Source organism: Lonchura striata, chromosome 1 (genome assembly GCF_046129695.1).
Source record: "Lonchura striata isolate bLonStr1 chromosome 1, bLonStr1.mat, whole genome shotgun sequence".
NCBI classification, from domain to species: domain Eukaryota; kingdom Metazoa; phylum Chordata; class Aves; order Passeriformes; family Estrildidae; genus Lonchura; species Lonchura striata.
Window position 1 is genome coordinate 155103586 of NC_134603.1, and position 142847 is coordinate 155246432.

The window sequence follows — 142847 nt, forward strand, 5'->3', positions numbered from 1 at the left end:
GCTCAGCTTGGCTGTGTTTACCTCACTCTAAATTTCCTTGAGGAGAAACCTGTCCCATTCTCCCTGATTTTAAAACCCTCAGCACATTTTCCCCATGGAGACAGGGACTTATTCCTGCTGCCGATCCTCTCCTCCAGCCTGGTGGCCCGACCTCTCCTCATCACCCTGTGTGACATCGCTGCTTAACAACAACAAAATCATCTTCCCGACAGGAGAATCCATGGGGCTGTGGAGCTGCTGCAGCTCTCCAGGTGGGAAGGGCACCTGCACTTCAAAGCTTTACTCATCCCTGCCCTGGAAGGCTGCAGGTACTTCCCAAGTGTCCTCCGGGGAGGAACAAACACTCCAAGTGTTTGCAGACCATTCTCCTCTTGCCTCTTTCCTCCTGGGATGATGACAAAAAGCCAAGAGAGTTGTTCCTGGAGTGGACCTGAAGTGTGTTGACCTTGCTGAGTTCACATGGGTCTCGGGGCTGCGGAGGGAAGTCCTGTCTGGTCTGACAGAGTGCTTCAGATGTCTCTTTTTTTCCACTCCTGGCTGTTGTTTCCTGGTGTTGGGGTGCTGGGCTGTGTGTTTTAGGAGACAGGAAAATGGTGATATCCTGCTCAGGGTGATGGGAATGGATCAAGGGAGTTATTAAGTGTTGGAACCCTGAAAAATGTGAATTTCAGACTTTCTGTGCTGCCAGGCACTGACCCCCAGGAGAACAGTGCATTGACCTGAGGCCGTGGAGAAGCTTCCAAAATGGAATGACAGAACTGGGATTGTGGAGTTTGAACAGAAGTGTGTGATATCACAGAGTGGAAAATGTAGAAATTAAGGTTTTAGAGTATAGTAATACATATAATATATATATTATATAATATATATATATTATATATATATATAAAGCTAAGATAAAGGTTTTAGAGCAATAGCAACTAGTCCTTCTTCACCACTTTCTCCTTCAAGGCTTTCAGCAGTATTTTGTAATTAGACAAAAAAAAAACAAACCTCATTACGAGACACGAGGGATTAATTATCAAGTCAAAAATAAAAAGGACATAAATAATAAATAAATAATAATAAATAAATAAAGGACATGTTCCCAGTGTGTTGGGGGTGGTGTTTCCTCCTAACAATTCCCTGTGGGAAGGGACAGATGCTCTGCAAGGGACCGGCTCAAGGGAATGGAGTTGGGTGCTTAATTTTGATTATGTGTGGAACCAAACTCTGTCAAATGAGGGTGTGTCACAGACTCTACAGATACACAGAGGGTGTATCAGGAACTTCCTGAGCTGGAAGAGACCCACAGGGATCATCTAGTCCCAGCCCTGCACAGACCCCCAACAATCCCACCCTGGGCATCCCTGGCAGTGGTGTCCAAACCCTCCTGGAGCTCTGGCAGCTTCAGGGCCGTGCCCATTCCCTGGGGAGCCTGGGCAGTGCCCAGCACCCTCTGGGGGGAAGAACTTTTCCCTCATATCCAACCTGACCCTCCCTGGCACAGCTTCATGCCATTCCCTGGGTCCTGTCACTGTCACAGAGAGAAAAACTCATTGTCCGCCCCTCCACTTGGGGTGAAAATGCACATTTGTCACTGTCACACAGAGATGTTTAGGTCAGGATGCAATAGTGAAGTTTGATATTTGCTGAATACGCTAAAGGAGAGAATTAGATCCTTCCTGGACACTGACAAACTCTGATTTCTTGTGTGGAAGAGTCCAGGGGATCAGGTAGATGTCCCCAGGGCCACAGCAGATGTGGTGCTTGGGGACATGGTTCAGGGGGATTTGGCAGTGCTGGATGAATGGTTGGACTTGATTCCCAGAATTCCCAGAACGACCAGACTGGAAGAGACCTTCAAGCTCATCGAGTCCTACACAGCCCCAACACCTCAACTCAGCCCTGGCACCCAGTGCCACATCCAGGCTTTGTTAAACACACCCAGGGATGGGGACTCCACCTCCTCCCCGGGCACCCATTCCAGAACTTTATCAGCTTTCTGTGAAAAACTTTTTCATTATATCCAACCTCTATTTCCCCTGGTGCAGCTTGAGACTGTGTCCTCACTTATCTGTTGGAAAATCATCTGGGGTGGAAATAATAATTTCATGTCCAGACAGGAGATCCTCCATGTGCCCTTGTGCCAGAGGAATCTGTGTTCCTGGAGGAGCTTATGGGACAGAGCCCACAGCACAGGTGCTGCAGATGGTGATAATAATCTGGTATCATCATAATCAATCATAATCACACCAATAATGAGAATAATATATAATAAAATAACTGTAATTGTCATGCTAATAACTACAACTATAGATAGTAATAAAACATAAGATTATCATCATAGCCATCATATCATCACAGTTATCATATCATAATCATCAATCATCAAATCACCAAATACCCAACCTTGCAAGTGAAAGGTAGAAATAACAATTTCATAATTTCATTTCGTGGGTGTGTGTTTCTGCTCTACACACATTTTTGCTTGTGCACGCAATGTGCATATCTACAGCCACATATGGATTTATACGTGTTTTTCCTCATTTTGTAACCGCCAGAGCCTCCCAGCCTGGCATTTTCCCTCTCCCTCCTGGTCCAGTGTGAAACCCTTGCCCTGCTCTGCCTGGGAAGCCAGCCTGTCACATGAACAGGGGCATTATCTGCCAGCCTTTCCTCACTGAACAATGTGAGTAGATGATTAACCATTAAAGCAACACACTTTGCTGAGCCATTAACCAGAGAGGAAAGGCTGTGCTTGGCTGAACAATGGGCTCCATACAGAAACCAGCCTGGCCTGTCCATCCTGGAAGTGCCTCTCTGACAGAGCCGGGCGGATTTTGCCTTGGATTGGCTCGGTTTGGGCTCTCACACATCCAGCCCCGTGCTCCCCACCTCCCCATCTGCCCTGTGCTGACCCACGAAGCTGATCTTGCCCAAATCCAGGCTTTGGATCACTCTTGGGAGGCTTAGGAGCCTCTCTTTTGCACGCTGCAGGAATGATGTGTGGGAATTGAGGAGCTCCTAAAGATGTCTTGAAAAGGCTGACCTAGAACAGAGATTAGACAGAGCTAAAGAATAAAGCAGGGATTTATTCAAAGGATCTCCTCCATGGATCCACCTTGGGCAGCACCAGAGCCCAGCCAGGGCTGCACCCAAATGACCCAAAATGGTCCCAAAATGCACGAGCGCTCCCGGGGCTCTCCCTGGGATCAGTTCTGCTCCATTGGCACCTTGGAGTTCATTGTCCCATTCCAGCTCCAGCCCATCAGTCCCATCCTGCTTGTTTTTCTCTCTCCAGCCCACGCTGTTTGTGCTCCTGGGCTGAGGTTTGGATCATTTGTCCTTGGTGCCCAGCTGGAGCAGGAATTGTTTTGTCTCCCTGCTCTGTGCAGAGAGCTCACCATCTCCTGATATGAAGCTCAGACCCACACACTAAAGCAGCACAGAACCTGAAAATATAAAAGTTAAATTTTAAGGCATCACTAAGTCAGCCAGATTTACTCATCTGGAGGCATTGGCCAAACATGCGAGGCAGAATTAATAATTTCTCTCTAGCTAATAATGACTAATTAAATCTTTTTTTGGGAATTATGGTGCTCCATCCCATCCTGGCTGTGTCTGTCAGATTCATCCTCAATCAAACCATCACAGAATCACTGAAGGGCTTAGGTTGGAAGGGACCTTAAACACCACCCAGTTCCATCAGTCCTGTGTTTTAAAATCCACCCAGTTCCATCTGGATGTGTGTTTTAGAGTCCCTCTTTTTGTGTTTTAAAGACCATCTAATGTGTTTTATTGACCATCTAATTCCATCATTCCTGTGTTTTAAAGACCATCCAGTTCCATGATTTATTTTGGGTCTATTCCTGCTCAGCTGTTCCATACTGATCCCCTGACATTCTCCTTGGTGGGTGCCACTGGAAAATCAGGGAAAATAATTTCCCAACTCTCTGATTTCAGAAGAGAAGGAAATCTGGTGATGTGATAAAACAAAGGAGGGAACTCTTCTATCTGGATGTCATCAAAATCAGGATTTGACACAAAAACTGGACACTGTGGTGGGAAGATTCCCACGTTTTTTGCCCCTGCCCATGTTAGTACATGGATACAGACTGGGGGGCTGTTCTGCAATGTGTACATTTGGTACATGGAATATTCCTGGTGCACCTCAGGCTTCCCAGGAACACTGAAAAAGGAAGTCTCCCAAAGGCAGAGATCCTTGGAGTTGCATTTGACTCAGATTTCCAAAGTTCTTTAGTACAGTGAATATGAAAACAGAACACAAAAGATTTCTTTTGGGGATGGGAAGAAATGTGAAAAACGGGTGAAAACCCTGCCTTTGTGGCACTTGGAGATCCAGTTTTGGGGTGATTATGGTGATTATGTTGGAATGGATATCTTGAAGGTCTCTTCCAGCCTTGATGACTCTTTGATTTCCCAAATTGAAACTTTGAAAAAAACATCTATTTGAAACAAATAAGGATGAACTTTCTTACATATCGAGCTTCATCTCTGCTTCCCCACACAAATTCCTTGGCAGATCAACCAAATATCTGTTAGAAGTCAGATTTTGGGCCAAATCTGGAGTGACCCAGTGCCTCTAGGATGAGTCTCCTGCCCTGGAGTCTACACATCCATCCCAGCTTTGCACTGGGAATGGGCCCTGCTTCCCAATATCCACACCCCTCACATGGTGATGGCACATCCCAAACACCCACCAGACAACACAGCCTTGGACCCTGAGCTCGTCCAGCCCTGTGGGTACAGAAATTGGGATCCTCCAACATTCCAAAGCTTCGGGCTGTCTCCCAAACTGGATTTGGTCAAAGATTTGGACAGAAGAAAACGGATGACAGCAAAACCAGAAGGCCCCAGCGATATTCAGATTTTCCCCAGCTGGGAGTTACCTGTTCAGAGCTGGAATTTTTGTTCTGCTGCTTAGCTGGAAACAATTCTGGGAAAGGATTTCAGGGATGCAGCAGGCTGGGATGAGGTTTGAGAGAACTTGATCAGCAACAGGATCTTGAAATAAAATGATTAAAATAAATTATTATTATTGACCTTAAAAATTATTACAATAAAATTATTATTTCTGTATTTTGGCTGTGCAGGGAGGTAAAAACACTGGCAGCAGACAGGTAGAGCAGAAAGAAAAATACTCTATGCTTAGAAATTCCAGAATTACAGAAAAGTTTGGGTTGAAAAGGACCTTAAAGATCATCCAATTCTACCCAGGGACACCTTCCACTATCCCAGGCTGCTCCAAGCCCCAATGTCCAACCTGGCCTTGGACACTTCCAGGGATCCAGGGGCAGCCACAGCTTCTCTGGGAAGCTGAGCCAGGGAGGAATTTCTTCCCAAAATCCCATCTAAACCTTCTCTCGGTCAGTTTGGATCCATTCCCCCTTGTCTTGTCACCCCAGGCCCTTGTTAAAAGGACTTTTGAATTCGAGTTTTCTTTCAAAAGGCTCGTTTTGCTCACAGGAGCAGGGATCACTCATAGGAACCTTTTTCTAGCTCGGCCAAAACCTGGCAGCGCTCACAAAGCAAGCCAGGTGACAACACCCAGCTCCCAGACACGCTGGCTGGGGACCAGAGAGATGACAACCTTCAGGACAATGACATTTCAGTTCCAGCAGGAAATCATAAGCCCAGTTTCAAAGAAAGCAAAACACTGTGAAATAAAACACTTTTATTAGCGTGGGATGTCCAAAAAAAGTGAAATAACACCACCGGCATCACCCGTCCTCCGAAAATAAAAGGAAAGAGATGGAGTTTTCAGCAGGGCTGGAAAATCCTCGACACAATTTCAATGGGTGGGCTTGATGTTGGTGCTACAAAAATATTTCTGCTCAGTTTGTTTCTGGCTGTTCTGCAGCTGAAGGGCTGCCAGATCTCTTGGCTGGATCGCTTTTCCTTCAGCTTTCTGTACAATGGGGTTGCTCATCCCAAAAAGACTTGGAGAGATGGTGGACTTGGGGAATAAATTCCCTGGTAAATGTCCTAGAAATATCCCAACGTTTTGAGCCACAGCAACTGTCAACAACTTCAGAGAAATTCCATAAAAAACGCCAAGAAATGCAATTTTTCCCCAGAATTTCAGGCTGGGAATAGCAGGACTGAGGAGAAGCAGTTTTCCCATTTTTGTTGAAATAAGTGTGGCTGGTCAGAGGATGGAGAAGCACGGGAGGACACGTCCCTGGGGACACTCCTGCCACCCAAGAGCTGCTGGGGAGTGGCTTTGGACAACGTGGCTCTCCCAGAACCCAAAACCAGGCTGGGTTCAGGAGGAAGTTCAGGTGGTTTGGAAACACCAAAGGGCTTGGTCTTTTTTTTTTATTTATTTTTTTTTTTTTCCAAGGCTTTCCAGCAAAAAGTGAAACTGGAGAACAGCAAATGTCCTTTTAGCTCAGCCCAGGACATCCATGGAGCTCAGTTTTGTTCCCTTCTGAGGGCATTTCACTCCACCCTTTTCCAGCCTTTCCTTTGCACATTGGGATTTTTTAAAAAATATATTTTTAAAGTAATTTGCAGGCAAAAAGGTCATATTTTGAAATATCCAAGGAAATCTGTTGATGTTTTGGATCTGCCTTGGGAATACATTCATTTTTTCCCCCACAGAAATTTTATCCCACCTTTTGTGCCACCCACACAATTTCAAGGTGGATTTTTTTTGTTGTTATTTTCTCTTCCCTGTCAATCTCTATTCTCAGAAAATTCGCCATTAAAAAAAAACCAAAAAACAAAAACCCAACAAACAAACCAACCAAACCAAACTAATAACAAAAAAAAAAAAAAAAAAAAAAGGAAAAGGGAGAAAGAAAGCACTGCCCAGACCTGCTCCTCGTCCACTATTTTTGTGATTTTTTTGTTCTTTGCTGTGTTAAAAACTGATTAAACATCCCATGTTTTTTTTTTTCCCAGTGGATCCAATGGAGAGAGGATTTTTAAATTGGAATTATTTTATCAGAGCAGTGATCAATAAGAGGGATTACCAAAAAAAATCCATGGTGGAATGCAGCACCCATAGACAACAGAGATGGTTGGAAACTGCTACAAAACTTCAACCAGAAATTAATTTGTCGAGATTTAAAGAGGTTTATGTTACCTCTCTCCAAAGTGACAGCAGTGACCACAGCCAGGGACAGCTGAACTCCAGAAAAGCAGCTTCTACTCCCCACTTTCTACTCCTTTTTCCCTTTTTCTTTTTTCCTTTTCTTCCTTTTTTCTCCCATTTTTCCACCTTTCCCCCCCCCATTTTTCCTCCTTTTTCCCTTTTTTCTTTCCCTTTTCCCCCACATTATCTCACCTCTGCTCTCCCCTCCCAGGGACCGTGTGTTAAATGGTTTAATGTGTGTTCAAGGTCAAAAAGCCTTGACTGGGGCATCTCCCTGGCCACTGCCAGCAGCCCCTGAGGGACAGAGGTGGGTGACCTTAAGGACAGAGGGACAGGTCACCAGGGCAGCTGCCACCCTGGGGCTGAGGTAAACACGAGGTCCTGGAGGAGCAGAGCAGATGAGATCCCCTGCAGATCTTCACGGGGATATTTACCCTCCCTGTAACCCCCGAGTCTCCCTCTTCTCTCCTGTGGGAATGCAGGGCTTCCCTCTGGCTGCCCTGGGACCCTGGCAGGGGTCAGGAACCCCCTGGACAGAGCCCCCAGAGACACTGGCTGTGATCTCTGGCCATGGAAAAGAGTTTTCAATCTTACAGGATCAATTACCAGCTCTGAGTGTTTGATATAAGTAATAATTAAGTGTGGCACGGGTGCAAAAGTAAAATTTTAGGATTCTAGATGAGGGGTCCAAAGGGGACAAGATGGAGGAAATTGGGTGTGCCTTGTCCTTTTTCTCCTTCTTCATGCCCTCCATGTCTCACTGTGGTGTTGGCATTTTTCTGTTGGTTCAGGCTGGGGACACACTGTCCAACGGAGGTGACAGATATTGGCACGTTCTTGTAAATGCAGCCCAGGGAGTTTCTGGTATTGAATGTTTGTCACATCCCACTGAGGGCAGAGCCCCACACGCTGCCCTGCAGGACAGAGCTGGGCAGGGCAGCAGAACATGTGAGAGATCAACAGAATAAACAACCTGGAAACCAGCACAGACCAATTATGGCTTCTGCTTTGGCAGGGGGCTGACAGACAGAGACTTTCTACAATCCCAGAATCATCAATACCTCAGATTCCAACACTCCCCCAATTCCTGCCCCCACAACCTCAATTCCTTCATTTCCCCCTTCCAGCCGCTCCCCCAGAATGTCCCCAGTGAGCCCAGAGGTGTCACAGCTGGGGAATGTCTCAGGGTTTCCATATTAATTCTATTCTAGAGTAGAATTCATCCGCTCAGAGGAGGTGCTGAGCTCACACAGGGGCTTCTCCCTCACTGTGCACAAATCCAGGTCTGTCTGTTACACCTGATTTTCATAAGGAAATGACAATTTTCCAATTGTCAGCACAATTCTTCAAATAATGGCTGGTTAATCCATCTGTTTTACAGCACAGAAGGTGGGAAGAGTCCCTGCTTCCTTGGCACTGCTCCTTCAGAACTGAAAAATCCCTCCTGCAGCTCTGCCACACAAAATTCCTTCATTCCTGACCTGTCTGGTTGCCATAAAGACAAAACGGACCTGATTTTGCACAGGGATTAATTGTATTAAAAACCATTCTGGTCCAGACTATAAAGTCCATCATTCTCCATGGAATTACCAGCAAAAAGGTGATTTCCATGTGAAAAATTCCTGCCTGGGTTTGCTCAGAGGGGCTGTTCTGATGGTGTGGATGTAATGAAGAAAAAGCTTTGCAAGAGTAGAGCACAGCACGGGAAGGGTGTGTGTGGAGGTAGGAGGCAAAAAAAAAAAAATCAGTCTTTAGGTACTTTAAAAAAATAATTTGCCAGCTCTTGGGAGCATCAGTGAAAAGAAATGTGCTTTGTTACCCCAGCAAAAGGACTGGACGTTAACAGAAGGAAAAAGAGAGAAAAAGAGGGTCATGAAAACACTCCAGGGGCTGGAGCCCCTCTGCTCTGGAGCTGGGAATGTTCCCCTGGAGAGGAGAAGCTCCAGGGAGAGCTCAGAGCCCCTGGCAGGGCCTGGAGGGGCTCCAGGAGAGCTGGAGAGGGACTGGGGACAAGGATGGAGGGACAGGACACAGGGAATGGCTCCCACTGCCAGAGGGCAGGGATGGGTGGGAGATTGGGAATTGGGAATTCCTGGCTGGGATGGAATTCCCAGAGAAGCTGTGGCTGCCCCTGGATCCCTGGCAGTGCCCAAGGTGAGGTGGACAGGGCTTGGAGCAGCCTGGGACACTGAAAGGTGTCCCTGCTCCTGGCAGGGGTGGGGCTGGATGAGCTTTAAGCTTCTTTCCAACCTTTTTACGCTTCCATGACTCTCTGAAGGTCTGTGCAGGCACCTCAAGGTCACTCCATGACAAAAAAGATGAAGAATTGGTGCTTCCTTCTGTTTAGGTTGGAAGCAACAGCTTCCTAAATTAGAGGGAAAGGGGGAAAAATAAAAAAAATCACCTCTTGCATGAGATACTTTCAAAGTGTTTTATTGTGTGTCCTGAAATCAATTGAGGGAGGGGATCCCTGAGGGGAGGGAGGTTTAGGGAAACCTCCACTTTGTTAAGATTTCAGGGGCTCTGCTGCATTTTGACCACCCTGGTGTCCTGGCTGATCCTTTTCCCATAAATTGGTGTGTTTGGGGAAGATTTCCAGAGGGGAAATGGATCATGTGCAGCCCAATCAGCACGGCTTCGAGGCCATGGATGCCAGAGGGATCCCAGCTGGATCTCAGAGGGCAAAGCTCCACAACTTCTGCAGCAGGGGACACACTCAGCCTTACAGCACCCCCACATATTCCTCCATCCAGCTCTGCTCTGTGTGGCAAGAGTGGGAAAGCTGCTGTAATTTATTGTAAATGCAGGCAAACCCAATGAGAAGAAATGCTGATGTCTTACTCAATTATTTCTTTATTATAACTATGCTAAAATACATCAATATGCTATATAAAAGGAGGATACTAAAACTACACACTACTTTCTCTGACTCTAACCCTCTCTGACAGTCCAGCCCCAGGTGGGTTGGATTGGCCACCAGGCTCAAACAATCCTCACCAGAATCCAACCAAGCAATCACCCCAGGTAAACAATTCTCCAAACACATTCCACATGGGAAAAACAAGGAGCAGAAATAGAAATTGTTTTCTCTTTCATTTCTCTCTGTGCACCTCTATGAAAAATCCTGAGAGGGAGAGAAATGTGCCTGCCACAGTAATTTGCTTTTTGTTTTCCATAACACTGCAACGGGCCCATTGCCTTTTCTTCACTTACAAAGGTGGGAAGGGGCAGGAGTGGGGACCAGGGCCATGCCACTCCTTATTCCAGGGATGCTCTCAGCCTGGCTCTCAGCATTCCAGCTGAAAGGAGCCGAGGTGTTTTGATCGCATTTTTACCTCATAGAATTATTGACCCTGATGCCGTGTGCAGGCTGACCTAGAGCAGAGGCTGGACAGAGCTAAGGAATAAAGCAGGGATTTATTCAAGGATCTCCTCCATGGATCCACCTTGGGCAGCACCAGAGCCCAGCCAGGGCTGCACCCAAATGACCCAAAATGGTCCCAAAATGCACGAGCGCTCCCGGGGCTCTCCCTGGGATCAGTTCTGCTCCATTGGCACCTTGGAGTTCATTGTCCCATTCCAGCTCCAGCCCAGGCAGTCCCATCCTGCTTGTTTTTCTCTCTCCAGCCCACGGTGTTTGTGCTCCTGGGCTGAGGTTTGGATCATTTGTCCTTGGTGCCCAGCTGGAGCAGGAATTGTTTTGTCTCCCTGCTCTGTGCACAGAGCTCAGCATCCCCTGGTATGGAGCTCAGACCCACACACTAAAGCAGCACAGAACTTGAAAATATAAAAGCTCAAACCTGAGGCATCAACCCAAGGAAGGGATGGAGGTGTAACAGCACCAGTAGCTCCAGCTCAGAGCTGTCCCTAGGGTGATTCTTGATGGAAAAAAAGGAGGAATGTGGCTTCCAGTCCATGTGTGGTCACTTGAAGGGAGGAAACACCCTGGAAGTCCACATGATGGTGAAAAAAGTGACTGGAAATGCAGGAGTGTTGGAATTAGCCCTTTTCTGACCCAAAGCTGGGGCAACTGAGAGGCTTTTTAGAAACTTTTATTCCATTTTCAGTCCCATGTGAAGGGTGAGACAATTCAGATGTTATAATTCAGGTATTCACAATCAGAAGCCAATTATTTCCTAATTACAATACATTATAAATGTTTCATGGCCTATCAGTTTTGGCCACACCATGCTGTAAATGCCTTAAAGCCAATCATCTAAAATTACCCCTCGTGGGTCCTACTACAATGCATCTTTCCTAGTTCTATTTCTCCAGAGTTTCTGGTCTTATTTGCAAGGCCATCCTTTGAAGCTTGTGTCTGGCTCCATTTCTCTCTCAGCAATGTCTGTCCTAGGTGGGATTTCTAAGCCAGCATTTCTTATCTCAAGGTTTGCACAGGGATGCACACACTGGATGAGCCTTCTGTCAGGCCTGGAGAATTCTCTACAAACCCATTTCTCCCTCTCTCTTGAACGGAAAAAAACCTTCTTTGATGGCTTTGTTCATTGTTGGCTGTGCACAGCGAGGTACACAAGGAGCTATCAGGAAGATGGTCGCTCTAATAATTAATGTCTCTAAATTAAAGGAGGTGGTGCAGGGCCACCAAAGGGTGGTGCAGGATTGATCCTGGTGGAATCCTGGATTCAGCCTCCCTCCACAGGGCAGAGAAATGCCAGGCCCACTTCTAATTCAGGGAACTGAGAAGGGAAATGCGAGTGGCTGCTCTCAGGGACTATCTGCTGGGAGGAAACGCTGCCAAAAACTTCTCAGCTCTCCCAGAACAGCCTGGGACACCCAGCCCAAGCCCAGAGAGGTCCCCACCTCTCCTGCCGTGCTTGGGTTACTCCAACCTGGGAGTCGCTGCCAAATTTCTGCTGGGGAATCCATGCAGGACTGGCAGCAGGGATGAGCTCAGGGGTATTTTCCTTCCCTCTCAGCCTCCTGTGAGTCAGGCCAGCTGAGCTGCAGTCCTTGCCCTGGAGAGGTTGGGTTTGTGAGGAGACCTCCATGGGCAAAATCCCGAGCTCTCCAAAGGGAAGTTGGATGGTGTTGCACTGTGGCAGGCACACTCTTGTCTCTCTCGGGATTTCTTCACAGAGCATAGAGAGAAATGAAAGAGAAAACAATTTCTATTTCTACTCCTTGTTTTTTTCTATGTGGAATGTGTTTGGAGAATTGTTTCCCTAGGGTAATTACTTTATTAGATTCTGGTGAGGATTGTTTGACCCTAATGGCCTATCCAACCCACCTGTGGCTGGACTCTCAGAGAGGGTCACAAGTTGTGAGTTAGATATGGTAGTTAGAAAAAATAGGTTTGTAGTTTTAGTATCTCCTTTAAATAGTGTATTAATGTATTATAATATAGTTTTAATAAATAAATCATTCAGCCTTCTGAACTGGATTCAGATATCAGCATTTCTTCCCACCAGGTTCACCTGCATTTACAACATTGCACTGCAGAGCAAAACACCTGGAGCGAGGCTTTAGGGAGGGAAGGGAAGCCCTGGAGAAATGGTGAGCTGGGATTGCTGCAGAAAACACAGGGATGGAGAGAGGGCTCCTCTGGGATGGGGAAGCCTCAGGCAGGCTCCTGCTCCAGAGCTGACTCATGGAGCAGGAACACTCGAGGTCACCCCCCAGGTCCCCCTGGGAAGAGCCTGCTGGGGTGGGCACGGCAGTGCTGGCTGAGCTGCCGTGGGATGGTGTCACCCACAGGACAGGGACACAGGGAACGGGATGTCGGGATCCTCTGCAGGACGCCAGGCTTGGATCCTCACAGGTCATTTATTGTGAATGCAGGTGAGCCTGGTGGGAAGAAACGCTGATGTCTAACTCCAGTTCAGAACTGAATGGTTTATTTATTATAACTATATTATAATACATTAATATACTATTTAAAGGAGATATTAAAACTACTTTTTCTAACTACCATATCTAACTCACAATTTGTGACCCCCCTCGCCAGAGCCCAGCCCCAGGTGGGTTGGGTTGGCCACCAGGCTCAAACAATCCTCACCAGAATCCAACCAAGCACTCACCCCAGGTAAACAATTTTCTAAACAAACAGCAGAAATAGAAATTGTTTTCTCTTTCTTTCCTCTGTGCTCCCCTATGAAAAATCCTAAAAGAGAGAAGAATGTGCCTGCCACATTCACTCCCACAACTGCAGGAGCACATTCCAGAAGCAGGTGCCAGACTAGAGGTGACAACAACCCTGGGGCTCCTTGTCCAGCGCTACCCTTTCATCTTTCGATCCCAAAGAAAACAACTACGACCCTTTGGAATTGCCACTTACACCACCAAACTCCTCGGGGTGCTTGGCTCTGCTGCGTCCCTTCCATCCCGGACAGCAAAATTCCCATTTCCAGAGCCCGTGGCACTGCGCCGATGTGGCACTGCCCTCTGCTGTCGGTGGCTGCGGGGACACCGCCCAAAGGCCCCTGCTCCGAGTGGAAACACCGGGATTTATGTCACCCCAGCGATCCCTGAAGGAGCCCAGGAAGATGCTGCACGCAGGGTCCCCCAGCACGACGAGCAGCGAAGCCCTGCAGGAGTCAGCGCCTGCTGGGGCTTCCCTTTTTCCCTGGCTGGAAGCAGAAGTGGGGACTATTTTTGGTGCTGCCTGCCTTTGGAAAGAGTCACACACACGCCCAGGGCATCGGCCCAGATGTGGCACCTCGCTGTGGGCAGAGAAAATGAGTAAGAGCGAGGGTCTCACTGCCTTCCCATGACCCGCAGCTCTGCCTCGGGGCTGCCTGGGGGAACTGGAGTTTCCTTCCACGTGCTGGGATCACCAGCTTCTTGGGGATGTGCATGGAAAATGACTCTTAAGCTGCTTTTTTCCACCAGAGAAACGCTCAGGAAAAGCCTCCCAGTGATAACATTGCTTGTCCTGGCCTCCACCTACGAGCCTGCCTTGCCTTTTCCCAAGCTGGGAGAGCTCGGGTGGCAGGATAAGGACACTCAGCAGGACCCTGGCACTGGTCCTATCTCCCGGATTCTCCTCCAGGAAAGGCCTTGAGATGGGGCTTCAAGGAAATATTGCTCTGGCCTCTGCCAGGCTGTGGTGGCCCGTGGGGCTTCTGAACCCCAGCACCCACAGGGGGCTGACTCGGTGCCACTTCATGGGAGAAGGAAACTGAGATATTCCCAGATAATGGTGAATCACATGGATTTGAGGAAGCTGGGATGGATGTGACACCCACTCCAAGCAAGTTTCAGCCCCCACCCCAAGGGGTGCAGATGCAGAGCCACAGTGGGAGCCCCACCTCCCATGTGCAGGTGGATGTGGGAAGTTTTGAACGGTGTTTTTCCACAAGGTTGCTTTTGTTTTGGCAAAAATGTGGTCAGGAACTGGGCTGAGATGTTTTAAACATTAAAAAATAAATAAAAAAAAAAATCTTTCTCCTTCTCACCCCCAAAATAAGCAGAATCCACACAGTTTGCACAGTGCTGGGAAGGCTGGAAATGCTCAAGGGTACAGTCAGAGGTGAGAATAAATTCACTGAGCTCCCAGTGTCATGGCAGGAGCTATCCCAGGTCAAAAGGTTCATCCCCATTATCCCTTTTAAGCATTAAAAAATAATAATAATAATAATAAATCTTTCTCCTTCTCCCCCCAAAAATAATCTAAATAAATTCACTGAGCTCCCAGCGTCACTCCAGGAGCTATCCCAGGACAAAAGGTTCATCCCCATTATCCCTTTTAAACATTAAAAAAAAAAAATCTTTCTCCTTCTCACCCCAAAAGTAAGCTCAAGTGTACAGTCAGAAGTGCGAATAAATTCACCGAGCTCACAGTGTCATTGCAGAAGCTATTCCAGAGAAAAGGTTCATCCCCATTGTCCCTTTTAAACATTAAAATAATAATAATAATAAAAAAAAATATTTCTCCTTCTCACCCCAAATATAAGCAGAATCCACAGAGTTTGCACAGTGCTGGGAAGACTGGAAATGCTCAAGGGTACAGTCAGAGGTGAGAATAAATTCACCGAGCTCCCAGCGTCACTGCAGGAGCTATCCCAGGACAAAAGGTTCATCCCCATGACCTCTCCCCCTGTGTGGATCCTGAACTGGTCTGTCCACAGATGCTGGGGGTCAGAAACACCGATGACCCCATTCTGAGCAGCCAAGGGTCTTGCTGCTCCTCATGCCCCCAGATGTCACCTGCTGGGCACAGCTCTTAAACCCCAGTGGCTTTTGGGATGAGAGCCCAGTGCCGAGTGTCCTTCTGCCCCACGGGGACACGGGTGGCTCAGCAGTGTGACACACACATGCTCAGGAGGGGAACCTTCCTGCTCTCGGCTGCTGGAATTACCTCCGGGATGACGGTGCCAGTGACATCGACAGACCTGGAAAAAACGCTGCCGGCCACAAGGGTGACATTTAGGGCATTAACTGTTTCCACCCCGGGCTGCTCGGTGTCCCTGCGTTGCTCACAGCGGTGTGGGTGTGCACACGAGTGTGCGATGCCTGTGCCTTCCCACACCCAACCTCTGCACGACTGCCCAGATGTGGCAAAACCTCCCCCTTGCCCAGCTGCCCACCCCTGGCACATCCAGCCCTGCCAGCACTGCTCGATTCTTGCACAGCTGCCCAGATGTGCCACGCCTAGCCCTTGCATGACTGCTTCGATCCTTGCACGACCACTGTGAGAGTCCAGGGCTTCCCTCTGGCTGCCCTGGCAGGTCTGGGACCCTGGCAGGGGTCAGGAACCCCCTGGACAGAGCCCCCAGAGACACTGGCTGTGATCTCTGTCCATGGAAAAGAGTTTTCAATCTTACAGGATCAATTACCAGCTCTGAGTGTTTGATATCAGTAATAATCAAGTGTGGCACGGATGCAAAAGTAAAATTTTAGGACTCTAGATGAGGGGTCCAAAGGGGACAAGATGGAGGAAATTGGGTGTGCCTTGTCCTTTTTCTCCTTCTTCATGCCCTCCATGTCTCACTGTGGTGTTGGCATTTTTCTGTTGGTTCAGGCTGGGGACACACTGTCCAACGTAGGTGACAGATATTGGCACGTTATTGTAAATGCAGCCCAGGGAGTTTCTGGTATTTAATGTTTGTCACATCCCACTGAGGGCAGAGCCCCACACGCTGCCCTGCAGGACAGAGCTGGGCAGGGCAGCAGAACATGTGAGAGATCAACAGAATAAACAACCTGGAAACCAGCACAGACCAATTATGGCTTCTGCTTTGGCAGGGGGCTGAAAGATAGAGACTTTCTACAATCTCAGAATCATCAATACCACAGATTCTGACAGACCACCTAGCCCTTGCCCAGCCCATCCTTGCCCATCTGCCCACCCCTTGCACACCCACACCTTGCACACCTGGCCCTCGTACTGCTGCCCATCCCCTGCCCATGTGCCAATCCCTGGCACACTCACCCCTCTCCCACCTGCCCATCTCCCTCACCCCCTCCCACCCAGCCGTGTCCCACCACTCTGCAATCACACAATAAAAAACCGATTCAGAAATGGGCACGGGTGCCATTGTTCTGTTTGTTCCTCGAGGTGGATGTGGATGGAGAAATGGAAACCCCTGAGGAGCAAAAGGAGGCATTCCAGCTGGTTTGTTGAGAAGGTATGGAAATGACGTTGAGCTAGGAGCTAGACTTGGAGGATTCTTCCAAAACTCATCCAGTAAACGCTGAATAATTTTTCCAAGACCTGAATGCATTGTAAAATGACATATTAATGGACCAGTCACATATACTCCCTGCTTGTCCACTAAAAGACGCCTCGCTGGTGGGAAAATATTGTAAATGTAGGTGAACTTAATGGGAAGAAATGATGATGTCTGACCCAATTCAGAAGGTTGAATTATTTCTTTATTATAACTATGCTAAAATACATTCATATACTATATAAAAGGAGGATACTAAAACTACATAATACTTTCTCTGACTCTAACACAACTCGTGACCCTCTCTGAGAGCCCAGCCCCAGGTGGGTTGGATTGGATTGGATTGGATTGGATTGGATTGGATTGGATTGGATTGGATTGGATTGGATTGGATTGGATTGGATTGGGTTGGGTTGGATTGGGCTGGATTGGGTTGGATTGGATTGGGCTGGATTGGGTTGGGTTGGATTGGGCTGGATTGGGTTGGGTTGGGTTGGGTTGGATTGGATTGGGTTGGGTTGGATTGGATTGGGTTGGATTAGATTGGATTGGGTTGGATTGGATTGGATTGGATTGGATTGGGTTGGATTGTGTTGGGTTGGATTTGGTTGGGTTGGATGGGATTGGATAGGATTGGATTGGATTGGATTGGGTTGGATTGGATTGGGTTGGATTGAATTTGATTGGATTGGATTGGCCATCAGGCTCAAACAATCCTCACCAGAATCCAACCAAGCAATCACCCCAGGTAAACAATTCTCCAAACACATTCCACATGGTAAAAATGAGGAGCAGAAATATAAATTGTTTTCTCTTTCATTTCTCTCTGTGCATCTCTATGAAAAATCCTGAGAGGGAGAGAAATGTGCTTGCCACAGGAAAACACCGATGACTGGTGATGACTGGCTTTCCTGAGGAAACTGAGATGGAAGCAAAATGTTCATATTAATTGTCAAATCGCTTACAGCGAATCCCACCGCGCATCCCCCAGCGAACCCCACCGCGACTCCCACCGCGCATCCCCCAGTGAACCCCACCGCGCATCCCCCAGTGAACCCCACCGCGACTCCCACCGCGCATCCCCCAGTGAACCCCACCGCGCATCCCCCAGTGAACCCCACCGCGACTCCCACCGCGCATCCCCCAGTGAACCCCACCGCGCATCCCCCAGTGAACCCCACCGCGACTCCCACCGCGCATCCCCCAGTGAATCCCACCGCACATCCCCCAGTGAATCCCACCGCGACTCCCACCGCGCATCCCCCAGTGAACCCCACCGCGCATCCCCCAGTGAATCCCACCGCGCACCCCCCAGTGAACCCCACCGCGAACCCCACCGCGCACCCCGTCTCCCCGCTCCGCCGCGCTCTCCCCGCCTCTCCGCCGTGTCCCTCCTCCCGAGGCGTGTCCCCGTGTGCCACCCCGCCTCTCCGCCGTGTCCCTCCCCCCCGGCGGCCCCTCCCCGGCCCGCCCCGCCGCCGCTCGGGCTCTCGCCGCCGGCCGCGCTATAAGAAGCGGGGCGGGCGGCGGGGCCGCAGCGGGCGCGGCGGGGGAACGAGATGAGCAGCGCCGGCGCCGCTGCAAGATGCTGGATGGACACGTCCTGCTGGGATGGCTCTCCTCCTGCGCGCTCCTAGGGCTGCTCGCCTGCGCCCCGCGGCCCTCCGCTGCCTACTTCGGGTAGGTGTCCCCCGCTCCTGCGCCTGAACTTTTGCCTGAGTTTTGTTTTTTTTGGTGCTGAAGGGATTTTGAGCCCGAGGCGGGGATGCTGCTTTGAGACTGAGGGCACCCTCCGTCCCTCTCGGGGTGCGGGCATCCCGTCCCGCGGGCGCTGACAGCCGGACAGGGGCAGCGACAGCGCCGTGCCCGCGGCTGTCCCTGTCCCAGCTCTCGGAGCCGGCTGCCCGGAATCCCCTCGGATTTGCCAGTCGGGACCGGGATCTCCGTAAGCCTCGGGTCGCAGCCCCCCGGGAGCTGCCGGGCTGTGTCTCGGGAGCGAGCGAGCGCTTCGTTCCGCCGTTCCCCGCGGGGCGACGCGCACGGAGCGGACCTGTAGCGCACCGACCGCGGGCTGTACCCCCTCCCAGAATGCGACAACGCGGAGAAAACTCCTTTTTCCCCGCAATTAAGGCGCGGGTTGCACCAGCCGGGTGTTTTTTTGGGGGATCCAAAAGCGCATCCCCGGCGCTCACCTGTGCGCGGCGCGGGGCGCGGCCGGCAGGGGGCGCTCCCGGCGCGGCAGGTGGATCCCGATCCCCGCCCGACCCCGTCCCCACCCCGGGGGTCTGTCCCCCCTTGTCCCCCCTTGTCCCCCCTTGTCCCCCCTTGTCCCCCCTTGTCCCCCCTTGTCCCCCCTTGTCCCCCCTTGTCCCCCCTTGTCCCGGCTCTGGATGCGCGCTGAGCTGAACCAGGCAATTCAACCTCCGCTCTTCTTCCACCCTCGGCTCTTCTTCTTCTTCGCGGAGCCTCAGCTCTCTGCGCGGTTTGCCCTCTGTGCTTTTTTTTGGGGTGTCTCTGCCTCTTAACCTTAATTTTAAACCATCTGTCCCAAAAATGTTGTCAGTTTGAGAGAGAAGTTTGACGCGAGCACCTGTGTAAAGAGGTTTTGGTGTAAGTTTACGCAGCAGTGATGATTCTTGCTTCTTTTTTTTTTTTTTTCTTCTTCTTTTCCTTTTTTTGGGATGTTGTGTTGTGACCACTGGTAGGAGCCACCGGACCAGCCCTGGAGAATGTTTTAGCAGACTTGAGGTTTTCCCCCCTTCTTTCCAGTAAAACAAATCCTGGTGTTGAGGCTTGTCCATTGCTTGTGGTCTGGCAAAGTTTTCCAAACAGTGCTACTTACATCTTCTGTTTCCAGCTCCAGAACCGTTTCACTTCCTGCTGCTGGGGCTGGTTTTCTAAGGAAACAGCCTGTCCTGTGTGTGCAGGTTTTTAGGAAAAGCCCTTTTCTCCCTCGGCAGTGTGCAGAGGGCTGTTCCCAGCCCGCTGGCTCATGTGTCTGCCGAGGACCACCGGCACTGTGCAGCTGAATTGTGCCTTGGGGACTGACAGGCTTTGGAAGGAGCTTGGCTGTAACTCTCCTATTAATCCCTGCCGTGCTGGTATCTGCTCCAGAGCAGCAGGTAACTCACTCCAGTTCCTTCTGGGATCTCTCTCTTGGCTTGTAGAGGTTTTAACTTCAGAAGGGAGTCAAGGGCATGTCTGCTGTCTGTCCTGACTGCTTTGGCTTTTTCTCTGTCTTGGTACAGCTGCTGTTTCTGATTTGAGACTCCCTCCCTGGCAGAGAGGAGATGCTGCCAGATGTGCACCCAGCCAGATGTGCACTCCAGGGCTGCTGTGGCGTGCAGTGCAGTTGCTTATGCAAAACCTCCTTGTCTCTGGTTAAAGCCCCAGCAAAGGAGCAGCTGATCCCCTCTTTGTTCTTCCGAGAGCAGAGGCTGCACTTGCAGAGCTGCTGGGGACACTGGGAATAGTCAGTGCCGAGATCCCAGCTCCTGATAATCCACAGTGAGATCCCACAAGTGTGTGTGGAAGAGCTCAGCTCTCCTCGCTGTGGCCTTCTGTCTGTTGATAAGGAAAGAAATCCCACCTGGTAAAAGCTGGATGTTCCTGCAGCACTTCCCAGTTCTCCCTGCAAGTGCCCTGGCTAGGCTGGTATTGATCTTTTTTTCTTCTGCCCCGTGCATGAAGGAGCTGCTCCAGGTGAGGCAGCACATCTGTCCATTCTGATACATCCTTGCTAACAACTTGGCTGCATCCCCTGAGCTAAAACACGCCCTCCAGGCAGGGAGAGGGATGCTCTTTTTGAGTCCAAAGCCACCTTTTGGTGGCCTGCTGGCCCCTCTGGGTGCTGGCATCCCTGTGGAGGAGGTGGTGGGGCACAGGGCGAAGCAGATGTCACGCTGTGGCTGCAGCTTGGCTGCTCCCTTCCTCAGCCTGGAGGGGGATAAGGACAGCTGTGGATGATCCCTTCCCCCCCAGCCCCAATGTCTTATTTCAGGGAAAGAATTCCACATCTCCAAATGCATGGCCTGGTGGGGAATTAGTGCCCAGGGACAGAAATGGGGCATGGTTACACGATAACGAGATTGTGTCAGCACGGAGTTATGTCTGTGCCTGCCCCGGGGGCGGCAGGAAGGGATGCTGGGCTCGGAGAGCACGGCTGGAGGCTGCTGCTGCCCTGGAGGTCTGCCTCCGGTGTTCTTGGAGGGATGCACCAGCGGCTGAGCAGGATAAATGCCCTCTGGAAGCAGAGTTTGCAGTGTGTGTGGGAGTTGAAGCCGGAGTACAGGTGGGGCTCTTGCTGCTGTTTTGCTCCATGCACAAGCTGTCTGACTGGGAGACGTGCTGAAGGTGGAGGGAGAGGTGTGTGTCTGTCTGTCTGTGGAGGGAGAGACAGATTTTCCCTTTTCGGAGGGGAATTCTGGCAGCCTGGGCATTGCTGCCCGCCTCCCTGGAGCAGGTGCCAGGGTTAGTGCCCAGGAGCAGCACCTGCAGTGATGCTGAGCAGAGCTGAGACCCTGCAGGCACCTGCTCAGGAGGGGTTTTGAGGGTTTGGCTCAGCCCTAACTCCTGCAAAACAGCTGCAGGGATCAGGGATGTGGTGATGCCACAGCTCCAAAACCTTGGCTGATAAGGAACTTTTTGACAGCGAGGAAAGAAGCACACCTGCAAAACTGGGAATAGCCCTGCTGGCTTTTTGTGCGTTTAGAGCTGCCCCTCAGGAGGAGGATGATGAGGGTGGTGGCTGAATTTTGGGCTGGATGACTGTGAGAGAGGCTGAGCCTGCACCAGAGGGGGAGGCATTGCCTCGGGATCGGTGTCAGCCTGCAGGGATGCACTGCCTGCCCCAGAAGTGAGGCTGCTTTCATGTCCAGCCACGGCCTCTGCAGCTGGGCTGTCTGAGCACTAATTTGCACCATATTCCAACTGGCTGCTGGGGGGAGTTTGGAGCAGCCCCAGGCTGCCGGCATCCCTGAGAAAGCATTGCATTTCACTTCTCCTCCCCGCTCTGCTTTCCCGGTGCCTGACACGCTCTGGCCCTGGGTACCTCCCCTCCCTCCCTCCCTTTCCCCTCTCAAATGTGGCCGGGGGTGGTGGAAATGCCACAGCAGCATCTGGGAATTGTGTTGGGACTTGCACTTCTGGGCTTTGGAAGTGGCAGGTGACGGGATTAGCCATGCTGGGGTGACAGGGTGGCTGAGGAACTCCACTCCTGCTGTTCCCTGTGCTGGTGGGAAGGGAAACCAGCCCCTAGGAGCTTCTGCTTTCCTGAGCTGCCTGATCCATGGATCCGAGGTGACCCAGGCCATAAACCAACCTCCCTCTATCTCTGCGGGGTTTAATTCAATTTTGATGCACCACCTTTAAAAAAAAAAAAAAAATAATACTTTTCGCTGGAAGAAGTGTTTTTCCTGCTGGTTGGGATTTGCTCTGCTCTCCCTCTGGGAGCAGCAGAAGGATCCCAGCAGCTCTGCCCCCTCTGCAAACACTTGTCAAGACAGTAGTAATGTTACAAGTGGCTCATGCTTACATAGTGTTTATATTGACAGATTGCAATGTTCTGCATAAATGTAACTGATCTGTCCCCTGCACGCAGGCAACAGGAACCCGCAAATGCTCACGGGGGGGAGAGGGAGGGAGGGGAAGCATAGCTTGCCCTAATTTACCAACACACCGCTCCCAGAGCCGCGCTGGCCGTGTGCAGTGTGGGAAGCGCCGTGTATTTTTATTCCCTTTGGCAGGTGCAGGAAAGGTGCCCTGCTCTGCTGGAGGATAGAAACCTCATCGTTCAGGGCGTGATTTTTAAGAGAGGATTAGAAAAGAGCGGGATGTCGGGTTTGGAGGGGCTGTGTGGGCGCGCTGGGGCGGGTTCCTGAGCGGGGCGCGACGTGGCCGCGGGTTCCAGCGCCAGCTGGAATGTCATCTCCAGTGATGTTTCTACTCTCTCTCAGCCCCCAAATTATCAGGCTAGCCCAGAGATACGAGGTCTTGAGGGGAGGAACATCAGGAGATGGGCAAAGATTTCCAGAAGAGGCTCTCACCCTGATGTCATTGTCCAGCATGGTCCGAGGGAAGAGCGGGGGAAAGAGAGAAAATAGGAAGGGACATCACCTTTTCTAGGCTGTGGACAGGGTGGGCTTCTCTGGCTCTCCACCAACTCCGTGGGTCATGAAGGAGGAGACCAGGCTGATCTGGTCAGAGTCACAGGGGTCCCGGGGAATGGGGGAAAGCATGGCCTGAGCAGAATGTAACACTCCAATAAAAGCAACCCCACCTCTCTGCCCCTGTTCTGGCAGCCTGTGTGCCACGCTGGGCGATGGCAGCTCTGCGTGTGCCTGGCTGTCCCTGGAGGGTGGCGTGGGCCACGGTGGCTTCGTGGGCGCCGCCGGGCTCTGGCGTGTGTGAGACGGAGCAGCTGCTTCCCAGCACGACCCAAAAAAACAAAACCTGGCCCTGGCTGGCCAGGCAGGAATGCAGCAGGCAGGCAAACACAGCTGGAGCGCCCGGGAAGGACGGCTCGGCCATCCCGCCCTGCGCCGCGCGTTCTGCCTCTCCCACGCGGCTCCGCGGGGTTTCGGCTGCTGCTTTGGGGTTTTCCTTGGAAAACTGGGAGGGTTTGCCTGGTTTGGAGTTTTGGGTTGGTTTTTTTTTTTTTTTTTTCCTCTTCCTCCCTTGTGTTTTTGGAGCTGTCACTGCTGTGAGCCCTGCCTGGCTTGGCTCCCAAAGTTGGCCTCTCTGGGTCAACTCAAAGCAGTGTTTAACCTCCATTCCTTCGGAAAGGGAACCCCGTGCCCAGCAGCAGCGTTTGCTTTGGAGGTGCTTGGAAGTGGCACTGGATTTGGTGAGCGTGGCGACAAAGCCAGGAATATTTGGAAAAAGAACTGTGCCAGACCTGCATCTTCATCGCTTCATCCCAGATCATGCTGGGGAGTGCTGGAAGCTCCTCCTGCCTGCAGAGGATGGAGCAGCATTAACTCAGACAAGAATTAGTATTTTTTTGCCTTAAGTAATGAACTGACGATGTTGCTTGATGTTCTGGAACCACTGTCTTGTGCCTCAGTTTCCCCCACCTGAGGCTGTTCCTCTCTGAACTCAGGTTAATGATGAGCACTGCTGCAGCCTCTGTGGGCAAATATTTCTTTTTTTTTTTTTTTTTTTTCCCAGTGCTGTAAATGACACCTGAGAGGGGAAGATGGGTTGTTAGGAGGATGTTGAGTGGATACCTGGCAAAGCAGGAGGCTGGTGACTTCCTTTAGCCTGACTGGTGATGCAGAACCAGAGACCAGGAATCCACAGGACTCTGGTCTCCTGCTGAAAGGCCTGGTCAATGATTAACTTGATTTCTGGAAGCTGCTGACAACAATAAAAGGGAGTCCAGCCCCACAACCCCAACACAAAAAGGCCCAGAGTGTTTAATAATTAAAGGCCTTGTGCTTTATCGGGGTAATGAGAATGGCCTTAAGGCTTATTTGGTGGCAGGTAATTGAATTAGGCTGTGGGATTGGGAAGGGGGAGCAAGTCAAGTGGAAAGTGTGGAAGACAGCGCGGAGAAGCCTCTGTGATGCAGCTCAGTCTGAATCTTTCTGAGCAGAGCAAGTTTTGTCAGTTTTTGCTGCTTTCTTCATTTTTCTCTCAGATTAATTAATTGTGCTGGCAGACTTGGTGTAGTTGCCTCTTGGAGAATCATGGAATGATTTGGGTTAGAAAAGATTTTTTTTTCCCCATTCCAGGGTGCTCCAAGCCCTGTCCAACCTGGCCTTGGACACTTCCAGGGATCCAGGGGCAGCCACAGCTGCGCTGGGAAACCTGTGCCAGGGCCTCCCCACCCTCACAGGGAAGGATTTCCTCCTAATACCTCACCCAAACCTGTTTTCTTTCACTTTAAAACATTCCCGCTCATCCTACCACTATCTACCTGTGTAAAAAGTTCTCCCCACCTCTCTTGTGGATATTCCTGGCCCAGGGATGCTCCATTCCATTCACTTCATGTAAGGACATGCTGACAGTGCTGTTATTTCTAATTAATGTTGATATTTAAACATTCTTTAAGTTTTTTTTTTTTTTAAAGTGGAAAATCTGAGTCAGAAGAAACTGCTGAGCTCGAGCTGTGGTGGGAGTGGCTGGGCAGCCCGAGGAGGTGCTGGACCAGTGAACATCACTGTTATTTCCACAGTATGAGGCATTCGTGTTCCAGAGCTGCATGAGGGGTGCTGGGACATGGAAATCTTGCCTCAGGAGAGCTGAAGATTGGATTTGCCTTCCCTATCTCCTGTTTCATCCCTGTGCCTTGATGCCTTCTAAGAGAGAGTTGGGTTGGAAGGGGATTTTGGAGATGTTAAATCAGGATATCCCCACTGGGGGGACCACCAGAGGTGGAGAACTTCTGATGCCAGAAGCTCCGTGTAGATCCTCTCTGCTGCAGTTCCATGGAATAACGTGGCCCCTTAGGGCTTGCATTCTGTGGACTCCTGAGTTCTGTGGAAGACAAAGGGGTCAGTGCTTCCCCGATGACTGAGGAGAGGACTTGATGCGTTCCAAGTGTCTCCATCTGCTCCCCCTCAATTTCTGACCCTGTGGTTCCAGCTGCCTCCTGAGAGACCCCTCTGGGGTGGGGTGGTGCTGGGTTCACCCTGAAACCTTCTGTTGGACACAAACCTCCCAAGTTCCCAACTCCCCGGGGAGTGTTGGAGCAATCCAAGAACTCTCCTGGACCTGGTTTTCCAACCTAAAACCTGCTGAGGCTCTGGCTTCCCTCCCCACTGGAGCAGCCCCTTCTCTCTGCAGCCAGCACAGCTCTCTGGTGGCTTGCAGTGTGTTCACACCCTTGGTTCCTTGACCTGAGGAGCCCTGGAGCACAGGACTTGGCGTTTGCACTTTTAAATGGTCTGGGGGGGCCACTGCTCCTCCTGCAGAACGTGGCTGCAGGTTCTGCACCAACATCAGCCAGGCAGGATTTGCTCTCCTGACTTTTCCCAGAGCTCAGGAACCAGCTCAGGTCAAGCTGAGAGGACCCAGGAATTATTAGGATTATTATTATGGAAAGGGTTAACCCTTTAGAAGCTTTTTTTTTTTTTTGACGTCAGGATGCAAATTCTTTTCCTCTTCTGTTTCACGTTGCTTTTTAAGGTTCCTTCAGTGGTGGCTGTACGTGTAATGAGCCTTATCTCTCCAGATACTGTCATAAAACACACTTATGAAGTTTATCAGCTCAGCAAGCTTTACATTTTATTGTAACGTGTGTTTGCACTTCCCCAAGTGGAACAGGGAGTATTTTGATTCTGTGGATAAACACAGCAGTTACAGGATTTGCTGGAGCTGATAGAAAAATCTATCCTGATTTTTTTTTTTTTTTTTCCTCCACCCCCCCTCAGCCCTTACCAGGAACTCTTGTTCCAAATGAATCAAGCAGCTCCTGATTGTGCTCTGTAATTCCAGTCTGTAATTATAAACCATTCTCTAAGGTGTGGGGAGCTTTTTATTCCTGAAGGATTTTGGGGGAAGGGGAAAGAACAGGTTAAAAAAACTAAACTCTTTTTTTGGGGGGGGAAGAACACAGAGGAAAACCTCTTTTCATCCACCACAAAAAATGCAAACTCAACAGTGTCTGACAGTAATGCTGAGTTTGGGCTACAGCGTGGAACACCCAATTCCTGTTGATTCCCAACAGGCTGGATGGGAGTTGGCAGGAATTTTACGAGCAGATTCATTTGGCCTAGCTGATTAAAATATAGCATGAATTGGTCATGGAGGTTGGGGCAAACTTGCTCTGATTTCTGCATTTGCCATGCACTGGAGAAAATGGAGCAAATTTCCCAATTGGAGCAAAACTTTTCTTTCTTGGAGGAGCTCCTTGGGGTCTTCCAGAGAGTGAAGCAGCAAAAGCGGCCATGGAGCAGAGCAGGAGGTGGCTTTGATGATTTCCTCTAGACACGACTGAAGCACTGGAAGAGGCCCTCGGGGACATCTGAGCTGCAAACCCTCCCTGCAGTCCTGGCAGGAATGGGCAGAAGTTGAACCACAACCTTGGTCTGCTCTGGAATCTCCCTGAATTTCTGTGGAGCAGCCTCCCAGCACGAGGAGGGTCGAGCCACTGTTTGTTTTCAAGGCCGAATCCTCTTGGAAGAGGTCAACTGATGAGCAAAAGAAATAGTATCAGAAATGAACAGCTTATTTTGAAGTAGCTGGGGAGGGTGACCCCTGGGAGGGGATGCAGGTGGAAAAATGAATTGTTCTGGCTCACAGGACACTGGGATTTCTGCTTCTGCGTCTTCAGCACCTCAACTCTGGCCATGGAGACACCTCAGAGCTTCTCCAGCAGAGCTGGAGGGGGATTTTTGACAAGGGATGGAGGAACAGGACAAGGGGAAATGGCTCCCACTGCTAGACAGCAGGATAAAATGGGATATTGGGAAGGAATTCCTCCCTGTGAGGATGGGCAGCCCTGGCACAGGTGCCCAGAGCAGCTGGGGCTGCCCCTGGATCCCTGGCAGTGCCCAAGGCCAGGCTGGATGGGGTTGGAGCAACCTGGGATGGTGGAAAGTGCCCAACGGCAGGTTCTTATGGCTTGCTGAGATTTTTGTAGCCTTCCCTCACCTGATCCTAAAAGGAACAGCACAGAGGCATTGCTGTGCCCTGCTCCTCCTGGCTTTCCTACAGCTAATTCCCAGTGTAGACCTCAGTGGGAACCCCTGCTCTCACCCCCTCCTGAGCTGGGGGCATTGTTTTTTCACTACTTTAATATTATTAATAATAATATAATTAAATAGAAACTATTTTTCACTATTTTAATATAATTAACAATATAATATAAACCTTTTTCACTATTTTAATATAATTAATAATAATATAATCAGATATAAACTTAAATATAAACTTAAATATAAATATGAACATAATTATAAAAGTAATTATAAACTTAATAATTATAAATTTAATACTTATAACTTTAATAATAAGTATTAAAATATAATTTAATAGAATTTCTCATTATCATCTCTTCGGATTAATTAAAAAAAAAAAAAAAAATCTTACGACCTGAGGTTTGGTGTTGCAGCAAAACAAAGCCAGGCAGCCCTGGAGGTGTAACTGTACTTTTTTTAGAGATGGTAACGGAGGATTTTAGGTGAAGGTGGTTCTCTCCAGAGGACCCTGTGAGGTTTTCCAGCTGTGTTTTAGGATCACTGTCAGCAAACACCTCGCTCTCCGAAGTGTCCAAGGGGTGAAGTTGAATTTTCTGGATGTTGGAGAATCCTTGCCTGTGGCTGCAGCTGGGATTGGGGTGGCTGCAGTTTGCCCTGGTGCCCGTGCAGTGCCACATTTGGGATCCGGGGGGAGGTTTTTGGGGTGGATTTACCCTGCTGAGCTCCTCTCTGCCTGCAGGAAGGGTCGCTGTCTTGTTGCCAGATTCCTGCAGGGGGAAAGAATTTTGCTTCCCCCAAATTTTGCTTTGGGCTTGGTGTCTGCTGATGTCTCTGGAAAACCAGTCCATTGTGTCTCCCATGGTGCAGAGCCTCTCCTGAGGTGGGGGGGAATGGGGGGTGAGGGCTCATCACACAAGGCTTTGAAAATTGCCCAGAAAATCAAAGAAAACGTGTTTCCACTTGAACTGAACATGGGATAGCTGCTGGATTTTGGTGTTTCTCAGCTTTTTTTACATGCTGGATTGGGATCCTGGGAGCCAGCTCAGTGATTGCACTTGGGATGAGCGTCCACCTTGGACTGGATCCACTGGTGTTGGCTGCAGAGCCTCTCCCAGGGCAATCCATGACTTCAGGGGACCTTTCCCAGCTCAGGAACATGGAGTTCAGCTGCTCTCCAGTGCTGCCCATCTCCTCTGACAAGAAACCCAATCCTGCAGCCCAAACCCCTCTGGGGACAGTTCACCAGAGCTGATACTTGATTTAAAAGAACTGACTTGTTTGGCTTAATCTTGACAAAATTCTTTTCTAGCCCTAATCCTCTCCCCGTGTAAGGTGAGATCTTGAAATACCTGGCAAACCCAGAGCTCAGCTCTCTGTCTGCATCTCTGGGCCTCTTTGCAGTCAAAGGTGAGGGGGGCAGAGGCATTTTCAGCCCCTGCCAAAGATAAATCTCCTGCTGGGAGCAAGCAGGGAGTTCTTTCCCAGTCTGTGGTTAACGAGTTGATCTGACAGGCCAGAGGTGAAGCAGCCACTTGAGCTGAATTACAGGGTCTGACCAAAGATCCAACACTTCCTCTGGCTCATTAGCACAGCTGTGCTGCATCCCTGGGGACTATTTCTATCTTCTGGCTTGTCCCATGTTGACTCTGGAAATCCGGAGGCTTAGGAGAGAGGACTGGAGCTGAAGAGCTGCCCTTGGGGAGGGTGTGAGCTGGGCTGAGGAAGGCTTTCAGCAGTCCCTGTGGTCAGTGTTACGAGCTGTAATGTCCAGACTGGTTTGTGGAGCTGAGGAAAATGTGTTTTCAGGCAGATCTGCCTCTCTGCAAGGTGCAGGGCGGGCGCTGGGCTAAAGGGATGGTGTTGGCAGGGCAGTGGGAGCAGGCATTGTTGGAATCTGTGGTATTGATGATTCTGGGATTGTAGAAAGTCTCTGTCTGTCAGCCCCCTGCCAAAGCAGAAGCCATAATTGGTCTGTGCTGGTTTCCAGGTTGTTTATTCTGTTTATCTCTCACATGTTCTGCTGCCCTGCCCAGCTCTGTCCTGCAGGGCAGCGTGTGGGGCTCTGCCCTCAGTGGGATGTGACAAACATTCAATACCAGAAACTCCCTGGGCTGGATTGACAATAACGTGCCAATATCTGTCACCTACGTTGGACAGTGTGTCCCCAGCCTGAACCAACAGAAAAATGCCAACACCACAGTGAGACATGGAGGGCATGAAGAAGGAGAAAAAGGACAAGGCACACCCAATTTCCTCCATCTTGTCCCCTTTGAACCCCTCATCTAGAAACCTAAAATTTTACTTTTGCACCCGTGCCACACTTAATTATTACTGATATCAAACCCTCAGAGCTGGTAATTGATCCTGTGAGATTGAAAACTCTTTTCCATGGCCAGAGATCACAGCCAGTGTCTCTGGGGGCTCTGTCCAGGGGGTTCCTGACCCCTGCCAGGGTCCCAGACCTGCCAGGGCAGCCAGAGGGATGCCCTGGATTCCCACAAGGCATAATCCTGCACTTGCAAGATCAGCTGGACTCCCGAGCTTGCAAAGGGGTCACCAACCATGAAAACCAAATCTGATGTTGTGGAGATGCCTTAAGAGTAGCTGCAGTGCCTGTGGGGATTTTGTGTTCCCCGAGACTGGGACCATCAGGGCTGTCCCAGCCAGGGCAGGGTGGGATGTACCAGGGGAGGAGAAGGACATCCTCCCTCAGCCCTGCATCCCTGGGGGTGCTCCAGGCTGATGGAAAATCTGAGAGCTGGTGCTGGGAGGGGGAGCTGAGCTGAGAGCCTGGCCTGGGCTGACTCACGGTGACAAAAACGCCTCAGTTTGGGGCTGCACCATGGCTCGGGGGGTATTTCTGCCAGGGGCTGGATGTTCCCCCTCACACACTCATGGTGAGCAGCTGGGGGGTGACTCCTCTGCTCCCAGAGCCTGCAGAGAGCCAGGACTGAGGCGAGCTGCTGCCGCTGGCACATCTGGGACAGGTCAGTGGCCTTGTCCAAACAGCTCCTCTCTGCATGGGGGTGTTTGCTCTGCTCCCAGAGCTCTCTGGAGGCTCCTTTTGATGAAGTGGCTCTGAAGCTGGTGTCTGACCTGTCTGGGTGTTCAGTTTTACCCCATTGTGGGTGAAGGGAGCAGAGGTCTGTGTGGCTTTGGGTGCTTCGGCTGTGGCACAGGACTGTTCCCCCAGTGAGCAGCTCTGAGCTGAGCCAGGGCTTTGGTGCACATCCTTTAAAGCCCCAAAAGGCTGTTGGGCTGTGGATTGCATTTGAAAATGCCTTCAGTGTGTGCCTGACAAAGCAGAGCCTGCTGGGTTGGAGTTTCTCCTTCTGTTGCAGCAGTAAAGGCGATCCAAAGACAAATTTATAGGGGATCCAAAGACAAATTTATAGGAATCTTCCTGCTGACCTGGTGAGGTCTGAAGTGTTTAAAAGCAGGAAGCACCAAGCTTCAGCCCACAAGGTCTGGCTGCAAGATGAGTGGTGCAGGCTTTGTTTTGGGGGTGCAGCGTTGCACCTGCCGGCCTTTCCCAGAGCCTGGCTGGGAGGTTCGTGGCTGCATTTCCAGGGCAGCTGCTGCCCTTGCTTCAAGCACCAGCCACACGTTGCTCTTGCTCCTGTCAGCTGCCCGAGCTGCTCTGTTTGTGTGTCTAAAACTCGAAGGCTGGGAGAAGGAAGAAACCTGACCAGTGCAATGGAAACCTTCAATTCCCCGCGGTCCCAGGAGGAGCGGAGCAGCTCCGGGCTGCAGCTCGGAATGAACTCGGTTTGTACGCTTGCCTCGCCTCTCCAGGAGGAGCAGCAGCCAGGAAAAATATCAACAGTTCCATTAAAAAGTCTGCTGGTTTGCTAAAGCAGTGGAATAAACATACCTGTAGGTAAAACAGCCCGAACCGCACAGGAAACATTAACGGGAGCGAACACACGCGGCCTCGCTGCCTCTCCCTGTGGATGTCCCCAAGAAAAAACACTGCCTCCATGGCGATGGGGACATCAAACAGCAGCTGGGGGGATTATTCTTAGCTGGGGGAGAAGTGGCTTGCATGAAACAGGGGCTCCGTGGTTTCCTAGAAAGGCAGAACCTGGGCTGAGCCTGCCCTGTGCTGCTGCTGGCTCTGGGGAGGGGGGTCCTGGAGTGAAAATCGAGGCAGGATGTGGTTTGGGGTGGTTGGTAGCCCTTTGTTTTATTTTTATTGCCCTTCTTGGCTTTCTGATCCCTGTTTCTGTGGGAATTGTGTGGGGCTGACCTGCTTTTGCTCTAAGCAGTGGAAAAGCTGGGATGAAAACCAGTGGGAAGTGGGAAACACCCTGGGAGCTCACGGAAGAGCGCGGTGGGTGTGGTAGCAGTATAAATGGGGGATCCAATCACCCCCAGCCATCAGTGTGGGGTGGAGTTGGCTCCTTCCTACCTACACAGACCCCAAATCCATCCTCTGACCCCTTTGGGGACATGGGGGGAATGGAGGGAGAGCTGTATTTTATATTTCAGCGTGGCTCCAGTGGGAGATGCTGCCAGCACTTCTTGGACCAGGGAGCTGCCCATAAAAACCCAACTTCCCCTCGTCCATGCCCAGCGAATAGGGTCTGCCCAGCAAATCCACGTGGAAAAACGCCTTTGGTTGCAAGCAGATGGCACCTGTCAGGCACGGGGAGACGTTTCTATTAGTGCTCTCGTTGGAGTGTTTTGGATCCCTCCCAGGCCCGAGCTGTCCTCCCTGGGGCAGATTGATGGGATTATTGCATGCTAGAGACAGTCCCTGTGCTCCCCGGCCTCATCTGCACAGCCACTCGGCACAGCTAATCGGAGCTGACTTTTAAAGTGGATTAGTTCAATTACTCTTAACCAGCCCCGGTGGAAACGCTCTCCTTGGGGATTAAAGCTCCTTAATTCACTTTAAGAGACTCCATTTCAATGCAAAGCAGGCTAAACTGAATTAAGGGCACTTTAGAGCCGTGTTTGGAGGAGGCGCTCCAAAAGTGATGTGGTTTAACCACCCCACTTTGCATTCCTGGGCTCGATTGGTTCCAGTTGAGCATTGCTGGAGTGTCCCCTTACCGGTGACTAATACAGGCAGATGGAGAGCTGCAAACTTTTCCTCAGCTAATGTGTGAACCAGCTCCTCTGCATCTGCTGATCCACTGCTTAAAATTGGTGTTTTAGAGGTGTTTACTCCCTTTAATTTTCTTTAACTTTTGTTTTCTTTTCCATTTTTTTTTCCCTTTAACTCTTCAACCCAAGCTCTTTGCTTTTTCACTTAAAAATGCAGGGCAGTGAGTCACACATCAGCTTTTCCCTGCTGTCCCGAAGTCGCTGGATGAACTGGGAATATTTGACCAACAGCACACTCCTCCTTTAGCTGGGGAGTTTCTCTCCAGTTGAGGGTGAGCTGTGGTTGTGAAAGACTTTTTGGCCTCAGTTTTCCTGAAGTTTTTGTGAAAAACAGCCCTTCCATGTGGTGCCCTGGATAATTCTTGCTTTGGAGGGAGCTGGGTGGGACATTCCTCTGCACTTGAAGTGTTGGATGATGTGGGTGTGGAGGAGAAGAGGGAAATCCTGCCAGTACCAGGGAAGATCCCTGAGGGGAAAAATATCATGACTTTTTATTTTCCTTCATGCTGTTCCCAATTTTGACTCTGAAGGGACGAAGAGTCTGCCACTGACCCTTCTGCTGGTGGGGCTCTCCACCCTTTGTCCTCATCCCTACACCCCATTCTCTGATCTAATCCCATCCTGACCCTTGCCCTTCCTGCGAGATCCTTGCTTCGGATCCAAATTTAATCCCTGAGGAGAAACTTCCAGCAGGTTGTGGAGGGAATGGCTGCTTGGCACAGCTTTGCCAGCTTTCCTTTCCAAGGGAAGGAAGGGTTAAACCCAGTGACTGAAATGAGTGCCAGCACTGCTCTGGGTAAGGCTCCCCCAGCGTGCCAGAGCAAGGTTTATTTTACTAATAGCCCTGTGTAACTTCACCCTCCCCTCCCGCTCAGGATATTTCAGCTCCTCTCCCGAGTTCAGCATCACTTCAGAACTGGGGGAGCAGTTTGGGTGGCCACAGCAGCAGCTGGCAGCCGTGTAAGGATTTTTTTTTGGCGGGGGGAAAGGTGAACAAACCCTGAGTTTCTTTAGGCTGGGTTTTTCATGGCTCTCCTGAAGAGTCCCTGCAGGCTGCAGAGAAGGGAACAGACGCTGCACACAGGCAGGACATGGATGCTGCTGCTGCCCTGATGTGCTGGGGCTGTGAGACCTCTCTGTGCTGCAGCTCAGAAATCCCTCAAAGGCACCTCTGTGCTGCCCTGCAAAGGCTGGGTCTCGCTTACAGCTCTGCCTGAACCCTAAACTGACTTAATCTCATTTTCTTGCCACCAAGGAACTCCCCCTTCTCTCTCCACAGCAGCTGAAGGACATCACCGAGCTGCTCCTCAGGCTTGGCTGGGAGCTGGGCACAGGCAGTGACAAGGTGGCTGCTGTGGTTCTGCTCCAAGTCTGGTTTCTCTGGTGAAGTTTTCTGGAGCGGTGATGGAAATCAGTGGGCAGATTTCAGGAGGTTTTTTCTTCTTATCATGGAATGGATTGAGTTGGGTTGGCAGGAACCTTAAAGACCATCCAGTTCCACCCTCTGCCATAGGCAGGGACACCTTCCACTGTCCCAGGGTGCTCCAAGCCCTGTCCAGCCTGGCCCTGGGCACTGCCAGGGATCCTGGGGCAGCCACAGCTGCTCTGGGCACCCTGTGCCAGGGCCTGCCCACCCTCACAGGGGAGAATTTCTTTCTAACATCTAATCTAAATCTCTATTCTTGCTCAAAAAGTACCCTCAAAAAAACCCCCAAAAAACACAAAACCAAAACCCACCCAACCTTTTTTAATTTAAATTTTTAGTTATATGACATTGTTTTTAACTACCTGAGCCAAGAGCTCTTTCTCCCTAGGTTTTGGTGGCAGTGCCTGGTGAGTTTAGCACTATGAGGTGCTGTTTTTTTCTTCTTTAAGACACTAGGCCATTAATTTAATCTTTAGCCTCTCTTAAAACTTTTGGGGACAGTTGCTCTGGGAAATACTGAAAGACTACTGGGAACACATCAATTCTGTGTAAGTGTCCAACTGAGAAACTCCTGAGAAGAGACAGAAGGTGTGCTGAGAACTCTTTCCCCTCAGGACATATTTTTATTTGGGAATGATGCTGGTTTTCAACCTCAGGATCTGTAAATGGGTGCATTAATACATCCTCCAAAACCTTCTCCTGTCTTAGGGATAACTGGGGAGACTCCCATCCCTGGAAGTGCCCAAGGCCAGGTTGGACAGGGCTTGGAGCAACCTGGGACAGTGGAAGCTGTCCCTGCCCATGGCAGGGGTGGCACTGGATTATCTTTAAGGTCTTTTCCAACCCAAACAATTCCATGATTCTCTCTCTGTTCTAGGATAGCTTTTTGAAGGCCTCTTTAAGGTCAGGCTCATGAAGTTTGTGAGTTTGTGACCATCATCTGAAGAGGGAATCCAACAAGCTGCCTTGGAGGTGGGAATTCCAAAATCCAAGAGCAGCCCAGGGTGGTTTTCCATCCATTGTAGTCCTGGGGGGACTGTAGAGCTCCAGAGCTGCTCTTGTAAGTAGTCAGGAGTGCTGGAAACCTAAATGCAAGGCCTGCTTGGACCTGGGAGCTGCACTTTAGACCCAAATTAAATTATTTCACTTCCATGCCACTTCTTCCATCGTGCATTGCTGTGACCATTGGGTGGCAGGGGGATAAAGGATCTGCTGGAGTGGCCCTAAAAATGGGCTTTCAGTAGGTAGAAGATACCTGGCAACACCTAAACTGAATTTTTCCTCCTGTAAACTTTCAATCTGAGGGATGTTGACCTGTGTCATTCATGGGGTTGGTGAGGTTTTCTGTATTTTCTGTGTAAGTTGCCCCCTTCTTTCTACTCCTTCAGCTTTTCACAGGGATGGAAACTCTCCTGTTTGAGGAGATCCTCAATTTCCATCTACAAAAATGAACTAATCAGAGTCAAAATTGGGAGTAGTGGATTGAGTGAGATGTTTGGTGTATGGATTTTATGGCTTTTTGTGGTTTCATGTTGGGAAGAACAGACCTAGGAAGGTTTGAAGGACCTGAGAACTTCATGAGTTCTCGCTGTGGTCAAGTGATGGTTGGGTGGAGGAGCTGAACAGAATTACATCTGGACTAGAATCACAGCTGCTGCCAAGTCCTGTCCCTGGGACTTGGAGGATCCAAAGGGGAAATTTCTTTGCTGACCAAGTTAGATGAAGCCAACATCTTCCCCAGCAGCTCCGAAGAGACAGATGATGTTCTCAAAATCACTGAAAACTCTTAAAATCACTCAAAAATCTCTTCTGTGGGATTTATATACATCCTGCTTAATGGGTTCACACTGGAACACTTCTTGATCTCTTGCTGCCCTGTTTTCAGCAGTCTCTGGAGAACCTGAGGGCTGTTGCATTTAGGTGCCAGGATAATTTGGTAAGGATTTGTCCTTTTTAATGGTTTCTTTCCCACCTCACCCATTAAAGCTGCTCTAATTCCATGTTGCCCTAATTGTGATATGCAAACTTTAAAAGGAAAATTGCAGCCAATGTATTTTAAGATCCTTTTGGGCAAGCAGCCCCCTACTTAACGTGATAAATTTGGACAGCTTTTCTCACTAAGGAAAATAAAAAGCTTTCCAAATCAAGAAAATTATGTAAGCAAATCCGATGAGTGTGCTCTAAAATTAAACCTGCCTCGCAAGCTTTGGGACCTTTAGTGTGGAACTGGTGTTGGGGTTTTTCGGGGCTTTTTTTGGTTGGGTTTTTTTTTTTGGAAGCTGTAAAACCTTGCTGGGGAATGTCTAGTAGTTTCTCTTTGATCCACCCATCCACTTATTATGACCAAATGTGGAAGAACATAGAATTATCAGGGACCATCCTTGCTCACTTCCCATCATCCTAAATGAGCCACAGTAGGTATTGGGGCAGAAATTTTCTGGAAGCAGTGGTTGCCTTGTCCTGTTCCTTCATGGATCTCCTGCCATGCAGCATCCAAAGGCATGACTCTGTAGAATTCCAGAATGGTTTGGGTTGGAAGGGACCTCAAAGCCCATCTCATTCCAACCCCCTGCCATGGACAGGGAACCTTCCACTATCCCAGCCTGACCTTGGACACTGCCAGTGCAGTTGTAGCTTGGTGTGGATTTTCTGTGCTGGAACCGAGTTGTGCTGTCCCCTCATCTGTGACCCAAATTGTCTTGTGACAGGTTCCTAAACCTGGAGTTTACAAACTGCTATGGACACTCTACAAATGATAACTATTCCAGGATGATGGTGGGATAAAAAGGTTTTTCTGGTCACTTTTCCATAAATCCCTGTCTCCTCATTCCATGTGCATTGGGAAAGTCTTTTTTTCTTGCTGCTGTCTTCATCCTCCCACCCACTGTAGCGCCTGAACTCTCCTCCAGTTTGTCCAAGGTGTGTTTTTCTGTGGCATATGGCTGAAGTTTATTTGGAGACCTTCATTCCTCCACTGCAAATTCAGAAGAGCTCAGTGTTATCCTCCAGGGATAGGAGTCAACAGCTTCCTCCTGAGGGAATTGGAGGTGCAGGCCCTGATCTTCTCCCTGTAGTTGATGCCTTGTGAAGGCTGACCCAGAACAGAGACTGGACAGAGCTAAGGATTAAAGCAGGGATTTATTAAAGGATCTCCTGCATGCATCCACCTTGGGCAGCACCAGAGCCCAGCCAGGGCTGCACCCAAGATAAACCAAAATGGTCCCAAAATGAACCCAATGTGAACCAAAATGGTCCCAAAATGCACGAGCGCTCCCGGGGGCTCTCCCTGGGATCAGTTCTGCTCCATTGGCACCTTGGAGTTCATTGTCCCATTCCAGCTCCAGCCCAGGCAGTCCCATCCTGCTTGTTTTTCTCTCTCCAGCCCACGGTGTTTGTGCTCCTGGGCTGAGGTTTGGATCATTTGTCCTTGGTGCCCAGCTGGAGCAGGAATTGTTTTGTCTCCCTGCTCTGTGCACAGAGCTCACCATCCCCTGGTATGGAGCTCAGACCCACACACTAAAGCAGCTCAGAACCTGAAAATATAAAAGCTCAAACCTAAGATATCCTAGTGACCAGTGACAGGATCCAGAAGAACAGCAGGAAGCTGTTGAGGGGTTTAGGTTGGATATCTTCTTCCCCCAGAGGGTGATGAGGCTGCCAGAGCTCTGGGAACGTTTGGACAGTGCTGTCAGGGACAGGCTGGGATTGTTGGGGTATCTTTGCAGGGCTGGAGTTGGACTGGATGATCCCTGTGGGTCCCTTCCCACTCAGGATAATCTGTGATTTGAGTGTCTCCATGAGGTTTCTCTGTTGAGACTCTGGTGCCAAATGCCCTTCCAGTTTGGAATTGGAGGGAGACCCTCAGCTCTGCATGCAATTGGTTTCTCCAGCCAGAGCAGGAGTTAACTGACCTTAACATTTGTTCTGAGTCATCTTTGGGCTGTTGATAGCCTCGGGTCATCTTTAGGGATTCATGGCACCTTTCCTGGCCAAAGCCAGATATAAACATCTGTACAACTTAAGCATTTCACCCTACAGAGTCTCACACTGTGCTCTTCAGTTGTTGCCCCCAACAGCTGTGTCAGCTCAGCCTCCCAAGGTGTTTCCATGCGGGGAAAATCTCCCTGATCCCATTTTATTCCTTTATCTGCAGCCTGGGACAGGTTTCCAGCAAACACTCGGTGCAGTTGTTAGCGTTGCTATCCTTCCCCTCTCTCATTCTTGGCCCTTGGTCCTCCTGAGCTCGTGCAGCCAGGAGACACTGCAATCCCAACCGTGCAGGACACAGGATGGATAAACATCTTAATCTCACGGATCCTTCCATCTAAATGTTTTCTGGGGCCCTCCTTCAGGCAGGATTAGCTGGGAGCGGCGTCCCAAAGGTCGTAGCCTTGCTCTGCCTCACGCCGCTGCTCAGGATGCTGAACGTGTGTGAAAGCCTCAGCAAAAAGCCTGAGATGCCATCACTGTTCTCCAAGGAGCATCTGTGTGTCCTCTTGGGCTTTGGACTTAGGTCTTGGAGCTCTGCCTGCCCCTGTTAGCCATTGTGATAGCGTTGCCTGGAGCGCCCAAATGTGACATGTAGCAACTGGCATTTTGGCTACACTTAAGTGCAAGATTTTTCCAGTGTAGGTTTATATCTGGCTTGTTTTTTTTTTTTTTCTCCCTCTTCTCTCAAGTGTGTGCATATTACTGTTATGATTTATTTTGAGGCTCTAACTTGGGTTTTATCACTTGAAATGCTTTGGAAACTTGGAGGGCTTTTTTTTTCCTAATTAGTGGCATGGCCCTCTTTACCTCGGAGGAAAATTCCAGGGTGAAGAATGCTTTTGATTCACAAAGAAATTATGTTAGAAAGGTTTCTCTCTTATCTTTGTGTTCTTTGGGCATTACTTTCCTCCTTGAAGCTGCCATTTGCTTTGCTAAACTTCACTTTGCTTTTTGACAGCTCTAGAATGGATTAGGGTTTATTTACTGGAATGTCAAAGCCCTCAATGTGGATATCCTTCAGCAGAAAGTTGGGTGGGAAGTCATGATCCTGGGAAAATAGCCTTGACTTCTTGCTTAAAGTGACACAGGGTGGAAGAAATTAATACAATGAGTATTTTGATGATAAATAGCAATATTTTTGTGCTAGGATGGGTTATTCTTGCTCCCTTCATCCCGTGATCTGTACCAAGGAAGTGAACATCTCCCGGTCGTTCCCTCCCTACACAACGTGTCTCCATCATTTTGGTTTCGGTGTTTTTCATCGCTCCAGCTGCCTGTGAGCAATCCATTGTTGGGACACTTTCAACCACTGCTATTTTGGGGCTGGGCAGGGGTAAACTGGAGGGGATTCCTTTCTCCACCACCAGGAAAACAAATGGGGAGCGCAAAGCTCCCGCCACTCTCGTTCCCGTGGTTCAGGCTCGCGGGGTTTTGAGGACGCGAGGTGTGGGACACACAGGTTGGGATGTGAGGCTCAGGGGATGGGAGCTGGAAGCCTCCCCAGCCTTGGGGGAGGTTTGGCAGGAGGTTCTGGCAGGGGAGAGCCACCAAGGCTGGGAGTGGGACAGGGCCCTTGACACGGGGCCAGCGGGAAAGTCTCGGGCTCAGACGGAGAGCGGGGCTGGGGAATGTGATCCCGGCTCCCAGCGAAGGACGGGGCCAAGTTTTGTCACAGAGCTCTTGGGTTTCAGCTGCTGCTTCAGCAACGTGGTTGTGGAGGATTTGCTGAAAGAGCTGGGAATTCTGATTTGTTTCTCCAAGAAGCCAACGGCAGATCTCGCCTTGGGTTCTGCGTCTGCGTAAACTCCAAGTTTCCTTAAATGTCCTGAATTTCCCTTCAATTTACATTCATACCCTTCCTTTTAAATACGTGGTTCTGTGTCTGCTTCAACTCCAAGTTTCCTTAAATCTCCTGAATTTCCCTTCAATTTACGTTCATACCCTTCCTTTTAAATACCTTTTGCCACAGGATTCAGGGAAAAAAAAAGACTCAGGCTAAACTGGAGTGCAGTTTTTAATTTAACAGATTTTAACTTCTTTTGCCCTGAATTGTCTTCATTTATTGAGTGGGCAGCTCTGATTCTGCTTATCCTCCCTGCTGAGGAGATTTATTATTTTTAATTGGGAATATAAGTCTACTCTTGCTCCAGTAATGCTATTAGGTTTTTTTTTAGATTTTACCCTATAGCTGATCACCTTTGTGACACTTGGAAATTAATTTAGATCCTTCTGGTTTTATTTTTTTTAAATATTTTTAGCTTATTAACTCTAATTCTGATAGGCTCCATGTAGCTGTGCCCTGTATCCTCCTGGGAATAATGACTCAGTCTCCAGATCCACAGAAATAGGTGGGATGTGGGATTTGTACAGCTAAGCCCACGTGCATTTTGGAGACAGATGGAAACTCCATTTCAGGCTGGGGCTGCTCTGGTTGTGATTAGCTCTAATGAGCATCTGTTGATGGAGTAGTTCAAGAGGGGTTCTCAGTGTTCTTTATCCCTGCTCGTGTTGGAATATCAAGAGCTGAGCTGAGAAGGAGGATTCAGGTTGTTTGTGAAGACTTCCAGCAAAGCTGGTTTGCTTGTGGAATATACCCAATGTGGGGGTTTTAATCCTTATTTCATTTTTATTTCCCTTGTTGTTATGCTTCCATATTGGACAAATTCCACCTGTGTTGTCAAAAAATTCACTTTTTATTTATTCGCAGCCCAGGACTTCCCTGGTGTGTCTGTACCCTCAGGTACAGGCTGGACTCCCTGGAATTTGCTTGTCCCTTGTAGTGCTGGACACAATTCCTGGTAAATCCATGAAAAACGGAGCATAACCACCAAAGTGCATCTGCAAGTGAATCCAGATGTACTCTGTGACTCAATGCCAGCGCCTCGGGTATCTGGAGACACCTTTTACTGCACAATTACTGCTAATTAAGGCCTGGCAGTTTAATTTGGGAAGCTCCGGAGGAGAAGTGTGGGAGTTACCTCAGTCATCCCGTCTGTGCCTGCACCCTGCCATGGAATTTTGTCCCGTGATTCCATGCAGGGTTTGTTCTGCAATTCCTCTCCTCTTTTAGTGAATGGGCAATTACTGAATATTTTTTTACTGTTCTCATTAACTGCCTGGCCCCAGGGCTGATTTAGAACACATTATCCATGTTCTGTATTCCATGGAAAACACATTTGGGTCCTCGTGGGTGTTTTTAAGGTGCTGTCTGAGAGACAGAGCTCAGAGAAAGCTGTCAAGAGTCCACTAACTCCAGCATCCCTCCTGATGCTGAAAATCAGATTTCTTTTCATTACTTTGGAGTACTTGGAATTATTACAGGTCATCCTATATTTGTTTTTCACACCAGGGAAACCTAAAGCCTGGAAAATGAGGAATACTGATGGCTTGGGAACAACCGTGAATGTTCTTTCCCTGAATTTGCCTTTTATTGTGACACTATGAGAATGAATTTTAATTCTCAAAAATGAGTTTGCTCCTCCCATTGCCCACTGCCTCCTGTTCCTTTAGTTGTCTTTTGGGAATTAAGAAAAGATGGGAATGTGGAAAAGGATTCTGCTGCCTTGCAGAGTATGGCCATTTTTATATTATTTTTAATAGAATTGATTTCCTACTGCATACATAGAATTATGCTGATGTTTCCTGGCCCTTGAGTGGTTCAAATACAAGTAATTTGTCTGTAATGATTCTGTTCCTTTTGCTTCTTCCACTCCTGGTTCCCAAAGGAATTCACAAGGAATAATTTAGACCCCAAACTTTCAAATCTCTTCATCTCTTTCACAGATGGATTCTGTAGCATTCTGGGTTTCAGAGGAATTTAGGGATGCAGATAATTATTTCAAATGTGATGTCAGCTAAATACCTCTGAATATTTAGGAAACTGATGGACCATGCCTGGATTGGGAATGGATCCTGTATTTTCAACACAAGCAATTGATGTTGTGAGGCAGAACTTCCTCTTGGGTCAGTGCTCTGTGCTGAGTGCAGAAATTGCACCAGTTGGTTTTTCCCAAATGTGTCGGTATTGGGATCTCTCTCAGCTGGGACTCCTGGCCTCGCTGTAGTTTCTCACAGATGGAACCTGAGGCCCTCGTGCAGCTGAAACTCAGCAGCCTTTCTAAAGGAAATTATCCAAACCCTGTACTGGAGATTGGTTGGGGAATTGACCCCCTCAAATCCCCCATTTCTGAGGTCTAAAGAATAAAACTGTTACGACAAAGGGGAATCACAGAATCACTCAAAAGGATTGGAAGGGTAAAGGAGAAATTATCTCACACCACTACCCTGCCATGGGCAGGGACACATTCCACTATCCCAGGTTGTTCCAAGCCCCATCCAAACTGGCCCTGGACACTTCCAGAAATCCAGGAGCAGCCACAACTTCTCTGGGAATTCCATCCCAGCCCCTCCCCACCCTCCCAGCCAGGAATTCCTTCCTGATATCCCATCCATCCCTGCCTTCTGGCAGTGAAAGTCATTCCCTGTGTCCTCTTCCTCCAGCCCTCCTCCCAAGTCCCTCTCCAGCTCTCATGAAGGGTACAAGAGCAATTCCCTTTTTCCTCAAGTTCTCTGGGACTTGGAAATGCCCAGTGTGGGGTATTGAAAGGACCCAGAGTCAGACCACAGCAGCTTTACTGATCTGTGAAGATACAACCTCATTTTTCTGGGTGAACCACGATTTAGGAGCTGCCTTTCTGCTCTCCCACTTTTCTGAGCTTTTGGCGGCTGTTTTAGGAGATGGGAACTTGCGCAGGTTGATTGAAGGTGTTCTGGGTGATGTTTACCTGCTGGGATAACTCTGAACCTGTGGACACTCTTCCCATGAGGGTTTTTCCTCAAGATACTTCCCATCCTGTTTTCCCTGTTTTCTTGCACTTTTTAATTAGAATTGAAAATGTTTTTCCCTTTAACTGCAGGCACCGGGGATGCAGAGGATTGGCAGAGGAATAACATTTTCTTGCGCTTTTTAATTAGAATTAAAAACGTTTTTCCCTTTAACTGCAGAGGATTGGCAGAGGGAAAACACAGCGTAGCTCTGCTTTTGTTGGGACTTCCTTCTCAAACACCCCCAGCTTGCAAATCAAATGGTTTCTTTACCTGCCCTGCTGCTCCTGAGGTCACCTTTTTTAGGCAGCGGTTGTAACTCGAGGCTTGCTCCGAGCTGGTTCTTGGAATTGAAGTGGAACAGCCCCAGTTTGATGAAGGATGAGTCTCACAGAGCTGGGGAGCAGCTCCCAGCTCCATGAATATGGATGCAGCTGTGGCATCCCACAGCTTCACATCCAGCCCTAAAGCCAGGCTCTGTCCCCCCAAAAGTGACCCAAAATCTTCCAAAACACTGTGAGGAACAGCTGCCACATTCAGTGAGGATTGGGCTGGAGTGGCACACGGTGACATAATGTGTCTTTGCCCTCTGTAATCTTTTACCCCTTCCACCATCCAGGCACACAAGAGCCGATTCAATTCTTAATCTTGGTGTAATGAAACCACCTCGTGGTTTGTGTGTTTGAGTTGATCTAAATTGGGATGGCAGGAGCTCTTGAATCCGACAGCTTTAGGCTATTTTAGGTGGTGAAAATCTGCCATTGGCACTATGGCAGGCATTTATAAGTAACAAGCTAATTATGTAAAATGCACACTGTCCACTTGTTAAGATCTTCTTAAAGTTTCATAATCTAATCAGAATTTGCTATGTATAACACTTGGCTTGTTGTCCTCCCCCCTGCCTTTTTAATGCCACTTGGTGGGGTGGGTGGGTGATCAATACAGGAAGGAAACGCTTTCCTTAACACTGGTTGGTGGAGTGTGCCCCACGTGCTGCTGTAATGCAAGGCTCTAAAGATTTTCCTTTCAATTACTGAGCACCAATGCACTGCTTTGAAGTGGATCAGAGAATCAGAGGCTGGGTTGGAAGGGACTTTAAAATTCCACCCCCTGCCATGGGCAGGGACACCTCCTGCTGTCCCAGGTTCCTCCGAGCCTCATCCGACCTGGCCTTGGACACTTCCAGGGGTGTGGTGCCTTACAGGGAAAAAATTTCTCCATTATATCTAATCAAAGTATCTCCTCTTTTACTTTAAAACTCTTTCTGCTTATCCAATCACTTAAAAAAAAGGGCTCTCTCTCTCTTTTTCCCATTTCTTATGGATGCTGTGCAGTCCACAGAATAAAGCTGTGGCTTTCCCTGGCCTGGGGTATTTTGGTTAATGTGGCTCTTTGTTCAGACAGACTTTATGTAGCACAAAAAAAAAACAGGTATGTGCTGAACTCAGCAAGTATCCTGAGGGTGTTCACCTGAAGTGTTGGCCAGGGTAGGTCTGGCTGAGGTCCTTGCCAATGTTCTGGAGTCAAGTCACGTTTGAAAGGTAGCTGAGGTCTGTTAAAAACATCAATATTGATCTGTTTGTCCCCTCTGATTAACCCCACTCCCTACATCTGCTTCCCTTCCACACAACTGGGCCCGGATGCAGCGCTTGGAGGAAGGAGGTGGTGAAGGAACATCAGGAGGTTGAGGGCAGATGTTCACACTGCGTGTTCTTTCCCTTTTCCTCCTGCTGGGGCCAGTTGAGGTGTGGAGGAGCAGGGCTTGGGGGGCTGGGGGAGCCCCAGGGCAAGGGCAACACTCGGGGGGTGGCGGGGAAGGAAGGACCACGCAGCGCCCCTGGATCTGGAGCAGAACATGGTTTGTGGTCTTGGTGACCTCCTGGGAACTTGTTCCGGGATGCAGCAGCAAGAACAGATTCCCCTGCACTGGTGGCTCATCCTTGCTGGAGTTTGAAACCTTGGCCAGGGCTGCTTTGTTTAGCTGGAGGTTTGACCAATAAAGTCCCATTTGGGGCTTGTGAAGCCTCAGCACTGCAAGGCTCCTTCAGGAAATCATTCACGAGACACCTTCGGTCATGGGATGAGTTTCCTGCAAGAGCTTTCATTGAGTTTTGTAAGGAATCAACCTCTGTGCTCAACCTGGGAGTTGTTGGGGCTCAGGATGAGGATAAACTTCCACCACCCCATCACCCCAATGCCTCTTGTGCATCCTGCTCTGTCCAGTGCCTTGAATGTTTGTTTTTTCACCTGTTTAGTTTTGAAACCTGCCACGAGGATAATGTGACATTAGAGTGGAAAAGCTATCGGGGCTGTGCAGGGGAGGAATTGCAGACCCGTAAACTGCTCCCAAAATAGCTGAGATGATGTGTCAAACCGCCCAACCATCCCAATCCTCCATGAGCTGACCTCCCAGGGATATCTAATAGGGGCTGGTAACGTGGGGAGTGCAGGGGGAGCTGACACTCCTCCTCCCTGAATCCACATGCTTGTTTCTAGAAGTTGTCATTTATCCAGAAGTTGACCAAGAGCCAGTCCCTGCTTCCAGCTGGGACCTCCAGGTCCTGGATGTAAAATTAGGGCTGAGGAAGGAGGAAGAAGCTCATTCTCCAGTTGTTTTTCTGTCCAAATGAACTTGACGAGCTCTTTGCACTCACCATGCTTCCCTCAAAGGTTTAATTTCATTTGTGTTGTCTGGAGAGTAAAGTTGATTTTCTCTTTAGCTGCTGTGCTGCTGGAGCGTGTGTGTGTGTGTGTGTGTGTGTGTGCACAGGGATCTCTCCAGGCAGCCAGGGAAGCTGCTGCCTTGGCTCCAAGGAGTTTCTTCACAGCTGCCAGGCTCTGTGGTCTGGGCAAGGGCAGCTCTGTGGCCGCAGCATCGGCCGGGAACAGACCGGGCAGTGTTCGGGATGGACGGCACAATTTATCTCACAGATGGGATAAGGCAGGGAAAGGCCCAGGCTGCTGCAGAGCTGGGCAGCCTTCACCCCCCCGAAAGTGGACAAAAGGGCTGGCTGAGGTGTGAGGGAGACCAAGGGGAATTCAGTGGGAAGTCAGATGCATTCCCTGGCAGGGGGAGACTGACACCGACACATGGCCGCGGGAGCCGTGCCCGCGGCCCGGCGTGCCCGGGGTGCCGTGGGTGGGAGCTGTGCTGGGACCTGGGAGCTCGTGCTGGGATTGCTCCCAGCCCCATCCAACCTGGCCTCCAACGCTTCCAGGGATGGGGCAGCCACAGCTTCTCTGCACAACCTGGTTTTCACCAGCCAAGGGCTTTTTCGTAGCACCTCATCTAAATCTCTCCTCTGTATTTAAAACCATCCCCCCTTGTCCTGTTCCTGTTGGAACCCTGGCTGCTGAGAATTTTGGGCTTTCTGTGCTGCCAGGCACTGACCCCCAGGAGAACACTGCATTGACCTGAGGCTGTGGAGAAGACTTCCAAAATGGAATGAGAGAACTGAAATTATAAGTGTATAGTTTGAATAGAAGTGTGTAATATCACATGGTGGAAAACTCAGAGTTTGAGGGTTTAGAATACAGGAATAGATATAAAACAAGATGGAGCTTTTAGGGTGGAGCCTCCTTCTCCTCCTTCTCCTCCTTCTCCTCCTTCTCCTCCTTCTCCTCCTTCTCCTCCTTCTCCTCCTTCTCCTCCTTCTCCTCCTTCTCCTCCTTCTCCTCCTTCTCCTCCTTCTCCTCCTTCTCCTCCTTCTCCTCCTTCTCCTCCTTCTCCTCCTTCTCCTCCTTCTCCTCCTTCTCCTCCTTCTCCTCCTTCTCCTCCTTCTCCTCCTTCTCCTCCTTCTCCTCCTTCTCCATGGCTTTGGGTGGTTTTGTGTAATTGGATAAAAAAGTCCCCATTGCAGGCACGGGTGGTTGGTTATTGTGTTAAAAGTAAAAATAATTCAGGTGTCATTTCCTAGTTGGACAGTTGATCCTCAAAAGGCCTTGCAGAGAGAGATGGGCTCCATGTTTAGTTTGTCAGAGTGAGGGGCTGCAGAACTCAGGGTTTGTGGGACTGTGACAGAGATGAGAACTGATAAACATCTGAGTCCCAACATGAAATTCCATCTCGTGCATTTAATCCTGACCTTGTCAAAAAAGAAGATAAAAACTCAACATATTCCTTTCTTATTATCTTAAAAAAAATCTATCTCTCTCTCTCTTTTATAAGACTCCTTTAAGCCCTGAAAGGCCCCAGTTAAAAATATCTATGATGTGTGCTTGACACCCCTGGGGCCATTCCTGCCATCATCCAAAGGGTCCCAAAGTGCAGATGGGTTCGATGTTTAATGTCTAAATGCTGTGCTTGGAGTAAGAAGCATCCTGCAGGTGGTTGGGAACACAATATCTGCCATTTGGGGTCAAATCAGAGGTTTCTCCAGACAGACACGGATCTCTGGGGGGTCCAAGGAGAGCTGGGAGCAGTGATGTGGCTCCTGATGTGTCCCGCTCGCTGCCTGCAGCTTTAAAGGCTTCCTGAGCCCTCGTGTTTCATCACCCAAGTGGCTGAACCTCCCTCTCCCGAGTTTGTTTAATCCATTTTGGAGTCTGTTCACCATTCTGGGCTTCACAACATCCGGTGGCAGCGAGCCTTGACGTTTAATGATGTGCGCTTTGGAAAAATGGTTCCATTCTCAATGGCTGCCATTTATTATTATTATTATTTCTTTTTTTTATTTTTTTAATGCTGTGCCTGATCTGAGTCAAAAAGTCTGATCCCTGCCCTGCCCTGAGCAGAGCTGTCCCTGTGGAGCTTCCAGCCCTGGCTGGATCTGCAGGATTTGGTCAGGCCTTGTGTCAGGAGCTTGAGCTGTAGAGAGCCAGAAGGACGGGCAGGAGGTGTTTTGGGAACTGGAATTTCCCTTTTGAAGGAATGTCCTTACCTTCTGTGTGGTGTTTTCTGATTTCTTTCTTGGTAAACCTGCTGGAATAAATAAAAAGCAGCATCAGTGCAAGAAGCACAGGGAACAAACATTTATGGGGCTTTTGGGGCTCTTTGTTTAGATTTCAAATGCCAAATATCATTTATTCTGTGCAACTCTTCCCAGATAAGGGAAGCTGGCGACAAAAATCATGAGCTTGGATTTTCTTTGCTTGGAACAGAAAATCAAAGCTATTTCTGCAGGTTTATAGATGACATTTTGGCTTCTGGGAACTTGGGATTTGTGGTAGTAGCAGATGGAACAGAGTTTCCATGGGGCTCAAGTTTGGCACGAGAAACTCAGACCACTGAGCACCTGAGCCACTTCCTTTGGTCTCCTGTCTTTAAAATCTTGTATAAATTATTTTGCTGTGTTCTGTCATGTGGTCCATGACATTTGTGGTCCTTTCCTGGTCCTGAATCCCACCAAAAACTACTCAAAAGCAAGGTAGGGTGATGATGCATATTTTCTGTAAGTGGCATCTAGAAATGTCCTTTGTCTTCTATATCATTTTTGGCCCAATTTTAGATTAAAAATCAGGGAATATCTTGAGTTGGAAGGGACCTGCAAGGACTGAGTCTAACTCCTGGCCCTGCACAGGACACCTCAACAATCTCACCCCGTGCCTGAGAAAATTAATTTCTCTAACCCTTTGTCAGGGATGGAACTGAGGTTCTGGGATGAAAGGAAATTCAGTAGTGTAAAAAAATAAAAACCCAAAACCCACAAACTATTCCTCCCTCCCCCAAAAAACCCCAAACAAAAGCCCCAATATTCTGAAAATCTCTCTCTTTTTGGGGTTTTGATTTTTTTTTTTCATCTGCTCTAGACCACATGGAGTTAATGGGTTAAAACAAACCTTTTATTTTCTTTTCTGGGTTAATTCTTCATCTTCTATCACACTGCTTCCCATTTTACTGTTTCCCTGCATCAAAACTCCCAACTCCTCATTGCCTGTGCTACAACAGGCTCCAGGCCAAAAGAAATGAAAAATAAATTAAATAAATAAAAAATAAATTAAATAAAAATAAGCAGTGGCTGGCCAAGGAGCAGGGGTTTGGATCGGGGGTCCAGGAGCTGTCCAGCCAAGGAGGGGATGGCGTGGGGGATAATTCCTGGCACAGGCTGCCAGGGGCAGAGCTAATGCCTCTTAAATCGGCAGTGAAAGCCCCTGTTGCTGCCTGGCCCGTGCATTCCACTGGCACCGTTGGGTTGAAAATCCTCTGTAAATCTCCCTGATTGCTGTTTCATTCTTGAGAGGATGAAGGGGAGAGGAAACAACCTTTCTCTCCCTGCCCTCTTTCTCCGCTCCTGCTTGTTTGTGGACAGAGCGGGTTGTTCCAGGGGAATTAGATCTTGGGGCTGAGGTATTTACCTAAAATCAAAATGTCTTTTGCTCTGATGGGCTGGAAAATTCCTGGATAAGGTTTGGTGTAAGGAGAGGAGGGGGAAAGAGGAGAAGTTCTTCAGCCTTGTGGTTCAGGTGCACCACCAAAGACCCCAAATTTATTCTTTCCTCTGCTGTGGGATCTCTCTGGGTTTGTTCCCCCTCACTGGGGAAGGGAAGGCAAATCAAGGAGTTGTTATTGATCACCTGTGCAGGCCTCCTGCTTTGCAGGAGAGGGGAATGCTGCAGCAGCGTGGAGGAGTTCCTGGTGGTGCTGCTGATGGCCACGGTGCCAGAAGAGCTGCTCCTCAGGGCACCTCCATCCCATAAAGTCCTCTGCAGGAGCAGGAGCACCTCCAGCCCTCCTGAACTGAGTCACATCTTCCCTGCTCATCCACTGAGAGATGTTTTCCTTTTTTATGTTACATGCCAAACTTTTTGGCAATTTGTCCAGGGGAAGGTGAAGGCCTGTTTTGGCAGGAAATCGGATGGAAGTTTATTTATACATGCAGCAACCGTCCTGTATCTGGGAGAAAACCATCCATGTTTTTTCCCATTCCCAGAGAAATCCCTTCTGAACTGATTTAAAACTTTCTGATTGTTGGAGTCCAGTGTTCTCTCTGTGTTCAGCAGCCTGGAGAAATCTCCCAGCTTCCATGTGAACTTCATCCATGTCTGAAATGGGAAACTGTGGTAGGATCCAAAAAGAACTTTGGGATCAGAGTGGTTGCTGAGTGCTGGAAGCATTCAGGAAAGCTGTGTTGGAAAGGGACAAGCTGGAGTTTTGCACCATTGGTCTCTTTTGTCCAGAAGCAGCTGTTGTTTGTTTTCCCTTCTTGCTGGATGCTGGAATAACTCTGGGTAGGACCAAGGATTGTGGATCCTTCCGTGTCCATCCTGAGACGCTCAGAGAGGAGGCTCAGGAAGCCACTCTATGGGTCTATCCAAGCATGGTTGAAGAAAGCTTTTTTTTTCCTAAAAAAAACCCCCAAAAATTCTGTTTGAGCAGATTGCACAAGGAGACTCCTGCTTCCCTCCTTGGTAAGTGGGATCTGCTGGATTAGAAGTTCCTCTGTGCTGTTGCTTTTATCCTCTCTCCTCCTCCTTCCCATTGCTCAGAAGCTGATCCAAGGACGTTAAAGGATTTCCCTCTATCCTAAATCCCAGAACCTTCCACTAGGAAAACCTGTCAAGCACACGCTCTTCTTTGGAGCAGGGTTGTGTCATTTGGCTTCCCACCTGGATGCTGTGAGCTTGCAAGGCCCTCTCACTACTCCTTTGTGTTTTTGGGAGCGTGTAACGTTGTAGTAAGCCCTGTGAGGAACCCCTGAGGGAGCTGGGGGTGCTCAGCCTGGAGAAAAGGAGACTCAGGGCTGACCTCAGCACTCCCCACAGCTCCTGAAAGGTGGCTGTGCTCAGCTGGGGCTGGGCTCTTTCTCCAGGAACTGACAGAACCAGAGCACACAGCCTTGAGCTGCACCAAGGGAAACTCAGGTTGGATATCAGGAAAAAGTTTTTCACAGCAAGGTGATAAAGTTCTGGAATGGCTGCCCAGGGAGGAGGTGGAGTCCCCATCCCTGGGTGTGTTTAACAGAGCCTGGATGTGGCACTGGGTGCCAGGGTTGAGTTGAGGTGTTGGGGCTGGGTTGGACTCGATGATCTTGAAGGTCTCTTCCAGTCTGGTCGTTCTGGGAATTCTGTGATTCTGTGTTTGTAGTAGCCTCTGTGTTAGGGTCTGTGCCTCCTGTAGAAGCTGCAACTGAGATTTGGGCACTGCTGACTAAGGAGGAAGTGACATTTGAGAAGTTGTCACCTAAAGAAAGCTCTGGCCAGGTTATTGAGAGGAAGATAAGGATCAAAACAGCCATTGGGGTGTAATTGTGGTGGGAATTGCTGAGCTCTTTGCTGGAGTTTCCAATTGCTTTGTTTTGTGGTCTCCCACAGCAAGGCCCCATTGTTCAGGGACAATGACAGGGAGAGGTGAGCCCAGGGCAGAGCTGGTTGGGAATGGTCCTGAGGGAAGAGAACTGGCACGGCCACGAGGGATGGTGGAACTTGCAAAGATGAGGATTCCAAAAACACTTTTCCTCCTGTCTATTGTAAATGCAGGCGAACCCAATGGGAAGAAGTGATGATGTCTGACTCAATTCAGAAGGCTGAATGATTTCTTTATTATAACTATGCTAAAATACATGAATATACTATATAAAAGGAAGATACTAAAACTACATACTACTTTCTCTGACTCTAACACAACTCGTGACCCTCTCTGAGAGTCCAGCCCCAGGTGGGTTGGATTGGCCACCAGGCTCAAACAATCCTCACCAGAATCCAACCAAGCAATCACCCCAGGGAAACAATTCTCCAAACACATTCCACATGGGAAAAACAAGGAGCAAAAATAGAAATTGTTTTCTCTTTCATTTCTCTCTGTGCACCGCTATGAAAAATCCTGAGAGGGAGAGAAATGTGCTTGCCACACCTGTCACCTTCCTTGACCCTCAGAATGTCACAACATCCTGTCAGGGCATCACTGGGAAAATTAAACCAGGAAAGGGATGAGGTAGAAGTGGAGAATTCTGACAGAACAATCTTTGTGAGCACTTGCTGAGATTTCATTTTGGAAGCCTGAGGTTTGGTGAATCCACAGCCTTATTTTCCTGTAATATAAGGAGATCTGGGATATTTTAGAGTTCATGTGGGCATTTTAAACTGTCAGCATTTAAAAACCCAAACAAGACAGTGCAGAATGAGGTGGTTGAGCCTTCCATGTCCAGCTCTTCTTCCAAATATAAAATTTTCATCACTCACCCTGAAATTCAGATTTTTTTCCTTTGACTTTTGGGTTTTGATACTTCAAGTATTCAATAGTCTTAGTGGGAAGAGGAGTGTGATAAATCAATTTAGGAAAGATTCACAGTGGGAATGTGATGATGAGAGAGAGAGCAACTGGTTGCAAAATTAAATAATATAAGCCTGGTGTCCAGCATAATTCAGGCTCCTTGAGCTATGCAATCATTAATTTAGGTGTTTTATTGAAGGACTCGTGGTCAAGTTGTCAATTTTCCAGAAGCTTTTTTAATTATTAAAGGAAAAGTGGCGGAAGGAGAAGGAAAAGGGCTGTAAATGTGGCAATTCACAGGAGAAAATTCACGTGGAAAGTGGAACCAGAATCAATTCAGTCATTGTACAGATGGACCAAAGAGGAATTTCCTAATCCAGGAGGAAGGGAATAGGAATGCAGTATTTTAGTATCTCTGTCATTCCAGATAGGAATAGCAGAGGGAACAGCTCACCTTGGATCCCATCTCCAGTGGCACTTGCAAAGGAAACTCTGGAGCACCTCAAAAATGAGGGTGCACTCACAGCTCTGTGTGGGTGCCTTAAATCTGCCTCATCCTGCTCAAATCCTCATCAGGAAAGTCCCCACTTAAACGAGGGAACATCCAGGGGCACTGATGGAAGTGTGAGCTGACGAGGCCATAAAAGCTCTTGACCCCTGAGCTGAGTGGGAAGCAGGATCTGTCTCGAATTGCCTCTTGGAAGGGCAATAATTCCATGATGTCACAGATAAAACTTGGCCTGTCTAGTGGCCAGGGCGCTGCTTGGGATCTCTCCCAAATCCTTGGGTGATTGAACTCCAGGAAAAAAAATGTAATTAGCAATGTTGGAGATGAAGTTCACAACCAAGGAAGTGACACCAGCAGAGCGAGTGCAAACCACATGGATCTTGCTTTTTGCATCAATTAATGATAAACCTTCTGATTTCCTGCCTTCAGACTGGTGGGGCTGGAGTGGGAACAGCAGAAATGATGCTGCAAAGGTTCCTCTCAGCGTGGTGAGTGTGGCACAGGGCAGCCAGGTCCTTCCTGAGGTTTGGATGTTGCACTCGGAGCAGAAATTGGGCAAGACTAGGTCCAAAACCACGGAATATCCTGAGTTGGAAGGGATCACGAGGTACGGAATTCTGAAGCAGAAATGCAAAATCCTGAATTCTATGAACAGTCTCTTGACTCTGGAGGCTGATGTTGCTCTCAGAGTTAACTTCAGAGAGGTAAAGCTTCCTGGGTTGTGTGCAATGAGCTGTTTGCTCTCTCCCCAGGTTCCTGGTGGACACACACAGAACCCTTTGGAATCTTGGAATCTACCTTAAAACGGTTTGGCTTAGAAGGAACCTCAAAGATCATCCACTTTCAACCTTTTTCCCCTTAGAAGTGTCCACTCCCATCTCCCACTCAGCCCCTTCTTGGAGCAAAATAACACAATCACAGGGTTCTGCCTGGCAGTTCAATTGTAAGAGGGTGTGTAAAAACAAAACAAAAAAAAACACCACACACACACACAGCCTAAAACATTTCCTTGGAAAGAACAGCTTGGCCTTTGTGAGGAGCTGAGAAAGCGTCCGACTGACACCGTTGCCTCACAGGACCTCGCTCAGCCGAGGTTGCATAAAAGGGTTTTATGGGATTAGAAGGGTTCCATGCAGCAGCGTGTCAGGTGGGGCAGCTCTCCCTGGCTCTGCCTGTGCTTTGTTATTGATGCCACGCTCTGGAAAGTGCCACCTCACCCCTGATCCCAGGGCCTCTGGAATGTGCCCGCGGAGTTGAGGGCCCCCGGAGGGAAAATGTGCCTGTGGCTTCTGCTCTTCACCTGGCAGAGCTTCTCAGAGTTAACTCTGAGAGCATCATCGACCTCCAGAGTCAAGAGATTGTTCATAGAACTCAGGATTTTGCATTTCTGCTTCAGAATTCCGTACCTCGTGATCCCTTCCAACTCAGGATATTCCGTGGTTTTGGACCTAGTCTTGCCCAATTTCTGCTCCGAGTGCAACATCCAAACCTCAGGAAGGACCTGGCTGCCCTGTGCCACACTCACCACGCTGAGAGGAACCTTTGCAGCATCATTTCTGCTGTTCCCACTCCAGTCCCACCAATCTGAAGGCAGGAAATCAGAAGGTTTATCATTAATTGATGCAAAAAGCAAGATCCATCTGGTTGCACTCGCTCTGCTGGTGTCACTTCCTTGGTTGTGAACTTCATCTCCAACATTGCTAATTACATTTTTTTTCCTGGAGTTCAATCACCCAAGGATTTGGGAGAGATCCCAAGCAGCGCCCTGGCCACTAGACAGGCCAAGTTTTATCTGTGACATCATGGAATTATTGGTGAGGGAAAACCCCTTCCCCTCAATTTACTCCTTGTCTTGTGCCAGGGATGCTCCTGAGCAATAATTCAGGTCTGTTCATCGTGGTGTTACGTGGGTTGTTCTTCCACCAGCTTGTGGCACTGTGAAACACCATGAGTCTTATTTCCTACCACCTGCTGGTCCCTGGGTCTTTGTTTTGTGTGTGTTTAGGTGGCTTTTGTTGGAGATACACACTTTTGCTATCAGCAAGTTTGGGAAGGCTGATCTGTGGGAAAGTGTAATTTGAAGTATCCCAAAGCCAAGCACCTGAGGGGGAAAGGTGGGAAGAGAGTGAAAATCAATTGCTCTGCAGAAATCTTGGCTGTGGGATCAATTCCTGTGTGCCTGCTCACTCCAAGAGCCATCTGCTACAGGATCCCTGGAGCTTTTTCCCAGACAGTTTAGGTGAACAATCCGGGCTCAGCTGGAAAGAAAAAATTGGGGTAGGGGAGCTTAGGAAATGCTTGGGGGCCTCCCTCCCTGTCCTTTGCCAGCTGAGGGACTCTTGTGCCAGCCATGAAATTTTGCAGGAATTAATCTTTATAGAGTACCACGAAAGCCAGGAATGAACGACCTGGAGATTTTGTTACAGATCTTTGCTCCAGTGAAGCTCAGACTGAGGCACCTTATTGTAAATGCAGGTGAACCCAATGGGAAGAAATGACGATGTCTGACTGAATTCAGACAGCTGAATTATTTCTTTATTATAACTATGCTAAAATACATTAATATACTATATAAAAGGAGGATACTGAAACTACATACTACTTTCTCTGACTCTCACACAAATCCTGGCCCTCTCTGAGAGTCCAGCCCCAGGTGGGTTGGATTGGATTGGATTGGATTGGATTGGATTGGATTGGATTGGATTGGATTGGCCATCAGGCTCAAACAATCCTCACCAGAATCCAACCAAGCAATCACCCCAGGTAAACAATTCTCCAAACACATTCCACATAGGAAAAACAAGGAGCAGAAATAGAAATGGTTTTCTCTTTCATTTCTCTCTGTGCACCTCTATGAAAAATCCTGAGAGTGAGAGAAATGTGCCTGCCACAGCACCTCTCTCGTGAATGAACCTCCTGGGAGCTTTGGCCAACGAGGCACCAGGGCTGGGTGATGTTCCCCCTCTCCTTGGGGAGCAGCTAGGACAGACCAGAAATGAAAGGGTTAAAATATGCTTCAGATAGACCTTGCTGTTTGGCCTTTCAGATTTTTTAAAATTATTTTTATTGCTTTGAGGGGAGCAAAACTTGAGGGAGGGTATTTTTCCATGTTTCCCACAAATCCCTCTGTGCTTTTAGCACTGCAGGGTTTTTCTGGAGATATCAAGACCTTTGAATGTAACTGAAGGAGAACATTTTTCCTGACCATCTTTGTTCTAAACATCCCACCTCAGCCATTTTTGCTCCCTCCCTGAGATATCTGATATTAAATCACCTCATCAATGCCTCAGTAGTAACTGGATCTGTACTGGATGTGCCTGGCTGGGACTCAGGTCAGGATTTTATGCCCATTGTGCACCAAGGTTTGGGAGTTAAAGCATTCTGAGTCCCTGTGGTGCTGGCAGGATGCATCCCACTGATTAGAGAGAAATACTCATTAAAACCAGCAAATCACTGCTCCTGCAGGGCAGGTGGGGCTTTAAAGGGTTTCCAGGATCTCAGCCAAGGGGCTGAGGGAGTGCTCCTTTCCCATTCCCATCACCCCGTTTTTCCCAGTGCTCCTGCAGCACTGGAGATATCCGAGGTCCCCAACCTTCCCCGGTGCAGGACTGCAACATCCCAGCGTGTTCCCAGTGCTGGGTTTCAGCCATTCTTCCTTTTTGGCTGGGGAATGTGTCTCCAGGTCCTGTGCGAGCCCGGAGAGCGATTCCCATTGACTGTGGGTGCTGGCACCTGGCCGGAGCAGGGCAGAGCCAGGAGAGTGGGGTACAGCAGCCTGGCCAACAAAGCTCTCCTGAGCCCAGCAGATGTTCCTGCAGCCTCTCTGCTCCTGGGGACGATGCCAGCCTGGTCCTTCTCCAGCAGCTCGTCACTTGACACCGGGAACAGTCCGCTGGCATCTTTTGTTGCCCACTGTGGAGTCAAGGACCTTGTGCTGGGAGGAGGGAGGGGATGAGGCAAATGGACAGGAATTTCTTTGGGTTATGGGGTTTTTTTTAGGTTTTGAGCTTGTTCTGTCTTGTAAAAGCTTTTGGCAGCATCTCCTGGAAGGTGTATCCTGCTCTCCGAGCTCGGGCTGTGGCTCGCTGGGTTTTGTGTCAGGATCTCCTCTGCTGAGGGCAGGGTGGCTTTCTGTGCCTCCTCCGGGTGTCTCTTGGGCTTTGATGGGACAGATCATCCTCTGTCCCTTCCCAGGCTGGGTTCTGGCTCTGCTTGATGTGCTAAAATTATTTTTTTGTTGCTGCCCAGGACAATGGCAGTGGTGCTCGTGTATTTCTGCCAGTTCCCCAAGTTCACACAGTGAAGCACCTGAATTGATTTCTTTTGACTTTCAGTTTTAAACACAGTCCTGTGGTGGAGGTGGCCAAGGCTTTATGTCCAAACAAGCTCTGTGAGAGCTGGTAGGGAGCATAAATCCAAATAGTTCCTCTTACATTTTCCTGCTGCCACCTTGCACACACACTGTGAGGAGCCTCTCTGTAAAATCAAGTCCACAGGGATGCTCAGCCAGGAGATCCCGATCCCCCACTCACCCAGTTTCTATCACAGGCTGTATTTCATAGAATCCCAGAATGGTTTGAGTTGGAAGGACCTTAAGGACCATCTAGATCCAAGCCCCTGCCCTGGGTGGCGATGCCACTCACTAGATCAGTTTGCTCAGTGTCCAGCCTGGCCCTGGACACTTCCCAGGGATGGTGCAACCACAGCCTCTCTAAGCAGCCTGTGCCAAGGCCTCACCACCCTCGCAGGGGAGAATTTCTGAGCTGGGGGTGCTCAGCCTGGAGAAAAGGAGACTCAGGGCTGACCTCAGCGCTCCCCACAGCTCCTGAAAAGTGGCTGTGCTCAGCTGGGGCTGGGCTCTTTCTCCAGGAGCTGACAGAACCAGAGCACACAGCCTCGAGCTGCACCAAGGGAAACGGTCTGGAAAAAAGCTCCAGGGATCCTGTAGCAGATGGCTCTTGGAGTGAGCAGGCACACAGGAATTGATCCTACAGCCAAGATTTCTGCAGAGCAACTGATTTTCACCCTCTTCCCACCTTTCTCCCTCAGGTGCTTGGCTTTGAGGTACTTCAAATTACACTTTCCCACAGATCAGCCTTCCCAAACTTGCTGATAGCAAAAGTGTGTATCTCCAACAAAAGCCACCTAAACACACACAAAACAAAGACCCAGGGACCAGCAGATGGTAGGAAATAGGACTCGTGGTGTTTCACAGTGCCTCAACTCTTCCACAGCTGATGGAAAGGGAAATTCAGGTTGGATATCAGGAAAAAGTTTTTCACAGAAAGGTGATAAAGTTCTGGAATGGCTGCCCGGGGAGGTGGTGGAGTCCCCATCCCTGGGTGTGTTTAACAAAGCCTGGATGTGGCACTGGGTGCCAGGGCTGAGTTGAGGTGTTGGGGCTGGGTTGGACTCGATGATCTTGAAGGTCTCTTCCCACGTGGTCATTCTGGGAGTTCTTGCAGTAACTTTTTGTTTCTCCTGCCCTCACCCTGGTGTCTCTCTGTTTCTCGGCAGGCTGACGGGGAACGAACCCCTGACCATCCTCCCTCTGACCTCGGAAATGGAGGAGGCGGCCGTCAAGGCCCACTACAAGGTGTGTGACCGCCTGAAGCTGGAGAAGAAGCAGCGCCGGATGTGCCGGCGCGACCCCGGCGTGGCCGAGACCCTGATGGAGGCCATCAGCATGAGCGCCCTGGAGTGCCAGTACCAGTTCCGCTTCGAGCGCTGGAACTGCACCCTCGAGGGCCGCTACCGCGCCAGCCTCCTCAAGAGAGGTGAGATGGGGGTCCTCGAGGGAGGTGGGTCTGGGGGACCTCAAGAGAGGTGAGATGGGGGTCCTCGAGGGAGGTGTGTAGGGAAAGCTGGGCTCCAGGACGGCTTGGATGGATGGAGATGAGAGATCTCTGAAGGCTGCTCTTAGGATATCAGGTTTATTAGGGATGGTGGAAGGTCTTGCTTGGAGCTGCCAGGCGCAGCACATGGCAAGGCCTGAGGGGATGGGGGGGGGAGAGACAAGGGGTAGAGAGGATGCTCCAGGAGAGGGTGGAAGATCCAAGAGAGCGGGGATCCCAAGAGAGGGGAGTTCCAAGAGAAGGGAAGATCTAAGAGAGGGGAAGTTCCAAGAGAGAGAAAGATCTAAGAGAGGGGAAGTTCCAAGAGAAGGGAAGATCCAAGAGAGGGGAAGATCCAAGAGAGCGTCTGGCCTCTTGGAGACCCCTTATCAGGGGGCTTCAAGGTGGGCTGGAACAAGACTTGGGCCAATGGGGTCACAGACACCTGATGCTTCAGGGGAGGGTTACAGGTGTGGGATGAACTGTACATTTTGGGGGTTGAGATGGAACCGTCCATTTGACTTTTGGACCTATCTGTAGGTAAGGGTGTTGTCCAGCCAGTAAGGGGGGGGATTGTTTTCATCCTGCTGTACTACTGTAAATCTTTTGCCAGGCAATCATATTTATCCATCCTTTCCAATAGAGGTGGGTCTGGAGGGCTTCAAAGGAGGTGGGTCTGGGGGGCTCCTCAAGGGAGGTGGGTCTGGGGATGCCTCAAGAGAGGTGGGTCTGGGGGGCTTCAAGGAAGGTGAGTCTGGGGGGCCTCAAGAGAGGTGAGTCTGGGGGGCTTCAAGGGAGGTAGGTCTGGGAGGGCCTCTCAAGGAACATGAGTCTGGGGGTCTCAGGGTGCTCCTCAAGAGAGGTGGGTCTGGGGGACCTCAAGAGAAGTGGGGAGATTCTCAAGGGAGGTGAGTGTGGGGGGCTCCTCAAGAGAGGTGGGTCCTGGGGGTCTCAGGGGTCTCCTCAAGAGAGGTGAATCTGGGGGGGTCCTTGAGGGAGGTGGGTCTGGGGGGGTCTCCTCAAGAGAAGTGAGTGTGGGGGGCTCCTCAAGAGAAGTGAGTCTGTGGGGCCTCAAGAGATGTGGGTCTGGGGGGGTGTCAAGGGAGGTGGGTCTGGGGGGCTCAAGAGAGGTGAGTCTGGGAGTGCTCATCAGGAGAGGTGAGTTTGGGGGCCTTGGGGTCCTCCTCAAGAGAGGTGAGTCTGGGGACCTCAAGAGAGGTGAGTCTGGGGGGTCTCGGGGTCTCCTCAAGACAGGTGAGTCTGTGGGGGGGGTCTCAGGGGTCTCTGCACTCATCTCCTGCCACGCTGATCAATCCGGGCCACCCTTTGCTGGTGTGCTTCCCACAGGGCCCACCAAGAGCTCTGTGGAAGGCTGGAGCTCATCCCTGGAAGTGCAGGGCAGGCAAAGAATGTGCTAATGGGGGTGATTTATGGGCTTGCCCTGCCTGCTTCCCACTGCTGGCCCTGGCTGCTCTCCTTGGAGGCTGGAGGTGTTTGTGCAGGTCTCTGCACAGCCAGAAGCTGCATTTTCTCCCCATTTCTGCTGGAAATTGAGCTGCTGCTGGAGGAGAGGCTTGGGAAGCTCTCAAAGCTGTCCCCTCTTTCTTTATTATTTTATTTATTTATTTCTCCTGTTTATGGCTCCTATTTATTATATATTTCTGTGAGAAAACAAGTTGAGAAAATGCCCGTTTTAAGGAAATAAAGCAAACCAGACTGTTCTGTGCTGTCCTCTTAGAGGGGGCAAGGGGAACCTTGTCATAATACAGGGCAAGACCTGCAAATGGCTGTGTGCTGTTACTGCCATGGCTGTGGGCAGTGGGCAATTCCCACACCTCTCCCCAGCAGCTCAGGTGGAGATGGCCAGAAGTTAGGAGTTTTGGAGGAGAAGGGGATATTTTCAGTTCTTTTCTTTGTGCCACCACATATAGTCCAGTTTCTTCCACCCTCCCAGTAAAATCCAATCCTTATTTCCAGGCTGCAGCACCATTTTGCAGACAACATGCCAGGGTCTCCAGGGCTTTAGTGACTTCCAGAAAGTCCCACACTCAGCAATGGGCCTGGACCTGGGAAAGCCAGGGTGTGAAGTCTTTAAAGATAAGAGCAGAGGTTTGCAGGGCTAATTAGCGAGGAGAAGTAATTCAGAAGCACCAGGGCTTAACTAATGCACTGTCACTGACTGGTGGAAACAAGGAAAGTCCTGATGAAACCCAAGAGGTCCGGCCGGAGCTGCAAGACATTTAAAAATATCCCCGCATGCCGGAGGAGTCCCTGGATTAGTGGTGCCTTGGGGAAGCCAAGCACTTTCTCATGCTGACACCTGGAGGCCACAGCTCGTTCCTTCAGACGTGCCTGTCCCCTGGGCAGCCCCGAGTTAAAACCCCACGGGGAACCCCCCATGGCAGCCCTTGTCAGGGACCTGTGTGATGAATGAGCGCTCTGAGGGCTGCAGGGCTCTGCTGCTGTCTCATTCTGCCCTGCTTTATATCCCTGCAGCATCTCCGCCCTGCCCCGCTGCTGTAAATTTTTCAGGTAGTGTTCCCCAGCTCTGTAAATCTTCCTCCTCCTCCTCCTCCTCCTCCTCCTCCTCCTCCTCCTGTCCAGGAGCTGCTGGTTCCTGGTTCAGCATTGCAGCAAGTGGTACCCCAGGGGCAAAGGCTTGCATGTATCACCCACTAGGACACAGCTTGTTTCTTCTCCTCCAGGACTTTGCACGGAGAAAGGAAAAAGTGGAGAAAACCCCACTTTTTTTTGCTTAAAAGTTTCTCCCTCTATGGGGGAGAAAATTTTTTACAGTTTGGTCACCAGACCAGCCCTAGCTGCTGGTTTGCAACTTGGGCTGATGCAGCCCCGTTTCTTAAAATAACAGGGGATTGTTTAAGGGACTCGTTATCCTCTTTGGATACTCGTGCACAATTTTGGAAATGGCTGAAACTGGATAGCCAGGCCCGGCAGACTGTCAATGCACTGGGGCTTAGAATGCCTGCATTGATTTAAAGCTCATTATCTTGTTACAAAATATCTTGGTGCAATCAAATAGTGCGTGGTGGAGATGGCTTTAAAATCTGGCCAGAGCCAAATGTCACATGGAGCTAGTTGGGAGCTGCCTGTGGGTGAGATGATCCCCGTGCTGATGGGCACAGGGAATTTGGGAAGCTTTCAGGGGTGGAGGACGGGAGGAGTGGAGACAAAGCTGATGGAAAGGGAGAAGCTGGCAGATGAGCTGTTCCTCCTGGCTTTCTGTCAGGTCTGGAATGCGCTGTGGTCGCACGGCGCTGACTTTCTGCTGGGATTCCACAACCGCTCCGAATTCAGCGCTTTGAATCAGGAGGGCTTCGAGCAGGGTGGAGATCTGGGCTGCCTAATTAATCAATTAAGGCTGTGAGTTAAGTGTGCAAGGCCTGCTTGGGTAGGGCTTGGAGCGACCTGGGATAGTGGAAGGTGTCCCTGCCCAGGACAGGATGGATCTCAGGGTCCCTTCCAACCCAAACCATGCCATGAGTGCAGGCTCAGACCTCCAGGGCAGGGTTTGCACACCCCATCCCATTGAGGATTCTCTGTTTGGCACTGGTGCCTCTTCCTTCTGTGTAGCTGTGGCAGGAATTCTCCAGTCCATGAGCCCAGAGGCTTGGGAACATCTGTCTTTGGTAGTGGCATCCCTCTGACAGGCATGTGGGCAGTCTGACCTGGGATCAAACCTAGAAAAACACAGGATTTTCATGAAAATCATGGTTTACAAAGGATGAGAGATGCTTAGAAGGCATTTTCTACCCAGAGGAGTCATCTGGATACCCATGAGTTTTTGTTGTGTGAATTAAGGATTCCCTTACCACCACTTCTGATGAAGTGTTTGCAGTGCTGAAGGTGTTTTTGGGCTGTCAGAGGACATGGTCTGACTTCAGGGAGAAAACAAAATCTGTTATTTTAACTCTCACCACTCTTTGTGGTGCCCTCAGTGAGTGTAGAGGTGAACCTTTTTTATTTTAGTGTTGTTTCTAGTGAGGAAAAGGTTCCTGTTCTCCTTTGCCAGGTGGGCAGTAGAATGATTGGATAATTCCTACCACAATCTGGGAGGAAGTAGAACCTCAGAACCCTTGGGAGGACCAAGCCTCAGTCTCCTGGGCTGGATTTTCATCAGTCTTCCTGCTCCTGGGAGTGTTTTGGGAAGGCAGACTGGGAACGACCGCATGAGTTTGCTTGGACTGTCATGAACCTCGCAAGGAACAGTTCCAAAAATGACCTGGCAGTGTCTCTGCATGTCCTTGGTTGACACACCAGCTCACAGATATATCCACTACTGTCACCATCCACTTGTGTTATTTTTGAGTGGGGGATTTCTTGAGTCCCATCCAAAGCTGTTCTGGAATTGCATCTCAAATATGCAGTCGTTTACGGCTTCCATAGCTGGAGAATGGGCAGCTATAAATACTGCCATGTTTGCTTTTTATTTCTGGCTTTTATAATTTGGATTGAAACTGTGGGTCCCTCTGGGTGTCCTTTGCCTGTCGGGGGTGGGGATGCTGTCACATCCCTGCAGGTGAGTGTGGAGGTGTAAAGAAAGGCTGTACATGGGAGGTTTGAGGTGTTAACTGCTTTTTTTTGGGGTGAGGTGCTGTTGGGTGACACATCTCCTGCTTCCCAGCGCTCAGGTGTCTTCTGTCAAGAATTCTGACAGTCTGGAGTAGGACCCAGTGATTTGATTCAGGAGGAGAGGGAAGAATGAGGAGGATTGGGAGTCTGTGCTGGGTTCCTGCAGTTTGGTGTCCCCTTGGTAGCACCAGTGTCCTGTCCAACACTTCATGGAGCCAAACAATGCTTTGGCTTTGAGGGGACATTAAAGCTCATCCAGTTCTATCCCGTGCCATGGGGAGGGACACATTCCACTATCCTAGGTTGCTCCAAGCCCTGTCCAGCCTGGTCTTGGACACTTCCAGGGATGGGGCAACTCTTGCTCAACTCTTTCCATTTTCAGGCAGAGGCTGTGAGTGACGCAGAGTGACAGCCACCGAGCTGGCCAGATTCCTTTTGCATTCCTGGATCTTAGCTTGTGCCGCCTCTGTCCCTCATTCCTTGCCCTCCCCTGTGCCCTCTTCACCATCAGTGATGCAGGGAGAGCTTGCCATGCTTTGAGGGTGTCAGGAGCATGGACCAGGCTTTTCCCAGTGGTGCCCAGCAGTGCCACGGGAGGAGCAGGTAGGAACTGCTGCCCAGGAAATTCTACCTGAACTCGAGGAAGAACTTCTTTCCTGGTCAGTGACTGAGCACGGGTGTGGAGTCTCCCTCACTGGGGATATTCCAGAGCAGTCTGGATGTAATCCTGAGCCCTGTGCTCTCGGATGGCCCTGCTGGAGCAGGGAGGTGGCACCAGTTGCCCCATTGTGGTCCCTCCCAACCTTACCTCTCTATCACTCCGTGACACAACTCGCGCTCTTCTCCCAGTAGGTTTTACCTCCATTTCCCATGTTTTTTCCTTTCTTTAAGCTGCAATTAGAGCCTCTCCCTCCCGTCCCTGCAGGTTTTAAGGAGACAGCCTTCCTGTACGCCATCTCCTCGGCGGGGCTGACCCACGCCATGGCCAAGGCATGCAGCGCGGGGCGCATGGAGCGCTGCACCTGCGACGAGGCCCCCGACCTGGAGAACAGGGAGGCCTGGCAGTGGGGAGGCTGTGGGGACAACCTCAAGTACAGCAACAAGTTCGTCAAGGAGTTCCTGGGGAGGAAGCCCAACAAGGACCTGCGAGCCAGGGTGGACTTCCACAACAACCTGGTGGGCATGAAGGTGCGTTGAAGGCGCCGCAGGGTGGGGGTGGTCATGCTGCTGTGGGGGTTTTGGCGGGGAATAACGCTGGTTTTGGGTGTGGAATTGGACTGTTGGATGTGAAATGGATGGAGTGATGCTTCTTCTGGAGGGGAGAAGCCTGAGTTGTGGGATTCACTGTGCAAAAGCACTGGAGAGAGACCAGAGGGAAATAAATGGGACTGGCCAGGTGTAGGAAATACAAGGTGGAGACAAAGATTACTGGTTTCCCACAGGGAGGAGAGGGTTTCACACCACAAAGGGATGGAAAGGCCTACATGAGGCAGGACACGGAGGAAGGGTTTTATGCTGCCACAACACCTCCTTGAGGGACGCTTCTCTTGCAGCAGTTCAGTAGAACATGGACAGTGTAGCAGCATCTCCTTGGCCAGGTGTGTTTAACACTGTCTGGAACCAGGGTGGAGAGATTAATTTCTGGCTGACCTCAGACCTTACACTCCCTTTAGTTTTGTCTTCTGGCAGAAACCTTCTGTGTCACCTGGAGCAGGAGATGGTGCTTGGTTGTAGAGTCCCGTTTTCCTTTTCCCATCTTTATCCTCTCTTCCTGCTCTTTACACCTCCTCTGAGGCTGCCTAGGGGCCTCCCTGCTGGAGTGCCAGAATTCAGGAAGCATTTGGACAATGCTCTGGGGCACATGGTGTGATTTTTTTGGTTTGTCCCATGCAGGGCCAGGATTTGGACTCGATGATCCCTGTGGGTCCCTTCCAGCTCAGCATTTTCTGTGTCAGATGTAAAGGACAAAGTGTCTGCAAGTGCTGGGTCATCCCAGCAAGGGGAAAAGGAAGAGGCTTTCCACCTTCTCCCATAATGTGCTTGGCTGTACCTAGCCTAGAGTTGCTCCAACACGAAAATCCCTCAGATTGGCCAGCACAGGTGCTTAGGATCAGTGTTTCATTGCACCAACCTCCAAGGGGGACATACTGCAAGGCCAGAAATAGCCCTCGAGCCTTGTTATTGTCTGTGTGATTGGATGCAGGCTTGGGGCTGGGATGGGGGACCTGGGTCTCCAGTTTCCCAGGCAAATGCAGCCCAGCCAGTTGTGCATTCTAGGAATGGCCACCCCAGCTCAGTTGTTGCTGTGTCTATGTATAAAATGTCATTCCTCGTGACGGAATTGGGGCATCGGGGAATGCCACCAGCCAGGGCTGGCCAGCAAAGTGTCTCCCCCTCTCCCCACTACCAGATGCTCCTAGACAGCGCTGAGATCAGGATTAGAAATATCCTGGATTTAGCTGGTGTCTGGTTTTGGCTGACAGCTTTCCTGCTCTGGATTAAAGGGCTCAGTGTCTCTGAACTCCAGTGGCAGCTCTCTGACGTGTGAAACAGGCTTTGCAGGATGATGGAACTTATCTCAACCCTTGTGTTGGTTGCTCTGTCCCATCTTTTGGAGCTGACTGTGTAGCAGATGGGATGGCAGTGGAGAAGGTGGCCCATGGAACTGTGATTCCATGCTGGATGTTTCTGTGAGATGTCCTGGCTCTCCTATCATTCCAGAGTCACACAATACAGTCTCATCAAAACCTCCAAGGATGTGACTTTATCTGCCACTGGCAAGTCCTTGTAGCTCCAGGAATGTCCACCAACAGTGACAGGGCTAAAAAACCTCCCAGATGGGTTTGGCCTAATTCCTAGTGTTCCCAGTCCCAGGAGCTGCAGTCAGGATGTCCATATGGCTGAGGCCAGTCTTGCATTTAGGATTTGTGTCCTTAATTATCATTCTGTGCTCTACACTGCATAACTGTGAGCTAAACGAACTCCAAGGATGAGCTGGAGAGGTTGAACCTTCCCTTCTGTGTCCTGATCCTTGCGAGCTGGCTCCCATGGGAAGATGCAGGACTCTCCAGCATCCTCTGCCTCCACTTCCCTTGGCACAGCCGGCCTCTGGCCACTGGCAGTGGTTTCACAGTGTGGTATCTGCAGCTAAACAGCTGAGTAACAGTTGTGACGGTTGTCCAGACGCCCAGAGCCCTCCTGGCAATCCAAGTCACAGACCTCTGCTGCAGGTCAGTGATCCAGTGTTCCTATTTTCGTCCACCCACAACGTGTCTGTCGAGTTGGGATGGCTGTCTGACAGCTCTCCTTTGCAGCAGCAGTTGAAACGATTTCTGTGTTTGTGCTGCTGGATGTAATAATTCATTGTGCCGTGGCGTGGTTGAAAGCCAAGCCAAGCAGCCCACCAGGCTCACAGCACCACCGTGGAGCCAGGCAGGGAGGGAGGGAATGCTGAGGAGGAAGCTTTCAGGAGGGTGGTGGTAGAAGATCAGGAGGACACACATCTGTATGGTTGGGATATGTGTCCCTAAACCCCTGGCAGAATTCAATGTCACTAAGATGATGATCAGAGATGAGGACCCAGGCTGGCTTTGCGACTACAGAGTCAAAACTTGCAGTGCTTGCTTCAGATTCCAGAATACTGGAACCAGTTTGACCCTCTTGATGTGGTGTTGGGTTGTTTTTAGCACTGCTTGCTCTCAGGTGTGGATTAATATCAGGTTTGATCTCTGTTCTTCCTCCTGTTCCCACTGCAAGTGCAGGGATGAGAGGATGGAGGCTGAGAGCATTCCTTGCTGAGTTTATGGATATTTTCCTTGAGGAAGGTAGTGAGTTAAAGATGATTCTCAGCATGTTTTCTGTGTCTTCAAGGAAGCTGCTCACCAGCCAGCTCCTGTCATAAAGACTTCATCAAGACTTTGCCACTATCGAGTAGGGTTTGCTCACCCAGGGACTGCAGCAGTCTGAAACCACTTTGGACTAACCTAGCATGGTTATTGGAACAATAACTCATCTGGATTTGATTTGGGGTGGATCAAAGGCAGTATAGGAGTGCAGACAGCCTTGATTTGTGCCATTTTGGAGCTGGAGTTCTTGCAGTGTGTGGATGTGTGTGTTCGCTGAGGGAGTGGAGAAGTCTCTAGGAATGATACAGCACAAGCTTGGTGGTCTCTCACTGATTCTTTACGTGTCATTTTTCCCATCTAATTACTCCCAACCATGGCAAAACATACAAATAGTCCCTTGAGACCCAGCAAAAAAAGGACCTGTGCTGGACTGAGTAATTTGGCAAGCAACCCTCTCCCCTCCTGGTCACCACACCAGTTTCTCCATGGTGTCACCCCAGCAAACAATCCCTGTATTTCTGCGAGGGTGACATGATCCTATCCCGCCTAGTTTTAGTGTCTCTTGGTAGACGTTCTCATTTAATTATGATTTTACTTCTCCTTTTTACAACCTTGATGGGCTGCCTGCAATTTTGCTGCCACCAGTGAAATAATCACTGAACATGTTGTGCCCGTGGTGGCTCACCAAGTTATATGATATGACCTCAGTGGTTAATGAAAGGGTGAGCTTGTCTAGTGTGAGGATGAGGTAATTAGACCAGGACTTCTCCAGCCTTCTCTTTATTGAAAAGCAGGAGCTCTGAATAGACCACTTATTAAAAAAGCAATTTCCCTTCCTTTGCCAGATCTACTCTCCCTCATTCAGCCATTCTTTCCGAGGGGTCTTGGGTGGAGAGGGTGGTTTGGGGGGAGATGTGTGTGTGGAGGGGATGGGGGAGAAGTCAACTGTATTAAAGCTCCGTTGCCAGCCCTGAAGTTTCTGAGTCATATTAAATGAAGCCCAGGCAGCCTTGCTAAAGCCCTCATCTTCTCTCTGTCCTCCCCCCTTTTCCCCCTTGTACACACAAGTGCAGCCCTCTTTTGTAACCCATTAATGAAAAGGCGGAATATTAGAGCACTCAATTAGTTCCACTGGGCTTGAGTAAGTGATGTTTTAATTAAATTTGCCCAGTTTCTCAGCCAAGTATCATTAAACATGACTTTCCAGCTCCCTCTCTGGAGCGTTGCTAAGTTTCTTAATCCCAGGAGTGCTGACCTCTTCCAGAGGTATGTCTGGTCAAGCATGTCTTACAAATCCAAGGGGCACAATTAAAAGGGGCTGCTGTTACCCTAGGAAAAAAAATTATCATGTTCTCATTGCCTTTTTCCTTCATCCTTCCAGAAGGAGGGACACAAACCTTTGCCTGAAGTCCATGTATAACCACAGTTGTCTTGAGAGCCAAGTGTTTAATATAAAATTATGGGGCAGTAGAGATGGAGAAGAAGAAAAGATCTCTCTTCGAGCAGTTTCCTGCTTTGAAACTTTAGTGAGGCTTCATTCATCTTTTTTCACACAAGTTGCTTTGGTCCGTGCAGAGCAAGTGTTTCTGAAGGATCACAGAATCCTGGAATGGCTTGGGTTGGAAGGGACCTTAAAGGTCACCTTGTCCCAGCCCCCTGTCATGGTCCTTGTCACCCTTGTAGGCTTCAAGTCCAGACCCATCCTGAGACAGCTACACCTGAAACCATCTGGGATGCTCTGGAGAGGATAGTGGGAGGTGCCTGGACTTTCCCTTGCTGTTGACTTGCTTATTTTGGAATTCCATCTGAGGAATGGCTTTTCCCCCCAGGCAGTGCTGGCAGGGATCTCTCTGGAGGGCTGGAGATGCACTCTCCATATCAGGGAGATGTTTGCCCAGCTATCATCTGTCTGAGGAACTTCATGAGCTATCACATAACACGTTATCAGAGCATGCCACCCTCTTCATTTCTGGAGCTCTGTTGGGCAGAGGGGGGAAATTGAGACCCAGAAAGATTAAGTGACTCACTAAAGGTCACACACAGGCGGAGGGAGGCACAACTCTCCTGTTGCAGAGACAGTGTTTACAAGCACTGACCATCCAGTCTCACACAGTTCCTGCTCGTTAACACAGTCCCAGTCCAACTCCAGGCTTTGCTGCACCCTCGTGATGTATAATTATTGCTGTTTTGGAGCTTAATCCACTTGGTGCACGCAAAAAAAAACCCCAAAACCATCCTTTTTGGCAGTTTTTTAGAGATGTGTTTGCAGTGAGAAATGGGGCATCACATGTTTACCAAGGTTCAACTCAAACCCAGCAAATAACAGCCTGAGAAGAGCTCTTAATGTGCAGATCAGTTTTCAGGGCCACCACTGGTATTAATTGCTGCAGGTTATGACAGGTAGGAATGCCCAGGCGTGCTCTCTGGATTTTCCTCTCCTTTCAGGCTGAGAATGGCTCAGCCAAAGCCTTTCTTAGGCCTGGAAATCAATACTCTGGAAAAAAATTGCTTGCTGTGTCCCATAAGTGATTGCAGTTGGTTGTTTATGTGGAGCTTTTTTAGCATGGGAAGCATGCTAGGAATACTGAGCATGGGGAAAATACTTCTGAAGTTCTCAGTTTTAAGTAGGGTTATGTTGTTCTGTGCTTAAATGTTTGTGTTTTAATACCTATGTCACTAAAATATGAATGTTCCTATTTTTTAAAGAGGGGAGGGGAAAACTGTTCTGAAAAAGCAGGTTGAGAACAGGCTGAAAAGAAGGGTTTTTAACAAGGTGGAAGAAAAAAGAAAGGACAACTTCTAACAATCTGTGAAACTTCTATAGTTCAGCCAGTGGCATTGGCCAGTGTGAAGGGACAAGTCTGGTCCACCAGTTGTGTGTGGGGACCGTGGCTGCTGTCCAAACAAACATTAATACTTGAGCTGAGAGAATGACTAAGCCTATTTAAATTGAAGAGGGCTCCGTAGACGGGGCACGGAGGGGATCGGATTTGTGGGGAAGCATCCCAAAGCCCTTCCCAAAGCCAGGCAAGGCTTTTCCCTGGATGAGCTGCCTGCCAGGAGGGTTTGCTGCCTCCTCTGCCCCAAACCATAGCGAATGGTTTGAAGCCTTGGAGCCGCAGCCCAGCCATGACGACAGCGGAGCAATAAGTGAGGAATTCCCACGGCCGGGTGTCCGCCCTGGGCTGCTGCTGCCCAGACAAGAGTTGTCTGAAAAAAAAAAAAAAAAAACACCGCCAGAGCCCCGTGACCCAGCTGGGAATGAATGGGAATCCTGTCCTCGGCGTTTCAGCTAAAACACTGAGAAATTGTGTGTTGCAGCATGTCTGAGACTGATCATGACGGGGGCACTTAGTCTGAGCTTCGTGGCGCACCATTGTTGGGAGGAAGGATTACATGTTGCATAGCAATGCTCTGCTGTGATCCCTTTTCCCCATGTAAAGCCACTTGGGAAGGCAGTCCAGCAGTGCTATCTGGTTTCCTCCGAGCAGGAAAGCCCCAGGAAAAATGGTTCTGTCTTGCTTTGTGTTTTCCTCATTTTGCGTTTGTCAGTATTGCGTGTTCTCACGGCAAGGTCAGTGGGAATTTGTGTTCCTAACTCAAGCTAAATAGCGCAAAAATCTTTCTTTTCCTCCCAAACCATTCTGTCTGAGACTGCCAGGCCAGGTGGTTGTTCAGAGGAGAGTGGGAGGACAGAATTCCCACGTGTGATGCCATCCCTGGCCCACCACTTGTCTTTGTTTGGCTTTGTTTTCATGGCAGGACCTCTCTACAGCACACAACACAAAAAGAAAGCTCCTTGTTGCTGTTACTCCTGAGTTACTACAACACTGCTGCTGTGTGGTAGCTGTGGAGTTGGGGCCATGGGGAGCAGGAAATATTTTGTGCCTTGGATGGAAGCTGAGCCATTCTGCTTCACACCTGTGACAAAGGTGCAGGTGGCCACATCCTTGGTGTGGATGAAGTGATTATTCCGTGGTGTGTTCAGAGCAGGTTCAGGTCTGTATAGGATGGAAGCACATCAGGCTCTGAACTGTGATGAGCCTTGAAAAGAAAGCAGGAGCTACTACAGCTCTTGAAATATGATTTTATGTGGTAAAACCTTATTCTTCCTCATCTAACCAAGAGATTTTTGAGAATAAAAACGATGTTTTCCTATCCTGGAAGCCCCTCCAGGTTTGAAAGCATGATCCAGACATTTGTCCCAGGATCCAGCCAGCAAAGCTTTCTCCAAGCAACCTGCTGACTTGGATCAGTCTTGCTCTGCTTCCTGAAGAAATGAGGTGGATTTAAGTGTCTCTGACAGGAGCTTGCAACAAGAGGAGGAAAGGTCATTGTGGAAGCTGGGGAGCGGGACGGGAACCAGAAGGGCTTTGCCAAGACTCATTTTGGCTCGTGGGTGGTTGGGGCCCGGAGGCAGCAGTTCCCCATCACGCAGCGCCTCGAGGAGCTGCAGCGTGACTGACAGCAGCAGGGGAGGCTGCCTGGACAAGGAATTTTTCTAGGATTTGCACTCTTGCTGCCTCGTAACATTCTTGAGCCCTTCCCGGTCCTTCCAGGAGAAGGTTTATGGGGCGGTTGGGATGCACCATGCTTGCACGGCAGCCATAGGAAAATCCACACGCTGGATTTCATGAACTGGTGCATTCATGGGGATAGGGACAATGGAAACCCTTTATGCTTTCGTCCACCAGAGCTGTCCCAGCCACTGCTTAACAAGGAGCTAGAAGCATGTCAAGAAAATCCAGACTGGGGTTCATGTGGAACTTTGTTTGAGCCCAGATGAGGAGAATAGAATTAATCTGCCTACATGCACTTATTAGTACCCCTTGAGAGACCCTTATGCTGCTGCAGGGACAGCTGGTGTGAGGAGAATGTGTTAAAGCACCTCAGTTAGTGCTTGGTGGAGATATTTAGACACCTGAGTTTGGCTCACAGGATCCCCTGAAGGGAGGTGCCTCTGTGTGGGCTGGGTCCCCAGGCTCCTGTTGGTGATGGAGATGTGCTCAGCTGTCAGTGGGAGCCTGGAGAGCTGTTCAGTGGAGCAGGTGTTTGCCTCACTGCAGGGTCCTCTCCTGCTTTGGCTGCCCTGACTGCGATGAGAGTTCTGAGGTGTTTCTCCAGTTGAGGTGTTTAAACTCAAGTGTTTGCCTCGGTGAGGTCAACCCTGGCTGGCTGATGTGATTCAAGTGCCTAAACCTACATGCTTACACCTGACTGAAGGTCTTGTGCCATCAGCCAGCTGCCAATCCATCAGGATCAGGTTTTCCAACACGTGTTGGGCTGTATCCACCAGCCTTGGCTGTAGTGCTCCTGCAACGTCAGCACTCCCACAGAGCCCGGTGAGGTGGCTCCTGACAAGAACAGCCCCAACTCCATGTTCCCTTCCTGAGTTTCATGACCCTGTCTTGTTCAATCAGTTCCAAGTCCAGGAGCACGACTACAAGCTGAGCCAGTTCCCGTTGGTTTCTTGCTTTCCCAACTCCTGTGCAATGGGGGTTGTCTCCTTTTCCAGGTGGAGCAGATGCAAATGCGCTGGGGGAGGAGGAAAGGTTGAGGAAAGCCTGAACTGATGAATGACTGCAGTGTGCAGCCCTTTCCCAAGTATCCCAGCAATTTCTGCCCGGTTTGCTGATGGTGTGGGCGTGAAATCAGGTGGAGGAGCTTTGTTTCACACGAACTCAGCTCTCACTTCTGGACAAGCAGTGAAACAGAACTTTACACGAGGGAGGGGACGGGTGAGGGTTGGGGGTTTCCCCCCCCCTCCTCTCGGTGTTGAAATGTGTTCTGCACGCTCTTGTCTGACATTGTGGGATTTCTTGTGGACTTGGCGAGACACTTTGGCACACAAAGCGTGACAGCCCTTACCCAAGCCATCCCAGCTGAGCGCTATAACCAGCAACACATCTCCCCCTGTAACCCGTCACCGCTTCGAATGCTACTGTGTATTATTGAATTGCACTTGCAAAGGTCTTTGGCTGTCACAGGAATGAAGTGTGACCATTGGACAGGCTCTGCTGAAGGCTGCATTATGCATATTGTCTTTCTAAAAATGTTTCTGGAATATCACAATCGGGCCAGGCCCCAATTCCGAGTCCATGACCTATTGCACGGTTGCACATGGGGCTCAGCAGGATTTGTGCAGCCAAATAATTAAGAACCGGATGGTCAGGAAATGGACTGCAGCCAGTCCTCTGCTGTCAGGAGGCCACAACGTAGCCAGATGCCATCATGGGCACAGGGGGGAGGTTGTTTTCTTCTTTTTTAGGTACCGTAGATGCTCAAAGGAAGGGCACTTTCAACAGTACTTTGGTACCTTGTCAGGATCCAGCTCTGTCAAACTCTGTTCTCACCTGCTGTTTTAAGAGGTCGTACCTTACCCATTTAAAGTCAATAAAACCTAAGTTTGGGGAAGGGAGAGGGTGGGAGAATTAGAAATACAAATTTGTGTTTATAATCTGTGGACAAAATGTGGGGTATCCATGGCTGTCCAAATAACATCTCTGCTCATGTGTTGCCCATGGAGGTATCCCAGGTGTAAAGCTCTCTCTGGAGGAGGGGAGCTGGAACATTCCAGTGCTGTTTCTGAGTAAATGGATGTGGTTTTGTGCCGTGAAACTTCTTTATTGCAGTTGATATGAAAAGGATGGGATCTTTTGTTTAGCAGCAGTCAGTTGATGATGCTAAACCAAGATTACTTCTGCTTGTAATTCTGCATGGGTTTGGGGTCCTGTGGTATGGAGAAGATTCCTATTGTCCACACTCCTCTTCTGGAGCATGTGCCACCCCACCTCTTTCCACTGAACCAACTTCTTCCACTTTTATATCTTACCTACTTATTATTGACAAAGATAAATAGGTGTTAAAAGAGGTATTAATCTCTTAGTTGTATCACAGTTTCAGATCTCTATCTACACCATGAGTGGCAGCACTGGACAATCTTTGTGCACCTTTCCAGTATCTTTAATTAGCCAATTAATCAAAGTTTTTGCAGGTGAATGTCATACTCTGGGAACTAAGAGCCTTTCGAAGTAAATATTTCCTACAGGATATGTTTTCTGTCTGCTTCCAACAGATATTTTTTTGTATTGTCACCAGCTTTGTGTCTCTGAAGCATCTTCTAGAAAATGTCGTGTTTTACTCGCTGTTTTGATTTCCTCCGCCATGACTGATTCTCTCTGGGGCCGTGTGTGTGTCTGCAGGTCATCAAAGCCGGCGTGGAGACCACCTGCAAATGCCACGGCGTGTCCGGATCCTGCACCGTCCGAACGTGCTGGAGGCAGCTCTCCCCCTTCCACGAGATCGGGAAGCAGCTGAAGCAGAAGTACGAGACCTCGCTCAAGGTGGGCAGCACCACCAACGAGGCCACGGGGGAAGGTGACATTTCCCCCCCTAAAAAATCCATCCCCGGCCACAGCGATCAAATCCCACGGACTACGGATCTCGTCTACATTGACGACTCCCCGAGCTTCTGCCTGATGAGTCGGTATTCCCCCGGGACCTCGGGACGGAAGTGTTACAAGGACAAGAACTGCGACAGCATCTGCTGTGGCCGGGGCCACAACACGCAGAGCCGGGTGGTGACGCGCCCGTGCCAGTGCCAGGTGCGTTGGTGCTGCTACGTGGAGTGCAAGCAGTGCACCCAGAGGGAGGAGGTTTACACCTGCAAGGATTGACACAACCTGCGGCTTCTGCTGCACGGCCACCCCTGGGGATGGGCCAGCTTGGAGAACTGCCTATGGAGACAAACAGGGTTTGATTGACCTTCTGGCATCTGGAAGCTATATTGAGACATAAGCACTTTGTAGGGTACAGGTGACCCAGCTGTGTTGCTGTTTTGTTTTGGGGTTTTTTGTTTTGGTTTTTTGTTTTGTTTTGTTTATCCTGTAGACTGAATTTTCATGAGGTCCAACCATGTGGAAATAAGTGCCTGTCACACTGGGGTTAGACACCAGTTGACCTTCACCTTCGTCGTCTACGCTGTTTGACAGATCATTTCTCCTTGGAACATTGTTTCAGCCATCCTCCATGAACTCCTGGGCTAAGAGATTCCCTTTGGCATGAACATCCTGTACTTCTTTATTCCTGGAGCTCACCCAGCTGCTTGGAGAGCTGAGCAGATACAAAAGATCTCTCCGCTTTGAGTGCGGTGGTGCCGGAAGCGGACATTTATTTCTCCTAAAACTGGAGAGGGATTTGTAGGGAATGATGGGTTCTTCCAGTGGAGTTTCTGCACATGGAGCAAACCAGGCTCTGACAAAGAGACCCACTGGGAGCATCAGCTCTTTAACGACAGCTCCGTGTCCGTGTGCACTGTCACCACGTGCAGCTCAGAAACGTTGGGTCCACCACGCTGCAGACAAAAACAGATCCAAGAAAGAGGTTGGGAAAACAGCAGAACACCAGATGTACCTGTCCCCTTCAGTCCAATCCCACATTCTTTATTTAAAACAATTTTCCCAAATGCAGGTTCTTTAGCACTATCGCTGTCTTAAATTTAATATTTTTTTCTTTTTAAACCACTAGATACTTTTGTTTCGTTTTTCACTTCGCGCTTGATTTATTTTTCTCTCCTCTTCCCACCTCTTGCTGATGGAGGTCAACCTGTGGTAACTGCTTCAGAAATCCCAACTGGAACTTATTGAGTCTTATGCCAGCTGAGTTTGGACGTGTTTCTCTTGAGTAGGACAAGAGAAATCCGAGTGCCTCTTGGGACCCGGGGTGTCTTGCCTTGTGGAGCAGCCGTTTTGGCCTGGATCAGACCTCTGGAGGAGTTGACTTTCCTTTCCTAGGTCATCATTCCATTTACTCTAAACCATGGCAGTGGTACATGACACAAGCTGTATGTAAACCCTATGACCTTAAGATGATTTTTTTTTTTTTAAACCACTAGATCAAGAACTGTACTTTAAAAACACACCTGATAAATCCTAACAAACCCATGGATTTGGAATAACCAATTGACACAGAGACAACCTGAGAGAAGCCAGAAATTTGACTACAGGGGTTGATGACTCCAACGCTGTGAAACACATGACAACCTCCAGCATTTCTTTTTCACTTGGAAGAGGAGATTTACAATCCAGGACATGGCATGCCAATAGTCTTCATATAAAAGTGGATTTGAGGCAGCCAGTGAATGCCTGAACGAAGCTTTCTGAGGAAAAAATGGGGAGCAGAGGGTGTTTTGATTTTTGGTAGCAGTTTTTGATAGTAGCAATTTCCACCAAGATTCTATAAGCCATTGATCTGGTGTTCAAAAGAGGAGATTCTCAAGCTTAGTAAATATTAGTAAAAAAAAAATGAGAGCAATTTCCCAAGATGAACCATTATTTTCCAAAGTCTTTTTTTCCTTATTTAATTCCCCCCCCCCACCCCCCAATTGTAGCCACTAATATTTAAGCTGTTCATATGCATCTGCTGGGAAGAGAAAATATAGGTTTGGGGCTTTCTTAGAAACAAATATCTGCAGTCCAGCTTGGCTCGTTGGCATCAAATCTTGAGGAGGGGGCAGGGGGAGGGACGGGGTGTTACTGTTTAATAGCAGCATGCTTCTGCAAAGTGAAGCAAAATGTCTCTTTTTTTGGTGTTTCCTTATTCGTTGTACAATTCTGGAGGTTGGAACAACGCTGGAGGAGTGAAGGTGGAATCCACATGTGGAATTCCCTCCTTCCATCCCAGCAAAGCACCGGGAAGGTCTCACAGCTTTTGGGAAAATCACCCCCAAGCAGTTTATCTAATGGTTTAAAAAATAAATCGCCTAGAAACCTATTATTCAGTGTGTATATATAGGTATATATACACACCTTGACACATAAATATATATATATATAAATATTGAACATTTATTTATTGTAAAGCCCTTCAGAAGGACCTTCTTATGGTTTCAATGTGGTATTATGTTCAATTCTCTTTCTCCCTCTGTCTCTCTCTCTCTCACACATATGTGCAAACTCACTGTTACATTTTTGTGTGTTCTAGAATAGCTCTTCCCCTTCAAAGTAAATCCAGATCCAAACCTGCTCAAAACAGGACTTTTGGGGTCTGAATTACTATTTCTGGCTCCATTCTTTCTTTTTTTTTTTTTTTTTTAATCTGTTCTTAATTAAAGGATGGGCCGCAATTTATGCGCATTATTATTATTATTAATTATTATTATTATTATTATTATTGTTATATTTAAACCATGGGCCTCATTTTCCTCCTTTTCACTGGTGTCTCTGTCTCCGTTGACCTCGCTGGAGTAACTCCACATTGCACTGGTGTGAGAGGAGAATGAGTCCCTAGAAGCAGAAGAGAGGGGAGTGTTGGCATAGATATCCTGGCCAAAAAAATGCCAGGATGAGATAGGATGGGATAGGGAAGCTTGGCGTGTTCAGCTGTGTGGGGGAGAGAGATATGGGTGGGAAATTAGGCAAGCTTGTCTAAAAGAAAGCAGCAAAGAGTGAATGAACTACTGAGTGAAAGAGCTCTTCTGTGTATTATAACTCACGCACTGAAGCCTGGATGCTTTCTGTAAGTATTTAAAACAAAAAAGACAAAAAAGAAAAAAAAAAAGACATAAAAAAAAGAATTACATAAAAAATGAATAACAAAAAAAAAAAAAAGAACACCACAAATTGTATTTATGTTCATGTGGATATAGTACTTGCCTGTTATATATTGTAAATAGCAAGGTTTATTCTCCTGTGGTTAAAAAAAATTATAAATAACTAAATAGTAGCGAGGCACATGTGTTAAATGTATAGGCAGTGTATAAAGTATACTAACACTCTGAAATCAGGAGAACTTGTCTTCTTGGCCTTTTGACCTAGGGTGGTAAAACAAATGTGGGTTATTTTTCTTCTTCCCCCTGCACCATGCTGTGGGTGTTTTTTGGGTGGGGGGTCTTTAGTTCCAGCATTTTCCAATGTTTGCCTTATCATTGAGGAAGGAATGGGGCAAAAGCCTCCTTTGGAGAAATCCAGTGGAGTTTAAGGAGGAGCTGGGAGAGAATATGCCAAACATCTCAAAGTGCTAGGCCTGGGTTTTCTGATGGTGAGAGATGTGTTGGAGTTGAATTAACTCACAGACTACGAGTGTTACTCCATCCACAGGTCTGGAAAACCCGAAATAAGAGACTGGGAACTCCTGTATAAAACACTGGGGAGTATCCTGTAAAACTTTTTGTCCCAGCTGGATTAAACTGGATTTTTCCAGAGAGGCTGATTCTGCCACCACACCATTGGATCTCCAGTGCAATTCAATGAAATTGCTCGGTTTTGTAAAACTACTTCAACGATGGATTTGGGTCCCTGAACTTTTTCATAGTGTCATTTCATATATATATATGTATATATATATATATTAAAAAAAAAGTGCAAAGCAACTTTCCCCCTTTTTGTTATCCCCAGAGAAACAGGATTTTGCTCAATGTAACTGGAGAAGGACAGATGGGTGGAGGGGAGATCTGTGGTTCCTGACCCTCTTTCACCCCCTGTCCCCCCAAAAGTGTCAAAGTGTTGGTTCTCCTAAGCTGATCCAGCCCGATCAGTTTTGGGGTGGGGGGGTGCAACCATTATTTATATAACTTTTTTATTAATTTTTTTTAAAAAGAGAAGTTAGCTGATGGAAGAATATTTTTATTGAATAGTGCATTTTAGTTATGTCAGAAATATAAAAAAATATATAATATTTTTGTAAACAAGGCAAACTGAAAATGTTTGCTGTTTTATATTAGAATTTTCTATTAAAAGAAATAAAAACCCACAGAAATAATTGTTGCACCCGTCATCTGTTTTTTAACAACCTTCTATTCTGTGTGACTGACTCATTTATGCCGGATGTGGAGAAATGCAAAACAAGTCCTAAACATTATGTTCTCCTTATCTTCCAGTTATCAAAAACTCCAGTTGGTGAAGCAAGCATTATTTAATCAAAGGGGATTTTTAGTTATTATCATTATTAATGCTAAAAATAAGTTATGAAAAATTAGTAGCTTGTAATGGAAAGATTAAAAAAAAATCTGCCCTAAAATGTCAAGTTTACCTCTTTTTAGTTGATCCTGGTTTTGAGATGGGTCTGGATTGAGGAAATCCCAAATCTATTTGCAATAACCAGGGGTTTACCATTGAGCTCAGTTGGCTTGGGAAGAACGGCTCTTAAAAAGGTGGTTGGGGAAAATAAAATCATAATCTGAGTACGTTGGAAGGTTAAATGAAGAGGACCAAATTCCAGGCTTGATCCAACACAAGCAACTTTGATCTCTTTGAATAGGGCAGTATAAAACTGGGGAGCTGGGGATTTGGTCTGCTGCGATTCAGGAAGTTTGTCCATCACCTTGGGAAGCAGGGAATGATTTATAGACCCTCTATTTTCTAAAGAACTTCTGGGATTGCTGGTTTGGAGACCTGAGCAGGGGCTAAAATGATTTCTGAGGAGATTTTGTTGTCGGGCAGCTCGTTGACATCTGCCTTCCTTCAGGCCAGGTCTGGAATTCTTTTGTCCGTCGTTTTTCAGCTGCCCTGTTTTAGGGAATATACAGTCGGGTGTTTTGGCTGGGGTAGGGTTGGATGAGACCCCAGATGAAGGGACAGATTTCTCAAGGGTACTTTCATGGAGTAGATGCTGCTTAAGGTGATTTTCTGGTGGATTATGGTGCCTGTGAAAAATTCCTCAGTTGATGCTGCAGTAAAATCCGGTCTGTTCTGTACCCTGTGGAACAGGTGCAGTAAAGCTCCTCATTCCCAGTTTATCCAGCTCTGCGGGCACATCTGTTGGGTTGAGTCTGGCTTCCATGGCCAGCTCTTCCTGGATTTCAGTTTTTAGGGTGCTAATTAGGTGATGACTTTTAGAAAGTGACGTTTTCCCACAAGAAATACAAGATGTGGCCTTTCTGGACCGCATCGCTCAGTATGGCACAGGCTCAGGTCCAGAGGAACCATAGGAATCATGGAATGTTTGGGGTTGGAAGGGATCTTTAAGATCCATTTCATTCCAACCTCCTGGTTGAATCTGCTCAACCCCCTGAAACCTGGTCATGGGTATTACCACTGAGTAGCTTTTAGATCTATTTTTCACCAGCTAACATTGGATTTGACCAAATTATTCACAAGCAGAATATTTCTGAATAGAGCAAATAAAAGAAAAAAGGGAATCTTGAGGCTTTGTGGGTGGGGAGGAAAATAAAATGGATTTGGCAGCACATTTTTACTCTGGCTTCCTGTAACTACAATTCCTCAGGTGCAGGGAGGGAGTGGGGAGTGAGACAGAAATTATGCAGACACGTCAAATTCACCTGTCAGGGGAAACATCGGAATTTTGCCTTTTTCTCAGTTGTTGCTGAGTGTTTTCAGCAATGGGGAAAAACCCTTCTTAGCACTGGGCAAGATGACCCAAAAGGACAGGAGATGACTTCCCTCAGGAGTGTTGGGAAAGGTGTTTGGCCCATGTGGAGGTGCCAGTTTTCACTGCTGACAGTAGAAGGGGATAAAGACGTCCAGATTAGTGGAGGTGCGATTGAATTCAGGAAAATCAGGAGATGTGTGGATAATCCTTCCAGCTCCCCTTGAGCATGGATCCATCTGAAACACCAATCACCAAACCAGCCCAGGAATTTCCCTTGGACCACCCCACCTTTAACAATTTGAAGCAGGAATGTAAAGTCTAGGATTTGTTTTGCACACCTGGGATGGCATTTCCTTTCAAAGGGAGGTGGGAATACTAACATGAAGGATTAGTATTTTTTTCTTGTTTTTCTTTTTGTTTTGTTTTGTTTATTTTTCCAGTGTCTTATGGGAGCCTAAGTTATTTTTCTCTACCTCATATGTACAGCTTGTAGGTATAAATCTGATTCTGAGTGACTGTTGAGAATGTATTTAAGTTATTTAACATCTTTGTATAACAAAAAAAGAAAAAAAGCAAGAACAAATGAAACAATAAATGTATTTTAAATTATATATGAAGTGTGCTCCTCTTTCTTCACATCTGTTGGAAAAGTCTTGGTACAGTGGTTGTGGGAGATCCTTCCTTCAGCCTTATTCAGGAACATAAGCCTGACCTTGGGGCTATTTAAGCCCCAAGAGTGGTACCCTGAGCTGGAGAAATGCCTCTCCATCCACTGTAAAGGACATCATTAAACAAGCTCCGGAGGCTGAGGGACTCCATCAGATTCCCATGGGATTCCATGGTCCTCATACTTTGCTGGAGATACTTTGGCAGAGTGTCACTGTCAGGATGTGATTCCAAAATAGCCTGGAGCTCCAAAATATTCTGGAGCTCAGAATAGGTTGGATGTGCCCAAATTTAGTCTGGGGGAACGACAATGATTAAAAAACCCGTTGTTATCCCAGGCGTTGACTTTCTTGACCCATTGACATCATTGTGTCCTTGCTTGGCACATTGACTTGCTTGATCAAATGTCCTTTTCCTCACAATGGACCTCTGGAGCTGTTCAGTGCCTCGCTGCAGCTGAGCTTTAAAGAACCAGAGTTGGGAGGGACCCACAAGCATTATCCAGTCCAGCAATCCCACCCTGTGCATCCCTGAGAGCCTTGTCCAAGCCCTCCTGGAGCTCTGGCAACCTTGGGAATGTGCCGATTCCCTGGGGAGCCTGGGCAGTGCCCATCATCCTCCGGGGGAAGAAAAGTTCCCTGAGATCCAACCTAAACCTTGGAACAAGACCATGTTTAAGGTCCCCTCAATCCCAGACCAGTGTATGATTCTGTTACTTTGAAAGCTCTCACTTGTGTCTCCAAAGGGTTTCCAAAGTCCCTTTGGCTTTCCAATTCTCTCCTTCCCATGCACGCAAAATTCCTGCATTTATTCATTTATTTTACCTTCCAGTCCCATTTCCTGCTGTGGGAAAAGCACCCAGGCTTTTAATCCACGCCTTCAGAGCTGGTTCCTTTACACAGAATCAGCGCTGCCACCCTCAGACAGAACTGCTGGACCTTTACCCAGGTCTGTGCTGGTGTTGGGATGGTATCCCACTGTTGTTCTCCTCACAGATTATTATTCACCCAAGGAATTGTTCACTAAATCAGTGAAAACTGAGCTCAGCCAATGTTCTTCCTGCTTTTGCTTTGCCTTGTCCGTTCTTGTGAGAAATACCAGCTCGAAGCTCTGGGGAACCAGGCAAACACTTTGATCTGGGCATTTTTCATACAATCATGGAATGGGTTGTGTTGGAAGGGAGCTCAAGGATTATCTAATTCCCATCCCCCTGCCATGGGCACCTTCCACTAAACCAGGCTGCTCAGCTTTTAAACCAGAACAGCAGATGACTGGAGATTATGGGATGGGAGATGGATCTACCTCGGGTTTGCTGCCCACCAAACCCTGCAGGGTAACCCCCTGCTCCAAGAGAGGGGAGGATCCAAGAGAGGGGAAGATCCAAGAGAGGGGAAGATCCAAGAGAAGGGAAGATCCAAGAGAGCGTCTGGCCCCTCAGAGACCCCTTATCAGGGGGCTTCAAGGTGGGCTGGAACAAGACTTGGGCCAATGGGGTCACAGACACCTGATGTTTCAGGGGAGGGTTACAGGTGTGGGATGAACTGTACATTTTGGGGGTTGAGATGGAACCGTCCATTTGACTTTTGGACCTATCTGTAGGTAAGGGTATTGTCCAGCCAGTAGTGGGGGATTATTTTGCCAGGCAATTCTATTTATCCATCCTTTCCAACACCCTGCCTTCTTCAGCTTCCCAACTGACCTCCCATTTGCACTTCCCGGCAGTTGGGTAATGGGAACTCGCAGGTTTGGAACCTCACAGGCAGCCCCTTAAAGAGCTGCTAACGGGAGTCGTAAAGCCGCAGGAGCTGAGGATGTGGCAGCGTTTTGACAGCTGTTCCCGCAGAGGAAGTGGGTGATGCGAGAATGCATTGTAAGAATCTGGGATTAAAACAAGATGAGAGATTTCACCTCCAGAAAAATAAATTAGGTTTCTTCCCCCCTCCTCTCCCGTTGTTTTCCTCAGCGTCACTGAGATGTTGCGAAGGTGGCTTCAGCCTGCAGCTGTGGATGTGCTGAGCAGAAGGGGAGCATGAGAAGTAAAATTCAATAAAAACAGAATTGTCTTTAGAAAGACAACTATTAGATTATTAGAAAGACAATTATTTGAAAGAAATAATTACTTGCCTGAATCTCTTACAAGCTTCCAGGTACACTGAGGGATATGTTTTGTGTGGAACTGTGTGTAACCCAGGAGCACACATAAGTGGAGAAGAGCATGCGAGTAAACACACAGAATAAGGAGAGAAAAGAAAAAAAAAAAAGCCAAGGGGAAAAACTTTATACTGAGCTTCCTTTTAAATAGGCATGAAAGACTAAAATATGACTATTACTTGGACAAAAATACAATTAATCAACAAGAGATGAGATAAAAGAGTCAGGTCCCAGAATAACAGAATGGTTTGAGTTGGAAGGGACCTTAAAGTTCCTCTCATTCCACTCCAGTGCCATGGCATGGACACTTTCCACTCGACCAGGTAGCTCCAGCCTGGCCTTAAACACTTGATATTGAATCGTCATCATCATCATTAACATCATCAGCATGATTAACACAGCTCAAGCTGTGTAGTGGTTTTGAACATCTCCTTTTAAAGGCTCTTATTGAGCTGCTTAAGGGACAGAAGCGATGACTGAATTTTTTAGTCTAAGTAGAATGACAAATACAGAGCCAAAGAGGTGAAAGAGGGCCAGAAATGAGGCATGACTTGGCCAAACTCATCCCTTAATCCCTCTGAGAGCTGAGGCCAGGTAGTGGGAAGTGCCCTCAATGCTGTTTGAGATGTGAGTGGGGCAGAGCCCCAGGTTGTGCCACATTTCAGAGTTCACACCCTGCTCTGTGCTGTGGGATGGGGGTGGGACAGCAGCAGGACTTCCCTGTTTCCCAAGGGATTTGCTTCAAGCTGTCTCCTCCACTTCTGCCAATGGCCAGTCCTGCAGCGGGAACCAAAGCTGGAGATGATGGTGAAGGTGTGACTGCCTCGTGTGCTGGTTGCTCCAGGGTGTAACTGCTGCCAAATGCAAAATGGGGAATTTCCCTCAGGATCTGGGCTATCCAGCTGGTGGGAAGCTGCTTGGAAAAGAGGAGGAGCCATTCAACCTTCCACATCCTCTCCCAGGCCATCTCTGCTCCTGCTTCCAGGAGTTATTGTTGGTACAGGGAGGGGATTGGACCTTTTGGCCATAGCTCCATGAATTAATTAAACGCAGCCCTCATGCTGATGCCACCTGGCCTAAACCAGCCCACATCCAACTTCTGAAATGTCCTGGCCTTCCAGAACAAGGTGGCTCTATCCAAAATGTCTCCTGGGAATGGCCCTTGGCCCATGCCAGCTCCTGAGCCATGCCAAGGAACCACTTGGGAGCGTGCTTTTACCTGAGCCAGAAGCACGCCAGGGATTTTCTAATATTTTAACAATATATTTGAGCGAGTTCCACTGCCCAGGAATGTTCCTTGCCACTCTTTAAATGGGCTAAAATCGATGCAGAAATTCAAGTGCTCTGCAAATAACCCTCGCAAGCCAAGCCTGAAGTGTTTTGGGTTGGTCCTTTGATTTTGCTGGCGGAGAAACCACATTTCTGGAAGGCTGACCTTCCCGGTTGGACTTAAAGAATTAACTGAAGGAATTAAAGCAAGCAAGAAGTCCATGGAGCTGCTCCAGCAAATCAGCCTCTAGCTACCCCTGAAGTAATGGTGAGTAAATATAACTAGACCTTGCAAAATTCATATTTTTTTTGCAAAAAACATGGCCAGGCCTTTAAAAAAGCCTCATATCAAATGATAAAGTTGGAGTGACCCATTTGGGGAATTACCAGTGTTTGTAGGCCCTTAAAACCCTTTCATGGCTTTATTGAACAGCCACAGCTTCCCCTAATTATTTACATGAGGTGCTTCCAAAGAATGCAGGAGGTGAAACCTCCACCTGGGGTTAGTGGGGGGACAATCAGTGGGAATCAGAGGTGCCCTTCATCCTCCTCTTCCTCCACTCTTTGTGCCTTGGGTTGTTGGTGTGTCTGACCTCGTGCTCATTTATTTCTTTTTTGTTTGTATTCCCTGAATTTGGTCAAAAATGTATTTGTGGCACTTGGGGTGTGGTTAAATGGTGAATATGGTGGTGCTGGGTTAAGTTGGACTTGGTGAGCCTAAAGGTATTTTCCAACCTTAATGATTCCATGGTTTACATTCCCGTATCCTATAAAGGCTGGCAGCATTCCCTGCAGAATTCCAAACTCAGGGACTGGCACAAAATTATCTTGAGTCAATAGACAGACTCTGCTGGCCCCTGACCAGACCAGAATCCCAGATCCACACAACTAGTGTCAGAATATCAATCATAAATATCAGAATATAAATTATGAATGTTAGAATATCAATTATAAATATTAGAATTCAAGTCCAGAGCCTGCTTTTTAATCCATTTCCCATCTCTCCTTCAATTATGAACTCCCCAGAATGGCATTCCTGTCCTGGCTTCTCTTTCATTCCTGGCCTTCTCAGCTTCCCAAGGCAGTGTTAATTTGCAAGGTGCTAATTACAAGGGCACTCAGCCTAAATTAACACTCATTTCTCCCTCTCACTCGAAGGGAAGAATCTCTCAAAGGATTAGGACGGGTTGGATGGGGCTTGGAGCAACTTGGCCTGGTGGGAAGTGTCCCTGCCTGTGGGACAGGGATGATCTTTAAGGTCCTTTCCAACCCAAACCAATCTGGGATTCTACTTTTTTTAAAGTAAATTCTACTTTAAAGATTTTCAGGCTCTTCCTTAGTGATGTCTCAGGAGAACTGAGCAGCTTTTTGGGAGGGCTGAGGGAATAAAATGAAAATAAAGTTGTTGGGCACTGAGGTGTTGACTAAAGGGATCTCCAGCCTAAAGAAATCCCTCAAAACCTGCTGGGAAATTCTACCAGTTAAGCCTGCTTGGTGAAGGCTCTGCATGTCTGAAATTTCACTTATTTTTGTAAGAATTAAGGAGAAAAAAAATGGGGTTTTAGTGCTAAATGGTCAGAGCTTTAAAAAAAAGGCTTAAAGAAGACATTTGAGACACTTTGTCTGATTTGGTGTCTTGGTTATGAATGCCCAAATTTCCAAACATCAAGGCTGGTCTGGAATCATGTTTTCCATGAGCCACCTCTCTGTTGTTCCTCTATTTGTTGTCTCCTGAGGCAAGGGAAATTCAATAAAACCAAAGTTTTCCCCTCCTCAGGTGGGAATGACCTCACTTGTGCCTGTTTTCCTTTGTAATTCCTTGTGACAGTCACTGGGACACGAACCCAGCTCCGAAACTACAAGGCCACAGTGAGGAAGGGGTTTGTTTGCAACTGAGATTTATTTCTGGACTGCATTTGCCTTGAACTTTGAATTTCCCTCTTACAAACCCTACTTCTGTCAGCTGCTATTTGGAAAAAAACATAACGAAGCCATTCCTGACTTTTTTCTGGATGTTCTGGGCTGGTGGTGGCCTTTCCCAAACCATGTTTGGTTGAGTCTTCTTTGGTTTATTGTGGCAATAAATTGGATTTTGAGTTGCAAGTGGGATCTGTAGTGGTAGAACCTTGCTGGGGAGAAGCTGAGCTGCAGGTTTCCACTTCAGAGTTTGAGGCTGCAGAGGTGGGAAAAGCAGGCACAGGTGAATTTTTCTGAAGCTTTGGCAAGGTTTGGTGAGAGAAAATGAGCTGGAATAGTTTATTTCAACAGCATAAACAGGACCCTGGTGAGAGTGACTGCCGTGGATTGGATAATGTTTTGGGTAGTTTCCTTTTTATCTGTACAAAAACCAATTTTTTTGGTTGAAAAACTGAAAAAAAATATAGAAATTTCAGCTCTGATGCCTCAAAAATCAGAGTGAAATTATTTCCATTATTTCCCTGATGGATTGGTCTCCTGGGCACACCACATTACCCCGATGCATGAAATGTCCCCTCCATGGGAGACTAATTGGCTAGGAAATTTGGGCTGTGTCTCAGAGCAGTGACAGGAAATATTTGAGTTTTAATTCTTATTAAAAAATTAAAAATAACATTTTCAGTGCATGGAAGTACAAAGGAAAGGATAGCAGGGAGGAAATCTGATTAAAATAGCAATATTTTTCATTAAAATCAGAATATATTTTATAAAAGAAAGGTAATTCCACTGCAAGAATTTATGGGAATTTTTTAGGTTTTCTGCAGATCAGAGGATTCTGAGAGTTCAAGATAATCCTGAAGCTTCCTGATCCAATTTCTTGGCTCCTGATGCCAAGATCATCCCAAGGAAAACCTCACCCAAACCACCTCAATTTTACCTCTCACACTCCTGAAATCACACCTGAGATGTGCTGCAGCACTCTCAGAAGGAGAAAGTTGTTTATGTAAATCCATATTTCATTTTTATTTTTGGATTCTGTATTGTGAATTTATGAGAAGTGAAGAGCCAGTTCTAGCAGGTTAAACACACTCAACATGCAAAACAAGCAGCTGTGTGGGAGGCCTGATAATCTAAGTATTCAGGAGTTATAGAACTGAAAATATGGTTCATAATTTAATTATTATTAATTTAAAATTCATTATTTATAAAAATCCTGTTATTTTCTGTACAAATGATCATTCTAGAATATTCTTCCTTTACACAGGGCTTTTAATTCCCTATTTAAAATATCTGTGTGGAACATTTGGTGTAGGAATTAGCAATGTGATAGAGTTATTCCTGATTATTTTGAGGACAGAAAAGCATAAAATGGGAGTAGTATCAAAATAAAACCTTTTTGCTGGATGCCCTCCCCAGTGCTCTGTCCAGCCCGGCTCCCACTGGAATGCCCACCTCAACTGGAATGGGAATTATTATGACAACTGCCAAATATCCTTGGGAATTAATCAGCAACTCCTGACTTCCCTGTGTTATTTACAAGAATTTTATTTTATTCTGGAGTTGGGGGACAAAATGTGGCTCCAACACTTCCTTTTTTTCAGGGTAGGGATTCTCTCCATGCTTTCCCTTGCCCCAGGGAAGAGCCAACTGCACATTTGTCTTGGTTTGAAGAGACAGGTGTCTGCTAAGGAAGGCAGGAGCTTCTCTTGAAATGGAAAATGCAAACCCCCTCCCTCTGAATTATTATAATTTTGAAATTAAAAGGCTTTCAGGCAAAGATTAATAATAAGAGTTCTTTACTAGGAAAATTAAAAATATAAATGCAATAGTGTAACAAAAAACAAACCAGCCAAACAAACAAACAAAAAAACTACTCCCAGAGTCAGAACATGCCCTGTCCCCTGTGGGTCAGGGAGGTGGCTCAGCCCCATCCCAGGGGGGCTCAGCCCTCCTGCAGTGCCAGCTGTGCTTCTGCTGGAGCAGGATCCTGCACAAGGGGGGAGTTTTCCTTGGAGCTCCAGGGCTGGGGGAGATGGGCCTGGGCTCCTCTGGGAATGCAGGGGGAAGAAAGCTGCTCCTCTGGGAATGCAGTGGGGAAGAAAGCTGTTCCTCTGGGAATGCAGTGGAAGAAAGCTGCTCCTCTGGGAATGCAGGGGAAAGGAAGCTGCTCCTCTGGGAATGCAGGGGAAAGGAAGCTGCTCCTCTGGGAATGCAGGGGGAAGGAAGCTGCTCCCCTGGGAATGCAGGGGGAAGAAAGCTGCTCCTCTGGGAATGCAGGGGGAAGAAAGCTGCTCCTCTGGGAATGCAGGGGGAAGGAAGCTGCTCCTCTGGGAATGCAGGGGGAAGAAAGCTGCTCCTCTGGGAATGCAGGGGGGAGAAAGCTGCTCCTCTGGGAATGCAGGGGGCAAAGGCTGCTGTGCTGTTCCCAGGTCAGATTGGATCCAGGTAGGAATGCTTGGCTGCTCCCCTGGGTGCAGCAGCTTCCATGGATGATGGAATTTTCTCAGCCATGCAGGGACACTCAGTGGCCATGAACAGAAGATAATTAATATTTAATAGTCCATGAACAGCAGAGATCTCCTGGAGGGAGGATTGTCTGTGGAGAGATAAAGAAAACTGCCCCATGGACAGCAGAGAACTGCCCCAGCTCTGACAGATGGGAAACAGAATACACACATATCTTACAACCCAGGACAACATTCCATGTTCCATCCTGGCACAGGAACCTCTCCCTTCCCACAGGGATGTGCCCGAGCGGGTGGAGGACATGGAGGAGCAGGAAACACCCCTGAAGATCCCGATGGGTGGGGATTGGATTGGGACATCTGCTCTGCTGGTCTCCACATGGCCTTAGCTCACACTGGGGTGATTTACAGAACAAATGGGATTCCGTGGGATGCAGGGGTTTTGGCAGTGTTTCCATGGCTTTGCCTCCTTTTCCCACACTTCCTGATTCCATATTGTCTCTCCACAGCTTCATCAGTGCTTCCAAACCTGGAATTAGCACCTATAGCTCCCATAACTCCCTACAAAGGCTCCACTTCCCACACCCTGATGTTTTTCACACCAGTGACCTCAGCTCCTGGCATGTGGAAGTCAGGAGAAGGTCCCAAATGGATGCACCCAGCATTCCCAAGCCATTTCCAGCAACCATAAATAACAGTGTTTGGAATCAACTTGATGATAGAAGTAAAAGCATTGCATGTTTGGGGCTGTGACATCTTAATTAGCCATGAGCCAGGCCCAGGAATTTTTGCCAGCTCACAATTTTTGATAATTAATGATGTTTAGAAATTAGATATTTAATTTTTAAGAAAAAGTTCTGACTTTTTCGTTATTCCTTTTTTTTTCCTCTTGTTATTTTCTCTGGAATATATTCTGTTATACATTTTAAAATATCAAATTTCTAGTATGCAAAAAAACAAAGCCATTATTAATTCCTGCTTTTAGGAAATTATTTACATTTCTGCAGCTACCTGGATTTTCTTTTCAATCTTCTTCCTCTCTTCCTTGTTTCTTTATCTCTCTTTCTCTTTTTTACTCTTTCTATTTCCTTCTCTCAGTTGGTAACAGCAAAACCCAGACAATTTTGTTGCTGCTGCTGTTCTAATTTTGTCTGGAGGAATCTGTGTTAAGGCCTGGTCTGAGCTGTGTTTTGGATCAGGAACTGACCTGATCCTTCAGATATTTTAATCAGGATTTATTTTTTTAGTCATTCAAAGGGCTTTGAAGGGTCCTGCGCTGACCCAGCGTCATCTCATGGTGTCTGTATCTCTGTCTTATCTTTTTACAACCCCTTATCATTACATACACTGATAAAGCTGAAGATATCTGCACCAGCGTGAGGCAGAGGTGCAACCTCCACTCCTTCATCCGGGAAGCAAAGCAGGACAGGTGAGACCCTTCAGGTTATCTCAGAGGACACGAGACGCCCAGTTCAGGGCATCTGAATTCAGTCTTGGACATCCCAAAGGCCAGTCTGGGAGATTTCATTGCCCTGATCCCACTTGGAGAAGCCTTCCTGGAATCACAGATTGTCCCAAGTTGGACGGGACCCGTCACGATCACCAAGTCCAGCTCCTGGCCCTGCACATCCCAAAGAGCCACACCCTGTGCCCACGGGTGTTGTCCAAACTCTGCTTGATGGTCTTTCAGGTCAAGAACATTTCAACCCCAAGGAAAATGCTGGGAATAGCTGCCAGCCCCAGGCTCCCTCTGGTTTCTTCCCAAGTTCCTTCCTCCCAGTTGTGACTTCCCCGTGGCGCTCACCACGGGCAGGGGACGGGGACTGAATTTGCTTCCCTGTGCAGTGAAGGGCTGTTCCCACCCCACAGGAGGAGTCACATCAGTGCCACCCAGAGCGAGGGACTCAGCAGAAACAAACCCTGTCCCCTTGGAGCCCAACCTGATGTCCACAACAATGGCCCAAATGTCCTTTTTGCCACCAGGTGGAGCTGGGTGAGAATTCCTTGGAAGGGGCCAGCTGACAGCACCCCAGGGTGAAGGTACAAACAAAAAGAGGAATTTTTGTTTGCTCATCTGGTTGCTTCCAGGGCTTCTCCCAAAAAAACTCTTGTCTTTCTCACAGAGAAATTTCCTCAAAAAAGGGGAAATTGCAGATTGTTTGATTTGCAATGAATAAACTCCTGCATGACTGGTTGGAACTCAATGACGTTTAGGATCTCTAAACCCAAACCACTGTGGGATTCTGGGGTTCTCTGGGTGACTGTTGGCTGAGAGGAACAGCAGGTACAACGCTGTCATCGTTCACCTCATGTGCTTGGTCGGTGTTCCCTCCTGCCTGTGGTCACCTCACGGCCCAGGACTGGCCAAGTTTGCTGGGAACAAAGCTGGCTTCAAACTATTCCCATGGAACTTCTGTCCCCACCCCTTGGTGACAGCTCAGGGAATGGGAGCAGTGTTCCTGAGCATCCTGGTTGGTTCAGCCCTGGGCCAGTGGGTGTGGAAATGCTCTGCCCTTGCTCTTCTCCCATCCATGAGAGGCTCGGAATGCCAGGAGACACTGAGACAGCTTCTCCCACCCACCAGCTCACATCTGTAGGCAGGTGGGGCTGGTCTTTTCTCCCAGGCAACAAGGAGAAACCTCCCCACCACCAGCTAAACATCCCTCACTGGGCAGAGCAGAGCAATGTTTTCCCAGAGTGTTCACCAGATCATAGCAACCCAGAATGGTTTGGGTTGAAGGGACCTTAAAACTCATCTCATTCCACCCCTGCCACCTTCCCTTGCTCCAAGCCCATCCAGCCTGGCCTTGAACACTTCCAGGGCCATACACAATTTCCCTGGGCAGCCACCACCTTCACAGTAAAGGGTTTTTCTCTCTCAATTTTTACTTGCACCCTACCAGGGTGTTTCTAGCCTCTTTTTTTTGTTTCCCCCAGCTGTGCCATTCCTTCCTCAAGCCGGTTTATGTCTTTTCCATACACTCGGCATCTTTCACAGGGCTGCTGGAAAGGCTTTGCAAGCTCCCATGGAGGTACCCTAGGTAATAAAATTCATGTTACTGAACGCTGTGCAAACAAGTGAGGTCACCCTGTTTAGTAAATCTGTTTTTCCCCCGACTGAGGATAAAACCCTGTTCTCTCAGAATGCTGGAAAGTCTTAACACCTTCCTTTTTTCCCTCTCTTTTTTTCGCTTCTTTTGCTCATTTTCAATTCCCTCCGTCGGTTCCCCTTGCGAGTATCCCACCTATTTATCCAATGCTGTTATTGTTGTTGGATGACTGGAAAAGATCTGCCTTTGGTGAGCAGTCTCCCAGCCCACAATGCTGCCTTTTTCTCAGCAAAGACGCTGAGGATCACTAATACCAGCTTTATTTTCCTTGGCACTTCCCAGAGCTGGAGCCACCCAGCCTTTCCTTGCCGAGTGCTTCTTAATCAATATTAAAGGGCTGAGAGTGCAGGCAGCTTCCCTCTGCAAATAATTATTAATCAATGGTGTGGGGCTTTGGTGGGGAAGGGAGTTCAAGAAGCCTTTAGGATGGGAGGGGGCCTGTGTTGGGTTTTGGCTGAGGGGATGGGTGTTTATGTCAGGTATTGGTGTTTAGATCAGATAGAAAAAAGGACATTTTTTTACATTGAGGGTGGTTAAACACTGGCACAGAGAGGTGGTGGAAGCCCCATCCCTGGAAACATTTAAGGACAAGTTGAACAGAACTCGATTTAGTTGAAGATGTCCCTGCTCATGTCAGGGAGGCTGGAGTAAATGACCTTTAAAGGTCCCTTCCAACCAAAACCATTCTGTGATTCAAGAATCCCAGACTTAATTTGAAATTCTGGAGTAGCTCAAGTTGTATATTGACATTTCTTTAATTTAAGGAACATTTAGGTTCTTAATTGAATCAATATATTTTGAAAACCAAGTGTATAAGAATTTAAATTCCGAGAAAATAAAGAATTGGCTCAATGTAAACATTGTTTGAATTTAGTCATTGGTCCTGCACTGCTCCTGAATACACTGATTAAAATATTTAAATTCCTTCCATTTAAAAGGATTCAATTCCAATATAATAATTTTCTGTGAAAGGCATCTTCTGGGAAAGCAATAGTTGGGCAGTTGGAATTCTTGGAGAGCAGAAACAAAACCCACTCTTTGTGACCTTGATATTGCAAAGTCCTGCTTGTGAGCCAGTGGGAAATTTTCTGCAGGAATGTTTTCCCATTGGAAAAAGGCAATTTGATAAAACTGATATGGTTTGTAAACAGCTGACAAGCTTTCTTTAAAAAGGAAAGTTTTGGTTTTCAATTTCAGAGAGTGGTTTTATTCCTGTTTTTTCTTAAGATGCTGCAGTATATTGTTTATATAAAGACAATAACCCGCAGCTCGGTCCCATATTTTGTCTTTATTGACAATTATACCAACTGTAAGTGTCCTTTCCCCTCAGAGCCCTGTTTAGTAGGAAATCTTGAAAATATTTTGCTTTCCCTTGCATCCAGACTGGAAAGATATTTGAAAGCATGGGATTTACCACAGAATGGAAAGTCGGATTCCTCTCCAGCCCCAGCGCTTGCAGGTAATGGGCGCTTCACGATGCATTTTAAAAAGGACGTGGGACCAGATTGTGGACAAGCCTTTCCAGGAACGTGGTAGAACCCCCTGTTGCTTGAGGAATGTTAAAGCTGATTTGACAAAGCCCTGGAGAATATGTTCTTGAGGGCAATTTGGGATTGGCAGGCAAGTGGACGGGTTGCCTTAAGACATTCTTTATGCTTCCATGAAGGGAGGACAAAATGTTTATTTTGGTTTCAGGGTTTAATAGGTTTGGAGATATTTCAAGCTACTGGAGGCTTCAAAATTATTCAGCCCAGAGACTTCTCCTTAGTTTTCTATATTTTTTTTTCAGTACTAAGAGCAATCTGGGCAGTAAGAAAACTCCAGCTATTGACACAAAACCTCTCTCGTGTCACAGCTGGGGTCAAAAAGCACTTTTCCACCTGAAAAATGAGATTTTAGTGGGCAAAGTTTTCTCCCTTTGTCAATGCAGTACTAAATTTCCTGGAACCTTCGGTCAAATGGACTTGGGAAAAGTTCAATCTGAGAAATAAAACCCCTGAAATGAATATTAATTCCTCAAATGAGCATTAATAGTTGTTTTCTGCAGTAGGGTGAGTGTCTCATGGCCTCTTCGTCTCCGTTTCCGTTGGCTGTTGACGTTTCCGTGAGGCTTTGCGAGGAACCGTGTTTTCTCCAGAACGTGGAGACTTTCTTGCCTTTCCGTTTTCCAACTGCACGTCAGGGAGCCAAAGCCCTTGGAAATGTCAACTCCAAGGGGAAACAGGTGATGTGAACTCGCCATGAGTAAGGCTGGAGGGTGGCTGCAGGAATATGACATTCCAAGAGTTTTACATAAAAACGCCGATCTGATGGAGCATGAAATGACCCTGCTGCTCTTTCTTGCTTTTTTTTTTTTTTCCCTTTCCCCTTCTTTTCCTGCCTTTTTAAATTGTGTGTGTCCTTTTCACTGTGCCGTGGGTTGTGTGTTTTGGATGAGGAGGAACCTCCTGCTCTCTCGTGTGACGGTATCCAAGGACGGGCCCACCAAGAGCAGATAAAACCTCGGGAAATCTCTGAATCCAAGTGTGAGTCACCAGAAGAGTTGATTTGAAAGGACAGCTGTACTAACATTGACTAAGATGCCTATTAAAAATATTGGCAACCATGGAGGGATCACTCAGTATTTGATCATCCATTTTGGAAATTAGTAAAACAATCCACAGAGATTCTGAATAATATTTTCATGTCAAGATAAGAAGTTTTAATTTGTGGGCGTTTTTTAGCATTTTACGATTTCCTCCCAATTTTACTCAGGAAATCATAGAAACACAGAATACTCCTACTTTGGTGGAACTGATATTTGAAACAAAAACAGAAGCCTAGGCTACGTTTGGTGAACCTAATTATGATTTTCCCCCATGATCCATTATTCTCTTTATTAGCCTGTGACAAACTGCCTGAGGTTTCTGGGAAATGAGCAATTAATTCCATGTCCTCGGGGGCTCAGTTTGTGTGTGGTTTAATGCCTGGGGTAATGCACAAGGTTTTGGGGGCACTTGGAGCCTTTCTGGGAAAATCCTCAGCGATGAAGATGCCTTTCCCATGGGACCAGACGGACACTGCAAGATCTGCTCCATCCCCCAAAGTTCAGGTGTGGTTTTGGGGCTACACCACGAGGTTTGTCCCTGTACCTGGCAGTCCTAACCCTCCACATGTTTTATCCACCAGGAATGGCTTGCTAAACCCAGGAGTGTGTCCGTTCATTCAGAGAACCTCTGCGGCCAAGGCTGATCCTCAGATCCTTGGGAATAAGGAGCTGGTTGTTTTTCTGCGTGAATGCCATGGTGGGATAAATCTGGCTCCTCCAAAAGTCAGGTAGAAACACAGGGAGAGGGCTAGGATGACTTTGGTGAGGAAGGACCCACAGCCAGATTTCTGGAATCCCCAGAAGGGATTTTCCTTGAGTTTCCTTCCAGGGAATCCCAACCTTCAACTTCTGTCAGTCCTTCCTGCTTTCCCCCTTGGCCCCTTATCCCTTGCCAGAGTGGGATGCAGCAGGGTAGGGACTTTGGGGTTGTTCTCTCCAGAGATTGGGATAAATGGCAGCACTGGATTCCTCTTGGAAACCCCTTGGGAACTAGGGAATCATGGAATGTCCTGAGTTGGAAGGGACCCACAAGGCTCATCAGAGTCCAGCTCTGTAGATGGAGCATTTCTGTTTTGGTTCACATTTCCCCAGCCCTCTGCTGTGTTGGGGGCTTAGGGGGGACATCAAAGTTTCTTTTTCTGCTTGTTGCAATAGAAATGATCATTTTGATGAGAACAAAATTAATTTTTAATATGGAAATCTTCTTTAACTGAAGTTTTAACTTGGAGTTTTGTTTTCAGGTTTTTTTTGTGCTTTCTTTTTGGTTTAGTTTGGTTTTTTTGTATGTTTGTTTAAGGTTTTGTTTTCTCATTTTTCTTTTTTTTTTTCTCACAAAGGAGAGAGGGGCAAAACCTCTTTGCTTTTGTCAAGGTTATCAGTTGGATTTTATGATCTTAAAGGCCTTTTCCAACCCAAATGATTTTGTGATCCTATGATTCTACATTTGTGTGAGCCAGCATGCAAATGAAAGTAGAAGATATAAATAATATGAGTAGGAAAACACTTTTTTTTTTCCCAAGTGCCGTAAATATGCTACTTTTTCAAGAGCTTTCACACGCTTTTCTTACCCCAAGACAAAACTGAGCTGCCTGAGCACTTGTTATAAAATATCAGAGGCATGAGGCCTGTGGGAGAGCAGCCCAAGAACTGGTACCAAAAAAAGTGACCAAGGATATGCTGAAATTGGAATTTAGACCTCCCGTGTCCAAGATGATTTGCAGCCTCACACAGGGCTGGTGCTGGAGGGAGGGTGAGGGGTTGGTGGTGCTCATGCCATGACAGCAAAGCCTGGATTATCTTATTATATTATTATCTTATCCTTTCATCTTCCAGTAACTGTTCTTTTCCACTCAGACCCTCATTGTTTGTACATAAATTCTGCCATGCAGTGATCCTGGTGTTGTTCTCCCTATTCCAGAGGAGGGGATCAAGGGACGGGAGATATTTCCACCCATTCCTTGTCCTTGCCTGTGCTAACACTCAAGGAAAGTCCCTCTTTCACCAGAGATGATTTACACTGCTCTGACTCGAGCCAGGCTGTCAAAACCTCTCTCCATGAATCCACATGTTGCAAAAAGTGGGGGATCTCCTGCCTTTCCAGCCTTTGAAGAAAATGGGAATGACTGGTGAAGGAAACCATTGAAAGAAAAGCAGAACTTCATCCCTCTCCCAAAGTCATCCTCCCTCTTGCCGCTATGGTGCCAGATAAAATTTGGATTTGTGCTACTCCCTGATGAAAATCCATTTCCCCCCGTGCTCCTGTTGACAACATGCCAGGAAAGGTTATTAGATACCATCCCCAAAGCCTGTGCACACTGACCTGTTCCGAGGGAATCAAATAGAAGCCTACTCCCGCTCCAGCCTGGGCCCACCCAGGGAGAAGCAGGCTGGTGGCTTGACAAAACTCGGATTATTCTGTCCAGAAAGCTGCACTTTTAATGGATTAAACATCTCTGTCTTTTGTGGTTGCCTGCTTAAGAAAGAAAATCATTACAAGAAGAAAATGTTGAACTGGTGTATGTTTTCATCTTTTGATTCAGAGTCATTTTTCTTTCCTCTCTGCCTTCCTCCTCTCCTGCTTTTCTCCGTACAGAGAAGTAAATTTTGCCTCCGTGATATTTCTTTGGCTGAACATGATTCAGCACTGCTGGTGCTCTAAATCAAGGTAATCAAAATAATCCTGTTCTTTTAATCCGGCCACTGGACTCAACCCTGTGTACTACATATATATTTTTTTTCCAAAGGTTTGGCTCTGACATCACTGAAATATTGCAGCAAAATATCAGGAATAAACCAGCATTGTTCGTTCCTGCTTTCATCCCCAGCCAACCACCCGCAGATCTCCACAGGCCTCAAAAAAGACCTGGCTGCCTAGAAATGCCCAAGCAGGATTTGTTCTCCAGTACTGGGCTGCTCAGGAAGAAGATTCATTAAGGGGAAAAGCTGTAATTAAAGATTCCAGGAGAATTGTACTGTCTTAGGTTGGAAATGCAGGATGTGTTTGGGGGTGTGTGTTCTGTCACCATCTGTCAGAGCTGGGGCAGGTCTCTGTTCTCCATGGGGCAGTTTTCTTTATCTCTCCCACAGCCAATCCTCCCTCCAGGAGATCTCTGCTGTCCATGGGCCATTAATTATTAATTATCTTCTGTCCATGGCCACTGAGTGTCCCTGCATGGCTGAGAAAATTCCATCATCCATGGGGAGATGGCTCTGCCCAGGGGAGGAGCCAAGCATTCCTACCTGGATCCAATCTGACCTGGGAACAGCACAGCAGCCTTTGCCCCCTGCATTCCCAGAGGAGCAGCTTCCTTCCCCACTGCATTCCCAGAGGAGCAGCTTTCTCCCCACTGCATTCCCAGAGGAGCCCAGGCCCATCTCCCCCAGCCCTGGAGCTCCAAGGAAAACTCCCCCCTTGTGCAGGATCCTGCTCCAGCAGAAGCACAGCTGGCACTGCAGGAGGGCTGAGCCCCCCTGGGATGGGGCTGAGCCACCTCCCTGACCCACAGGGGGACAGGGCTGCTCTGACTCTGCAGTGGTTTGTATTATTTTTTTTTATTTTCTTACTTTTTATTATTCCTATTAAATAACTATTATTCCTACTCCTATATCTTTACCTGAGTGCCCCATAATTTCAAAATTATAATTAAAAATTATATTATATTTATTTATTAAATTATAACTATTTAATAAATAATCAAAATATTATTATATTTAACTAAATTATAAATATAAAAAAAACTTATGTAAAAATTATAATTTAGAGGGAAGGAATTTTACATTTTCCATTTCAAAGAAGGCTTCTGCCTTCCTTAGCCAACACCTGTATTTTCAAACCAAGATATGTACAGAGATAAAAAAACCCACAACAACAACACAACAAAAATCAAGAGGATCCTGGGTGGACTCTGGGCTGATGTCAATCTGCAAAGCTCTGACAATGTCCAAAGTTATCTCTGCTTAATCCAGATGGAGATTTGGCCCAGGATATTCCATCTGAGGCTCCTGTTTGCCCTGCAGGGGTGTAGACTCAGTGGTGGTTTTTCCTTTGAAGCCCTAAAATCGAGCTCCTGGGTTCATTTTCTCCACATCCACCGAGCTCTGCTGATCCATCCCAAGGTCTCTGTGCTCTCTCTCCTCTCTCCAGCCCACCCAGGCTGCTGGAGGTCACTTCCACCTGTGGGAATGGTGCTGGTGGAATGGATTTGCCTCTTGAGGGCCTGAGAGAGGCTGATAAAGAATTTGGGAACTCCACCAGCAAGGCGGGTAACATCTGAAATCCCAGTTTTTTGCTTGTGCTCTAAATCTCTTCTTTGCTGTGTGAGTGGCTTTCTCCTCTTGTTTCCACATCTAAACCTCCTGGAAAGCAGTTTTCAGCTCAGATACAACATTTCATCCCAGTTATGTTGTTTAAAGGATTAAGCTGATACTTTATATGAGGAAGTTGGACAAAACTCAGTATCAGTGTAAGATTCCATTGCTTGCAGGAGAGGTTCCCAAGTTTTAGACCTTTTTTAGGAAAGGAAACACCTGCTGCCTTCCATGTGACCTCTACAGGTGATTACCACTGTTAAAAATAGATGTTTTGGTGCCTAAATCTTAAAATGTAGAACATTATAGATATAGTTGCACCTAAATCCACAGCTTCTGACAATTCTGTGTGTGTTCTTCCTGATTTTTTTTTTTTCTTTTTTGAGAATATGAGGTCTGGAAATCAGCATGAATATTTAAATTTTACACCCAGTCTCTCTCTCCACTGATATCAGGGAGGCGGCATCAATTCCTCATTTGAAACCTTGACTCTGGGAAGTTGCTAAAAGTTCCTGGGAAGGAACCAGCTCAGAGTTTCAAGGAATCTCACTAAGAAGTTATGAGTAACAGGAAAAAACCAAAGGCCAAAGCTGGTTTTCCAGCTAACCATTTATTTTCCCAGTGAAGTCCCTTATTAATTTTTATGGTGCATAAATATCAGAAACGAGACACCATTAATTAGTGACTGGTTTTGGTCTTCGTATTTAACTCGGTTCAATCCAAGCCAAACTGGGATTTTTTTCCTTTATTTCTTTTTTTTTTTAAGAGTAAGAGAAAAGTTCAGATGTGGATAGACAGATTTTGGTGTTTATTTGATTTTCTGAGCAAGTCTGATCCTAATTTAAATTAGTGCAGTTTTCTTTTTGTTCCAATCACCTGGACCCTCTCTCAAAAAACATTTTTCTTCACCTCCACCCCAAATATTCCAGCATGTGCCTCAGGTGCTTTAGGGTTGGATACAGCACCTGGAAGAGTGAATTCCATTTGGTTTAGATCTTGAGCCAAAATCTACTGGCTCAACACATGGGCACCCTCAGGGTGGTGGGAGAGTCCTTTGGGAAGTGCCTTGCTGAGATGGATGAGTGGGATGAGTGTTGGATGTGCAGTCCCTCTCAGACAACATTCCCACCCCATAAGTGGGACAAAAAGGGCAGGAGATGATCCCCAGCCTGAGATCTGCACAGAGATCTCCAGCCAAGGTGCATTTTGGCTGCCAGAGTGGCACCAACAGCATTTTCCTCCTCTGAGAGAGGAATCCTTGGAGATGACCTTCATCCCTCATCTCTCACAAGGGCTGTCACCCAGAGGATTGGGGTGGGCCCCTCGCTGTAATCCGGGGAGACAGATATTCCCTCAGCCCTGATTAGCTGGAGTTTGGAGAAGACATCCCTGACAGACACGGCCAATCTGCAGTTTCTCTTTTCTTTCAGTTGCTGGCAACTCTTTTCCTCACATGGAGCTTGTTTTTAGGCTTCTATGAAAGACCCATCCTTCAAAAAATTGCAGATAATCACACCAGGAATCTGCTCTACAAAATTTCTCAGCCTGAGAGAATATGATGATGCCTCAGATTTTAACTTTTATATTTTCAGATTCTGTGCTGCTTCAGTGTGTGGGTCTGAGCTCCATACCAGGGGATGCTGAGCTCTGTGCACAGAGCAGGGAGACAAAACAATTCCTGCTCCAGCTGGGCACCAAGGACAAATGATCCAAACCTCAGCCCAGGAGCACAAACAGCGTGGGCTGGAGAGAGAAAAACAAGCAGGGTGGGACTGATGGGCTGGAGCTGGAATGGGACAATGAACTCCAAGGTGCCAATGGAGCAGAACTGATCCCAGGGAGAGCCCCGGGAGCGCTCGTGCATTTTGGGACCATTTTGGGTCATTTGGGTGCAGCCCTGGCTGGGCTCTGGTGCTGCCCAAGGTGGATCCATGGAGGAGATCCTTTAATAAATCCCTGCTTTATTCCTTAGCTCTGTCCAGCCTCTGCTCCAGGTCAGCCTTCCCAAGGCATCATTGAGTGCAATGAGCTATTGGCCACTGGCACTGGTAAAGGATGATGTTTCTCCGACCCTGCATCTGCCAGTAAATAATGCAGAAATCTGACTTTTAATCCATTTGCATTTTGGAGACATGCCTTAGGTGCTGTTTTTAACCCTTCTCTTTCCAGGTTGTGTTTCAGGGCTGGCTGCAGAGATGGTTCCAGCACAACTTCCAGTATTCCAGAAGAGGTATAGAAAGAGCACTCACTGTGTCCTCAGCTCCTAAACTCACTTAGATACCAAAAAAAAATAAAATTAAAATATAAATATCTAAGCCCAGTTTGGTTTGCAAATCTTGGAGATTGGATTCACTGGCAAGATCACACACTACATCCTCAACCCAAAGCAACAATATCCTCCTGCAGAGACCAAGCTTTGGCTTTTGTGTCAAGGTCTCATTGCAGATCCAACATTTCTGCTCCAATTCCCACCAAGTCAGGAAAAGAAATCCACCTTACGAGGTGTTTTTCTGTATCCTCTACTGTCCCACTGGATGAAAGATTAGATTGGTTACACCTCATGCTGGTTTGAGGTGTAAAATTCTTCGGAAATCTCTCCATCTGGAACAGATTTGCTTCATTTAGGGTGAGGGTATTGCTGGAATGTGACTGGGTCCAGCTGAGCGATGAGTTACATTGGTCACTGTGTAGATGGTCCAACAGCCAAGCTACAAATTTACCTTCCAAATAAATAATTCCTCCTTTTTTACCCACATTTTTACAATTTTGATAACACAAATGACCTCTATACCTCTATCAGTTGGAGGAGTGTGCATGTTTAACTTAAAAAGATGGGTAAGGACTGAAAATTTCGAAGATTTCTTCACCCCCTCCAAAAGGAGAAGGTGGAAAGGAGGTAGAATGGACTTTTTATGCCTCACTCCGCTGTGGTTTCCTCTCCAGTTTTCAGTGTCCCACATCACTCACAGCTGTTGTGTGGAAAAACCATCATGGAACATCCGTCAACCCATCCATGCCATTGCTTGGGTATTTTTCACCCCTTTTTGTTTAATGAGATAATTATTAGACAGAAGAATTAATTCCAGAAGCCAATGTAAATCAGAGCAAGGAGCACAGCTCACTGAAAGCGTTTTGCCTCCAGGCTCTGCCAACCCTTTGGAATGAGAAGACAATGTAAAAATTGGAGATCTGGGTGTTCAGACCGCAGAGCTGGGAAAACGGAGTTGTCTGAATGTAGGGTGGTGAGAAATGGTGTGAAAATTACAGGTCTTAGGCTGGAGAGCAGCTGTAGAGCACCCAGGGGTATGTGCTGCTCTGGCTTTCTGCTATTCTTGGCTCTCTTAGTCCCTCTGAAGTGGCAGATGACATCTTGAGAGTCTCCATGATCCGTGTGCTCTGGGAAAAACTCCATGCAGGATTAACGTGCTGTCTGCTCGGAAGAAAACCTGGAGGTCCTGAAGAATCCAAAACTCGGTGTCATTCAGGGGAATTCATTCCCAGGAGCTGCCTAAGTGGAGCAGCAGGGATTTGGGAGCCTTGGGAAAGGCTTGTGGGTGTTCAGAGGGGTAAATGTTCTCTCTGGGATCCTCGTGCCGCCTCTGCTGTTCCAGCCCAGTGCTGGGTAACGTGTGTGGGCAAGGAGAGCTCTTCCAGAGGCTGGTTTAGAGTCCGGCGCCTTTACCAGTAAAACTGGACTCATTTTTCAATATTTGCCTGAAATCACTGTTGACATTACAGTTTAACTGAAGACAGACTCACTTGTGGCTTAGGAGATGTAGGTGCAAGTCCCAAGTGGGATTCTGGACAAGCCACTTGAACCTCCCCCATGCCTTGGCTTTTTTTTTTTTTTTTTTTTTTTCTCAGAAATGAAATCTTTTGGTTTTAAGCAAAACTGTTTTCCCCTCTTTAAAATGTTTCTCCCTCCCATTTTTATATTTTAGATGGAAAAATTCTAAAAGTTGGGGTTTGTTTTGTTTTGTTTTCCCGGTTTCAGTTCCTGTTGGAGAACATTTTTTTGTGGAAAACACAACTTTTCCCATAAAGTGTTCTGAACTCTACCAGAGGAAAGCACAATATGAGTTCTATTATTCTTGTGGTGCAGCTGGGGTCAGGACACATTCACTGGTCACGTAGCCTTACCCAGTGTGCTCTCCTGGAATGGGAACGCTGATGGGAGAGGAGCCCTCAAGGACATGGTTTGGGGTTTTTTGGGTCTATTTGCTCTTTAAACATTTCTAACCTCTTCTTAAATGCAGCCTTCTGCTCCCTTTTTTCAACCATTTCCAAAGGGAGGCATCCCAAATCCATTCCTCAGGAGTTTTTCTGTGTGGAAGTACCACACACAGCTCTTATTACCCTCCTTTACCTCTCCCCATCCCCACTCCTCATCCTTTTCCCCCGATCCCTCCCAAACACTTGGGCTTGGCTCATTCCCGAAGCCGCTTTGGTTTCCTTCAAGGAGCCTTTCCGCAGCTCTTGTTGCAAACCACACATTAGCAAAGCAACGAGCTCCTCCAAGCCTCTGTGCTGTTGTGAATCCAGGAAAAAATAATAAAACTCCTCAAGAATAACAAACATCCTTCCCCCTCTGCAGACCTGGTGAAAAATCAGGATGTTCCCATCCCGAAGCAGGAGTTCATAGGGTCGGCATCCCCGAAATCCACGGCGCGAGGGGGATTTTCAGGGAGCTGTGCCACAACACTGAACTCTTTCACCGACCCCTTGGTGGATTCTCTGTCTGGTTTGGAGCAGAACCCACGACCTGGAAGGGAATGTTTAATTTAAAAGGGAACCTGGAGTTTAATTGTCCTTTGGTTTTGGCTGCGCTGCGAGCAAAGCCCTGGTGTGCGTCTTGCGGAAAGGGAGCAAACCCAAATCTAGTCAGGGCTGATTTGCTTCGGTTTATTTTGTTTAATTCGCGTGAACGTAAACCAAAAATGGTTTAAAAGTGGGGTGTCTGAGCAGAGGAGCCGGAATGTGATCAAGGAAAGGGACCAAGGGGTGATTTTCCAGCGGCATGTTCATCCCCAGCTCTCAGATCTCCAGCCACAACCTCTGGTTTCTCACTTGCCCCCAGACAAGATGGGGAGTCAGGGCTCTAAGAAAGACACCAGGAGCCTTCCTGAGGCTGCAATAATGAACTCTAATTATTAGTTGGATGTCTGGGTTTCTACGTGGGGATGTATCAGCGCAGTCATCTGCGGAGAGGCAGACTGGAAGGCACACGAAATGTGTGGGATCTGCCCCTGGCTTTGAAGAGAATTCTGTGACTTAAAAACTTTCCCAAGAAGTTAATCCCCTTCCTTACCCTCTCTCTCCCCCAGATTGCTTGAATAACATGAATCATTCCACCCTGCACATGGCAGATGAGGAAATTTTATTCTTAAAGCATTAATTTTCTATAGGGTTTTTTTTTTTCCTAGAATAATGTGTTATCAAAATAAATTTGTTTTCACATGGTATTTCCAGCTTTTTACATGAAAAACAAACTTCCAGATTAAAACCTCTCAGGAGCTCGACAGCCACCAAGATTGTGACAAATTGTGTCACTGCTCCTTGCTTTGTCACTGCTGCTGGTAAAAAAGCACTGTAAGAAATAACCAGCCCCATGTCAGACAGTGTTGTAATGTCCCGGTCAGCACCAGTGGGAAAGGCTGTGCTGGAAACAGCACTGGCTCTTTTTTGGATACAAACCAACCTTTTGAGATGTTCTTTAGGTCACAGGTATCACTGTTGACTTTCAAATGTTATAAAGTCCCTCTTTTCTTATTTTTTTCCTTCTTTTTTGACTGATGTTTTATTGGTTATTTAGGGTTGCTCTGCCCAAATCCCTTTTTCTCATTTCCTTATGTGTGTAACAGTGCCTTGAAGCACTTTCCATGATGCTATGCTCAGACATGCTGACTGATAATCAGAATTATCAGAATTTAACATCCATACAAAGTACAAGGAGGGAAATATTTTAGGGAGATAATGGGGACACCGCTGGCTTGTCCTGGACACTGTCACCCTTTGGGGTGGATGGGTGGGGTGAGCCTGTTTACTCCCTGGACACAGGGAGAAGAGTTTTTTGTCTTCTAGCATTATTGTTTTCCCACAGGGAAAAACAAATGGGGTTTTCCCAAAACAAATGGGATTTTCCCACTTTTCATCCGGAAGGAAGGGCTGTTCATACAGTGTTAGAATGGTTTGGGTTTGGAGGGACCTCATAGATCCTTCAGTTCCACCCCTGCCATGGGCAGGGACACCTTCCACTGTCCCAGGCTGCTCCAAGCCCCATCCAGCCTGGCCTTGGACACTTCCAGGGATCCAGGGGGAGCCACAGCTGCTCTGGGCACCTGTGCCAGGTTTCCTCACCTTTATAGTGAACAACTTCTTGATATTTAATCTAAACCTACCCACCTCCAGCTTAAAATCATCCGCCCTTTTCCTGTCACTCCAAGCCCTTGTTCAAAGTTCCTCTCCAGCTCTCTTGGAAGCTCCCGTAAGGCTGGAAGGGGCTCTAAGGTCTCCTGGGAGCTTTCCCTTCTCCAGGATGAGCAGCTCCAGCTTTTCCAGCCTGTATTTATCACTGCCCACCTCCTGTCCAGCTCCTCCCTGGCTCTGGCTGGGGCAGCCTTTGCCCTGCCCTCACCTCCTGGGTGATAAATGTTTGATAAGAGTCATAAGCAGATGAATTTCGGGAGATGTGGGGAGTGACGTGAAGTCCAGGAGAGGAGAGGAAATTCTCATTATGATAAATCTCTCCAGAGCTCCTCGGTTCATTGGAAATTTCTGCACATCCCCAGAAAATATCCACCCAAATAGAATTTTTTTTTCATTTTTTTGCTACATCCCTTGCAATGACCTCCGTTTCCTTCAGAGCGAAGGCATTTTGTACAATGAGTGGCATTTTCTCTTCTGCCCATCCTTTCCCTGTTTTCTAGCCTGGAATGTGGGATTAGATGTTGTAATGTGGCATTAGGAGCCATAAAGGTCAATATCCTGCCTTCCAAAGTCACTCAGGCTCACAAGGCTTTGTTAATGAAAACCCCACAACCCTCCCCTGCTTCCCTCTCCCTCACGAGAAAAAGGATTTAGGAAACAGCTCAGGGTGAGAAAGGGGGAGGAAAATAATAATGACCAATAAATTAAATAAAGAGCAAGCCTTGTCCTGCCATGCACAAGAGTCAGGAGGCCTTTTGCATTTGAGACACCCAGCAATTACCAGCTAATCCACTGGGCAAATGCAAGATGGTGCCTCCAGCAATTCTTCCCAGCCCAGCTGTGTTGTGTGGGGAATGTTTGCCGACTGAATTAAGGGACGAGCAGAGAAAATAGCAGAGAAAATACCTTTCTTGTTCCCCTCAGGGCAGCAGAGTGGCTGCACAAAGCCTCGGGCTCCTTGGGCTGCAGCTTCAGGAGGTGGAGGCCGTGGAGATGTCTGGAAAGGCTGGAGGGGTCCCAGAGCTTTGGGGGAAATTCCTGGGTGCACCTTGGCCCTCTCCCTGCTGGGGGAATTCAAACTCTGCAATTCCACCTGCCACTGGCCACGGTGCAAGGCAGGCTTGTGTCAGAATCTGAGGTATTGATGATTCCGAGATTGTAAAAGTCTCTGTCTGTCAGCCCCGCTGCCAAAGCAGAAGCCATAATTGGTCTGTGCTGGTTTCCAGGTTGTTTATTCTGTTTATCTCTCACATGTTCTGCTGCCCTGCCCAGCTCTGTCCTGCAGGGCAGCGTGTGGGGCTCTGCCCTCAGTGGGATGTGACAAACATTAAATACCAGAAACTCCCTGGGCTGCATTTACAAGAACGTGCCAATATCTGTCACCTACGTTGCACAGTGTGTCCCCAGCCTGAACCAACAGAAAAATGCCAACACCACAGTGAGACATGGAGGGCATGAAGAAGGAGAAAAAGGACAAGGCACACCCAATTTCCTCCATCTTGTCCCCTTTGAACCCCTATTCTAGACTCCTAAAATTTTACTTTTGCATCCGTGCCACACTTAATTATTACTTATATCAAACACTGAGAACTTGTAATTCATCCTGTAAGATTGAAAACTCTTTTCCATGGACAGAGATCACAGCCAGTGTCTCTGGGGGCTCTGTCCAGGGGGTTCCTGACCCCTGCCAGGGTCCCAGACCTGCCAGGGCAGCCAGAGGGATGCCTTGGACTCTCACAGGCTTGGGCACCAGTTGGGGTGCGAAAGCCCGAGTTGGCACAGTCGTGGGAGAACTTTGCACCATAACTCAGGAATTCGGAAGCTCTGGCAAGGACAGGTGTTGTCCTGGGGAGGGGACTCCATGGTGAGCTTCATTTACTTGCCCCCTGGGGATTTTTGGGAAGGCTGAGGCTCCTGAGCACCCAGGAAGGATGTGTGGTGTCATCCTGATTGCATCCAAGGTTGGAATGGCTCCTTAGCCTTCCTTTGCTTGTTCCTCCTCACTCTGCTTAAGGAGCCCTCTCTGAGGACTGAGGACTTCCACTGCATTTGGAAAAGCGTCCTTCACACCTGTGTCTGGATTTGGAATTACCACAAGGGTTTGAACTGCAGGCAATGGAACACAGCACCAAGTTCAGCTTTTTTCTTCTAATCCATAGCTGCCAGATAGATGCTGTCAGTATTTTTTGTTTTCTACCTCGATAATGGAGAAATTTGATATTTCTTTGTCAGCAGAACTTTTCAGGAAGCCAAGGAGTTCCAAAGACAAAGAGATAGGAAGGAAGGGTGCCTACAGAATTAAATTCCTGCATCATCATAAACCTCAGAAATTGGTCACTGGCTCTGGTTTGCTCATCCAATGTTTTTTCTCAAGCTTGGGAATTTTTCCAGGATCTGATGGGAAATTTTACCCTGAACCTGACAGGGTCTAAGGTAGTATCTTCCTGAAAGAACAATTTTTTCTGTGATGAAATGACATTTTTCCATTAAAAAATTTTCCATCACAAACTATAGTCCAAAAGCCCTTTGGAGCCACGCAAATTTCCAAGAAATCTTATCGGAGCAGCATTTACAGGTTAATCGGGCAGGATTGTGATGCTCTAAAGAAAAAGTTATAATTCTGGTATGTCAGAAATATTTTGAAGGAAAATTACAAAAAATTTTAATATCTTCAAGGCATTAGGAGATAAAAACCATGTTTGTTCTGGTTATTTCTTGAATAATTCCATAAAATAAGAGCAGTCCTTACTCCTGCTCTGGACTAGGTAGCTCTGTGCCTGTTGTTATTTGAATTCCTATAAAATTCTCATTTCTTATATCCAAAGATGTCCAGTAAAGCATGAGAATGAGTAATTGTAGGGAATTGAACTGGTATTTCAAGCTTTTTACTTATTTCTTTTCTTGATTATGGCATTTTAAAATGGAGAATATCCCCTGAGATTCTAATAAATAATCTCAGCATTTAAGTCTAGAGCTGTTCAAGTGATAGGTAAAGCAGTAGATAAATAAATCAATATATTGATTTATCTTGCATAAATTTATCTTGATTTATCTTAAATAAATCAGTAAACAAATAAATCAGAAATACCTCAGATATTAGATCCATGTCCCACAGACTCCCATCTATTGCTGCCCTGGATTTTTTTGGGGAATATCTGCACAACTTTATCCATGAGAAAACCACCACCCTAACACTAAGTCATGCAAATCCTGTTTTACACTAAGTTTGGATTGAGCTGGAATATCTGAAAGGTCCTTTATCATGCTCAGGTTTCCAAAATCCTCATCACGCATCTGCTGGAGGCTCCACTCCGAGCATTAAAAACAAGTTTAGCACCCAGCGCAGCAACTCCAGCGAACTGCAGCGATCTGCTGGGGGTGACAGGATTTCTCCAGCCACGGGAAGTGCCATAAAAACTAGGGAGGGTTGGAAATGAAAATCGGTGATTGATGGTGCTCGCGAGGGCCGTAGGCCCAGAATTGCTCCAGTGTTCATAAACCGAGGACATTCCACTCAACAGCTCCGAGGGAAGGTGTCCCTTTGACACCTTGGCTGTCCTCCAGCTTCAGCTCCAGCAGGACCTCACACGGGGCCGTGGAGAAGGGGAAGGAGCTCGGCACAACCTGAGCCTGAGGCCGTGGCGCGGCAGGACTTGGGGGAGTGAGGAATGGGGATTTTTCTGGGGGAATGACTCGTTTCCGCCAGCCTTGTGCACAGAGCACGTTTGTGAGCTGGATGATGTTGGGAATGTGAGATTGAAGTCCTGCAGTGGAGACTTTAAAAGCTCTGGATAAGCCCAGCACTAATAGACCACAGCAACAGTGGAGGAATCTCCTCCAGCCTCCCCTGCTGGGGTTGATTCAGTGCTGAACTGAAGGAAAAAAACCCATAATGTTGTTTTTCTTAATTTAGTCTGCTATTGCCTGTCTTGGATCCACTGGCAAGGACTGAAGTCAAATCTTTTCAGGGGTACTAATTGTGATAATAATAACTAAAAAACTTGCTGCTCACCCGAGAGCAGAACTTCCCCCCAGATCTTTCAGCTATTCCAAATCCTGGATTTTACACAAAACCTGATGTGGGTTATTGGCTGTTTTTCTCCTTGGGAATTTCCTAAGGACAACTGGAGACACATAGATAATTCCAGCTGTGAGTGGTGAAAAGGAAGAAAACAGAACACACCATATTTGGTCTTTGCAGAAGATTTTGCAGTGGGGCTTCTTTTCTTTTTTTTTCTTTCTCAACATGGCTCATGTGTTTGGAGGAAACATTTGTGAATCTGGGCTTGATCCTCCTAAAACTGCAGGATATAGGAATCATATCAGGATGTAAAGGAGATCAGAGGGTGCAGTGAGTGTGTCATGGTCTAACCAGCACCAGGAGATCTCAGGAAAAGTTGATTTTATGTGGCACATCCTGGTGATGGTGGATGCACTTTGTCAGGGATGATTTTAGGAAAGGAATTGTAGAACAGTTTGAGTTGGAAGGGATCTTAAAAATCATCCAGTGTTGTATTTGTACTTCTAAATGTTTGTGTTTGAAGGGGAAGGGTGTGGAATGATCCTGAAACACGTCCAAGAATATGAGCAGGAATGGCTCATGAGGCACAACTTCCATCAAGGGCCTCTTCTGCTTCTTCATTGTCCAGCCTGGCTCCAAACTTCTCCTGCCTTTGATCCCACTGCAATTCCCAGGTTCCCCATCACCCAGAGAGAGCACAAAGCACTTTAATGAGGTAATTAACCTCCTTCTCTGATCACTTTATGTGCAGCTCAGGACAGGCTTATCAGTGTTACTGTGGATGATGGGAAGAGTGAGGTGTAACCTTTGCTTTAATTCCAATTGATCCCATACTTCCCATAAAATGTGGAATTTAAGGAATTACTCTCAAGAACCAGCTCTAAGTCTAACCTTAGCCTTTTGTACAGATTTCTTGCTTTGCTGCTTTGTTATATTTGTGATGTTGATCACCCTCTGTGTCACTGAGCTGGGATCCAGCTGGGAATTCCAGGGCTGGATCTGGCCCCCAAGAAATTTTCCTCTAACTTGCGTTTGCCTTGGAAAGATGGCTGTGAAAGCAATTCATGAAGTTCACCAGATAAACACATCCTGTTATTTGTCTGGATTACACCTGGCCAGAGTAGGAAGGTCAGTGTTTGTTTTTACTCCATCTGTGGAGATTCTGAGAAAGGGTCCCAGTATTGACAACCAAGCGGTGCCACCAAAGAAGTCGGATCTACTTTTATTATGAAAAATAGATTTTTTTTTTTTGTCCTGTTTTTCTTCTAGTTTGGAGCAGCCTGTTTTGGTAGCAGTGGCCAAAGGCTCTGGAGTGTTGGTGGTGAGTGACGTGAAACAAATTTGTGGTCTGAGCCCATTTCCCAGTACACTCAGGGGCTGTGTCATCCTTAACATCTTTAATTGTCCGGGGGCTCAGCAGAGAAGCCAAGCCCTGCTCTGGTGCAGGGGTTAATTAGTGGTGTTCTGCAGAGCAGACGCAGCGGTTGGGAAGTGGGAAGAGGCACGGTGCTCTGACCCTGATTAAGTGTGGATTTGTGGAGAAAGCCATCCCCATTTCTGAACCTCGAGGAAAACCAAAGCAAACCAAATAAAGGAAAGCAAAGAGAATCACAGAATCATTTTCAGCTGGAAAAGAGCTCCAAGATCATTGAGTCCAACCATTCCCCCAGCACTGCCAAGGCCATGACTAAACCCTGTCCCCAAGTGCCGAATCCACACATATTTTAAATACCTCCAGGAAGGGCTGCTCAACCACTTCCCCGGGCAGCCTGTTCCAGTGCCTGACAACCCCTTCAGGGAAAGTATTTTTCCTAATATCTGACCTAAACCTCCTCGGGCCCAGCCTGAGGCTGTTCCTCTCCAGTCCCTGTTCCCTGGAGCAGAGTGGCTGTCCCCTCCTGGCAGGAGCTGTGCAGAGCCACAAGGTCCCCCCTGATCTCCCTTTTCTCCAGGCTCAGCCCCTTCCCAGCTCCCTCAGCCTCTCCTGGTGCTCCAGCCCCTTCCCAGCTCCGTTCCCTTCCCTGGACACGCCCCAGCCCCTCAATGTCTTAAATAATTTCCTATTCCCCTTCTCCCATCCCAAGGCTGGGAAAAGGTGGAATGTAGCTGTTCAAGCCTGATTTTGGTTTTCACCCCAGTCTGGGGTGTTCTAGCCTCATCCAGATTTGCCCTAGATTTACCTCCCAGGACAGCTGAGGTTGAATTTTTTCCCCTGGTCCTTTGGAGGGGTGGTGTACTTAATGGCTTATGTCCTCAGGTCACTCATGAATTGTTGTTGGGTTTTTGGGAAACCATAGTGCCAGTTTTCAGCTGCTTTCTTCTACCTCTGTCACAGTAGGGGTTGAAGCTCTAAAGACAGGATTTCGCATTCAGGCTTAGATGTTTATTTTTTCTTATCAATGTTACAGTCTCACAGCAGTGAGTTCTGCAGTCCTTCATTAACAAGACACAAAATAGCTAACAGTCTTTCCTTACAAGGATTTTTAAGGCTAAACTGTCCAATTAAGAAATGACACCTCAATTATTTTCACTTTTAACATAATAACTAATCACTCAAAGTCCAAAATATGGAGTTTTCAGTCCAATTACACAAAACCACCCAAATCCATGAAGGAGAAGGAGAAGGAGAAGGAGAAGGAGAAGGAGAAGGAGAAGGAGAAGGAGAAGGAGAAGGAGAAGGAGAAGGAGAAGGAGAAGGAGAAGGAGAAGGAGAAGGAGAAGGAGGTGAAAAAGAACAAGAAGAAGGATCAACCTGTGCTCTAAAACCTCCATCTTGCTTTATATCTACTACTATATTCTAAAACCCCAAACTCTGAGTTTCCCACCCTGTGATATCACACACTTCTATCCAAACTCCTCACCCACAATCCCAGTTCTGCCATTCCATTTTGGAAACTTCTCCACGGCCTCAGGTCAATGCAGTGTTGTCCTGGGGGTCAGGGCCTGGCAGCACAGAAAGTCCAAAATTATCAGCAGCCAGAAGTCCAACAGCGTAGGATTTAGATGATAGAATCAATGGTTTGGGTTGGAAAGGACCTTAGAGGTCATCTTGTTCCATTCCCTGCTATGGCCAGGGACACTTTCCACTATCCCAAGCTGCTCCAAGCCCTGTCCAACCTTGGACACTTCAGGGGTGGGCAGACACAACCTCTGCTGCAGGTGCAGATGATTTTTGCATTGCATTCATCTTGGAAGACTTTGCACCCCTCAATCTACAGCCTTGTGAGAACACAGCTTGGGAACATCTTTCTTTTGGCCCAGATTTTCCCAGGAGCTTTTCCCAACCATTAAATTAGAAGTCAATGTTAGTAAAACTCCTTCTCACCCATTTATCATTTGATTCATAACCAAGATAAAGGATTTACTGCATTGAAGAGACTTTAAACCTCCTCCTGACAAGTCAGTTGTCTTGCCTCAGTTTCCCCAATGTGAATAAAAAGTCTGTCATTCCTGGTTTTTTAATATCCATCATTTTATGGGGCTTCGCTTTATTGTCCTTATCAGCTTGCCTGTTGTGCCAGAAGTATTTCAGGCCCTCAGCACTCCACACCTCGTGGTGAAAAATACATCGTGGGCAAGAGCACTAAAATTCCAGCAATTTAGCTGATTCCTGTGTCCTGTCCCATTATTTCAGGAATGATTTCTCTGCTGTTTAGCACTTTTATAATAACTTGATTCCATTGGGGGCCAAAGGCTCCCAGCCAGTGTTTGCCAGTGGAAGATAAAGAGACACTTTGACCAGGACAAAATCAAACCCACGACTCAGCCCAAAATAGAGCCCTATCTATTTTGAGAATTTGATTTTTTGCTTTAATTAAAGAAATCTACAGATGGTCAAAGAGCCCTGTGGCTTTGCAGCAAGTACAGGAGGTTCTTGCTTCGGGGGTTGGGAGCTGAGCCCTCTGTGGCACAGGGGTGGGACGGGGATGCTTTCAGGGAGAGGTCATCCTCACATCCCGAGGGAGCCGGGTTTGTGGGCTGGCTCTGACCACCAGAGGCTGGCCCGGAGGAGGAGGAAGAGGGTTTCTGGGATGGTGTCACGAAGGGAGGTGGGACAGTGTCACCGAGGGAGGGTGACAAGCCCTTTGTGACACACACGAGGAGGGCAAAGCCATTTGTCAGAGCTTTGGGACAAGGGGGAATTCAGAGGGATCCTTTGTGTGGTATTCCAGCCGGGAGGGGATTCCACTTGGGAGGGCACCCAGCGGCTTTAGGAATGTCCTGTGACAGAGCCCACGAGTCATCTGCTGCTCCTGGAGCAGCCCTGGCACCCCTTGCTGCTGGGTTTGGAACCAGGGTCATTCCCGTGGGATGGACGGGACACAATCCCTGGCAGAGACCGGGCTGCGCTGTGTCACCATCTGAGGGGACACTCGGGTGACAAACAGCCAAAGGCTGAGGAGTTTTTGGAAGGGAAAGAGCCCATGGAAGCAGCACAGGAGGGGGGAGGCTGGGGATTTGATGGGAGGGAAATAACCCATGGAAGCAGCACTGGAAAAGGGAGGCTGAGGATCTTTTGGGAGGGAAAGAGCCCCTGGAAGCAACACAGGAAAGGGGAGGCTAAGGATTTTTTGGGAAATAACCCATGGAAGCAGCACTGGAAAAGGGAGGCTGAGGATCTTTTGGGAAATAACCCTTAGAAGTAGCACTGGAGATCCTGAGGATTTGAAGGGAGAGAAATATCCCATGGAAGAAACACTGGAAAGAGGAGGCTGCAGATTTTTTTTTTTAAATAACCCTTAGAATTAGCACTGGAGATCCTGAGGATTTGATGGGAGGGAAATAACCCATGGAAGCAGCACTGGAAAGGGGAGGCTGAGGATTTTTTTTTGGGGGGAAAGAGCCTCTGGACTAGCACTGGAGATCCTGAGGATTTGATGGGAAGCAAATATCCCATGGAAGAAACACTGGAAAGGGGAGGGTGAGGATTTTTGGGAAATAACCCATGGAAGTAGCACTAGTAAAGGGAGCCTGAGGATTTCTGGGAGGGAAAGAGCCCATGGAAGCAGCACAGGAGGGGGAAAGCTGGGGATTTGATGGGAGGGAAATAACCCGTGGAAGCAGCACTGGAAAGGGGAGGCAAAGGATTTTTTTGGGGGGAAATAAGCCACGGAAGCAGAGCTGGAGAGCCTGAGGAATTTTTGTGAGGGATAGAGCCCCTGGAAGCAGCACTGGAGAGCCTGAGGAGCTGTGGCAGCGCTGCCGTGCCTCTGCCAGATGTGGCTGGGATGGACACGGGCATCCAGCTGTTGCTCTGTTCAGGAATGCTCCCTCCAGCTGTTCCTCCTCACCAGCAAGGACAAACCCAGCCCGCACCCTCCAAACGGATCAATATTCCCAGCCCTCCATTCCTCAGGGCCCCTTGACCAAGGTGGCAGCGGGGAAATTAGCTGGGTGGATGTTTCGTTCAGTGACGAGGATATATTTGTATAACGACACGTTCAGGTCTCAAATAATGAGCTCAGATTTTTCTCCCTCCCCCTTCCCCGTTCTCCCTGCTTTCCAGGGAATGCTGGCAGGTTTGGCTCTGTGCATCATACCACAAAAATCTCACTCCTCCAGAAGAAGGCTAATACACAGAGGAGCTTTCTACCAGGCTGATGTATCCCACATGCTTTTCTATCTCAGCTTGGATTTCTTCAGGCCAGACAAAAGGATCAAAGATAGGGAGGGGCAGGGCCGGGGGGAGCTTTAATCCTTGCAGACGTGGAGAGCAGGGCAGCAGAGCAGGCCTAGAAAGGCTCAGACGTAGCCAAATTTAAGAGCTGGTATTTATGAGCTGTGCCTAGAAATTGCCTCCGAGGATTGCAGAGCAGCTGGTGTCCCTTTCAGCTGACATTTGTGCAGCTGGAGCACAGCACAGGCATGAGCAGGAAAGAGAAATCATGGGCGGAATTGGTGGATGCAGGAGCAGGAAAGAGAAATCATGAATGGAATTGGTGGATGCAGGAGCAGGAAAGAGAAATCATGGGTGGAATTGGTGGATGCAGGAACAGGAAAGTCAAATCATGGATGGAATTGGTGGATTCAGGAGCAGGAGAAAGAAATCATGAATGGAATTGGTGGATGCAGGAGCAGGAAAGAGAAATCATGGGTGGAATTGGTGGATGCAGGAGCAGGAAAGTCAAATCATGGATGGAATTGGTGGATTCAGGAGCAGGAGAAAGAAATCATGAATGGAATTGGTGGATGCAGGAGCACGAAAGACAAATAATGGGTGGAACTGGTGGATGCAGGAGCAGGAAAGTCAAATCATGGGCGGAATTGGTGGATGCAGGAGCAGGAAAGAGAAATCATGAATGGAATTGGTGGATGCAGGAGAAGGAAAGAAAAATCATGGGCGGAATTGGTGGATGCAGGAGCAGGAAAAAGAAATCATGGGCGGAATTGGTGGATGCAGGAGCAGGAAAGTCAAATCATGGATGGAATTGGTGGATGCAGGAGCAGGAGAAAAAAATAATGAATGGAATTGGTGGATGCAGGAGCACGAAAGACAAATAATGGGTGGAACTGGTGGATGCAGGAGCAGGAAAGTCAAATCATGAATGGAATTGGTGGATGCAGGAGAAGGAAAGACAAATCATGGGCGGAATTGGTGGATGCAGGAGCAAGAAAGACAAATAATGGGCAGAATTGGTGGATGCAGGAGCAGGAAAAAGAAATCATGGGTGGAACTGGTGGATGCAGGAGAAGGAAAAAGAACTCATGGGCGGAATTGATGGATGCAGGAGAAGGAAAGACAAATCATGGGCGGAATTGGTGGATGCAGGAGCAAGAAAGACAAATAATGGGCAGAATTGGTGGATGCAGGAGCAGGAAAAAGAAATCATGGGTGGAACTGGTGGATGCAGGAGAAGGAAAAAGAAATCATGGGCAGAATTGATGGATGCAGGAGAAGGAAAAAGAAATCATGAATGGAATTGGTGGATGCAGGAGAAGGAAAGACAAATCATGGGCGGAATGGGTGGACACAGGAGCAGGAAAGACAAATCATGGGTGGAATTGGTGGATGCAGGAGCAGGAAGTTGGTGTTGTGTGGTCCAGGTTGTCTTTCTATGGGTTTATATCATGTTATCTGCGTGGAGATAAAGCAGGTATTAATCCCAAGGCTGAAATGCTGCTGGGATGGGAAGGAATTTAAATGTTTTTGGTGAAATCAATCTTTAAGGGGCACCAGAGAGGGTCTGCTAAGGGTGTTCATCTTTCAGCAGGTGAATATCTGAGATTCTGCCATTCTTCTCCAGCTCTGAGGGTGTCCTGCAGTCAGCTCTCCATTTGGATGAGTTACCTGGGAATGAACATGAGTGGAATTCCAGCAATAGAAAGAAGGATGTCTGCAGGAGGAGCTACCCAAGAGTAGTAATTTAAAATACATTCCAACTCACAAATATTTGAAGGATTTTTCCAAACATAACTCACAAGGGTTGCTGCGCTTATTAAATGCTTGTTAAGGAACTGCACAGTGCCTTGTCTCTGAGTTTTGACTGGGATTCATTAACACCCACTCAGTAACATTTCACATTCCAGGCTCTGGGTTTTAAGGCAGTTGGATGTATCCAGGAGACTCCAGGAAAGAAGAGAAGCTGGTGACAAATGAAGATTATCCTGGTGGCTCACATGCCCATCTCCTATAATTGTGCCCCAGCGAAGAAATTCTTTGTCCTGGCCTCTTGGGAAACCAAATAAACCAGGTTTCATGCTGAGGTGCCGTGTGAGGGTGAAGGATTCAGCACGGCACTGTTGTGGGCAATGAGGTGACATTGCCAGCAGGAACTGGGAAAAATTATTTCCATTAAATGTGGTGGATTAGCGTGTCACCGCTGCCCACAAATGGCCAGCAGCTCTTAGACTGAGTCTGTGCCTTGGGATATTTTTATGTGACAAAGGATTGTATCCCGTGGATGCACGGGATCATCTCTGTGTTAGGATGTTATTCCTGAGTCAGTAAAGGCATCCCCATCGCCCAAACTGCCCCCAAACCTCAAAATGGATGTCCCAAAGGTGGGAAACGTGGGTCATGTCTCCTGAACTCTGGGCTGCCTCCTCCTTCCCCATCCCCACACACAACAGGCATCCCTCCACCCATATTTATATTTATATTTATATTTATATTTATATTTATATTTATATTTATATTTATATTTATATTTATATTTATATTTATTTTTATTTTTATTTTTATTTTTATTTTTATTTTTATTTTTATTTTTATATTTAGTTTTATATTTAGTTTTAGTTTTAGTTTTAGTTTTACTTTTACTTTTACTTTTACTTTTACTTTTACTTTTAGTTTTGGTTTTGTTTTTGGTTTTGGTTTTAACTTATTCTTATTGTTATTGATATTTTTATTTTATTTTATTTTATTCTTGTTTTTATTTATTTTTATTTTATATATAGGATTATTTATATTTATTTAAATTTATATTTTATTTATTTTATATTTCTACTTGCATAAAGTTGTATGCATTTTTATTTGCATTCACATTTTTATTTCCATTTATTTATATTTATATTTCATTTGTGCCACTTTTACTGAGGACAGAGGTTCTCAGGACCCCAGATCAGACTTGCCAAGTCCAAGAAGACAAAGCCAGGCTTATCTTCACAGCATCGAGAGAGGGAGAGAGGGAGAGAGGGAGAGAGGGAGAGAGGGAGAGAGGGAGAGAGGGGGAGAGGGAGAGAGGGGGAGAGGGAGAGAGGGAGAGAGGGAGAGAGGGGGAGAGGGAGAGAGGGGGAGAGGGAGAGAGGGGGAGAGGGAGAGAGGGGGAGAGGGAGAGAGGGAGAGAGGGAGAGAGGGGGAGAGGGAGAGAGGGGGAGAGGGAGAGAGGGGGAGAGGGAGAGAGGGAAAGATGGAAAGAGGGGGAGAGGGAGAGAGGAGGAGAGGGAGAGGGAGAGAGGGAGAGAGGGGGAGAGGGGGAGAGGGAAAGAAGGAGAGAGGGAAAGATGGAAAGAGGGAAAGAGGGAGAGAGGGGGAGAGGGAGAGAGGGAGAGAGGGAGAGAGGGGGAGAGGGAGAGAGGGGGAGAGGGAGAGAGGGAGAGAGGGAGAGAGGGAGAGAGGGAAAGAAGGAGAGAGGGAAAGATGGAAAGAGGGAAAGAGGGAGAGAGGGGGAGAGGGAGAGAGGGAGAGAGGGAGAGAGGGGGAGAGGGAGAGAGGGGGAGAGGGAGAGAGGGAGAGAGGGGGAGAGGGAGAGAGGGGGAGAGGGAGAGAGGGAGAGAGGGGGAGAGGGAGAGAGGGAGAGAGGGGGAGAGGGAGAGAGGGGGAGAGGGAGAGAGGGAGAGAGGGAGAGAGGGAGAGAGGGAGAGAGGGGGAGAGGGAGAGAGGGGGAGAGGGAGAGAGGGGGAGAGGGAGAGAGGGAAAGATGGAAAGAGGGAGAGAGGGAGAGAGGGGGAGAGGGAGAGAGGGAGAGAGGGAGAGAGGGAGAGAGGGAGAGAGGGAGAGAGGGGGAGAGGGAGAGAGGGAGAGAGGGAGAGAGGGGGAGAGGGAGAGAGGGAGAGAGGGAGAGAGGGAAAGAAGGAGAGAGGGAAAGATGGAAAGAGGGAAAGAGGGAGAGAGGGGGAGAGGGAGAGAGGGAGAGAGGGAGAGAGGGGGAGAGGGAGAGAGGGAGAGAGGGGGAGAGGGAGAGAGGGGGAGAGGGAGAGAGGGAGAGAGGGAGAGAGGGGGAGAGGGGGAGAGGGAGAGAGGGGGAGAGGGAGAGAGGGAGAGAGGGAGAGAGGGGGAGAGGGAGAGAGGGGGAGAGGGAGAGAGGGAAAGATGGAAAGAGGGAGAGAGGGAGAGAGGGGGAGAGGGAGAGAGGGAGAGAGGGAGAGAGGGAAAGAAGGAGAGAGGGAAAGATGGAAAGAGGGAAAGAGGGAGAGAGGGAGAGAGGGAAAGAAGGAGAGAGGGAAAGAGGGAAAGAGGGAGAGAGAGAGGGAGAGAGGGAGAGAGGGAAAGAAGGAGAGAGGGAGAGAGGGAGAGAGGGAAAGAGGGAGAGAGGGAAAGAAGGAGAGAGGGAAAGAGGGAGAGAGGGGGAGAGGGAAAGAGGGAGAGAGGTCCTGCTCCGCCTCCTCCCCACCAGCCCAGCCCAGGTTTTACCGTTCCTCGCCGCTTTATTTTCCTTGCAGGAAGAGCTGGAGAGCTCCACACAGAATTTTGCTCCCTCTGCCCCTGCCTGGGTTGGCAGGAGGGGTTGCTAAGCGCTCATCGTGAGTGTTTGTACACACTCGCACCAGGTTACCGTGAAAATTTGGGAAAGACTCACCCTGGAGGTGACGTTTTCATGGATACAAGGTGACTCCCTGAGCAGTTTTCCAGGAGCGCCGGGAAATTCTCACTCTTTGCAAACATCAATAGGATTTTTTCATTTTTTTTTTTTTTTTCAGATAATGCCAGTATTTTTGTTGTTCTTACTGCCTGCCCTAAGACAAGACATTAGCAGCGATAAGGAAAAACCCTGCTTGGAGTAAAAGTGGGAAGAAGCTGTGCTTTCAAGTGCTGCACATTAAATAAATTAATTTGCATCACCCAGGGACAGGGAGGGGGCACAGAGTAAGTTTATCCTTGCCATTTGTTTGGAAATTGGGAGCGGATGCAAACCAAGCCCCTCTCTCGGGTGCTTTCAGCCTGGAAGAAACCAAAACCCCCACCCATCCAAACCTGACTCCAGTGTTGCTTTCCAGGGGTGTCTCAGCAGACCTGGAAAATCCTAATCCCAGTGTCCTTAAGGGCTGGACTGGGAGATGGGAAGGGATTCTGAAAACACGGGAGCCAGGACAGGACTGAGTGTGAGAGCGGTGCAGGGGAAGTCTCAAGCAGCGGGAGGGCAGAACAACAGCCCTGGTGCTGTATCCTGATCTTGCTCCAGTGGATTTACAGCTGGTTCCTTTCCTGGAATGAAAAGATTAGGATCGCTGGAGCTGCGTGTGCGTCTTCCAGCGAGGAGAAGTAGGTATGCAGCAGCTGTAAAAATAAAGAGCCCTCTCAGGCCGTCGTAGTAAAAAGGTTTGGAAGCTGTTGAAAGTGGGGTGGGGTGGGAAAATCCTCAAATTTCCTACCTTTTCTTTACCTTTTTTTTTTTTTTTTTTTTTTTTGGGTATTGTGAATTTCAGCCTGTGAGTTTTGAACTTGGTTCGAAAGAGCAGAAAGAGGTTTACAAGAAATCGTGGGGAAAAGCTTAAAATTTCAACAAGGCTTCTAAACTTCCTTGGACTACTCACCAATTTCAGGGTTTTTTTGTCTTTTTTTGTCTCATTTTGCTGCTTTTCCCAAGAGTCCTGCTGGTGCTGGAGGGCCCGGCTGTGAGGAATCAAGAACACAAAACCTGAGAGGAATTCCAGAGTAACTTGGCAAGACTGGACTGTCATGGTTATGTGGTTGGTTCAGCGTGTATCCATGATTTAGGAGCTGAAAACCCACGGGAATCACGGAGGGACAGTGCAGGTGACCAGGGATTACCCACCTGTGACTGAGCTTGTGATTTCCACTGAAGGAAGCAGAGTGGAATCATGGAATCATTAAGGTTGGCAGAACCCTCCAAGATCATCACCCGGCAGTGCCAAGCCCATCCATGTCCCCAGGTGCCACATCCACAGACCTTTTGGGCACTTCCAGGGTTGGTTTTATCTCCCAGTGCTGAGAGATGACACTGGGATAAATGAGACACCTTTTTTCTGGATCTGGATGACTGGTGCCACCATGAACTTTCCTCCCAGTCCAGATCCAAAATCAGAGGATTCCTCCTATCTGGGGAGGTCCAGGGAATGGGGTGGTGCCTCCAAAGCTGCCATGCAATGCAGGTTTTCTCAGGATAACCAAACCATGGTGGTGTCTATCATTAATCTGTGGATTTTTCTGGTGGAACTAGGCTTTTCTGGAAGTGAAACTCCCCCGCCTAAATGCAAATCCTTAATTCTGAGCTTATGAATTTCCTCATTTGCTACCAAAACCAGGGAGGAACTGCAGGGAAAGCAGAGTGGACTGAAATGGTTTCTTCTGAGAGATCAGTTTATGAAAATACCCCTCTTGCCTACCAGTAAGTGAAATTTGTCCATGTCTTTACACTCCGAGGTGAAATTATTAATTGTGAACTCACTGGCTTGCTTATTCTGCCTCATTTTGAGTCCCCTGGGCCTCTTCCACCTCTTTGTTTACCTCTGGGTGGGTCCCTTGCTCAGGTGGATGTGGCAATTCCTTCCAGGAAGGTGCTCCTCGGTTCTGAGCTCCACGAGGCTCCACACGGGCAGGAGGACACCACAACACGTGGTTTTCTTCCTCTCATCTTGGTTCCATTTATTTTTGGGGAGTGGAGGCTGATATCCTGACTCAAATACACATCCAGAACCTCTCCTGACTCCCAAAGTACCATATTCCACAGGAAAAATATTCATAACAACACTTAGGGAAAGCTGCCCTTGGCAAGTTTCTTCATGACTTGTGTCAGCAAGAAATCAGTTTATTTTGGGAATTTCCACGCCATCCCAAAAGCCCATGCTAAATTTCCTCATTAATCTTCTTACAATGTTCTAAATCAACATTTATTTGAAATACATGAGGACAATACTCGAGGAGTTTGCAGAATTATTTGTTGTGCAAAGACATTTTCCCCCCCGCTTTATAACTTTTCACAGCCCCTCACAGAATTTGTTGAGCAACCCCTGAGATTCGAGGCTGGTTTGGACTCAGTCCTAGAAAACAAGCCAAGTAGGATAAATAAAATAAAACATCTGGAAGTCTAGCCATCAGAATATCATCAGATATCCTCTGATTCCGAGGGTATCTTGTGTATGGAAGGTAATAATCTGAAGCATTGGGCTGTTCATAACACATAACTCTCTGAAAGAATGTGGAATGAGACACGAAATAATGTTGATCTGTGTTGATTGTCTCGAAAATTTACTGTGGAAAATCATGAGGTCTGTAATGAATAGTTGGATCACTCAAACAAACGTCTGTGCCAATAAAACCTAAACATATATTTAAAAAACAAAGATAACAGAAGTCAGTCTCGCTGAGCAGAGATGGAGGGAACAATGTGAAGGATAAACACTGTTGAAAGGGGGGAAAAGGCAAATAAGGTTCTAATTAGGGGGAGGGACTGAATAGATTACACAGAAGAAGATAAAAGCAAAGAAAACCTAATTGGAAACACAGCAGTGTGGTATCAAACAATCCAAAATATGTTATCTGGGACAAATGGGGGTTTGGATCTTTCCACAGCGAGGAAAAAGGTTGATGCTCTGGAGTTTAGGAGACAGGAAGCAGAGAGAAGAAAAAATATTACCCAGGACTAAACTCCCATTTCCCAGATTGAGAAAGGCCATGCAACCCTTCCTCAACGTGAAAAACTGCAATTTCTTCCTCAGCCCTCATGGAAATACAGGAGCACGGGGTGATGTTCAATGTCCAAGGTGCTCATCAAGGACCTGCTGTTTCTTCAGGTCTTTCAGCGCTGGTGGAAGCAGAGCCCAGAGTTCAGCCTGGCCACTGCTCCCACACCATCCCACCCAGGAACAAAGAGTATTTCCCTGAATTTATTAAGTTTAAATTAGTTATTAACTAATGGAATTCATGGTGTGGCAGCAGGAAAGATCAGTGGGGTGTTGGTTGAAATAGGATGGAGAAAGGCTTTGGGTTCAGTTTGGGATGGTGTCTGAACAGACACCTTATCAAGGGCTTTGAGGCTCCTTTTGGGATTCAACCCCAAATCCAGATTCTGAGGAAGGATGGACAACTGAAGGAGCAGGAAATTGCTCTCCTGAGATTATGGCACCCATGTTTATTCCAGCTGCACCTGGAGGCTGGAATATGTTTGTTCTCTGGAATATGTTTGTATTCTGGAATATACAATAATGCTGTTTGTTCTTTGGAATATGTTTGCTTTCTGGAATATATTGTTTTTTCTCTGGAATATATTTGCTTTCTGGAATATATTGTTTGTTCTCTGGAATATGTTTGCTTTCTGGAATATGTTTGTTCAACCCTCAGCACTCTGTGGAAATTTCCTCTGTGGTGTCCTCATTGTCAGCTTCAGAATGGAAAACACACACAAAAAAAGTGGTCCATTTCCCCCCAGATCCTTTATATATAAAGAGAAGGGAAGATACTAGATCTTGGAAAACTCTCTGATTTATACTGACTGCCTTTCCTCACTTTCTGTCTCCCAGGTTGTGATTTCCTTGAATTAAGGCTCCTACTTTGGGTTTTGGGTTTTGATCCACTGAGAGTGAGCAGAGTTTCATGAGACCCCGCAGGTGCCCGAGTCCCACAGCAGTGGGTTCTTCCTTAGAAAGGACGTGCACAGACTGGGGAGCTGTTTTGCAAAAAACAAGAAAATCCCTTTTCCAAACAGCTCCAGGCAGGATCGGTTTGGACGCGCGGCCGCGCTCGGCAAATTCCCCCTTGCCGAGGATGCTCCTGATGGATTTGGCTGCTCCCTTTCCAACCAGCACTGCCAGCAGTGCCAGCTCCTCAGGAATTTCCAGCACAGGCATATTTGTGGTCGCTTCTCCTCGTTTCACAGGGCCTTGCTCAGCAGTACTTGGAGCACGTTGGCCTCGTGGATTTCTGGCAGGAGGCTGGAGAGCTGTGATCCCTCTAGGAACAGCCTGTCTGTCTGTCTGTCTGTCTGTTCCAGCTGTATTTTGAACAAGCTGTGCCTGGGGTGGGCATTTCTTTCTCAGGGATGCCCATCCAAAGGCCCATCCCCTCTTTGAGAAGCAGCTGCCCTGGTTTTCCTGATTTTACTTTTATTTTATTTATTTTCCCAGGACCATGGGATCATCTTTGCCATGAGTCCCCTTCAACCTGCTCCATAACTTAGCTTGCTCCTGGAGAGAAGGAGCAAAAAAAAACAAAACCAAAAAAACAAACAAACAAACAAGAAAAAAAACCCAAAACAAAACAACCTACATTTTTTATCTTTTAAAAAGAAATATATTCAAAATTTTGAATGTGGCCTTCTCTGCTATTCATAGAAGTGTCACTGATGCCTTTCACTCCTTCCCCCTCTTCCTTTTTTCCCCTAAATCTTGATGAATAAACAGAGAAAAAGAGGACAATCTTAGCCTTCCCTACTGAGTTTTGGAGGTTCAGCAAATAATTAAAACTTCCCATGGCAGTTCACAGCACCTTTGGGCTTGTAAAAAGATCTGATTAATAATGTGGAAACAAAAGTTCACTGTTCTGTTCACCCCATGATGGCACCAAGTGACCCAACCACTCCAGAACTGACAAAAAAACCCAACGAGCCAATGGCGAAACATCTCTAAATAAGGAGAGAAAAGACGGGTTCTAAAAATGAACGATGTCTCATCTCAGCATGTGGGAAAATTTTGAGGTTATTGCTGGGGGCCAAATATAAAAAAGCAGCTCTCCATATGTTCTCTTGATGGATTTGAGGCAGGGGACCGCGCCGTGGTTGAGGTTTGCAGCTCAGATACGGAGTGATACAGTCACAGAAAAATTTGGCACGGCAGCCGAGGGTCGGGAGCGGCGGCGCAGACACAAGTGGGAAGTCGGGAGGCAGGACAAAGGTTAGGAAGTGGCAAAGGGATCAAACAGCCTCAGGAGCAGGACCCAAATGCAACAACCCGAACCCGAGTCTGCAGTGACTCATCCGTGCTCTGCTCCCGGCAGGATATGGGATGGAGTTTGTTTTTCAGATTGGATTTTAGGAAAAACTTATCCGCGGAAAGGGCGCTCAAGCACAGGATCAACTGCCCAGGGAAGTGGTGGAATCACTGTCCTTGGAAGTGTTAAAAGGTTTCTGGACCAGAAATGATTTATTGGTGGATGTGGCAGCGCTGAGGCAATGGTTGGACTGGATGATCTGAGTGGTCCTGTCCAACCTTCCTGATTCCATGGTTGTCTCCTCAGCCACGAGGGGAGTTTTCCTGAGTTTTCCCATATTCCTGGTGGGAGCTGGTTTGGTTTGCCAGGCTCCCTCCAAGTCCCTGCACGTGGGAACCTCAATCCCCTGCACGGATTATCTCCCTTCCTTCCCATTCCTAAGACAATTTTCCCTGGAAGCCAGGCCATAAGATGGGGAAATTCAGGTCAGAGGAGGCTTCAGCTCACCTTGCCCAACCTCGTGCTCAAAGCAGGGCCAGAGATGAGGAGAACTCATGGCCAGTGAGAGGCTGGGTGCAAGAGCTCTCACCTTACACCACTTTTTGTGAAAGAACGATGAAAAAGGGACGCAGGAAAAGATTTCTCATCTGACACTGAGGGATGGCCTTTCATGAGCCAAGCAGGGTGGCATGCCACTTGTCACCCCCAGCCCTGGGACAAGCAGTGATGCCAGGCTGGCAGAATTCCTCTGAGCCTCTGGAAAAGCCACACTCATTTCAAAATGACCCAAAGCTGTGAAGAAGGGCCCTTGTTTCTCTTGTTCCAAGGATTCTGAATTCAGCGTTGCTCATCATTTACAGGGAATGGAATCAAAAGTTGGAATTCTGGGAGTGACTGATCCAGAGCTAAATTAGAGTTAAAGAACAGAGCTGGCACTGAAGGCAACACTGGGTAAGCTCTAGGAAGTGGTTTCAAGGTCTCCACTGCTACAAAATTACTTTTTTTTTGTGGCTTATTGCACCATCTGAAGTGTGCAATAGCACCATGCTCAATCTCCGGGTGAAAACTGAGGTTGTTGTAAAGGAAAGAGGAGGTGTAATGTTCACTTCAGTCAATATTACCCATCTAAAATTAGATGTCTTATGTAATTTTTTTTTTTTTTTTTCCTTTAGAGGGCAAATTATCTGACTCTACAGGGTCCTGTCATAAATGGATCCATGTCAGAGGATCATCCTGAGGATTAGGAATGGAAGAGGGGTGAATCAAAGTGAGCTAACTTTATTTCAGAATATCACCTCTGATTTGAAAACCTGAAAATTCTTTTTCCAACATTAAAGCATCAGTTTACTGAGCCATAACAAGGACAGAAACCTCCAAAATTAATTAATTATTAGGCCTTGGACACTGCAGATTCTGATATAAACTAATTTTCCCCTTTGAAGCCTATAATTTTTTTTTTCTCTGCTCTTAATCACAGGCTTCTCACTGGGAGCAGATGAGGCTTCAGGATTAGTTACCAGTCTTAATGTGATGGGTGCCCTCAATGACTCCTGCTCAGTGATTTTTCCAACTTTCTTAACTCCCCTTGACGTCCTGACCTGCTTCTCCCAGATCCACGAAGCTGCCACGTCTCCTTGGATGTCTGTCTTTGCAGAGAGCCCTAAGAACTCCCTGAGGCTCAGTTATCAGCTGGTTTTCATCTCATTTCCATTTTTTTTTATTATGAATTTTTCTTTTCCCCGCCACCCTGCTTTCCTGGGCTTTTGTTTAGATCCAGAAAAATCAATAAATATCCCAGAAAAAGGCATTCCTGGAAGATTGGGGTGCATGGAGCCACAAGAGCCATTAAAAGTGTCTGCAGGGCACAGTTCCCAGGCCGTGCATGTGAGGGTGGGATTTCTCTCATTTTAATATCAGATGTCTGCAAATTATTGAAGTCTGTGCAAGTCCCTCAATTCTGCCTTTACAGCCTCCAGACACTCCTTCCCTCCCTGGCCTCCAGGTTCAATTTCATTCAAGGCCTCTAGGAACCTGTTTGAAAGAAAAATAAAAGCAGAGCGAACCAACCAAAACACCCCAAAATGGGTTTTCCGTCGCAGCAGGTAGAATTTGAAGGCTGTCAGACAGGGCTGTCTCTGAGCATCTCAAGGATTTTTAAAATCCATTTTACTTCCAGCTGCTCTCTCCTCTCCAAGTTTTCCCCACCAGAGACTCTCTTAACCCCAGCCCATTACAGCTGACTCAAAGCCCTGCAAGTGAAATAAAGAGCAGCCGCATTTTCAGCAAAGTAGGGTCAGTTCTGGTTTAATTCAAAATGGAAAGCCAGGTGCTTTAAGTGCACTTTGCAAGAGGGGGTTAAGTTACAAAAATAAACTTCCTCGCGCTGGCACAAGCTTGTGGAGAAAGAGCAAAAGAAAAATTATGCTCATCCAATTCTATACAGCTTGGCAGGAGATGGGAAAAGCAGAGCAGGGTTTCTAGGAAAGCTCAGGGAAAGTCGCTGCTTAGAAAGCTGATCTGGTGAATTTTGCTTTTTACCTTTTTTTTTTTTTTTTTTTTTTTTCCTGGATTCTCACAAAACCACATAGGCCAGGAGGGATTGACTTCAGTGTCTGCCACAGTGCATCAGTCCAGAAAGAAGCTTTGTGCAGATGATTCTGTGTGTGCTGAGTGTTTCTGTGGCCCTGTTTGAAGAGATAAAAACAAAGTCCCAAAGTGCAAAGAGAACCAAAATCCTCTTAGAAGTTCCAGCCATGTGGAAAGCCGGACACAGCTCATGTCTTTATCTATACTGGCAGTTAAAAACACATTTAAGTTATGCCTTAAAACGAGAGTCAGGTCTCTCCAGGTCCCTTGGAAAGACAAGGATTGGATTTGGAGGTGTGAAACTCATCCCATTCCACTTTTCTCTCAAGCTCTTCTCATCCTGCAAAGCATCTGGGCCTTCTCCAGGTGTCCATGGTCCTGGTTATCCAGGAGCACTCATCCAGGTCTCTGCTCCTGCTTTTCCAAGGGATTTGGTGCACACTGATAAAGAGGGTTGGGATCTTTGTGGGGTTTTACTCTCACATCCCTGAGTGCTGGATGATGGGACTGGGACTTTTCCTCTGGTGCAGGCATTAACTGTGATCCTCTGGAACAGGTGGAATCAAGGGGAACAAGAATTCCTTGAGCATTTCTCCCTTTGGGACCCCACCATCAAAAATGGAAAGTGACGGAGAATCAATTTATGGATATTTGATATTCAGAAAAAAGTACGATGTGAATAAATCAGTAAATGCTGGTGTTTAAAGATAGCTCTGCACAAAAATAAAACTGATGGTGTTTTGGTTTTCAGGAGCCTCTCAGATGGTTGGACATCTTTGTTTGGGAAAAGGAATAAAGGCCTTCAATCACCCATGATCAACTTGGAGAAAAGGAAAATGACTCTCCCTTTAAAAAAGCTGGAAGGTTGAAAATTGTTCCATCATTTTGAAGGTCTGACCACTCCCTCAATGCCACTGGGAAGATGGAGAAGTAATCACATGATTTTTTCACTTGCATATTCCACATAAGGAAGAAAAAACAAGGTAAGAGCACATGGATACAGCCAAAATGGGGAAATCCAAGGATTGCAGGAGCTGTTGTCCCAGTCTTTTTAGGCATCCCTCACTCTGGAAGACAAGTAAATAGGAGGAAAACACCGGGCTTCTTTTAAAAAGAAAATAAATTCCTAATCCTCAGAGGTGCAGAAGAAACCTTAAAGAGGCAAAATGGAAAAATCTCCAGTACAAGAAGGCAAATAAAGAGGCTACATTTATTTTTGGAGAAGTCTGATGAAGTTTAAGTCCATAATAAGCCCGGGGTGGGAGGGGGGAAGGCAGTGAGAGGGGCTGACTCATGTTTTTTGAATGTTTGGGGTTAGCACCAGTGTGTTTGGTGAATTCTTCTGCGTACTTAATACGTGTGAAGGAAATTATAATTGGTCCATAGATGATTTGTTAACTAAAAATAGGGGCTAAAGCTGTAAAAATATTTGTAACATAAAATTTCAGCAGCTCTTCATCATTCTTTAGTGCTTTTCCCCGAGCACGTTGCGAACGATGGGGTCTCTAAACACCTCTCCAGGGTAATTTATTGGAGAGCTGATGGCAAAGCTGAAGATGAATTTCAGCACTTGGGGTGAGATCTGCAAAGGCAGCTGAACCAGACGAGGACCTACCAAGGAAATGGAGCAACTGCTTCTCCATCACAACATGGAATTCCCTCGCTGACCTCGGTGTTGTCACCCTGCCAGCACCTTTTGTGCTGTTAGGAATTTTTATTTCTGAGCGAGGGTGCAGCAGCTGAGGTTTGGCCATCTGAGCAATCTCCCCTCGGTGATTGAAAATGTCCCCAAAGCCATAAACCCATCCCAGGATTTGCCCATCGTTTGCTGCCATCTTTCCAGTCCTAATTTCTCATGTTCTTTCCATATTTTGAACAACTTTCTGCCTGTGTGCGGCCACTTCTTCCTTTGAAAAAAATAGCAAAGCACCTTTTTGGACACCCCTTTTTCATGCAGCCCAGACAGGAATGTTCCCAGATGTCTTCAGCAAACTTTGCACGAGAGAGGAGCCCTGAGTGAGTCAGCCCTGTGTGGTCTCACGCGTTACGTGGCACGTCACCTCATTTTTTTGGGTACACGGAGGGAAAGTCACAGGGTGAAGCTGGAATTGATTGAAAGTCCGGTTGAACTTGGTGGAAAAATTCCTCTCTTGACCTTCCCAAGCTTTGGCTGCTTTCCAGGCTCATGATGTTCACACCTCCTTAATGCAACCCCCGGCACTTGAGTCATGTCGAGCTGGGGCGGGGGAAATGTCAGGTAACGTGGCCTCGGCAGCCACCCCGGAGGGGACTCAGCCTTTCCCAGCTCTGCCCCGCTCCAGCCTGGAGTTTATGACGTGTTCCTTGTCCCAGTGCATCCCAATTTTGCTCTCCTTGCAACAGGAGCTGCCCCCAACACCTCGGCCTTGACCTCAGCCTTGCTCCTGCTCCTGCCCATGAGCTCTGCCTCCTTCCCAGCCATCCCCCCCTCCTCTTCCTCTCCCCAGTCCCATGACAGCGCCGTGGCTGGCTCCAAAAATCTGTCAGCCAGAGTTCCTGCCCCCTGAAATTATGGGAGATGCTTTGTGGGATGGCCGAGGCCTGCTCAGTGTTACCTCCCTGTCACTTCTCATTTGCCCTTTATTAATAAGTGGATGAACTTGAGCAAATCCCACAAATTCCTCTTGCTTTCCTCTTTTTGCCTTCCTATCTCATTTCTCTTTCGCTGCTCTGCACCTCTCAACCAACCCCTTCTCTCCCATCAAATCCAAGTCAAAAATCAAGATTAAAACCCGCTGCCCCTTAAGCAGTTTTCATATGTGTGAAAACAGCCTCATCATCAAAGTTATTTATTGTTGCAGAAGGAGTGGAGACCTTGGGTTGGAATTTATCTGGCAATGGGAGAACCCTGCTAACAGTCATCAAATTTAATTTTTAATTTTGATCAACACAATGAAGTAAAAAAGATGAATAAATCCCTGTCCCCCTTGCTGTCACCTGTCCCATAGGTCTGGAGCAGACGCCTGCACCAGAGAGAAGGCACAGCCTCCACACCCAGCATTCAGCAATGGAATTCTTTCCCTTAGGGGAATTCTGCTGCTTGAAGGCACTGGATTGAATTACAGGTCACATCTTTCCTGGGGATGAAATCAGCAGTGCTAGAGTCAATGGTTTCCTGAAGTCAGAAATCACAAGGAAATGTAATTTATATTTATTTTCAAAATTATTTTTAAAAAATTATTTCATTTTGTTTTAATTTTTGTCCCAGATGGATCCAGTAGATTGTTTGTTGTGACCCTCAGGCTTTAGACTGAGAAGAAATAGATGTTTTATGAAATAAAAAATAATTAAATAAAAATAATTCAATAAATATTTTATTAAACAAAAATTTTATTAAATTAAAAATCCCTCACATCACCATTTTATGTTTGGTCCAATTTTTCAAGAAGCAAGGCCACCATTATCTACCATCTTTGCATTGATCTAAAGAAAATAAATTAAATAACATTTTATTGCTTTCTTTAGAAAAGGAACATCATCCTGCCACCAGCATCCCCATCCCTGGAGGTGTCCAAGGCCAGGTTGGACAGGGATGAGATGATCTTTGAGGCCCTTTCCAACCCAAACCACTCTGGGATTCTATAAAAGGAGGATTTTAAGTGCAGCACTTGGTTCTGGATTTCTGCAGTCATGACTCTCCCATCCCATCCCATCCCATCCCATCCCATCCCATCCCATCCCATCCCATCCCATCCCATCCCATCCCATCCCATCCCATCCCATCCCATCCCATCCCATGGATCCCATCCAATGGATCCCATCCAATGGATCCCATCCCATTCTACCCTGTGGATCCCATCCCATGGATCCCACCCCATCCCATGGATCCCATCCCATGGATCCCATCCTATCCCATCCCATGGACCCCATCCCATCCCATCCCATGGATCCCATCCCATGGATCTCATCCCATGGATCCCATCCCATGGATCCCATCCCATGGATCCCATCCCATCCCATCCCATGGATCCCATCCCATCCCATCCCATCCCATCCCATCCCATCCCATCCCATCCCATCCCATCCCATGGATCCCATCCCATGGATCTCATCCCATGGATCTCATCCCATGAATCCCATCCCATGGATCCCATCCCATCCCACAGATCCCATCCCCTGAGGAAGGAGGGAATTCAGGCCATGGGGTTTGTCCTGCTCAGCCTGTGACGGTCTGTCAGGGTTTTTGGGATCTGAGTTTATTGGATGTGTGTGATGAAGGGCTTTAAAAAAACCCATTTGATCTCAGTGTTGAATTTGTAAGGGTTGAAGAACCCACCTGGGTGAAAATCAAAATCAAACCTTGGTGATCCTTGTGGGTCCCTTCCAGCTCAGGAGATTCCCTGATTCACTGATTGTCTCAACAACGTGGCTGCTAAAAACTGGATTAATTATTTCATTAATCAAAACCAACAAAAGTTTCAATTCTTTTGGCATAAATGTGACATTTTCTTCTGTAATTTAGAAGCCCCCTCAATTTCCATGTGAGCACTCAAGCTTGGGCTCAACCTGCAGCTCATTTCCAGATTCTTTGCTGAACCAAGGCTCTGATATCAATTATTTTTCTGCTTCCCCCTCATCATTTCTCACCCCTTTCCTCATCTGCTCCTTCTAATCTCACCTTGTTTTGCTTAAATAGATCAAAAATCAATGTCATTTTTTGTCCTATAGATAATTGTTTATGTTGAACCAGTTTTGCTGTTTTTAGAGTTGAAGGCAACCTGAAAGATCCAAGTACAGGAACCCATAGCTCAGTGGCTTAAATTCAATATTTGGATCGATCCAGTCAAATGTACATTAATTAACTGTACTCCTCAACTGTTCTCCTGCATTTTGTCCCCCCACCTGTTTCCCCTTTGTTAAATAAAAACATTTTCTTGGTTCATACTGTTTAAATTTGCTCCTAGGCTGACACAGAACTGAGATGGCTTCTGTTTGGCAAAGGAAAATATTGCAAATGTTGCTGAAAACTGTGATTTCTATGTGATTTTTTTTTATATTTTGCCCTCAAAGGTGAATTCAACCCAGGTCTACAAATGAGGTAAGTGTAGTTTAAACTCCTAACAATTTTATCAGTGAAGTGACAAATTTGCTGGGAGTGTTTCCTGAGGATATTTGTTTTCCCCACTTATGCTGAGAGTTGGGACATTATTTTTCTGTAGCAAGGCCGCTTCCAGCTGAAACAGCTCCAGGCTTTGCTAAAATATAAATTTGTTTCAGTGACCTCTATAGAAAAAGAAATAATAAAAATATCCCCTTTAAAGAACAGGACCTTGATCAAAATTTGGTTCCTTGGGCTTCATGAACGGCTTCACCACGAATTCCCTCTGTAACTTGGGAATGTGATGTTACCTCTTTACCTTATTTATGAATTGATGGAAAATATGAAAAATGCTCCCTTTGTCTCATCCCTGTGCACTGACCATTCTGCACTGACTTGTGCAGGTTTTATAATAACTGTGTGTAATCAAGTGTCACTTAAAGGTCCCTTTATCAAGGCAGAATAGTTCATACATTTATATTTCTATATATACAAGAATTCAGCCTTTCATCTTTTAGTGCCTTGATCTGTAGTGACCACGATAATTCTTGCTTTGTGCCTGAGCTCTTTGATCCAGGGAAATTTCCAGCTCCATCATTTTCGGGAGTCCCTGGCTGAGTGAGGACTTTGTTCTTCGTTGGGCCTGCCACAGCATCCCCTTTTCCCTAAAACACAGCAGATGTCTCAACTCTCCCTGTAAGGTAGGGCTGGAACCACTCCTGGCCCATTCAGTGCCCAAAATTCAATGGGTTCCTCTCAGAAAATGGCAATTAAAGTTATATATTATCGACAAGGTTCGGGGTTTTGCCCCTGGTGATTTTCTGAAAGCTGCTGGAGAACAGAACAAGCCCTTTCCTTTCTGACTCTGTCACACTCATATTTCACCACAGCGACGTCTCAGCCTTCCTGCACAGATGGACACACAGAAAACCACGAGGCTGGGACTCGCCTTCAGCAGAAAACTGAGCTCTGCTACCTTGGATCCTTTTCAGAAGGAGAAACCACTTCTGCTTTTTTACAGGATTTAAATCATGTTTGGGATAGAGGGAAAAGGACCCCGATGGAGGAGCGAAGGGTGGGTGTCACCATAGGCCATCATTACTAAACAATAATATAAATTTAATATTAAAAATACTTTTTCAGCTCCAAAATCAGGCTCCATCAGCTCCCCTGCCTGCACTCAAATCCCTGCTGCCATCAAGTCCCAAGGTTCAGATGAAGTGCCCTGGTGCAGGCCCATCTCTTTTTCACTTTTCAGAGCCCAGCAGTCCCATGCTGCTGCTGAAGGGAATTGGCCAAAAATAGAAAATTCGCTTTGTTTTTAAAATATTTAAAACAATAATTTTTAAATCAGCTTGTTTTTTAAATATTTTCCTGCATTTCCCCCCTTCACCTTCAGAATATGGAGTAATAATTAAAATATGTCAAAACAAGGAAAAGAAAAGCAGCTAAGCAGAAACTACATTTTACTTCCTAATTTCTTGCTACCAGAATTACGGTGCCATTTGGGTACAGAATGAAAGGAAGGAAATACGTTTTTTTCTGTGAGTTTTCACCAAGTTAAACTGATTTTTTTTTTTTTTTGAATAGTTGGCACTATGAGACACAGTGATCTCAGCTGAACATCACTTTGCTGTGCAGGTGAGAGGATTTGGCCTGACCAAATGGTTAAATCCCAACAGCCTGATCCAAACCCTAAATAATTATAGGTTAAACCATATCTGAGACCTATTTGGCCACAGACAGATTTGTATCTCGCTGCTCGGTGGCAGGAGTGCCACCAGCCCTGTGCTGCCCCAGATTTCCACCTCTGAGGGATTCACCTGCCTCACTGGGATGTTCGGAGGCAGCTCGAACAATCCCACACTTCTGCCAGCCCTTTTTTATCTCCTGGATCTCAGCAGCTTTCCTGGGGAGGGTTTCTTCATCCCCATTTTCTCCCGAGGAGGGTCTCTCTAATCCCTTTTTCTCCTGGAGAGGGTTTCTCCAGCTCCTTTTCCCCTAAAACTCAGCAGTTTTCCTGGGGAAGATGTCTCCAGCTCCTTTTCTCCCAGTGAGGGTTTCTCCAGCTCCTTTTCTCCTGGAGAGGCTCTCTCCAGCCCTTTTTCTCCAGGAAAGTTCTCTGCAGACCTTTTTCTCCTGGTTTTTCCAGCCCCCCCCCCCTTTTTTTTGTCTCCTGGGGAGGGTCTCTCCAGCTATTTTTCTGTCTGGGAAGAGTCCCTCCAATTCCTTTTCTCCTGGAAGGGATTTCTCCAATCCCTTTTCTCCTGATAAAGGTCTCTCCAACTCCTTTATTCCCTAAAACTCAGCAGCTTTCCTGGGGAAGATGTCTCCATCTCCTTTTCTCCCAGGGAGTCTCTCTCCAGTCCTTTTTCTCCAAGAAGGGTCTCTCCAGCCCTTTTTCCTGCCTGGGAAGGGTCTCTCCAATTCCTTTTCTCCTGGAGGGGATTTCTCCATCCCCTTTTCTCCTAGAACTCAGCAGCTTTCCTGCAAAGGGTTCTCCATCCCCTTTTCTCCTGATAAGGGTCTCTACATCTCCTTTTCCCAACTAAAACTCAGCAGCTTTCCTGGGGAAAATGTCTCCAGCTCCTTTTCTACAAAAAGGATCTCTCCAGTCCTTTTTTTTCTCCTAGGTAGGGTTTCTCCAGCTCCTTTTCCCCCTAAAACTCAGCAGCTTTCCTGGGGAGGGTCCCTCCAATTCCTTTTCTCCTGGAGAGGATTTCTCCAGCCCCTTTTCTTATAGGGAGGCTCTCTCCAGCCCCTTTTCTCCCAGGGAGGGTCTCTCCAGCCCCTTTTCTCACAGTGAGGGTCTCTCCAGCCCTTTTTCTGCCTGGGAAAGGTTTCTCCAATTCCTTTTCTCCTGGAGAGGATTTCCCAGCCCCTTTTCTTATAGGGAGGGTCTCTCAGCCCCTTTTCTCCCAGGGAGGGTCTCTCCAGCCCTTTTTCCTGCCTGGGAAAGGTCTCTCCAATTCCTTTTCTCCTGGAGAGGATTTCTCCAGCCCCTTTTCTCCCGGGACAGTCTCTCCAGCACCGTCTCTCTGCCGTGAGCTGAGCCAGTCAGGCAGGAGGTTTTAGCCCTCCTGAGGAATTTGGAGGAAGGTTTCTAAGCTTCTCAGCGCCTAAGCCGTGCGAGCACATGGCCATAAATCCCGTCAGCTCGGGCACTTAGCGGCGATACAGCAGCGCTCGGTGGGCTCCTCGCTGCTCTGATGGAACGGGGATGCAGCAGGAAACCTCGGGGAGGCTCCACGGGCTTTGCTGTCCCGGGAAAAGTGGCAAATGCCCGCTGTCCCCACAGCAATTCCTCCGGGCAGCCGCTTTTTGGAGCCCCCGACTCAGAGACGGAGCTGCCGGCATCCTCTGCCAGGAGGAGGTTTGGGACAGCAGTGCTGATGTGCCCAGGGTATAGCTGAGTTTTTCCCCTCTTATCCCTTGGATGAGGATGAGGAGGGTCTGTTCAGACTTCACACTCCTCCCTGCTCCTGCTGAGCGTGGCTCAGGGAATCAGAGGATCACAGAATATCCTAGGCTGGGATGCACAGGGATCATCCAGAGCAGCTCCTGAGCTGGTTGGGACACACAGGGATTATCCAGAGCAGCTCCTGAGCTGCACAGGACACACAGGGATCATCCAGTCCAACTCCTGACCCTACACAGGACACACAGGGATCATCCAGAGCAGCTCCTGAGCTGCACAGGACACACAAGGATCATCCAGAGCAGCTCCTGAGCTGCACAGGACACACAGGGATCATCCAGTGCAGCCCCTGAGCTGCACAGGACACACAGGGATCATCCAGAGCAGCTCCTGAGCTGCACAGGACACACAGGGATCATCCAGTGCAGCTCCTGAGCTGCACAGGACACACAGGGATCATCCAGAGCAGCTCCTGACCCTACACAGGACACACAGGGATCATCCAGTGCAGCTCCTGAGCTGGTTGGGACACACAGGGATCATCCAGTCCAACTCCTGACCCTACACAGGACACACAGGGATCATCCAGAGCAGCTCCTGAGCTGCACAGGACACACAAGGATCATCCAGAGCAGCTCCTGAGCTGCACAGGACACACAGGGATCATCCAGTGCAGCTCCTGAGCTGCACAGGACACACAGGGATCATCCAGAGCAGCTCCTGAGCTGCACAGGACACACAGGGATCATCCAGTGCAGCTCCTGAGCTGCACAGGACACACAGGGATCATCCAGAGCAGCTCCTGAGATGGGACACACAGGGATCATCCAGTCCAACTCCTGAGATGGGACACACAGGGATCATCCAATCCAACTCCTGAGATGGGACACACAGGGATCATCCAGTCCAACTCCTGAGATGGGACACACAGGGATCATCCAATCCAACTCCTGACCCTGCACAGGACGATCCCAGAAATCTATTCCTGTGCCTGACAGCGCTGTCTGAACACTCCTGGAGCTCTTGGCAGCTTTGGGAACGTGGCCATTCCCTGCAGACCGTGATGTCCAGGCTCTGTGTTTTGTGTCGGGTGCCCATCACCATCCCAAAACGCCATCCCCTCGCGCCAAACCCAAGACACCATAAAGGATTTTTTTTCCCCCGATTCATTTCTATTTGGTTACGAGCCGATCGTGGCATTTCCTAGCGGGGCTCGCCGAGCAGCACCACCGCCTTCCTCCCCTCTCAGATGTCCCGGGGCTGAAGGGGCTAATCCTTTACATTAACCAGCCCATTAACCATTGTGCCTGCAAAAACACCCAGCCTGTCACAATGACTCCTGGCTCTGCTCCCTCCTGTCCATCAACTTGATCGAAGATAATCTGTAAGGGGATAGCTCGGCCGCTGCGTGCTGTTGACACTGGGAAGAAAGATCCCGGGGCTGAAGTGCCACTCGGGTTACAGATGAGCTGGAAAATCCACCCACTCCTGAGAGTGGTGACAGCTTTGTATACAACGTGCTGCTGCCCGAGACCGCAGGGGCTGCGGCTCTGCACGGCTCGGCAGGCAGGGCTGGGGGATGCTGCTGCAGGTCAGCGGGGTCAGCTCCTCGGAAACCTTGTGCTGGAGCATGAGTGGAACACGTTATCACCTTAACAGAAATCAGACAGGGCATCTCCTCACTTTCCTTTTTGGGCCGGGCAGCACAAGGGGCAAGGAGGAGTCGGATGAGCACCGATGTTACGGTGGTTCTTGCAAACACTCCAGGCTGTGGTGGGTAATTCCAGTCTGCTGCCAGAATTTTGACATCCCAGCCATGGCATCAGGGCCAGCAGTGTCCCACTGAGAAGCTCTGCCTTGTCCTCCCACTCTGACACCAACGCTTCACTCCCTCATCTCACACCAGGACTTTTAGAAATGCTTCAATAGTAACTTTTTTTTTAAGTTTGCCAGGTGGGGCAGCTCCTTTTAAACCTTGCTGCTGGAGTATGAGTGGAACAAGTTATCACCTTAAGAGAAATCAAACAGGGGATCTGCTCACTTTCCTTTTTGGGCCGGGCAGCACAAGGAGCAGGGGATGAATTGGATGCACACAATTTTGCGGTGGCCATGAGTTGCTCCTGCAAACACTCCAGGCTGTGGTGGATAATTTCTAAAACCATCCAGTCTGCTGCCAGAATTTTGGCATCCCAGCCATGGCATCAGGGCCAGCAGTGTCCCACCCAGGACACCAACACCCCACATTCCACCGCTTCATCTCACACCAGGAGTTTTATAAATGTTTTGAGGCAAGCTTTCAATATTAACTTTTTTTTTTCAACTTTGCCAGCTGGGTCATTTCTTTTTAAACCTTGATGTTGGAGCATAAGTGGAGTAAATTATCAGCTTAAGAGAAATGAAACAGGGGGTCTGCTCACCCTGCTTTCTGGGCTGGGCAGACAGAGGCAGAGGAGCTGGATGCACAAGAGCATCGTGGTGGCCATGAGCTGCTCTGGCAAACACTCCAGGGTGTGTTTGGATAATTCCTAAAAGCCATTTCTGGGATGTGTGGCACTCTGCTGCCAGAATTTTGGCATCCCAGCCAAGTCATCAGGGCCAGCAGTGTCCCTTGCTGGGACAAGCCCTGCCTTGTCCTCTCATCTGACACCAGCACTCCACTGCTTCGCCTCACCCCAGGAGTTTTATAAATGCTTCAAGGCAAGGCTTCAATGTTAACTTTTTTTAACTCTGCTCCCCAAAAGTGTGTTTTTCTGATTTTTTTTTTCCATGGGAAAAGGTTAAAAAGTCAGCTTCCAACCTGCGGTGGCTCAGCCCGAAGCAGAACATTTCAGTTTTATCAGCTGGCACGAAGGGATCTGTTTCAAATCATTTTTGACAGCATATTAAGCTGCATTTCTATCCCAGCTTGAAACTGGCCCGCCCATTGTCATTCTCTTTCTCTGGAAACAACTCGCTTTTCTGCCTCTGAAGCCCAGGTGGAAGAGCTGACTGGGGGAATCACTGGGACATGAACTTGGCTCAGAGGGGAAAAAGAGGGGCTTGGATTCTCAGGATGTGGATCCAACAAAGGAGCAGTCTGATTTTCACTTGATCTGAGAACAGCCCGTGCAGCCAGGTCGGATAAACTGAAATACAACACTGCAGAAATCCTGCATGTCCCTTGCCTCGGACATTTGTTCACCAGCAGGCATGGCCAGGCTTCACTGTTGGCTGTGACATTCCATGGAACAGCACAAATATGGAAAAAAAGGCCTCTGAGTACTCCAGGATTTCCTAGGAAGGATGCAGTATGTTTGGATTAGGTGCAGTTTTTAGAATATAAATTCACAGATAAGGATTATTCATTGGAATATTGGAAAATTATTGAAATGGAAAAAATTGACCAAAACTGTCTTTGTATTTTCTCATGCACAGCCCTTCACTGCTGATGTAGCAGCTCCTCTTACATTAGAGAATGGAGTCATAGAAAATTACCACTGGAGTAATAGAAAATTAATATTTCTCCCAGAGAAGTTGTGGCTGCCATTTCCACAACCCTGGGAATGCTCAAGGCCAGGTTGGACTGGGCTTGGAGCAACCTGGAATAATGGAAGCTGTCCCTGCCCAGGGCAGTGGCTGAAATGAGCTTTAAGGTCCCTCTCAGTCCAAACCACTCCATGATCCTGATTCTCAATTTAAAGAGTTCTGGGGACTGTTGTGACTCCAGCCGTGGGCAATGAGTGCAGAATTTGTGTTGAGATCTAAACTTTCTCCAAGGAAATAGCTTTGTATAATGAATACTCCCCTCAATAATTATGTTAAATTCTTTTTCCATGTAGAAGTAAGAGGGACTGATGGTGGATCTCTGGTTACCCAAGCCAAGATGTCTCTGTTTAGTCCCTCCTAATTTATGTCTCTGCTTCTGCCCCATCAGCCATGAAGAGTTAATGGTTTGTGATGGGATGCCAAACGCTTCGTTTCAGCAGTTTGGATGGGAATCAGCAGCTCAAGTCAAGAGCCCTTTCGAGCCCAAGCTCAAACTTGCTGGTCCTGTTTCACCCTCAAAGAAAAGCTGGTTTTAGCATTTCCTCTGCGTGTCCAACCCCATAAACCCCTGACTCTCCCTGCTGCATCTTCCAGTTGCAACAAGATTGTCTTTCCCCAGAGGGAAGGGATGTTGCAAACTCCATGAGAAAAATCTAGAATGTGGTCAGCAACCACAGCAAGGTGCACCCAGCTGATCCCAGCACCTTACTTCCCTCTGTAATGGGCTCTGAGGGGAATTAATTTCCTAGAATGAACTTCCTAAAGTCAGAATTGCCAGAGGTATCTGCCCTTATCAGTGGAAATAATAAAGCAAGGGATGCCAGAAGATCATCAGTGCTCAATCCCCCTACGTGGGGATGCACTTTTTGGGGAATGAAGTGCTGATAAATCTCTTTTCTTGCCCTAGGGAGGAGAATAGGTGCTGGTTGGTGTAATAATATTTGTTTTATCACTTTAATAATTCTGTAATAGTTATGTAATTTAATTCTTTAGTAATTCTGTAAGGACACTGGGCATTACATGGGTATGCAACAACAGCATTAACTTTGGAGATCTCAGTGAGAAAGGCTAGGATGAGGAAGAATGAGAGAGAGAGAGAGACTTAGAAAAATAAAATAACACAGAAAGCTGCAGCATTGCATTACAAGCCCTTCATCCTGGAATCTGGAAAAACATGGAGACTTCTGTTTTATCGATGCAGGAATTTGACTTTATTTTTGTTCCCTTCTCTTCCCCGAGCAAGGAATCCTGAGTTGAACTCCTTGTCTGCTTACAGCACACTGCCTTTGGCTGGCTCCCCCAGGCTTTTCCCTGCAAACCCTGGAGTGAATCGTTTAATCCCTTGGACGGGGGTTAGGGAAGCTCTGGAGCAGCTCCCTCATTCCCTGGCGGTGGCTGGGCCAGCCCACGCATGTTCCCGACTCCATCGGGATCCGTTTCCCCGGCGGGGTCCAGCCGTGTGCTCCCACATTCCTTTGGTCACAGGGGTGTAGGAAACCATCCCCATTGCTCCTCTTACATAAGGAAATGCCCTGGCAGAGCCAGCCTTGGTTTTGTCATTCAGCTCCCATGCCTCCTCTCCTCCTCCCCTTTTTCTGCTGCTCGTAAAAGCAGCCACGAGGCCACCACAGGAATCATTAATCCAGCGAGGTGGGGAGGTCTCCATGCAAATGTTGCTGACTTGGGCTTTCAGCAGAGGTTTGCAGGGCTTTTCTAGGCCGGGCTTTCCCCTCCAGGGCTCGGACTGAGTGCTGGTGGACACGGGAGAAGGCTTGGCCTGACAAAATGCAGGAATTGGTGGTTCCAGTAACCACTGGCTCCAAGCGAAGACAGAAAGCCAGGAGGGGAGGCATCGGGAGGGAGGAATTTCCACCACAGCATGATGTTGGCTTTGTGATTCAATACAATCAACATGTGGGGATTTTATGTCTCCTTTACTTCTTCTCCGTCCTCTCCTTCTCTTTATTCTCTTCTTTCTCCTTCTTGTTTTCCTTCTTGTTCTTCTCTTTTTCCCACTTCCCTTTCTTCTTATTATTTTTCTTCTCTTTCTTCTTCTCCTTTTTCTCCTTCTCTTTCTTCTCTTTCTTCTCTTGCTTCTCTTTCTTCTCTTTCTTCTCTTTCATCATCTTCTTCTTCTTCTTCTTCTTCTTCTTCTCCTTCTCCTTCCTCTCTCTTTCTTCTCTTCTTTCTCCTTCTTGTCCTTCTCTTTTCCCCACTTCCCCATCCCCTCTTCTTCTTCTCCTCTTCTTCTCCCTCTCCTTTTTCTCTTTCTTTTCCTTCTCTTTCTTCTCCTTCTCTTTCTTCTCCTTCTCTTTCTTCTCCTTCTCTTTCTTCTCCTTCTCCTTCTCCTCCTTCTTCTTCTCTTTTTCTCCTTTTTCTCCTCCTCTTTCTTCTTCTTCTCCTTCTTCTGCCTCTCTTTCTCTTTTCTTTCTTCTCCTTCTCTTTCTTCTCCTTCTCCTCCTTTTTGTTCCCCTCCTCCTTCTTTTCCTGTCTTGGCTGAAAGTGGATGTGGTGTCCCTACAGCAGACATCAAGATCCCTCCCAGGATCCAAGGGCAAACCTGGCACAGGAGGGAGAGCATCAGGGACATCCATCCTGGTGCTTCTGGGCTCCAGAACTCAAAAACCACCTCCCACTTGCACACTGGAGCAAAAAACCATCAGTTTGTGGAACAGGTAGAATACTTTTCCTCCAAAGCCAAGGTGCTGGTGGTGGATGTGTCTAGAAAAGCTGTGGAGAAGCTGTAGCCCCACACATTCCAGTGATTTTCCATACTTCTTCCGAGTAGCTGGAGCTCTGGAGTAATTTACACCACCCAGAACTTTACCTCACAGTGTGGTGGCTTTACAGAACAACCAGGTTTACTTTTCTACCACTGTCTTTGCTCATGGCTGGCACTTCCTGAAGAGACAGCTCTGTGATGAAAATAGGGTTGGTATTTTGAGATGTTTTTTTTCACTCATAGAAAAAAAAAGCTGTGTCTGGAGCAGGCTGCATTTTACAAACATATGTGAGTGTCTGAGCATATGCAAATGTAGCATTTTGTGGGATGGAAACATTCTGGGTTAACCTTTGTCAGAAAACAGAATTACTGATTTTCATGTTGTCGTGACTTTCCATTTTGGGGATTGTTTTCTATGCTGTAAAAGCATAGAAATAATTCCTTAATAGAAATAATTAAGTCCAACCTGGCCTTGAGAATTTCCAGGGCTGTGGAAATGGCAGCCACAACTTCTCTGGGAGAAATATTAATTTTCTATTACTGCAGTGGTAATCTTCTATGACTCCATTCTCTAACGTAAGAGGAGCTGCTACATCAGCAGTGAAGGGCTGTGCATGAGAAAATACAAAGACAGTTTTGGTCAATGTTTCCCATAGAAATAATTCCTTAAGTTATTATAATAGGCCTTATCTGTTTCATACATGTGAGAGCTTTCTATTTCTATCTACATGTTTTTATTGTGTCCTCTTCCCTTAAAAAATCATTTTCAGGTTATTTTCATATTGCCAACAATGATATTCTTCTTGAGTATTTTGAACTATTTCAGAAGAGAAAAGTTCACATTTTTATGCGGACATAGAAATGTCTCGGAGGCAGACGAGGAAGAGGAATTACCACGGATGTCAGGAGTGTGGAGCTGTGGCTGGAGGTGTCTGGTGGGCATAGGAAGGGCGTCAGGAATGCGGTGGGAAGGCAACAGAGGATTCCCTGAGCATGAGGATGCTGGACGGGAGGTGAAGACCATCGACAATGTAGATGTGCAAGTCTGGGCAGGACAGCCAGTTTATAATGAAACATG

General features: G+C 47.6%; 1 protein-coding gene across 1 annotated transcript; it reads left to right on the forward strand.

Moving 5' to 3' along the window:
* The first annotated feature begins 18228 nt into the window (after window positions 1-18228).
* On the forward strand, window positions 18229-80588 carry WNT9A (Wnt family member 9A). Its single transcript, XM_021540054.3, has 4 exons — window positions 18229-18411; window positions 57900-58159; window positions 63732-63994; window positions 73854-80588. The coding sequence occupies exons 1-4, from the start codon at window positions 18317-18319 to the stop codon at window positions 74325-74327; spliced, it is 1092 nt and encodes a 363-aa protein (XP_021395729.1). The 5' UTR covers window positions 18229-18316; the 3' UTR covers window positions 74328-80588.
* The last annotated feature ends 62259 nt before the right edge of the window (window positions 80589-142847 follow it).

What these genes read in the sequence shown, in the direction of transcription:
- WNT9A (XM_021540054.3), top strand. Translation starts at nt 18,317, where the DNA reads ATGCTGGATGGACACGTCCTGCTGGGATGGCTCTCCTCCTGCGCGCTC. An exon ending in CCCTCCGCTGCCTACTTCGG is followed by an intron (nt 18,412 to 57,899) that starts GTAGGTGTCCCC and finishes GTTTCTCGGCAG; the next exon opens with GCTGACGGGGAACGAACCCC. An exon ending in CGCCAGCCTCCTCAAGAGAG is followed by an intron (nt 58,160 to 63,731) that starts GTGAGATGGGGG and finishes CCGTCCCTGCAG; the next exon opens with GTTTTAAGGAGACAGCCTTC.